We start from the raw sequence: 112,666 nt of genomic DNA, 5'->3' as shown, positions 1-112,666 counted from the left end.
ATGTTAGGTAACATTTTTTTTGGGGGGGGGGGGGGAAATTATATTTATACTTAATCAATAAGAAGTATACATCACAATATGCAGGTGTCTTGCACCACCTTAAAGCTGTATTTTACCTAATAAAATAGTGGAAGGGGTTTTGAAGAATAGGTCATAAAAATACATGCATGATTTAAATAACTGATCTTTGTCTGAAGTTACGTACACAACACAGATCTACAGGTCTCAATAGCGGGTACTAGTTTTACCTAGATCTTCGATTAGATGGGTTTCACGTGGTGTATACATACATGTATGTGTTTTCCATATGCAGAAAAGGATTAGTTAACATGCATAAACATTTCTTTTGTGATGATCAGCTAAAGGGATTCATATTGTGCTCTAATTAGATTATAATTATGATGTTGACCAATATAGGTAAGCATAATAGTAAGCATAATATAAGTATGGTAGCACAATATTATGAGACACCGGTTTGTACATAAGTATCACTTTCACTTTCTAAATAAGTGATGTCCCTTTGCTCGCATACTGTATCATCATCTTTTATTATTTAAATCAGCTTATCGTCATTACATATCCTATTGAATTTGTAAAGTTTCTATCATTTTAATAGCAAAGGTTATTTTTTCATTTGTCAGACATACACTATTAAGTTGACCCCATATTTACCCTGTTACAATGTATAAGTAAGTGTAGAGACTTAACATTTTATATGGGTTATAATAAGAAGGAATGGGTCTTTCTTTCTTAATGTATTATAATGCATCAAATACAATGTACCCCATGAAACATGAAAATACAAAATATATTTTTATGTTACTATGATGCATAAAATGGTGTAAAACACATGACACCCATGTGATGTCTTTAACCCCCCCTTATGAAATAGGAAATGATGATACACTGTATATTTTGATAACTTTTGAGATCCTCATCCCTAAACCGTATAATTTATTCTTGCTCTTTTTGTCATTGCGCATCAAACTTCATAATATAGGTTATGCCCCCCTTGGAGACACCCTGACATTCTAGAACTAGAAATAATAAAGTATTTTATCTTATTCATATGTAGTGTTTGATGCATGTTGGTAATTCCTAGCCTAATCATGACACTGCTTTGTTCAGGAGACTTTGCAATATTGCCCCAAATAGACAAATACACATGCATATAACATTTTGTTTATAAAACTCAAAAATTAAATTAAGCAATTTCCAAAATGTAAATGTGCATTAGGAAAAAGCAATCAAGAAATGATTTAAAATTTGCTACTGTACACATGTAAGAATGTAACACCGAATCTTTAGAACCAGGGTTGTTTTGGGGTTGGGGAGGTGTGGAGTATAAACATTTATAATTTGAATCATTTATTGTTATTAATTTTAACTTGTCGGTGAAAATTTGTAATTGATTCCAAGGAAAAAATATGACTTCTGATCATATCTTGATAGATCATTTGTCAATTATGGAAGATGTAATATGATTTTTTTATGAATAACATTTTTTACGGCAACAGTTTATATTTGAGTTTGTTTGGTGTTGGGGGTTCCAAGTCATATATTTGACAATTTTTTTTATGTAATCTAAAATAAGACTAAGACATACTACAGTCATGAACATGAATAGTATAGAACAAAACACAAACTAACACACACACACACACACACACACACACACACACACACACACACACACACATATATATATATATATATATATATATATATATATATATATATATATATATATATATATATATACATATATATATATATATAAGAAGCACTAGCAAACCAACAACACTCGTTATCTAAAGTGTCGGATCAAAAAAAAATTTGTGAAAACAATGCACTGTTATGCACAATATCATTTCTTACCGTCTTCTGTACCCCGAATCAAACCCGACAACGAACCCGATTGTAATAATAATACAAAAAAATCCTGCCGATTAAATTTACAATGCTTGAAACTATTTTATAGAATTTATTTGTTTGTTAGAAATGATAAATGAAATGGTACAGGAAAAGGAATGGTACAAGTAACGCACGATATTATTACTGACTACATACTGACCTCGTTTATTCAGTTACACACCGAACCCGATAATGAACCCGAACATTAAAAAATTGGAATATAAAAAATTAATTTTCTAGAAAATATGTCAATCAGACGCTACAAAAGTGTAAACTTGATCTGTAGTTTGACATTTTGAAGCTGTTCAGCAAGTTTCATATTATTCCTCAAATGCATAAAGAAAAAAAGTGTGGAAAACTGAAGTGGGACAGACAGACAGACTGACGGACGGACAGACAGACGGACTGACGGACGCAGAGGAAAGCTATAGTCCCCTCCGGTGAAACCGGTAGGGGACTAACAAGCATTCTGAGAGTATTGCATAAGCAATACACGTCCCCTACCGGTTTGTGGAAATTGTGAAACAATGCACTATTATACAGAATATCGAACCCGAACATTAAAAAATTGGAATATAAATTAATTTTCTCGAAATATGTAAACCAGGCGCAACAAAAGTGTAAACTTGATCTGTAGTTTGTCATTTTGAAGCTGTTCAGCAAATTTCATATTATTCCTCAAACGCATAAAGAAAAAAGTGTGGAAAACTGAAGAGGGACAGACAGACGGACAGACAGACAGAAGGACAGACAGACAAACGGACGGACGGACAGATAGACGGACTGACGGACGCAGAGGAAAGCTATAGTCCCCTCCGGTGAAAACCGGTAGGGGACTAATAACCAACGACACGAACATTAAAGTATAATATTGTCAAATTTTCGGGACAACCCGTCCCTTCTTCAGGACAAAGAAATAAAAACTACATAAGAAAGAAGAAAAATATCTACAAAACTAGCACTAAACTACAAACTAAATGATATATAAAAACTAGATAATGTATAAACACCGGATCAAAACGTGGCAGCTACATCTTTGTATTTAAGATTTCGAGCCCGAGAAAGAAAAATCCCGTCCGACGCAGCGGACGGTCTGTGAAGAAGTGCTGAAAGAATTAATTAACTTGCAAACGAATTAACTTGCTAACTGGGGGTTGCTGTTAATTAAGTTTTACTAGTAAGATAATTCGTAGTGAAAGTTTGTAGGGAAGATTGGCCCTGTAAAAGACCACATAAATAATCATGAATGTAAAAACTAATGGAAGTTAAATAAAGAAAAAAAAATGGATAGAGAACAATTAAAAATAACAAAACCGATTAAGGAACGAGCTAATAATTTGAATAATTAACATGATTAAAAGTTTGTACATGGACCCAAAAGGATGAAGATGGTGATATTGCTACGAAAACAAATCAGTACTTAGTTGATGTTCATTTTGGTAAAGTCACTTAATTTGTTGATGCCGTCAGGGCGGAATGACTTCAGTCTATGCATCCAAATTTTTTCTTTAATTTTTCTCTTCGCATCTGTCTAGTTAGGGTTGTGATCAATGACCAAAACCATCATGTCCTCCCATTTGTGACCATCTAAGTTAAAATGTTCCCCGACGGGTTCTTTAATTTTCTTAGTTTTGATGGTGGAACGATGATTATTGATGCGCCTGCGGAGGTCTCCTGTTTCCCCTACGTATTGCTTCTGACAAATTTTACAATTGATGAGATATATACAATTGTCGGTACGACACGAAGTATTTGCGAAAATTTTGTAAGTACGGCCAGTAATGGGGCTAGAGAAGTCGTCTGTATCAGAGCTATGTTTGCACAACAGACATCTGGTGTCAGAATAAGTTTTATAGCCACCATTAGGTAGAGGGTTCTTTAGTTTGGTTCTTACCACCATGTCCTTAAGGTTTCTAGGGCGCTTGATTTCAAGCTGCCATCGGGTTTTTTTTTGAAAACCTCAACCATTTTATCATTGCTGTAAAGGATTGGCAGGTTCTTCTTTAGGACTGCATTTAGGCCCCTAAGGACAGGGTGGTAAGTAGTGACAAATGGGACCTTGTTGTCTTCGTTTTTTGGGTGTATATTTCAAAAGGGATAAACGATCCTCTAAATGCAATTGATGATTTAGCTAAAGAGGATCGTTTATCCCTTTTGAAATATAAACACCGTTGTAGGGTGAATCGTCGCGTTGGGGAGCGTTACCAGGACGCTTGTGTTGTGCAACGTCGACAATTTGGTGGAGGTAGCGTTATGGTGTGGGGTGGAATATCAGCACGTGGAAGGACCCCTCTACAAATTGTCAATGGAAATCTCACCGGCATACGCTATCAAGATGAAATTATTCAGCGTCATGTGATACCCTTCATACAGAGACATTAAAATCACATTCACACCACTCTGCAGCAAGAAAACGCAAGTCGATGTCTTGCCTTGGCCAGATGTTTCCCCCGATTTGTCGCCGATCGAGCACGTCGGGGATGAAATTGAAAGACGTTTACGCCGTTTACCAAATCAGCCAGTGACATTGGCTGATTTAGGCCAGGCTTTAACTAACATCTGGAACAACATCTCTCAAGCATTTCTGAACACTTTAGTGGCATAAATGAGGCGTTGCTGTCAAGCATGCGTGAACGCAAATGGTGGCCACACGCGTTATAAATTTTGTTATTTTATTTCAAATAACAGTAACTTTCTAGTGTGCTGAAATTGACGTTATTCGACGTCGACATTAATGTGTTATGAGATGTTTTTACGAATACATGTGTTAACAGTATTACAAATATTGCTGAGTTTTTGCACTCGACGAGGCGGAGTCTCCGAGTTTGCAAAACGAAGCGATATTTTGTATGCATCATCGAGCTGCCAATCATGTAACTGATTTATCATATGACCTTAAATTGGCCTCTTCCCCATATTTGGTAATTTTTTCTCAGCTACTAATAATGATTCTTAAACAGCAACACGTGACTTTCTGAACTCTAAGGGTTTGTGGTATCCAAGTTACCGAATTCCAAATTAGGTAATTTATCTGGAAGCATACCACGTGATCAATGACCATCGCTGAACATTCATTGGACCGCACGCCGAGACGATGGACGGATTTGACGGGGACGACTTTCAACTCAGCCAGGACGTCGCAGAGTACGAACAGAGCCAGTCTGATTTAATTCAGGACATTGGATTTGGGTATTTCGACCTAAAAGATTGTGTTTGGAAGCTTTTCCCGAGTTAAAGCAAGAAATCGAAACCGCAAAGGGAGGAAACTAGATTTGGAAAACCTGTGTCAAGCATCGACATAAGCGCTTTAAAAAAGTCAGGAGAGTAAAAACGCGCGCCGCAATACGTCATGGGCACTGAAAGAATTCAACGACTGGAGATCTCAGCGAAACCATTTAGATATTTTAGGCAGGCGAATGGATTCTGCGTAAGAGTTATATACTTAACTAATTTTTATCAATTTTTTGTTAATCAATAAAAATGGTAATTTTTTTTATTATGATCATTTATCTAGTAAAGATATATGAAACATAAAAGAAACAAAAATTAAATCATTCATCAGGTAAGCGACAGGCTTGTATTTTCTCGGCGGGCGTATGCATTCTGCGTATATGTTAGAGTTGTCTACTTATCCTATCTTTACTAATTTTGTGTTAATTAATGAATATTAAGTCAACTTCTTATTTTTATTATCATTTATTTAGTTCAGTTTAAAGAAATCAAAGAAAAAATGAAAATAATGAATCAAATCACAATTATCTAGATCTTCTCAGCAGGCGTATGTGAATTCTAAGTCAGAGCTATATGCTAGCCTGATTTTTGGGAGTTGATTTTAATCAACTCTCCTATGCAGTTACTCTGGCAAACCGAAAGTAAAACAGTGTTTGGACCTAAGCACAAATCATCACCGCTGACAAGACTTAGTTCTTGAAATTAATAGATAAATTCGATGTAATGTATGCTGAAACATTGTTTTTCAAGGAAACGTATTTATAGATACCTTGAAAAAAGTAAGATATTAAATGGTACGAAAAATGTAGAGATTTCTTTGTTGTCGTTTGTATTACTACGCCAGAGTTTAATATAGACTCGTTCGCCAGACGCTCGGCTGTCTTCGTAAATCTACGACAAGCAGAGAGTCTCATTTGCTTGTCGGAGATCAACGGAGATAGCCGAGCGTCTGGTTGAACGAGACATTGCTTAAATCAATACTATATTTCGATTACTGATAAGTAATTTGATGAAATTAATTATATCTTTAAATATTACACAACATGGTTCATATGGGGTTTTCTTGAATTTCTTGTCGGAAAAGTCCACAAATTAATTTTATAAAAATGTGGATTTCAAATACATATAAGAAACAACTTGTCGTACAAAATAAGAAATCGTTGATTTTAAAAGGAACAAGCATTCTGAGAGTATTGCATAAGCAATACACGTCCCCTACCGGTTTGTAGAAATTTATTTGATACACACCGAGCCCAATAACGAACCCGAACATTAAAAAATTTGAATATAAAAAAAAATAATTTTCTCGAAAATATGTCAACCAGACGCTACAAAAGTGTAACTTGACCTGTAGTTGGACATTTTGAAGCTGCTCAGCAAGTTTCATGTCATTCGTCAAACCCATAGAGAAAAAAACAGTGGAAAACTGAAGTGGGACAGACAGACGGACGGTCAGGCAGACAGACGGACGGACGGACAGACAGACAGACGGACTGACGGACGCAGAGGAAAGCTATAGTCCCCTCCGGTGAAACCGGTAGGGGACTAATAATAATCGATAAAATCAACTCCCGTCAGTACTTCAGTACTTTGATTTCTAATTTCGTTTTTATTAATGAATATAGAATGAACTTTTTTTTAATTTTAGCATTATTTGTAAGAAAACATTCAAATCATCCATCAATTAAACGGCAGTCCTAAAGAATTGCTCAGCAAGTTTATGAATTCTACATAAGAGTTATCAATTCTTACCAACATTGAACAGAGTTGCTAATTTTGAACTGAATAATTAATATAAAGTCAACTTTTTATTTCTATGATCATTTATTTGGTTAACTAAAAAAATATATAAAAGAAAATAATGAAATTACCCATCAGGTAAACGGTAGGCGTCTAGATCATTTTTTTTCGTCAGGCGTGTTTCCCCGGCAGGCGTGTTTTTGTATGACCCTTGATTTTTCGTCGCTTCCGTAAGAAAAGCTTTAAAAAGTATTTTCGTTTTGGAATTATGACTATTTTATCCTATTTAGTCCTAATCAATTATTAATGTATCGATATGTACATGTAGTAACATTTGCCCTGGGACTTGCTTGGAAGTTTTTTTCTTCATGGGACTTGTTTTAGTATCAGCGGTTTTGCATTGGTGTCTGTTGGTTTTGCAAAAGAGGCTGTTAATTTTGCTTTCAGGTGGTCTGTTTCATATTTTAGCATGTTTATAAAAAATAGTTGTTCAATTTGCATTTACGGCTTTTTCACCCTATCATCCGCCTATAGTACTGACATTAATAAACAGAAGCTCATCGACCTATTTACTGACGTCCGCCACAGTTTCTAAATCTGTTCAACGCATTTTTTTAGCCATAAGTAGCTAATTCAATGACTTACCGTGTTTTGTATATAAAAGGCATACTCATACTAAATTTAATTCTGATAGAAATGTGAAAGGGTGAAATTTATTATCAAAATTATATTTTCATTATCACAAGCTTATTAAATAACAATTTTATATACATGTAATTATAAGTGTTTGATAATTCTAACAAACGCTGTCAATAAACAATTTTATATACAATCTAACAGTATGTAAATAGTTTCATAGTTATTCATAAAGTATGACACCACAATAGTCATAATGATTAGTGTTAAACATGTTTTAGTTAATTTTTTATCACATACTTAAATCTACTTTTGAATTTTTAACTTTAAATGGTTCTTAAAATTCCCTGTCTTTGATTTGTCCTTTTTGATCTGATCTCCCTACTGACCAAATATACACGCAATACATCCAGGAGTATAAATACTTAATAGACTGTAACTAATTGTTTTATATTATATGTTATTTCTTTTATTGTTCATTAAGGAAGCATATAAAATTTGCTAATTAAGTGCAATTTGAATAAACAATTTTAATTGTTCGTGTTAGTCATTTTCAGTGCATTATATGTGTTGTATACTGGCTTAGTATCGACATTTTTAAGATGTCTATTGTTATAGATTTTATTTAGTGCCTTATATATATAGCACAGGGAAATTCACTACATTGGAGCTCCAAATCCGCCCCAGGCGCGACTGAGGCTTGAACTCATGACCTACATGTATGGAACTCACTCTACTCTCTTGAGAAGCCACCGCTCTAAACACTAGACCATCTAGGCAAGACAAAAGTCTTGCTTTTGTTGACGAACAGACCCTAGAGCGTTGGCCGCGCATTTCACGATCGTTTGAGATACATGTGGAATATATTTAAACGACATTTTGAAAGGATCGGAACGATAGGACCAACACATTGCATATATATATATATATATATATATATATATATATATATATATATATATATATATATATATATATATATATATATATAATAAGCACAAAAATTGCAGTCTGTATTATTCTCAAAGTTACATATACCTGCCCATAGTGAAGGATAAAGATATACATACAGCACTGGGAAATTCATTCTATTGGACACACACACACTCACACACACACACACACATACCTGAAATAGACTTTCGTACAAAAGTCCAGAAAATGTTTCGAAATACGAGATTCAAAATTCGAGATTCAATATCTAATTAACAAATCATGTTAATCAGATAGCTGAACATCTTTACATAAACTCGTAATGTAATTACTCACCCCGGAACAAAACCTCCCTTTTCTAACGTGAAAGGATTGATTTTCATTTTAGTGTTCTCAATGCATTTTTGAACGATATCACTCAAATCCTCCACAGCTGGATGATACAAATTATGCCTTATTTCAAAAGTGATTTTCATGACAGAACTGGTGATTTTTATATTCTGATCACTAGTTAAGCAAGTTTTTTGAGTTTTCTTCTCGGCTTCCAACAGGTCGTTCAAACATTTACATAATACTTTTAAACAGGCTCGTTGTTCCTTAGGATTCAAGTTTCTCAGTCTCCAACCTAAAATCAGATTAAAATATTGATTTTAAGCTGGGCTATGCAAAAGTAAGACCTGGCTATAGGTAGGCAAAGTCGCCCCTGTTAGTATGAAACATATGACAGGTTTTTTTTAATAAAAATCCAGCAGCAGCGATTTTAATTGGCATTTTTAAACAATAAAAATAAACAGGATTTTCTATTAATGTTAAAAAAAGAGTATCGGGAACTTTGGTTTCATGCGTTAATTAAATTAACTATTTAAACAATTACCGCAAGACTTTTAAACAATCAACCTATTTACAAACAATATGCTTTACGGTGTGAACCTATTGAGGGCGAAGCCAATTATTGGACTAGATGTCCTTTCATCATCTCTTGCCTGTCATCTCGTCTATTGTTTGTTTTGTTTTGGACTCTCATCTAATTGCTGTCCAAAGATCATCGGACCCTCACACGAAGGACATGATTTGCACCTTATGATGTGAATTTGGCTCTCCCAATACTCGAGTTTTATAGGGAAGTAATGTCTTAAACCCCCCCCCCCCCCCCTCCAACCACTCGGACATTTTTCATTTGTTTACAATAGGAATGTTTGTGATTATATTATTAAGTTGTGCCAAGTCGTAAGAAATGAGTTGGTCTTTGGAATAATGGCGTTAATTTTGTCAAAATGGCAGGTAAAATTGATAAATAGCCAATCATCCCGTAAAAAAGGGTATACAACCTGAGGAGAAATTACAAGCTATCAATGAAACGGTTGAAAGAGTTATCTTCCCTTGTTTGTATTTTATTATCAGTAATTATTGTAACTAGTGTTATTAAAATGTCAAATGATTAAAAGAGTGATTCAAGTATTTTTATTATATAAAAACAAAACAACAAAAACAGTTATTGTAGTTTCTTATTAGTCAGATAGACTTATAAATCGAGGGAATATGTTTGGATGTTCTTAAACACTTGTGTTAGAGATAATGCAATTGGTTTAAGAGCCAGATGGTGTCGCTAGTTTGTTTTGGTTGATGTTGTATAGTCTTTACAGTTGACTTAAACGAGAAGTAATCCCTAGGGCGAATTACTGTGTAGTAGATTTCACAGCCGTGAATTCTGTAAGTAGAAACTTTGGTTCATTAAACTAGATTAAGTTAGGTTCTTAATAGAGTGACAAATTGATAGACCAAGTGGCATAGCCAGATTGATTGAACAACTTGCGTTACCAAGTGGCCGAGCGACAAGTTGCCTTGCCAGGTGGCAAGGGCGGTTGACAAACATAGAAAAGCCACAAGGCAGTGGCTTATATATATCTGTATATATTGCGAATTACCACAAGGCAGTGGTTAACCTATATCTGTATATTTTGAATTAAAGCTTTTCATCATAGAGGCACTTGGCAAGTGTCATTTTACTCTTTGTTTGCATTCCCTATAAAACTCGGGTGAACCGGGTACGGACCGAGACGCCTGGTCGAGGCCGCGACACGTTACAAATTTGGTGGCAGCTGCGGGATTTTGTAGGGAATTATGACGGACAAAGAAAAGGAGTCAGGTGACATTGAGACCAGTTTGCGTGAAACACTTGACAAAATGGAAGAAAAGTTGAAGAGGTACCGTATAGATCAATCTACGCCAATTGGTAACCAATATGACAAAGTGTCATCAAGAGACAGTGGTCTTGCCACTGGTCGGTTAGATGATACATATGACTATGAAAGGGCACCAAGAGACATCACCCTGACAGATAGTAGGAGACATGGGTATTCTGACAGAGGTACAGATCATCTGTATGATCGTATCTACCAAGGCAAAGGAACCAACTCTCCCCACCAATACCAAGGTGCAAGACCGAAAGTTCGCTTTGAAGCAGACCAGTTTGATAAGGAGAGGGACTATTTGCCAAGAGACAATTTGCCTTATAGATCCAATGTACACCAGCCTTCCCTTCAATCTGATGTCAACAGGACATTGAATGAAACATATAGAGACGAAAGGGACAGCAAATTGACAGTTAAGCCAGCTACATATGATGGCTCTAGTTCCTGGCTAGATTACAAGTGTCACTTTGAAGCATGTGCCAGTGTCAATGGTTGGAACGAAGAAAAGAAAGGCTTGTTTTTAGCATTATCCCTACGAGGTCAAGCTCAAGCAGTATTAGGTGACTTGCCAAAGGACAGGGGACAGCACTATGAGACACTTGTCAGGTCTTTACAAGAAAGGTTTTCACCTCCTAACCAAACCGATCTATACAGAGTGCAACTTAAAGAAAGAAGACAAAGGCCATTAGAGACTCTTTCGGAATTAGGCCAGGCCATCAGGCGGTTGACTAACTTGGCATACCCAACTGCACCTGGCGAAGTTCGTGAAACATTGGCTAAGGATCAATTTATTGATGCCTTAATTGATTCAGACATTCGTATTCGAATCAAGCAATCTCGTCCTGCCAATCTGAATGAAGCCATTAGCCTTGCTGTAGAACTGGAGGCATATAACAAAGTTGAAAAACGAGATAGAGAACTCAGAGGACACTTGAGGACAGCTATTGCAGATGAACAACCCCAGCTAAATGGTATCAATGTTGATAACAAGCTGGAAACCTGGATGAAGTCAGTAGAAGAAGGAATGAAGTGCATTACAGAAGAACTGAAAGAATTAAGAAGCTCTAGGCAAAAGAATAATGATGACAGATGGTTTCGAAGTGACCGTGCAAATAACAACAATCAAGAGCGCAGGTGCTATGAATGCAAGCAGACAGGACATTTTAGACGTAATTGCCCTGAGCTACGCAGAAGACGGAAACAACATGACAGTCTTGATAAAGGCCAGAAAGATGACGCACAAGGTGATAAGAATGCAGCGAGAAGACCAAATGTGTCAGTTGGCCTTGGTTCATCAGTTGAGGAATGTGGACTGTATGTAGAAGTTCAGGTACAGGGAGAAAAGGCAAAGTTTCTTGTGGACACTGGTGCTACTGTAACACTGGTATCAGAAACTCTATACAAAAAGTTACCAGTGGCAATAAGACCTAACTTGCGAGAAGTATCTCAAACAATATGGGCAGCTAATAGTACCCCACTTTCCGTGCATGGAAAAGCAGAGTTCAACATTTGTGTTGACCAGGTGACATGCTACAATGATGCTATAATTGCAAATCTCAAGATTGACGGTATTTTAGGCCTTGATTTTATGAAGAAAAACAAGTGTTCAGTTGATGTCAACAATGAGACATTCATCATCAAGGGGCATGAGAAGCAAATGGCGATAGAAGGGTTCCTTGGCTGTTTTAGGATAACAGCTGCCAAAACAGTTAGCATTCCGCCAAGAAGTGAGGTCATAATACCCGGCAAAGTTTGTGTGCCAATAGGTTCACATATTCCATCTTGTGAAAGTATAGTGGAACCAGTTGACCACATTGTTGGAAAGCAAGTTGCTTTGACTGCAAGGTCAGTTGTTTCTCCTGGAGAAACTGTTCCCGTAAGACTCATGAATACGGAACAAGAATCAAAAATCATTTATTCAGGAACCACAGTAGGACAGCTTTCTGAAGTGAATACAGTACAGAATATGTTGTCAGATGAAGATCCCCAGAGTGCAACCATGCTGCGGAAGGATCTGGCAGAAATGTTGCAGAAGACAGTAGACACTCTAACTCCCGAACAACATAAAGAGGCAAAAGCATTTTTATTACAGTACACCTCTTTGTTTGCAGAAAACAATTTTGACTTGGGCAGAACAGGTGTTGTCAAGCATCACATCAATACTGGTGATAGTCGTCCTATCAAACAGCATCCAAGGAGGGTACCGGCTCACTTGACAGAGGAAGCAGATAAAACATTAGATGACATGCTGGAGAGAGACGTCATCAAACCATCCAATAGCCCATGGTCCTCACCTATTGTCATGGTTAAGAAGAAAGATGGCTCATATAGGTTCTGTGTGGACTATAGACGCCTCAACAGCTGCACCGTTCAAGATGCATATCCTCTCCCGAGGATCGATGAATCCTTAGACCAGTTGTCTGGGTCAACTTGGTTTTCTACACTTGACCTTTGTTCGGGCTACTGGCAAGTAGAAATGGAGAGTGCAGACAAACCCAAAACGGCATTTGCAACGAGGCGAGGTCTCTTTGAGTTTAATGTAATGCCTTTTGGCTTGAGTTGTGCTCCAGCTACATTCGAACGCCTCATGGAAAGCGTGTTAGCGGGTTTACAATGGGACATTTGTTTAGTCTACTTAGACGATATAATTGTCACTGGTAAGACTTTCGAAAATATGTTGGAAAACCTGGGTAAAGTTTTTGAAAGGCTAAAGAAAGCCAATTTGAAATTGAAGGCCAAAAAGTGTTGCCTGTTCGCCAAAGAAGTTACTTATCTTGGCCATGTCATTTCTGAAAAAGGTGTCGCCACAGATCCAAGCAAAATAACTGCAGTGAAAGAGTGGCCCGTACCATCAAACGTCACTGAGATAAGGTCATTCTTGGGTTTGTGTGGCTATTATCGCAGGTTTATCAAAAACTTCTCTGCTGTTGCCAAATGTCTTCACTCCCTGACTGAGAAAGGAAAATCATTTGCATGGACAAAGGAATGTCAAGAAGCATTTGAAAAGTTAAAAAGCCACTTGATTAACTCCCCTATATTGGCTCACCCAGATTTCAAAGTCCCATTTATACTTGATACTGATGCAAGTGACCAAGCAATAGGAGCGGTGTTGTCCCAGAACATAGATGGGAAAGAATGTGTCATAGCCTATGCAAGTAGAACGCTGACAAAATGCGAGCGTAGATACTGTGTCACACGAAAGGAACTCTTGGCAGTAGTTCATTTTATAAAACATTACAAGCACTACTTGTATGGAAAAGAGTTTTTGGTTCGTAGTGACCATGGTTCACTAAGATGGTTGTTTAACTTCAAAAACCCCGAAGGTCAGCTTGCCAGATGGCTAGAGACATTAAGTGCCTTTGATTTCAAGATACAACATAGGCCGGGGCTTCAGCACAAAAATGCAGATGCATTAAGTAGGTTACCATGTAGACAGTGTGGATATGATCCATCAAATCAATTGCAAAAGCAAAGTGTTTTAGACAAACCACAAGATAAGTCACTAAAGAGTCATGTCAATGTTGTTAAGTTAGCTTCTGAAAGCAAAGATTTATGTCTCAACATCAGGGAAGTACAAAATAAAGACCATGAATTGAAGCAAGTAAAGAGCTGGTTGGAAAGTACAAGCAAACCTGCATACGAGGATATAAGTGGTCTTGGATATGTTTTAAGATCTCTTTGGTCTCAGTGGGATAGCCTTGTGGTAGAAAATGGTATCTTATACCGGAGGTATGATGCTGGCAATGGAAAAGCGTCTTGTCTACAAGCAATAATACCCCGAAGCGAACGCAGAATTGTTTTGCAATATTGTCATGATATGAAGACTGCTGCACATTTGGGTGTTACCAAGACACTAGCCCGAGTTCGACAGAAATACTATTGGCCAGGTTTACAAGCTGACACTAGAACCTACATAGCTGGCTGTGAAAAGTGCTCTAAGAGAAAGAGTCCACAAATGAGGAAGCGAGCACCAATGAAACTTGTAAAAAGTGGGATTACCATGGACAGAATTGCGACTGACATCTTGGGTGAACTTCCGTTGACGGAAAACGGCAATAAATATATTCTAGTCATTTCCGACTATTTTACTAAATGGACGGAGAGTTTTGCCATGCCAAACATGGAAGCTGCAACCGTTGCTAGAATTATAGTTGAGGAAGTTGTTGTACGATATGGAACACCCTCAATCATCCATTCTGACCAGGGTCGCCAGTACGAGAGCGAACTGTTCTCCGAGATGTGTCATGTCTTACATATAAAGAAGACACGTACCACCCCTTACCACCCACAAAGTGATGGGATGGTGGAACGTTTTAATAAGACACTTGTGACGATGCTTAGTGCCTACGTAAATGATCACCATTCTGACTGGGATAGGTTTTTACCTTATGTCATGATAGCATACAGATCATCAGTACATGAGACCACAGGGTTCACACCAAACCTCATGATGCTTGGTAGAGAGGTGACTACACCGCTGGACATTATGTACGAGATGCCAACGGAAGTTAAATATATTCCAAGCAACAAGTGGGCATGGCAACTCAAAGAGACAATGGAGGAGGCTCACAAGTATGTCAGAGAGAATATAAACACAGCTATGGTGAGACAGAAAAGGTACCACGACCAGAAACTATCATGGCAAAAGTTCAAGCCAGACGATCAAGTTTATGTTTACTTTCCTATCAGAAAGGTCGGAAGATCCCCGAAGTTCACTAGTTACTGGCAAGGTCCATTTAAAGTACTCAGAAAACTGACAGACTTAACCTACAAGGTTGATTGTGGACAACGTGGCAAACCACAGGTCGTGCATGTTGACAGGTTACGACTAAAGCGTGATCAGGTATTAAGAGAAGAGGTTGTTGAAGAGGCTAGTTCTCAGGTAGAAACTAACCAATCTGCTACAAGCAACGTCAAGGCGGATGTTATAAGCGATGAAGGGTCTGAAACAGATGAGGTTGACAATGATGTTAATTTGGGTGCAACGGGTGGTTCTAGAATTAGAAGACAGCCTAAATGGCTGAAAGATTATGTCCAGTGGTAAATTGTCTTTACAACAAGTTTTTTTTCTGTTGTAGAGAAATGGCGAAGACGAAGACTACCAGTGCAGAACAGCTGAAGAAATGTCCATTCTGTTCCTTTAAAAGTAGAAGTCACTCGGAATGGAAAGACCACATGGCCGAGTGCTATGAAACCAGACACTTTTGTAGACGATGTGATTATTCGACAGATAAGAAAGTCAACTACATACGGCATCTTAAGAGAAACCATCCAGACGAAGTTGAGAGAGGTCAAGGCAGCCAACAGTCTGATAATGCAGAGGGTATTAAATCCAGTGAAGATAGTTTATCTAGAGATCTCCACGAGGACGAGTCTTCAGATGAAGAGGAGTGGCTCTCACAGGAACCCGACATTACCATTGACGAAGAACCGGGTACCAGTAACAAAGATTGTATAGCTACCAGTGGACCTTCACCCTGTGAGAAAGCCGTCGACCCTACTGTTAGAAAGAGGACTCAACCCATGCCCGTGTATACACCTGACCGTTGTAAGACACCGAGGCTGGATGACAAGACAAATGACCCCACGTGCAAAGTTGCAGATAAGGCTGTTCAGACAGACCCAGTTGTATATACCAAGTCGATCAAAACAACAACCATTGTCCGGGAGCACGGACGCAAGACAATTACTGTGAAGAGGGAAAAGATGCTGTAGATCATCGGCATGTTGACTTGTTAATTTTTATTTACGTATTGTTTGTTCTGACAGTAGAATCATGCGGGACGCATATTCTTAAGGGGAGGGAAGTGAAACGGTTGAAAGAGTTATCTTCCCTTGTTTGTATTTTATTATCAGTAATTATTGTAACTAGTGTTATTAAAATGTCAAATGATTAAAAGAGTGATTCAAGTATTTTTATTATATAAAAACAAAACAACAAAAACAGTTATTGTAGTTTCTTATTAGTCAGATAGACTTATAAATCGAGGGAATATGTTTGGATGTTCTTAAACACTTGTGTTAGAGATAATGCAATTGGTTTAAGAGCCAGATGGTGTCGCTAGTTTGTTTTGGTTGATGTTGTATAGTCTTTACAGTTGACTTAAACGAGAAGTAATCCCTAGGGCGAATTACTGTGTAGTAGATTTCACAGCCGTGAATTCTGTAAGTAGAAACTTTGGTTCATTAAACTAGATTAAGTTAGGTTCTTAATAGAGTGACAAATTGATAGACCAAGTGGCATAGCCAGATTGATTGAACAACTTGCGTTACCAAGTGGCCGAGCGACAAGTTGCCTTGCCAGGTGGCAAGGGCGGTTGACAAACATAGAAAAGCCACAAGGCAGTGGCTTATATATATCTGTATATATTGCGAATTACCACAAGGCAGTGGTTAACCTATATCTGTATATTTTGAATTAAAGCTTTTCATCATAGAGGCACTTGGCAAGTGTCATTTTACTCTTTGTTTGCATTCCCTATAAAACTCGGGTGAACCGGGTACGGACCGAGACGCCTGGTCGAGGCCGCGACACGTTACATCAAAAACAAAGCTTAAGGTATAAGATCGTAGGTTATTAGTTCCAGCAGCAAACAACCACTGCTTAAATTAATTACCCAATCTTGGATTGGCATGCTTATATATGCCTGTCTCTCCAGCATTACCATGGTGTGTGCTTCATAAGCAACGTAAGGCATGTCCTAAGATGGTGCATATTCTCGGGCTTTTGTGTATTTATGTACATGTATATAAAGGAAGTTATGTAATTTAAATGCTAATAGTTTTATGTATGATATTTTTACTATGATACAATTAATTATTCACAGGTAACCATCGATTAGCATTAAAACTGCATGTTTAAAAATTTACACATTTGGATTTTGCTAATGGTTATTCATAACATATATGCGTGTGTGTTTGAGTTTTTAGGGTGTAAATGTGTGTCAGCTTGTAGTTTTAAACTAATGAATTATAAAAAATACAGACCAAGAAATTCATACGAGCAAAATTTTCATGTTTATCCAATGTTAAAACCCAAAAATTCGTAATGGAATTCGTAATGGAATTTCACTTGAATCTCAACTTTTCCATGCCCGAGAGAACTTAATAATTAAAACATAACAGTTTTGCATTGTCAAATACCAGTCGATTGGCACAGCTTTCGCAATAGATTAAACCTTTGGGAATGTAGTTATAAAGAGGGGGACTATTAGACTAATACAATGAGTTTGTCCTTTTTGCTAAGCATTTAGTAGAAACTTCCAACAAAAATTCAAAATACTAGTATGTGTAAGCAATCAAGAATGGATATAGTATTTACCCCTCTATCTCATTTTCTGGAATTGGCACACACAGTTCAATGTAAATCAGCCATGCATGTTATTGTCTTATATCGGTTATTAAGTTCAGGCAAACACATTTAGGTTTATAAATCTACGTCATGAAAAGTCTTTCAATAAATATGGGCCGCTGAGAAACTTCTTTCAATCTGAATCTGTTTTAGTAATCAATATTATGTTTATTATATTTATCGGTTCTCTTCACTTAGTTATGTACGAAAAAATACCAACCTATTTCTAGTTGTAAATCTTCAACTGTTTGCTCAGGATTGTCCACGTTTGTTCCTGTGTCTTGTGTTCTACACAAGGCAACGTTTCTCATGGATGTTTCGCTACCTGAAGCTTCATTTAATGGTGCAAAAAATGAGGCACATTCTGATATTCCAGCATTTGTATCAGGTCTTGCCTCACTTGATCTAGTTGTGCTAGGAATAATTGGACCAAGTACCATTTCATTTTTAAACGAAATATCTGCTGATGCACTTTTAGGATTTTCAATCCTTGAACACGATCCTGAATTAATCTGCAATTACAAAAAATAAATTGAGTAATTTTTATCTGAAACTTACCACTGCTACTAACACCTGTATTTACCTAATTTTCATATTTTTTCTTTGCTATTTGTTCATATGTATTGGCCATACAATGTATTTAACTGCTTCATCTGTTCTTTACTCTTACTTTCTTCATATCTTGGATTAACATTCAAATATAATAAGATAATATAATAATTTTGTATTCTGGTAGGCATTAAGTTTGAAATGCCTATATGTGGTAAACAGATTTATTTCTATTTATTTTATATGTTATTATTCGTTTTTGGATTTTTTATTTTTGTTTTGTGCAGTATATTCTTAAATATTATTCATCTGAAAATTTATTACGCGTGTATGCCTATTTAATTTCATTGGTTAATATTATTATCCACGCGGTTATATTAAGGCTGTCCGATTGCTTTAACAGCGATGTGTAGAAAGTTACTTGTTGGTACTTCATAAGATGAAAAAATGGCACTAATAAACTGTCAACCATCTCAACAATCAATAAAACGAAATACTAATTCAAAGCAGAGCAACATGGACCTCTAAAAAGATAAGTATAAGATCAGGTGCCATGACCGGTCACACCCGCTGTGTGCTCTTTGTCGTAATAGGGGAAAAAAAGAGGAAAAGTCCGTAGAGAATTAGGTAATTAAGTATGGTCTAACAGTTAGTATGAATAACGTCAGTCAGCATGCGACCAAGTGGAAGATTGTATTTGCTGACAAGGTCATTGTATCGACCATAAAACGTACCAAAAAATGACTTCAGACGAGACTGTTGATAGTCCTGTTTTATCAACTTGTTTGTCAGTAGTTTGCCTTGCTTTAGAAACTGTTCATACGAAGAGCATGCCCGTGTGTATCGAATTAACTGAGAGACAAAAACACCATATTCAGGTAATGAAGTTTTATTGCTACATAAGTAAGGAAAGTTGACTATAGAAAAATTGAAGTCATCGCGTTTATCATAAAGTTTTGTTTTTAGGTTACCATCAATGTCAATTTCCAGTAAAATATCCAAATATGAAACAGATGACACAGACTCAGTGGTATCATTTATTTCAAGTTAACTGGGATATGGAGTCAACGTAAGTATGGAAATAACAATTGTTTATGATAATACGTCGTCAATATACTTGAATGTTTAGTTGAGGACACAGCGATTGATTTGTTTTTTTCACGTACAAGTTTTTGAATAAATTCTGCTTCATGAGAATACAAATAGAGTATGAGGTCATGATAAACTTTGACGTCACGATCTGCATTCCTTTTGATTGTTCTCAGGGAATGTATTGTAACGTTATAAGTGGGTTTTATTGAACATTGTAGTTTAAATGCTTTATATTAGGTAAATAACTATTTATAAACTAAGAGTTTTGAGATTTCTCCTGCTATGTGTAAACTAATGAATGGAAATATTCATATGCATGTAAAATCAGCTTGGCGCAAGTCAAAGATCAATGTAATCTTCGCATATTTTACGTGAAATTGGAAGACAAAATAAGTACCAATGCAATGTAAATTATGCTGGGGGGACTTATTAATTGACTCAAATTTGTCTAAATCGGGCCTGAAAGGTAAAAATGTATCTAATTTCGATGATAGTGCGAAATAATTTGACAATATGTCAAATAAACGAAATTTTCATATCAACCCTCAGCAAAAGCTGCAAAATACATTACTTATTAATTGATTTTTCATAAAAATACTTTTCATTTAATGCCATTAATTTCTTGCGCCGATGCGATTTATAATATTTGTAGTGTTAGGATACACACCAATGTTTCCCAGCTAAGAGTTTTCTTAGGTTTGGTGAATTCTTTTGGTAAATTTTTACCTGACTTGACAACTGTACTTAGACCCTTGAATGAGCTGCTGCACAAGAAAAGTGGACAGAAGCCTGTGAGGAGTCATTCAACAAAGTCAAGGACTTATAAGCCTCAGATTTGTTGTTGAATAATAGACCAGACTTGCCCAACTCTTTAACCTGTGATGCATTACTCTATGGACTTGATGCGTTTTTTTCTAATAAACTGCATGTACTTGATGGTACAGAGTAAGCAATTGCATTAGCCTCATGTACTTTAGTACCGGCGGAGAACAAAATACTTTCAAATTGATAAAAAAAAATCCTTGGGAATCATATGGAGAATTCAAAACTTTCACTCACGATTGTTTAGCCGGAAATTTAAGTTGAGCATAAATCACCAGTTTCTGATATTTTAGCCCTCAGAGTTTAAAAAGTAACTGCTTCATCAAAATTGTTACTATATACACTGTTCTTGCCAGCCTATGATTTCGAGATTGGATTCCGTTAGACAACAAAACATGCTAACGCTGACTCGATCTCTCGACTATACAGAAAAGTACAGAGACAGATATCATCATCAATCTAGTAGATGCCTTTAATTTCATCTTGGAAAGATTGAGTGTTCATTATTTTTCCATTAAGAATGTCCAACAGGAAACTCGCAAAGATGCAGTTTTTAGACACAGGGGCCAAGCCCGTTTTAACATTAATTTCAATATAACCATGAATAAAGAAAGTGGTCGAACTCTGACTACCAGCTCACTTCAAAAGCCTAATAAATCAATTATTTTTTTACAACACTTGCAATATGCATGTTTTTTTCAGACAAGTAATGTCTAAGATACACTCATGCCGTATTTCAAGTTGATGGGTCTTAAAATAGCGGAGATATACGTCATTATTCTCTCGAAGTCGCCAGTTTATTTTTACTCGGACATTTAACGGTCCAGGGCTCACGATTGGATTTTGCCTATGACAATAGCAGTTTTGCAACAACTCGAGAAACATTCGCACTAATCTTTTAAAATCTCACATCAAACGCACGCTACTTACATCCTTAAATTACGATAAAATTCCTTAAATACTCTCTAAACTAAACTTTTATTCTGCAGCCACATTGACATCTGACAGGGCCAGCCATTTTGACGTCTTCGATAAAGACTGATTCTGATTGGACCATCAGGAATATTAACCAATGCAATTGCGTTTAACATTTTCTATCACAATGGCCGGTCTGGTCAGAAGTTGATGTGGCTGCAGAATAAAAGTTCTTACTAAAAAGATTTATTAGGCTTTTGAAGCGAGCTGGTAGTTTTTTTTATCTGGGTCAGAATTCGACCCCTTTCTTTATTTATGGTTACATTGAAATTAATGTTAAAACGGGCTTGGCCCCTGTGTTTTTAGATGTTTAATGTCATGCATTAACAGTGACATGAATTCAATAGACAACTGATTTAATGTCATTATAAAAGCGCCGAAATTAACTGTCAATACATCACGGATGTGTACTGTGGTGAGTTAGAGTGATTATACATGTAACTACCATACTCCAAGACCAAGTATTATCCAGATTCAAGAAGAACATCTTAAAGTCGTCAAAATAAAGATGTTGATTTTCTGTTGGTGGCCAAGAATTGACCAGAATGTTAAAACAGTGACTAAGAAATATCAAAGATGTAAACAGAATCTCCTAAGGGACCACCACTGAATGCTTGGGAATGCCCAACCAAGCAATTGTTAAGAGTCCACATAGATTTCGCCGGACCCTTTCTATGAGCCATGTTCTTGACAATGATTTTGGTAGATTCTCGCTCAAAGTGGGCAGATGTAACGAAGATAAATACCACCACATCGCTGCAAACTGTCGATGTTTTGAGGATCCAATTTTCTAGAAATGGACTCCCAGCTTGAATCATCAGTGATAATGGGCCACGATTTACTTTAGAAAATTTGAAGACTTCATGAGTGCAAATGGAATCCAGCGCGTTAAAACTGCCCCATACCAACCATCTAGCATTGGTTTAGCCAAACGTTTTGTACAGACTTCAAAATTCGAACAGGCTATGAAATGCAGAAAAAATGAAAACATAGGTATTATAAGATTACAAGGCTCAACGAGACGGGGCATCACTTTTATGAGACCACTTTTATCATTTTATATGAAAATCATAGTTAATGATATTGGATATTTATGGATACTGTATTATGGTTTGACACATATCGAATATCATTTGTTAAAATATTGTTTGATAATCAAACGTTGATTTTATACGATACTGTAAGATACAATTTAAATCAATACAGTAATAAAAAAATGATGTTGCATCCTATAATACTATACAATATTTTATCATATGATATATTATACGATACAATATAACATTGTAATATCTAATGAAACAATATTATATTGTATCAATATATATTATTATATCAAAAAATATAATATGGTATTGTACCGTGTAAATTTTTTTTAAGTATTTCATTACATAATACATTGTCATAACATAATATTATATAGTATCATATGATGCAATATCACATTACATAGTACAACACAATATCATGTTATTAATCATATATGATGCATAAAATGATATTTTATCACATGATATAATATGACTAGATCCATGTTCAATATTGTATCTTATCGTGTGATACAATATCATAGGACACAATATCAAGTGACAAAATTATATATTCAGTAATACATTTTATACAATATCAAACCATATGGTACAATATTATATCGTATACTTATAGAAAATATACTCTTTTCCGCCCTGAGCGATATAAACAGAAAATTCTCCAATCCGTGTGATATAAACCCTAAATAATAACCCTATTTATACTAACCCTATATAAACCCTATATCCGTGTGATATTAACCTATTTGATTTATATAACACCCCTCTCCTGCAATCTTCGGATGTTATATCACACCTATTTCGTTAATCATCGGCTATTATGACGTAGAATTCGGTATGCGTCGTTCAATTCCGATCTCCGAGTACGATGTCAAAAAAGTTATGTCGACGTCAGCTTGGTATACAAACAGCTGACGCAAAAAATTCAGGGACGTTTATAAGAAATGGAATATATAGACACGGAGCGAATTCATTCATTAGATGATTTTTTTTTATTTCTTTAGTATTTTCTATAAGTATATAAATAATCAAAGAACTGAAGTACTGACGGGAGGTGATTTTATCGACTATCATTTATTTTTAAATCAACTTATCTTGCCTGGCAATTAGTTTCTAGTCTGTATTTGAATTACGCTTTTTATGATATATAGATTTTAACACTTTTCCGACAAGAACTTCGAAAAACCCCATATAAATCATTTTTGTAATATTCAAAGATAGATTTCAAACTTTGTATCAGTAATCGAAACAATTCTAAGAATTGTATAGATCCAGGCACTATTGATATCGAACTCTAGTCTCGTTCAACCAGACGCTCGGCTGTCTCCGTTAGTCTCCGACAAGCAAGAGAGCCTCTCTGCTTGTCGGAGATTTACGGAGACAGCCGAGCGTCTGGTTGAACGAGACTTTATTGAACTCTGGCGTAGGAAATAATGATACTACAAACATATCTAATTTGTTCGTATTATATAAAATCTGACTATTTTAAAAGTGTTTATAGATAAGTTTCCCTGAAAAACAATGCTTCAGAATACATTACATCGAATTTTTCTATTATTTTCAAGAACTAAGTCTTGTCAGCGGTGATGGTTTGTGCTTAGGTCCAAACACTGTTTCACTTTCGGTTTGCCAGAGTAACTGCATAGGAGAGTGGACTAAAATCAACTCCCCAAAATCATAACATGGCAATTTTCATATCGCATCCTATATTATATTGTACGGCTTAAAATAAATATAAAAACATGTTATATTATTTAACAACAAACACATTACATCTATCAAGCAAGTTTGAGTAAGGTAGCTTGTTTAGCATCCTTGATAATAGAGATCAATCTCTGTATCTGAGATTCATTTATTTTACAGTTACATCAGCCATGCAAGTTTGAACTAGTACTACTATCTATAAAGCATGTGACCTGTTCCAAAACACTAAACCTCCTCCAGCATCTGAAACCTATGGAACTGATTCAGCATTCTTGCTTGTGGAGTGCATCAGAATGATAAGATGCATTATCTATTCAAATTTGAAAATTGAACTAATAACAACTAAGAATTGTCTATCAAAAAGCACCTCCTCCAAAAACTTTTAACAGCTCAATAACCTTACTTCATCCAGCATCCAATACTTATGGCTCAAATTCAGCATTCAATCCTTTTAAGTGCATCAGTATCATAAGACGCGCCATCTATGCAAGTTTGGTGAATTTAGGACCAGTAATAACTAAGATATAATCACCAGAGGACACCTGTACCAAAAATTGCAACCTGTAATAATCAAGAGCGCATGCGCAATATGTAAGACGCTACTCTATTTCTACTGCAAAGTTTTGACCAAAAACTTGGAAATTAATATTTTCTGAGAACTGAAATATGCTGGAAAGTGAATATTATGTGTTATAATTTGTGTTAGCGTTCAGAGAGTTTCATAAAAGACTGCATAAACAAATAGAACAAGGTAAACAAAGTTTTTGTTTTCAAGGAGCGTGAGTTTCGGTTGAATAATAATCACACTAGAGTCTTGTGTAAAGTGTCTTTAACCGTGGTACCGTTAAGTATGTCGAACCCGTCAAACCACTCAAAAAAGCGGGGCATTGGAGAAATAGACTCGGTGGACAGGCAATCCAGTAATGAAGAAAAAACTGGTGAAAATAAAATGGAAAACTTCCAAATGAGATATGTGATGCAGGGGATATCTAACATACAGAATACACTGGCCAATCTATTTTTGCGAATTGAAGGACAGGGACGACAGCTTGACGCACTTACGAATGAGATAAGTGGAAAACATGGAATTGAAGAAAGGCTGGAAAATGTTTAACATCAAGCTAATGATACAGTGTACATCATCAATGAACTGCAGGAAAAACAGGGGGAAAACGGAAAGAAAGCTTAGTAGAATGAAAGATTACGTTGTTCGACTAGAGTACTGTATTAAAACTCAAAATGACTAAATTACCGAACTTGAAGCCAGATCAATGGAAAACAATATTATAATAAGCGGAGTCGAGGAAACGAGAACAGAGATGGGCAAACCAGAAAATCTTGCCAAGATGATAATTCACGTGTTCAGCTCGGAGATGAATATAGATGCAGAAACAGTTGACAACCTTCGGATCTATTAACTGTTCAGAATGGGGGAATATGACAGGCAAAGAAAATTCCCAAGACCCATCTGTGAATAGAGCACATAAAGAAATCGTTATGAGACATATCAAAGTCATCAAGGACAAAAAGTCCCCAATTAGAGTTTTTCAACATCAGCCCGAGGAACTTAGAGAAAGGAGAAAACATTTACATGTATATGAAGTCCAAAAACAATAGGCACAGCGTAATATTGAAACCACGCTAAAAGGTACCAAACTTATCTTTACTAAGAGTAAATCAGTATACAAAGACAAAATTGGATCCCGTCCAACGGCTGAAGAGATCATCAACGGAGAAGAGGTCAAGATTGCGATCACTGCGGGCAAGACAACAGAGGACAATGGGAACCGGTTTGCGGCCCACGCGGTACCAATAGACTTCTATGAACAGGTGAGACGGTCTCTTGTTTAGGTTATGCGTTCAGACAGTATCGCCAGTGCTAGTCATAATATCTTTGCGTTCCGGTTCATGGGTAACGACGGAACAACGCACGACGGATCCGATGATGATGGGGAACACGGGGCCGGGAGGCTGTTGCTGAAAGCGCTCATCGACAATGACGTAAAGAATACATTGGTGGTCGTTTCGCGATGTTACGGCAACAAAATCGGGCCTAGACGCTTCAAACATATTAATGAAGTCGGGTTAAGTGCCGCACGAAACATGTCGGCCCCAGCCAATTGAGACGGACAACATAGTCAAAGTTAAAAACAAATATATGTATTGTTCTTGTTATCCAAACTATCGGGTAACTATGTTTAATTTAATTTTACATACATGTACAGGCCTTAGTCGCTGTAGCATCTAATTACTAATAATTTCACAATATGCGCGATTTCTATTAATATTACTATTTTTACTGAAAAGCTGTACTGTTAGATAGTATAGATAGTACATCTATATTTCACAAGCCTTAACTCACCGATTTATTGTTATTGTTCATATTTTACACGTTTTTCATTTCATTTACACTGAATTAACATTTTACGTAATATCCTGTTACAAACATTTTGTGCCATAATTAATAGTGCTTTGGAAAAGTTTGCTACTAAACGTTTGGGTTTTAGGTATGCGATGTCATTACCAGGTACAGCAAACTAATTTAGTATCATTAATATAGTTTGTTTAACTGTTGCTATATAACTAGCCTAGGACGAGTTTTTCCGGATTTGTCCTGACTGTTCATAATTATTTGGATTTTTGTTTATAGTTATCATTTCCGGTTTGTTTGGTTTTTTTTGTTTACAAACATAACTGTAAGTGTTGTTTATTTTCTTATTCTATAGTTAACGCAACGCAACGGGGAGTGCATATGTATAATTGTATTTCATGAACATTAATATGTCTCACATAAACTTGGTATGATTTTTGTAATGTATATGCTGTCATATTAACAAACTCAAATCATCAGAAAATCAAGGTACTTTTTTTTTAAATACATAGTATGCGCAACATAGGGTTTAGGGTTTTCAAAAACAGACAATAAGTTATACATATATACCTCCGCACGACCGATTCTAATTATTGATATTATTGTACGATTTTTTTTTTACGTTGACAAAAAAGGTTTTGGTCAACTTCAGTCAGTCAACTATTTTTTATTGTTGGTAAAATTAGCAAGCGTGCTTTCGCAATTCCAAACCTTTGCTTTTTTCTTGTTTTTTCTCCCTTTTATTTGCCCTTTTTCTATTCTTTTCGGGAACCGTAAACCTTATAAAGCATTTATATAGACATGGATGATAAAGTGCAGCAAAGTTATCTAAGCATATTGACATTAAATTGCCAAGGCTTAGGTGATATCAATAAAAGGAGGGACATTTTTAAGTCTTAAAATCAAAAAGTTGTAATATATACATTTTTCAAGACACTCACTTTGAAAGCATGATAAAGGGACTATGGGGTTATAAAGCCTACTTTAACTCATACAAATCAAATTCTAGAGGAGTAGCTATACTAATCAATAATAACTGTGATATTACAATACTCAATGAACATAAAGATAGTGATGGTAATTTTCTTCTATTAGATGTTACCATAGAAATTCTTTCGTTTTTATTAATAAATATATATGGACCAAATTTGGACTCACCAACCCTTTACATAAACCTCCCTAATAAGATTCAAGATATTTACTCTAACCAGAAGATAATTATTGGTGGTGATTTTAATTTAGTTTTTGATAAAGACTTAGACTCCATGAACTATAAGAACTTAAATAATCCCAAATCAAGACTCGAAGTCTTAAAAATAATGGATACACTTAGTCTGAAAGATGTATATCGCAAGCATAATCCAACTCTAAAAAAAATTCACTTGGAGGAAAAAACCCCAATTAAACAGGCTAGACTTGATTTATTCCTTATATCAGAATCATTACTTAACTTATCTCTCTATGTAAAATATGAAAACAGTCACCGCTCTGACCATTGCCCACTTGTCTTGTTTGTATGAACAAATGAATTTCTTAAAGGAAAGGGTTTTAGGAAATTTAACAACTCTCTTCTTAAAGACAAAGAATATGTATATCTAATCAAATAAAAAATAAAAATAAAAAAATGTAGAACAGCAGTATGTCTGCCCAGTTTACAATTTAGAAAATATTGAAACAATAGATGATAATAATATGCAATTTACTATAAGTGACCAATCATTCCTAGACACATAACTAATGGAAATTAGAGGAAAATCAATATCCTATTCAACTTATAAGAAAAAGAAAACAGCAGAACTAGAAAAGCAATTAGAGCAAGAGATTTTGCTTCTTGAACAGAATTTTACAGTATAAACTAAAGATGAATTATCAAATAAACAAACAGAATTAGAACTTATTAGAAAAATCAGATTGCAGGGTCAATGAATTAGATCAAAAGTAAAGTGGATAGAGGAATGTTAAAAGCCATCAAAATATTTCATTAGCCTTGAATCAAGAAATTTTTCGAGCAAAATTATACCAAAAGTTAAAAAAGAAGATGGCTCCACTGTTTTTAATCAATTTAAAATACTAAATGAATTAAGAATGTTCTACGATAACCTTTATCAGAAGAGGGAAACTATAGACTCTGAAAACATTTACGAAAAATTAAAGTTGTGTGGCATTCCCAAACTAAATAAACAAGAGTCTGATCTCCTTGAAGGCCCATTAAATAAATTGGAAGTCTATAACTTTTTGAAGAATATAAAAACGATAAAAGCCCAGGGCCTGATGGGTTTACGAGCGAGTTTTTTAAAATTCTTTTGGAACGACTTAGGCAGCTTTATTACAAAAGCCATAAACAATACTTACGAGTTAGGACACTTTGCAGAATCAAATAAACTAGGTACAATAACATGTTTACCAAAGGCAGGAAAACCAAAACAGTTCTTAAAAAACTGGCATTATTAGCCTTCTTAATGTATTATATAAAATTGTCCCAGGTTGCATTGCTAATAGAATAAAAACTGTATTATATAAATTAATTAATGAAGACCAAACTGGGTTTTTAAAAGGTAGATTTATTGGAGAAAATGTTAGAATGATATAATGCAATATACTGAACAAAATCAGATACCTGGCCTTCTAATGTTAATCGATTTTGAAAAAGCTTTGGATACTATCTTTTGGAAATATATATAGTAAACACTGGACTTCTTTAATTTTGGGATTTCAATCAAAAACTGGATCCGAACTTTTTATAGTGATATTAAATCTTGTGTTACACAAAATGGAATTGCCTCTGATTATTTTTTTCCTCAAAGAGGATGTAGACAGGGTGACCCAATTCCCCATATTTTTTCTGCTATGTGCTGAGGTTCTAGGAATTTTGATTCGAAATAATGAAGACATTCGTGGAATTGAAATTGATGGTGTAGAATACAAACTTTCGCAATATGCTGACGACACTTCAATAATATTAGTCCATGGATGGTATTTTAAGAGAACTTGATTATTTTGCATGCATATCTGGTCTAGAATTTAATTTCTCTAAAACTAAAATGGTTTGGATCGGTAGTAAAAAAAAAATTCAAAAGAAGTTTTTCACCACTCGCGATGGAAGCTTGATTGGAACAATCCCACTTTTGATTTACTTGGTATTAAATTTTCTGTTAATTTGAATAAAATAGTAGAACTAAATTATCCATCAAAATTTAAGAAGTTTGATAAAGCAATGGAAATTAAGAATTCTTACAACAGTTGGAAGATTAATTGTGATTAAAATACTGATAATACCAAAATTTAACCACTTAATCCTAACTATACCAAAACCTAGTGTAAAATACCTTCAACAGTTTGAGAAAGAAATTTACATTTTTTTATGGGGAGGCAAGGTTCATAAGGTAAAGAAAAACACTATAATTCAAGATTACAGATATGGGGGATTAAAAATGATAGACTATATGGAATTTGTTTGTGCATTGAAATCTACATGGATAAGAAGACTAATCTACTCTAATACAAAGTGGGTAAAACTTTTTGAATCAGAATTAGGATTAAAAATAGAAACCCTATGGGAAAAAGGTTTAGACTTTATTACCAATATTAGCAATAAGATAAGTAACAAGTTTTGGAAAGAAGTTTTATTAGATTGGGTTAAAATTGTTATATCCTATAGCCAAAATGACATAAAAGTACTTAATGAAAATATATGGTTTAATCCTTATATTGAAATTAATAACTCATCAATTTTTATTAAGAATTATTTCAACTGTGGTTATAAATTTATTAAAGATTTGATGACAGAGGAAGGCAATTTTGTAAGCCTTGAAACTCTTGAAAACTCAAATGTTAAGACAAATTTTCTAGAATATAGGAGTTTGAAAGGAGCAGTTTTTGAAAGATTAAAAGCCGCAAATAATGATAAGGTAGAATATGGACCATTTATTCCGAATTCCCTCAGTATTTTTTTACAAACAAAGCAAAGGATTTAAGGATATGTATTATGTACTCATCGATAACAAAAAAGAATCAATTCGTTCAATCAAGAAGTGGACAGAAAGTGGATTTGCTTATACGGCAATAGAATGGAATAATATTTTTGAACTCCCATTTAAAACCCCGAAAGTATCCAAATTTCAATGGTTGCAATTCCAGATTGTACATAGAATTTTGCCAACAAATGAGTATCTTTTCAAACTCAATATAATTGATTCGGCAGCCTGCTTTTCTGTAATCAAGATATAGAAACTATAGCACATTTATTTGTAGACTGTGTTCATGTCAAAGAAATATGGCTCTACTTTGAAGAATGGTTAAGAAGCAAGTTTAATTTTTTAAAGACATTTGATAAAAAAAAACTATACTTTTTGGTAAATTCAAAAACAGAAATATGTATAGACTTCAAAACATATTGATTCTTACAGTAAAACAATTTATTTTTGCCAGTAAATATAAAAATGTCCCAAACCTCTCGACGTTCATGTTAAAACGAACTGTCACTGATAGATTACATATTGAAAAACCACTGTTGCTGAAGAATTGTAAAAATGAAAAGTATTGGCAAACTATTTGTGATTTGTTATTAAATGTGTTTATAATAGCTGCAAGGAAATTGTTTGCAAATAATGGCAAAAAATACGTATACTTTTATGTATCCTCTTGCATATGTATGACTTTTTGATAGATAGTGTTCCCCTCTCTTTCTCCACCCTCTTTCACTCCCACCTCATAACTAAAAATACTCAAACTTTAATGGTTGATAAAAGAATTATATATATTAAGGTTTTTGAGACTGTTTGTGCATATATATATATATATGTCTGTTTGTGCATTTTTATCTTTGGTATGTGACTGTGTATATATAATACGTATATCTTAAATCTCAAATGAAATGAATATCTGATGTATATGCACTGTAAACTAAATATATAAGAAGATGTGAATAAATTGTACATGAAAGTCTGAATTTAAAAAAAAACAAAAAAAAACTGTAACCTGTTTAAAAACCTTAACCTCCTCCAGCATCTGAAATTCATGGCCAAAATTCAGCATCCAAGTCTTTCAAGTCCATAAGTAGGTCCAGATGCATCATCCATGCAAGTTAGAGGGGGAGATAGGTAAGTATCAACTTAGATACAGGACGTGCAGCAAGTTGACAAAAGCACTCCACATTGTATAACCAATAAAAACGCCAGCAAAACTTAGGATGAGTAGGGAGTTGTAAATAAAAATGGATCTACTTAGACCAAATTTAAAATCTCATGTAAAGCAAAAACAACAACAGATGTTTGCATAGAGAGGAAGTGTACTTGTGAATTCACACTGAGACAATTGGTGATTTAATCGCGATTACAGAGGCAGAAATGATAAATGGATAGCAGGAACTATTGCTAAAATAACTTGACCAGTGTCTTATCGTGTCCAAGTTGACTAGACGACTCATTAGAGGAGACAAGCCGATCAGATTGTGGATTACAAGCTCTAGTGACATCAAAAAATCAGTAAGATTCTAGAGTCAACCACCACAAATTTCACAAATTTCCTCATTATTATGAGGGCAAGAAGATTGCATTTGTATCCAAATTTTCACAACAGGAAGGACCAGAAGTTGCCAATCACCAAAAAAACTGTCCATTTATATCACCAAAACCTACAGCCGTCTTGCCAGAGAAATAATATCCAGTTCGTAACCGCAAACGATTTTAAGTATCATGTGTAGATATTTGTCCATGCTGTACTCTGTCTAGGGGCACAATAATCCTCAGTATAACTTGCTGGAAATTACTAGTTTAGTCAAAATGTATTGTATTCATTCTATACATGAGGTATATGGAGTATTCTTCTTTATTTCCATTTATTTGCTTGCTAGAGATGATCATTTGTGTACTTAAGATGTAAAAATGACTTTATGAACATAAAAAATGTGAATTCTACCTCTGACATTTAAGAACTTGATCAAAACCTGATCAAAAACACACATTTTTATTTTCTTTAACTTAAGCAAAATCATGTATATCAAACTAAGGGAGGAAAATGTGTTGCATCCGGAATTATTGTATGTGAACGTTTTGTTTTTAAGATATATAATTGTAACTGTGCATGATCAGTTTCATTCAATTAATATTATTCATAATAATCTCGTTGTTTCCCATGTGCTTATTCTGCTAAATAGTGCACACAGTAAATAGTAAACACAATACAGTGGTTCTGTAGAAAAAGATAAAATTATGAAAAGTTTACGACGAAGACGACGACAACGCATACAACAGACAGCGGACAAATTCAAATCAGCCTTCGGTTCAAGTGAGCTAAAACATAAGAGCATAGACATTTATATACGTGCATATAAGTTCTTCTTAAAAGAGAACCATTACTTACATTGTTTGTTGCATTTCTGTTTTCATCAACTCTACAATAGAAAAAAATTATGATAATTTACCATCATATTTAGAAAAGCGACGGTTGTTTTACAAAATATATTTTTAATCAAAGTACTGAAGTACTGTCGGGCGTTGATTTTATTGATTATTATCAATTTTAAAATCAACGTTATGTTATTTTGCCTGGCAAGTAGTTTGTAATCTGTATTTGAATTACGCACATTTTTATAATATGAATTCTCGAACTTTTGCGACAAGAATTTCGAGAAAACCCTGTATGAATCATGTTGTGTAATATTTAAAGATAGAATTAATTCCATCAAACTGTGTATCAGTTTTCGAAATGTTTCTAAAAATTGTACACGTCTGGATCCAAGCAATATTGAACTCTAGTCTCGTTTAACCATGCAGACACCCGGCTGTCTCCGTAAGTCTCCGACTACCAAGAGAGACTCTCTGCTTGTCGGAGATTTACGGAGACAGTCGAGCGTCTGGTTGAACGAGACTATATTGAACTCTGGCGTAGGAATACATGCAACTACAAAAAACAATTAAATTGTTCGTATTATATAAAATCTGACTATTTTCAAGGTACTTATCAATACGTTTCTTTTGAAAAACAATGGTACAGCATACAGTACACCGAATTTATCTATTATTTTTAAGATCTACGTCTTGTCAGCGGTGATGGTTTGTGCTAAGGTCCAAACACTGTTTCACTTTCGGTTTGCCAGAGTAACTGCATAGGAGAGTTGATTAAAATCAACTCCCCAAAAAGTGCTATAAATACCAATACGCAAATACTTGTTTAAAGAATGTTAAGAGCATGGGGACAATACGCGAGTGCCGTTAATAAGATAGGATCGTGTCTTTGGGGTTGAACCTGTACGAACTATATGGTCATCATATTTTATCAACCGCTTCAAGTGATTATGGGTCTTAAGGAGATCTTCATGAATTTGAAACGTAGAAAGATTACATATTCCTACATTAAATATGTTCCTTTAAAAAAGAGGCAGAAACGACCAAGCGATGACAAAAAAACCCCGTACTTTTATCATCTCGTGCAACTTGTTGCAAAACGAATATGGCATCGCTGTGTGTGTGTGTGTGTGTGTGTGTGTGTGTGTGTGTGTGTGTGTGTGTGTGTGTGTGTGTGCGTGCGTGCGTGCGTGCGTGCGTGCGTGCGTGCGTGCGTGCGTGCGTGCGTGCGTGCGTACTTCTTTGTTTGACAATTTATTCACCAATGAATATTATGAATATTGCTTATATTAATTACAACAATTATTCTTTCATGATTTTTTATCGTTAAATTTCACATTACATTTTACGTCAGTTTTATGTTCTTCAACGAACATGTACATGTTATATCTAATAAAGATACATCGATATTCTAAACATTTGTTGTAATGTTGAATTTGTGATCTTTAATATACTTTTTTAGAGCAAATGTGTGAAGAGTACCTGACTATAGTAAATCTTAAATAGATAATAACACTGATCTAGTATAATAAGTGATTAGTTCTAAAAGCGTTGATAAGGGTTAAAGGGCTCATTCGAAGGTTCATATCCCCCTTGGTTTTGATCACACGAACAAAAAAACACACGCGTTAGAGGAAGTTTTTTTTAAATATTTTTAACAAAGGTCTGAGGGCTTCTATCCTATCTAAACGTGTCCATTAAGCTCACTAGAAATTTGTCTCTTTTTAACTCTTCTCAACGATATTGAGGTAAATGGTGGACCATTATCCCCTTTTTCCTCATAGTGTACATCAAACAAATTACAGGGCAGTGCAGGAGACCTGTAGAGCTATTTTTTCCTGGTCCCAAATTTGGGCTGTACGGGCACCGCCAGGTAATTCTGAGTGGTCCCTTGATCTTGATCACACGATCTTTACTGTCTCCGAAGTTGTCAATGTTCCCACAAACTATTGATGTATTAATCATCTTGATGTTAATTAAAGTATGCTGATTATAAAGTAAAATATATTTTCTGTTTGAGTACTTTCAGTACTTTGACGATTTTCCTTATTTAATGGCTTCTGTAGGTGGCTGCTAACTTTACCATGGTTATAATGCCTCACAATAGAGTACACTTTTCATTATTTCGGTTTCATAATAAGAATAAAACAGAAAACATCAAAATACATCAATTTAAAGATAAGATCGTTAAACTAAACACAATTAAGGAAACAAATATTCGGTTCTCGGGGACTGAACCCGGGTCGCCTGGGCACAAGTCCAACACTCTAACGACTGAGCAACCCAGACTATCGCTTCAGGACTTTGGAGCCCAAAATCTCAAGAATGCCTGGATCGATTTTAAGACAGATTTGTTATTCTGAAGTTATTTGAGCGTCTCTATCGAATAGTAGCATAAAATATTTATTAAAAAAAATGAAACATTAAGATTTTTCATTTCCTTCTGGTGACAACCGGCAGTGACGGCGGACGTTCTGATATGCAAGAGACACTGCGGCTAAGGACTCTCTACCACCACTGAAAATTTGAAAGTTTTATCTTTTATACTTTTGAGAAAAACCGTGAACAAGCAAAAACATAAAATCAATTTTAGACCGCAGATTATTTCCCAGTTGCTTAATCTAGGTCAGATTAACACAAAATGCCTGTATATTAGGGGGAATGAGATTAAATAAGAAGTTCTATGCCAGCTGGAGAAATTTTTAAGTTATAGGTCAAGGTCAAAGCAAAATTCTTTGAAATTGTTTTTATCCTATTGTCCATAATTTAAGCGGAGCCCTTTAAAATGGTCACTTAATTTTGTCTAGTTTATTTTACATAGAAAATATTCAAAAAGGTATAATAATGTAAACTATACATCGGCAAGTTTCTGATATTTGATGATGCTCAAGCACACAGTACGAAAAGTGGACCCTTTGAAAAGCAGTGTACAGGAAAAGTTGCTCATAATAATGTTTTAAACAAAATGCTACCTAAAAGTTTTTTGTTGGTGACCCCGTTACGCAGTTTAAGGGTTGGTCCCTAAACACAGTTGTTCAGATAAAACTTGAAAGGTCAACAATTCTTGAACACTTGTTGAACAAAAGAAGTTTATATTTACGAGACCTTTTCTTTGATATAAAAAGGGGGCTGTCCTGTCAAATTAGAGGTCAGGAGAATTTTAAAAGCTTTTCATAATTACTATTTCCAGAGCAATAGTTTTTCATTAATCATAAATGCAAAAAGAGCTTATCAAGCTAAATTTAACGAGGCCGAGTACATAACGAGTACGCACGCTTTCGCGCAGCGTTTGTATTGTGACGTTATCTTTTTGCTTTGTTGACGCCATGGCGTGATAGTTTAAACTGCAGATATTCATCGAAATTTGTTGAAAATAGCTCGTTTGATGCGTAAAATTGATATTATATCGTGGAATAAACATAAATGTCTCGAAGTATAAGCTATATTTGGGCTCGGGTCGAAAACGTGAAGAGGGTTTAGAAAGCCTAGCCCTAGGAACAAACCAGGAGGTAGAAAGGTTTTTTTTATTTAACCATTTGATGCCTTTTAGCAATAAATTTTATATGTAGAACAGAAAAAGAAATCCCTAGGGCAGAAGTTTTTAAAAAATGTGCAAAATTGATACATTTTAAGCAAAATCCCATAGGGTCCTACGTTAAAAATTAACTAACTTTGAGATGGCCCCTTAAACAAACGGTGTGGTAAATGTATTATCTTTTTATCTTAAAATAATAATTTCATGTAAAAAATTTCATTAAAAAATCTAGGGCAAAGCAAATTACACCCGGCCTCGTTAAAACTGAAATCCGTTTAAAAATCGGATGATTGATTGCGGGATATAAGCATTAAAAACTTATTTTTACGGAAATTTTGATTCTGCATTCTGGGTTAATAAAAAAGAGGTTACTTAAAGGTTAAGTAAACTTGTATCTAAAATAATTCGAAAATTGTTAAGTCGTACTTTAACACATTCGAAGTTTTGTTGTTAAGTCGTTCTTTAATTTTAAATCATTCGGATTTTGTTAAGTCGTAGCTAGAATCATTCAATTTTTTTTTTATCTTTTTGTACTTAAGATACTTTTGTTACGAGTATAAGAATCTGCTTCTTAGAGGTACTTCTAGCTTTACTTTCGACATTAACGGAAGACCCACTCGTTGCTTTGCAACGAGCACTGCTCTAGTTCATTATTATTAATTCTTCCTCAGACTTTTTTTGGTGGCTTATATATCATAAACTATTCAACCGATTTCCACGTAAATTCCAGAATTTGTTTGGTATTGTAAATACTCGAGGTTATGAAACTTTGAGCTTATGACGTGACTTCTGTTTTCAGATATTGACGATTTTGCAAATTTTTATAAGTCATTTTGTTCTCGCATCTCCGCCTAAACTATTCGAGATAGAAGCTTGAAATTTTTAGGGATTGAAGATAAATGTATGTAAATGTACCCCATGCTTCCAATTATAAAATTTGCGCAAGGCCTGGAAGCTCGCCTGAACCTGAAAATTAGCACCAAATTTTTTCACGAACATTTTCTGTAATATCTTTTGATGTATAAATATTTTGTTAAAATATGTATAGCAAAAGTTGCGCAAGGCCTGGAAGCTCGCCTGAACCTGAAAATTAGCACCAAATTTTTTCATGAACATTTTCTGTAATATCTTTTGATGTATAAATATTTTGTTAAAATATGTATAGCAAAAGTTGTTTTAATTTGAATGGGCTTTCATGTGATATCAAGAAAAAGGGGCTGGCTCCTCAAATTAGGGGCCAAGAGGGCTTTAAAGTCTTTTTTCAATAACGCTTTTCTTAACAATAATTTATCAATTATAGAACCAAAAACGTTCATTGTACAGCTGTTTATCTATATAGTACTCTAACTAAGTCATTTGTTACGTTATTAGGGGTTTCAAGGGGCCTGAAGTTCAAAACTTTGATCTTTTATATCTAGAAAAGGAGAATTATTTTGTTAAGCATTATAGAACAAAAAATGCTTAGAATAATGTTCTTAACAATATACTACTTAAAATATTTTTGTGGGTGGCCCCAGTAAGGATTTAAAGGGTCGACCCTAAAACACATCAATTATAGAACCAAAAATGTTCATTGTACAGTTGTTTATCTATACCGTACTATACCTTAGTCATACATGTATGTTACGTAATTAGGGGTTTCAAGGGGCCAGATGTCCAAAACGCTGATCATTAATATCTAGAAAAAGAGTAATATTTTGAAAAACATTGTAGAAGAAAAGTTACTCAAAATAATGTTTTTAACAATATGGGATCTAAGATAATTTTGTTGATGGCCCCGGTACGGAGTTGAAGGGTCGGCCAATAAATCACAGTTGTTCGGATATCTTTAGAACAGTTAACAATTCGTGAATACTTGTTGAACAAAATATGTTTAAATTATGGAGACTTTTCATTTGATATCAAGAAAAAGGGGCTAACCCCTCAAATTAGGGACCAGAAGGGCTACAAAGTCATTTTAGCGATAATTTGTTATAAATCATAGAAGCAAAAAATAAGAGCTTATTATTCATAATTTAAAACTAAAATCTGTTTTAAAATCGGACGATGCATTACAGAAATATAGGGGTTTAAACATTGATTTTCCCGGAAATTTTGATTCCACATTGCAATAAATCTATTCATGCACATCTAGTCATTGAATCAAACATGTTTTAATTTCAGATCAACGATATCAAATTGTGAATTCCTTATTAAATTTATTTTATATTCGATTAGTACAAGTATAGCAATATTCTTTTGGTAGTTTATTAAAGAATTGATTTTTTTTTATTATTTATAGTGTATTTTCAATTATGCCCTAGCAGAAAAAAATTTAACAACCTACCCGACTTCAAAACTTAGGGTCGGGTTAGGGGAAACGAAGATATTTTTAATGATGGCATTAATTTTTTTCTATTACTGGTGTGTGATGATGGAGAGGGGGTTAAATGAAAAAAAAAGGATAAAAGTTCTCGCCATTCAGTGAATTTAGCACTTTGTGATGATGGAATTCATCCAGGGGATCTGTTGAGTTAAGCTCTTATCGAACAAGTGTTGGAAGATGTGCAAAAAGAATTTTATCTTTGATCTGACTGAATAGATTTTCAAGCGTCCAGTGTAGTTTGTGAATACATGTACTGTGTGTAGGCGTGGTCTAGCGTCTTGCGTTTCTAATCAAAATTCTTTGTGCGCATATACTTCTTACTCAAATGTATACAGTACAACCTTAATTGACTAAGTATTAGTTATGTGTGTCAATCACATCAGTTAAGAAAAGTCAGTTTCCATATGTTGAATGATTTAAGTAATAATAAGGCGAGTACATCTCATCAGTTGTAAAAGGTCAGTAATTCAGCTCATGGTCCCATTTATTTGCTTTGCATGAAATTCTAAAGTATATTGCCTTACAGTACATTAAATACTTGATGTCAAACTACTTAGATAACGCAGCGCACTCCGACTGTAAGTATTGTATACTCCGAACTTGTGACTCGTGTGGTTTATTTGACAGACGATATTGCATGCAGTCGCGTGGCTTTTTATGCCATTATATCATCTAAAGTAGTGTATTCATTGTATATTAAAATTTGAATTGTATTCAGTGCATTTAAAAATGGCTGAAGGGGAGGATGTACTTAATATAAAAAAAAGAAAAAGGTAAGAAAAATGTCAAAGAAGAACTAGTTATGTTTGAAGATGAAATCAGGACAATAGTTATCGATATTCTACACAAAATGCAAAGTACAGAGTTTCGACAGAGGAGGAATACCATGAATTAGCACAGTCTAAAACAAACAAAGATTACAAAGGTATCCCATGCGCCATGATATCCACACCGAAGTCTTTTTTCCCTCTTTTAAATCAATGTTAGATGAAGCAATTCCTTAAATGATAATTGATAAATAGGAAGGTGTTTTTAGTATTATTTATGACAGTGAAGCGCTCATTCAAAAATTTTATATGGAAGAACAAGAAGAAACTTTTTGAGGTCCACCTGCAGCTGAATATGAAATAAAGCTAGGAACAGTATTGCAAACTGTTGTAGAAATATGAAACAACAAAGAGTTTGATTCTTTATGAAAAAAAATCAGAGCCATTGAATTGGTGATTACAAATTCGAAAGCAAGTTCAAGAACCTCTTTTCATCATAATCCAAAAACTGTACATTCCTTTGCAAGCATTTAATCCCGCGATTCAACCGTTTTGCATAAAATTGCAAGAATATGAAATCGCGAAAACCAGATTTTTATCATCGTTTCTGTAGTTTACATCTGTCAGAAAAATAAAAGCGAGATTTTAAAATCCGCGAGATGTACCTCTCGCGATTTTACAAGGATATCAATTCCTCGCGTTTAATTAGGAATTTACATAACATGTATAAGGTAAATTGACACAACCCTAGATAATATATTAAAGAAAATTGAACAAACGGATACAAAGATGACTACTTTTGAGAACACACTATCAGAAATTAAACAAGAAAGAGAAGAACAAGCACTGGATGAAAAATCAAGTTTCAGCAAAACTGAAACTATGTGGAACCTTGCTGAAACTTGAAGTTGAAGTTTCATGTATAGTTTCCGCACTGCGGAAACCATTATATCGATTCAGCAAGTATCCGTTAGGTTTCAGTCAGCAGAAACTTTAGTCTAAGATTCCTGATGGTTTCCGCAATGCGGAAACTAAATTTGAAACGTTTGAAAAGTTGTGTGAATTATTATGGAAATATCAATAGTTTCAGCATATTTCCGCTACGTTTTAGTATGCTGAAACTTTAAGTTAAGATTCCAAATGGTTTACGCATTGCTGAAACTATTACTAAAATTGACTTGAGTTTAATAGTGATAGCATTTATTTTCAACAGGTTTAAGTTTAATTCTAGCCTAATGATAATGAATCCGTACATACTAATATGCACAGTAGGTTTCAGCGTGACTGAAACTATATGTATACATGTTACTATCTTCAAATATGGAAAATAAGGCGATTAACAACCTTGCTAAGTAATTAATTGAATTTGAAAAGAAAATTGATGTCTGATCTTGTTTAATGATGAAATCAATAATCTTAGGTACTCGAGCCGGTGTATACATGTTTATACATTCTTTGTCCAGGTGAACTTCTCTTTGTGATTTTCCTGTATATTCTGTGCGGATTGCAGGGTTTTTTCTGTCAGGAGTGAACAAAAGACTGTTACATAACATATACACAGTACGAAGCATGAGTTTATAACTGTAGCCAGGTGTAACGAAGAATTTTGACCCGGGTTGAAAATTGACCCAGGGGTCATTTTTCCACGTTGAATATTGAGACCAAAGGTGATGAATAAAGACCCTAATCTGTTGAAAATTGACCCGCATCGTGGAATTTTGATCATGAAACCGGTTCAAAATTCAACAGCAAAGAAGCACAAATTAAAGAATTAATATTTTAATATGAGTTTGTTTAATAAAAAATTATCAGTTTTTAAATATTTATTCTTTAGATTTACATGTATACATGTTTCAACGGGAAGGGGGGGGGGGGTTAAAAATGAGACTTAAATGATTATTTTTTGAATTTACATATTATCCCTTTAAATATGTAATAACCAGGCTTGGGGCGAATTACATTGTAAAGTAATGCATTACATTACCATTACTTCATGAATTTAGGCATTAAATTACCATTACTTGATTTTTTTGAAGTAATGCATTACATTACCATTACATGAGTAAAGTAATACATTACCATTACCATTACTTTTTACAAAAAAGTAAAGCTAAGAAAGAGTTTTTGCAAATGTTTCAAATATAAGACACTCTTTAACATATCTACAGGGGCATGCTCAGTATCAGGTTCAAATTCAATGACTACATGTATACAAGAGTCATTCTTTATTTGCTCAATATATAATCATATTGTGGCATTATGAACATTAAATAAATTAAATAAATATAGACATTTATATATTTATAGACATTTGCCATGATACAATGTCAGATACGAAATAGAGACACAGAATTACATGCATAACAAAAAACAATTTATGGAATAATGTTGCGATTATTAAAAGCTGAATAGAGATATTTCCCCATATTACACAAATCTTTATAATTTTGGACATTTAAGTGTATAAATTTATAAACATGATTTTTCCCAGTTATATTTCTTAATATATTGAAATCGTATTTCTTTCTACTGAGGACAACTCAAGACAATAGATTGCTGTTTCACTTTATGATCGAAGTTTCAAAGGGTTCATCTTTTAACTGCATCCTGTTAGTTTGAAAATCTTCCCAGCTATACTAAATAAATGTTTTACAGGAGCAGTCGAAGCTTGGACCGAAAAATACTGTATGACGATCTTTATCTTAGGATATATTAAGTGCAATAATAGAAAAATTTGTATTTTCTATCAGTCCAAACTAATATACAGTGTACTTAATATAAAAGAAAGAAAGAGAGAGAGTAAGTAAATTTTTTTTTCAAGTGAAGGGAAGGGGATTTGGGTGTTTAGCACTTCTTATAACAATAGATTGTTTTGATACTTAGAATCCTGGGGGCAAAGTGTGTTGTTGACACATTTCTTATTGAAGTGCAAACTAATTGGAGTAAATTGTTTAAATGATTAAAAACTCTTAATAACAACACTCTTAAAAATATTATGAAACTGTGCTGTTATATTTAGTTATGTTAACAATTCAAAAATAAATTTTGAAAAATCTTTTTTAATAATACAATTAAAACATTTTTATCTCAAGAATTATTTCTTTCTTCTTTAAAAATAAATCTAATCAAATCCAATTTCAACTAATCATTTATTCATCACATTTTTTAAAGTGAACACTGAACATGCATAAATAAGCATAGTAATGCAAAGTAATCAAAGTAATGCCATGTAATGCTAGCATTACACTAGATTTTGGAAAGTAATGAATTACATTACCATTACTTGTAATGCTAATTTTGTGGCATTACACATTACTAGCATTACTTTGAAAAAATGTAATGCATTGCAATGCATTACCATTACATTTAGCATTACCCCAAGCCTATTAATAACTATTTTATTCATAATAGACTTTCCGCGTATAATTGCTGTTTTGTGTGATATCAATATATTTTTTTTTAAATATGTTTTAAGAATATTTGTATACATGGTTACACGTTAAACTATTCAATTCAATGTATTTTAATTTCATAAGTATTTTTAGCGTACTCTTCCTCGTATGGCCAATCAGTGCACATAAGTAACTGTAAAATAATTGCCATCAATTCATCGTAGTTGTAAATTGACCGTACGGGTGGACACTGTTAACCAGACCACAGTCAAGAATGAACCCCGTTAATTCATCGGCATTTAATTAATATATTTGTGATTTCTGTGTGTTCATGCAGAACCTGCTCTGTGATGAACATAATATTTTCACACCTTTATATTTTTAATAAGAAAATGACGAAGAACTCATGTCTTAATTAACAATATAAATACTCCCAATAACCATGATAACATTTTCAAGGCTCTAATTTATCTCTCATTCGTAAACGAGATCTCGCACCATCAAATCAAGATGGCGTCATTTTTTCAAACTTGGTTCGGGATTTTAATTTTTATTACCGTATCTCTTTAAAATATATACGTTTTGACCAAGTTAGCCATTAACCAAGTTTTTATGCACGATAATCAAGATTATCCAGGTATACACATATATATAAACGTCCCTAATATATGAATGCTTGGTTGGTAAACAAGACGAACAATGAATCTTTTACACAATATACAATTTACAAACTCTAAATGTAACGTAAATATTAAAAAAAAAAATTAATTAAATCCGGAAAATGAAATCTTTCACGTTTTTCTTTTTCAGCATTGACAGCATACAAGATCAATGTTTCCGGTGATTAGTTGCATCCTCTCTTCTACCACTGTCCAGAACTACTAAGTCTGCTGTAACCATGATGTGATCGTATGTGAGTGCTTCACCGGCCTGGACAATGCTCGAAAATCCCCCAAAAAGGCCTATTTCCATAAACTACGACTCAGGTTACATCAACAACAGCCAAGGACACTCCTTATTGATTCAAATGGACACATCTCTACGACCTTACTAAACCTATGCAGAACAAGACTTTGTAGCTGTAAAGTATTCTCTTTTAAACAAGAGGCCCATGGGCCACATCGCTCACCTTAGCAACAATGGCGAACTACATTGACTTAACACACTTTACGGTTAGACGCGACCTATCTTCCATTTTTTCTATTTTTTCCTATCTCCACAATGTGAAAATTTCCACCAAATAATTCCATAATTATATTTTCCTGTTATATGATCCTTTTTTTATTTAGATATAAAGTGTTCAATTGAAAATATATACTATGACTTTATTTATAAGCATTCAAATGCATTTTGCATGCTATTTTAAGGAAAATTCTAAATATTATAGCTCTAAAACTAGCCTGGTAATAAACCCTGAATTTTTGGGAATTAACAGGTTTAAATGTTAATAAATAAGGGATAATTTATCAAGGAAAATTATATAAAATTGAGGAACGTCTCGTGTGTCCTTAAATAATTAAGAACAGTAAAATTTAATATTTAGCAAAGTTAAGTACCATGATAATTTTCTGACCTAAATTTCAATAATTTATAAAGGGGTAGGGGTGAAAATATTTAATTATTGTGATATGTTAATTATATATAACACCGGTATATTATTTCCTACAGTTTTTGCACATAGTGAACAGTATTAGCTCATTTCAGATAAAAAAAATCATACATTTCCTAAGACGTATATCAGTTAAAAAATCAGCACCCATTGTGGGCCTACCTTATTGTGTGTAATCATAATTTGAACATTTTGAATCTACACAATTAAAGGATGCCAACATTTTATTTCATTAATATGTTGTCTAATAGGCCATGCAATGCATATTTATCTTATATGATGAAAATACTGGAAAAGGTAGTTACCATTTACCTGCAATATTTCTTGTTTGGTATATTGGTATTTATGAAAAATAATATCGAACTTAAATTAGTGTAATTTTCATTTTCCACATCTAAGTGAATATTTTTAGTGTGTTTATTTAAGATGCCAAGCTCTATGAATATACCATGCAGATGAGATACATTTCATTTCAACAGCTGATATCTCATATGTGAAAGTTAACAAAGATCGACGGACAGAGAATCGCCAGCTAGTCTGGAAGGTAGTACGCAGTGTTTGAACTATGTGGCAAAAGTTGCTAAGGCTGCAGTAAAAAACTTAATTGGTCTTCCCTTAAATAATTGTTTACCTGATGTAAACTTGTGTACGTTTTATATCCTTACTCACTTGATCGATGAAAACATTTGACCGGAAAATGTTGTCACATGATGTGTTAAAAAGCTATATAATTTAATGTATTGTCAGGCATACAGGTATCAGTTCTGTACTAAGGTCCATTAATTATTTCATATTCCCTCAAAAACAACTAACGGCTACAAACCAAGATGATTTTCTGCTGCAATATTTTCTTTAAAATAATGATAATGCACGGATATCCTCATAATTATAATGTGTCAGAACTGATTAAAAGAAGTTTTTATTAACTCGTTTGAAAAATACCAAAATTGTTGCAGATTTCAAATAATTTATCAAATGAGAAAGGACCCCAGAGGGTCGTTATAGCACATCATCCTTTTGATTTTTCTGTACACAAGTATATAATGTTTAGCAAGACAATTCCAATGATCAACAAACATTTCAGTGTCAGTCGTAGAATGATAGGCAACTTTTAAAAACTTATTCAATTTGTTTAATTTCATTTTTTTAGTGCATTCATACATTATATAGATAACATTTTTTGTAATTGAGTTAGCCAGGTGACACAAAATCAGTTTTTGCACTGTGTATTTTGGAGAAAATAGTCCTACCCTTGATTCCTCTGACTCTAACCCCCGCTTTTATATTGGGACGCACGTCCCAATAGAAAAGCGGGGGTTAGAGTCAGAGGAATCTCGGATTATCCTACCCTATGACCCAATTTCAACAGTTTTTAGTTTTGAAGATAACTGTAAACAAACGGTTTTGCATTAATTTGGCAGAGTTATTAAATAATTACAAGTTACCTATCAACAAGAAATGTAATGATTATCGATTGTAATTTTCAATGCACGGTATATGTGTTTGCATCACCCGTATTTATAACCTCTAAAGATAAGACAGTCGCGGGTGATTAATCACAACATGGTTTAACTGAGGCTGTGAAAACGTCTTTTCAAATTCATAAACATCTTTTTATTGTCTTTGGATTTAATTTACACGATTATGAACTCGGAATACACGGCTACTTTAAATTCTATTTCGGAGGAAATTCCGGCGAAGTTACCGATCAAAAATCGATTATTTCAACCAAAGTTGCTCCCTTGTTTGATCCTTGTTGGCACAATTAGAAATAAATAAACAATAAAAACAGAGGGAAATGCACTTGAGTACGTTGTTAATGCATCAGATTTTATCATTTTCGCAGGTAAACAATCAACTGTTCCAAATACAAGGCGATTGTTTCCCAAGTTAAAAAGCAAAATGAAACGAAAATATCAAAACAAGCTAAAACCACCCTCACAAGTGAAAATGACAACGCGTTGAAATATTTAACCTCAATTTACTTCACAATAATCGGCACCAATGTTATTTCCATGTTTCATAGATTATATTCGCACGTGAACTGTCGAACAACAAACTGTCAGCTTCAAACAAAGAACCTCGTTTCCGAGATGTGATAGACTGGCGATGCCTGTCATAAGACCAGTCTATCGCGATGAATTGCCAGTCTACGATATATGGAATATCGAGCCATTCTTTATTAGTATTTTCGCAATTATCTCAAATTCGGAACAGAAATCGCCTATAATTTTTGCAATTTATATTTTCCTTTCCCTAATGATGATTTATGCTAAATTGCGTTAAGATTAACTCAGTAGTTCTTGAGAAGAAGATTTTTTAAAATGCAGCCCCCTTTTTTACAGTTTCGAGTTTTTCTCCGCTTTGAATACAATCTGGCCTTTTATTTTTGCAATTTATATTCACCTTCTTATAAGGATGATTTGTGCCAAATTTGGTTAAATTTAGCCAAGTGGTTTTAGAGAAGATCAAAATGTAAAAAGTTTACAGACGGACAGACAGACGGACGGACGGACAGACGGACGGACGGACAGACGGACGACGGACAACGGGTGATCAGAAAAGCTCACTTAAGCTTTCAGCTCAGGTGAGTTAAAAAAAACCTATAACCTATAACAGTACTTTTTTATATGATCAAATACCAGTATATTACAATGTCTGTCTGTAAGCTAGAATCTTAGAAAATCACATGGTTTTGACTTATCAAATGATTGATTAGACCTTGCAGATATTAACTTTCATTTTCTTAAATAATTTGTTATATTTGCAAATATTGCATAAAATATTAGACTCCAGGTAACATATATCCTCCCACCTCCAAGTTGATAAGTGTTAACTACTTTTTTTTCCATTTTCTTTGTTTAAACATTTATTGATAACTTAGTTTTTATTTGCAGCAATATATGAAAAATTAAGAAACCAATCTTAAATGTAAAAACACTGCATTAGGAGATGAATGCATGGGTCATAGAAATGATAAAATACACCAAACAATATTCAATAATGTTGTATATGAAAATATATAAAGACAACATATACCCCATGTATTACAATTTTTATGTAACAAAATTACTTGCATGGAAAGTTGTTTCCATGTGGGTTTTATTTTAATCTGTGTTATGTAACTGATATTGGAATTAGCTTTTTACATCATAAGTAAAATGGTGGTACTAATGAGAATTGTAAGGTGAATGATCTGTGTGATAGTTTGTATTTTATACATTCATGCTACAAAAGCAAGTACATGTACATGTAGTAATACTTGACATATATAAACAATGTATTTTTTACTTGGATTTGAAAATATTAGTGTAGGTAAAGTAGTGAAATGTAGGAAGGTAAACTGTGTGTAAAAAAAATATTCATCAGGATTGAAGTGTGTTGCAATCAGCATAATTAATTAAATGTGTACATAATATTTTTGCACATAATTTGACAGACTGCTCTATTGTAAGCTTTTTATCGGCCAACAAGCTTTTCATATCTCCCTCTTGGTCATCTCTTGAATACTGACAGGCTTATGATATTAAAATCTGGTCAGTTGGTACATCATGGGTGGAAATGAGAAGTTCACTTTGGACTTAATGGATTATCAAATAAATGATGTCAAATCCTGTTCTATTGTAAAACATTAGATTATATAACTAACAAAGAAAAGGTTTATCCCAACTCGTAAGTGGGTCACTTTGACCTCATTTTGAAATTTATTGACATACATATTCAAATAAAATTTGGGTCATACCTCTATAGTTAATTACTATCTTGTAGTGTATTTGGGATTTTTTTTTTTTTACTAAAGATGGACACTTTAGACTTTTCAAAAATATTTTTTGGTGTACATATTCATTGTAGTTCAAAACAAATTGAGACAAGTGTATCATGTTCATGTAACTGTGAAGTTTTCTTTGTTTATTCATGTACATGGAGTTATTTTGTAAATTGCATTCATAATTTTAAAAAAGTAAGATCTTTGTTGCATTTTTAAAGGGAGATTTGATATGCATTTAATCGAGAAGAAAACAAATACAAATGTAAAGATTTTTATGGGAGTTTTTTTTTTCTTGTGCAATTTTATAATTTTTAAATAAAAGTGCCAAATAAGGGAATTGCCTATTGATGTTTCACCATTATTGTATCTTGGTTGTATTTTATTTATTTTTGGAAACAATTTCAGTTTTTTGAACAAAATAAATTTGGAACTGTTTGAAATTGTTTTGCTTATACATAAAGTAGAAACCTTGCTCAGCTTTTGTGAAAGCAAAAAATTAAAAAGTTTCAGTAAGTTTCAGTTGCGGAAACCCTTTGTAAACAATTTGTATCCCAAACTTATATGGAGACTAAAACTATGCAGAAACTTCAAGTTTCAGTACGTTTCCGTTGCGGAAACGTATATGGAGACTAAAACTATGCAGAAACTTCAAAGTTTCAGTACGTTTCCGTTGCGGAAACCATTTGGATTCGTGGACAGCCTAAGCTTCAGCACTGCGGAAACTTAATGAAACTTGAAGTTTCCGTGCTTAAATCTGTCGGAAACTTAAGTTTCCAAAGGGTTTCCGCAGCGCTGAAACCAGATATTTCATCCAGTGCAGCCAACAGAGGAGAAAGAGGTCAATGACCATTTTGGAAAAAATGAGGAAACCAAGGTAGGTGCAACAGCCAGAAGCAAGATCAACTTCCTTTTAACCACAACAATATGGTATGCAGTCAAATCCGCATAGACATCAGCAATAGTCAAGTTGTACAGTTTCCATGAATGGTAACAGATCATATAAGACATCACGTCAATACAGCAGAGAATAGGTACCATAGCAGAGAATATTCCAAATGATATTCAAATAGATGATATTCCAACCGGGGAGCATATAGTACAGAAAGAAAAAACTAGATTGTGTCTGCATTGAGGAGCAGATAACAGACACATGTGAAGAACCAAGCTCCATTAAAAATTAAACTCATCTTAACAAGAGGCCCAATGGGCCACATCGCTCACCCAAGCAACACTGGCGTTATATAGGAGTTCAAAAGATATTGTGCCATGTGGCCCCTCGGTAGATTAACCAAAAATAAATAATATCTTAATTTTGATTTATTTTTGTATATACTTAATTTTTGACATATTTACCTTTATGAAATATCATTTTTTTTTTTACCGAAAATAAGATCTAATGCAATATAAATAGCTACATTTTCAGTTGGTGTTCACGGTTAACTTCCAGTTCCCTTTATTTTAGCCCCCCCCCCACCCCATTACTTTATATAACGATTAAAATACATAAGAGCATAAAGGTACATTTTATCCCTCCACTACCTACTAGAAATTGTATTTTAAAAAACCTTATATGTGAAAGAAGAAAAGTGTACCTCAATGCACCAGAATGAATGCGCTCAATTCCTCAAATAAAAAACATTTAAAAATTGTATTGGTCTTCTCCATTATTGACGATTGTCATTTACCAGGCATGAATTCATTTCGTATGACGTTTTATATCCTTACTCACTTGATTGAAAAATAAACTTAACTGAAAAATGTTGTCACAAATGTTAAAGAGCTATAATTCAAATTAATGTATTGGCAGGCATTTCGCTCTATTGTACCAAGGCCCATTATTTTCATCTTTGTTAAAAAACGACAAATGTGTACAGACAAAGACGATTTTCCGTTGCAATATTTTTTTTAGAACACCGATAATGCTTTTATCCTCACTAGACTCTGACCCGTGCGTGCACGGGTTGACATTACATATGATATCGGGCATTTACAAAATAGATACATCAAAACACCGTATATTGTTGACAGTTGCATAACCAAACTTCAAACCTACAATAATGCTATTAATTGCACTACACTCTGCTTAGTTGGAATAATCTGTGTCTCGGGAAAGGCCTTAATGCCTTAAATATACCCGTAATGTAGCAGAAAATTGCAGATCGAATCGCTTCAAGACGATTTTGGAGAAAATTAATAAAGTTACATTGAAAGTAACAGTCAAATTCTTCACAACAAACCATTTTGAAGCTGTAAATACCTTTATTTGAAAAGTTTAATTCGATAATTGCAGAATGCAACATATTTCAACAATGTTTTTGCACACTATGTTGACATTCGAAACTCTTGGGATTTTTTTTAAAGTAAATGCACTGTGTTAGAGTTATCTTCCGTATTTTCCTTGATGAACAGAAAAAAAATTCCAATGAAAAGTAACACGCATTTGTTTTATCGTTTCCAGGTTTATCCATGCAAATGTGATATTGTGGAATCATAAAATAAAGAGCCTCTCGTGATTTAGCGTGAATGTAATGCGCATGCACAAGATTGTAAAATCCAAAAAATTTAGATGATTTCCGGAATTTTTTGAGGAATTTTCGTTGATTATTAATTAACGAAGCTTGATTGAGAAAAAATAAAAACAAATGGGTAATTTCAAGTACCAATGATGTTTAAAATATATAAAACAAAAGACAATACCCTTTCGATTCATCGGTATTAAAGCTAAAAAATTCGAGTCTATAGTTTTAATATAGTAGTATAGATAATAATAATGTGTCAGGACTATGGGAAAGTTAAAAGGTGTTGTTTTCATTTACTTGTGTTCCAAAAACTATAAAAAATCTGTATATTTTATGCAATTCATCGATGAAGAAGGGGCACCAGAAAGCAGTTACAACATATCATCCTTTTAGCAAGACATTTCTATTGATCAACCAAAATTTCAACGTCATTCGTAGAATTATAAGCAAGATACATAGCTTGGTTTGAGTCATGTTTTTGTTCACATGAGTTTATTACACATTGAACTTAAGGTGGAATAACACATCGTCACAAAATGGCTGACCTCTGATCGAAACGACATTTCGTTATATTAAAAGGATTTTATCGACGGCAAAGTGTACATTACTTCATAACAGGGTGGTTAAAGTGTTGGGCTTGTGATCTGCACATCGCGAGTTCGAATCCATCGGGGGCTTTTGCTGTTACTTACAAATTGAATTTTTTAGAAATTCATTTTTTATCTCAAAACTGCAAATTTTTCGCTTATTTGACACAATGTACAGTTTATTTATCATAATATCTTTCATAATCAAATAATTTACTGTTAATTTGAGTTACTTTTTCCAGGTGTATTATTCAACCTTAAGATTTTTAAACTTGGTATTCCCTATTCAGCATAGCTGCATTTAAAATATAAACAAACTAAAGCATGACCTCAGCTTTGTGCACAAACATATACATGTAGTAGCACTGTGCGCAAAGCTCTGTTTTTTGCTTATAACTCGAAGCTTGACTCTCAGGTAAGTAGAATTATAGGAATTTGTAAACAATTAAAACAAGAGAAAACTGCACTAAAACAAAGAAAAAACTCAATTTATTTTCCATCATATATATACTCTAGTTATATATTTCTAGCAGCGAGAATGTTCTCCGTTTAGATTGAAATTGCTGAGCATCTTAATAGAACATGTTGCATTAATCAACTATTACGTAGAGATCGTACCGAATTACACGTACCAGCATAATTTGACCCCCATAGTGGCCCCACCCTACCCCCTGAAATCATGGTTTAAACAAACTGGATGAATCAACACTACCTGAGGATGCTTCCACACAAGTTACAGCTTTTCTGGCCAATTGGTTTTTGAGAATAAAATTTTTAAAAGATTTTTCGATATGTTTTCCTATGTAAAATTCGACCCACCCACTGTGGCCGCAACCTACCCCCGGGATCATGGTTTAAACAAATTGGAATCTACACTACCTGAGGATGCTTTCAAACACAAGTTACAGCTTTTCTGGACAACTGGTGTTTTTTGCGAAAAATTGTCTCTATGTATTCTATGTAAAATTTTCGACCTTCATTGTGGCTTTCTCCACCTTACCCCCGGGGATCATGATTAGAAAAGTTTTGAATCTACCCTACCTGAAGATGCTTCCACACAAGTTACAGCTTTTCTGGCTAACTGGTTTTTGAGAAGATTTTTAATTATTTTGCTCTATACATTTGTATCTAAAAATTTGATCACCCAATGGGGCCCCACCGTATCCCCGGGGATCATGGTTTTGACAAACTTGATTTTACACTACTTGAAGATGCTTCCACACAAGTTACAGCTTTTCTGGCCAATTGATTTTTGAGAAGAATATTTTTAAAATTATTTCTCTGTGTATTTCACCTCAGGTGAGCTAACAATTATTTATGTCTCTGCTACATGTACACACAAACTTAGTATTTTTATCAGCAAAATTAATCTCCGTCTGACTGAATAGACTAGAGAAAACACTGACTTCTAGCCTAAAACACATAGCAATAATTAACTTTTACGCAAAGACTATACCGTATTATTATTAGAATTTGTATTTTAGTTGTTAAGTACCGTACCTGTTAATGAATCTTATTTTCCGCAAGTAACAGTCAGCTGTCTTATTTTCCGATGTCTATATTTGATTGGTACGTAAAAATTACAAAATACAGGCGATAGTTCCCCTAAGTTACAAACCGCAATTCATAAAAACGAAACGAAAATCAAAACAAGCTAAAACCACCGTCAAAGGTGAAAATGTCAACGCATTGGAATATTTAATCTTAATTTACTTCACAAAATCGACATTCATGTATCTTGCATGTTTCGAATATTCCTTTTGCACGCAAACTGTTCCACAACAACCAAATTCATTTTTGTCACATTGACCCATTTCTCATACGTTCAAAATGGCCGCTTCAAAGAGGTTTTTGATATATGGAGTACCGAACCCGAAGTTAAACTGATTGACCTCCATTCTCTCTGTCTTATTATTATTTTCGTAAATTACTCAAATTTGAAACAGAATTAGATCTTAATTTTTGCAATTTAGATTTTCCTTCCCATAATGATAATATATGCTAAAATACGTTGAATTTGACTCAGTAGTTCTTGAGAAGAAGATTTTTAAAAATGCACCCCCTTTTTCTACAGTTTCGAGGTTTTCTCCGCTTTGAATAAAGATCGGTCTTTCATTTCTGCAATTTATATTTGCCTACTATAAGGATGCTTTGTGCCAAATTTGGTTGAAATTGGCCAAGCGGTTTTAGAGAAAAAGTTCAACATGTAAAAAGTTGACAGACGATGGACAAAATGCGATCAGAATAGCTCACTTGAGCTTTCAGCTCAGGTGAGCTAAAAATATACTACGTGATCCAGCAAGAGAAAAATGTGCAAATTGTAGGCAAACAGGACAGTCAGACTTATTCTATAGAGTTAGAACAGATCTTTAAAATAATTTTGCAACCAGGAAAATTCAAAATCTGAAAGTTATCAAGAAAACATCAATAGATATACTTTTTTGTTTTTGCTACTATTAATAATAATAATAAAACATTGATTGTTGAGACTGGATCCTTAATTACTACAATTTGTAGAGCTTTTACAATGAATGAAGAATATCTTTTTAATACACACACTGTAATCTTTGTCAAATATTTTACATGTTGAGTGTGCAGATGATCAAGAATTATCCTGCTTGGGTTATATTCAGTGTTGTCTGAGAGCTGAAGGTATTGACAGTGATCAAGTTTGTGTGGATTATTTATTCTTTCTTGTACCAAACACATCATACAACAGAAGTTTCCCAGTTTTAATTGGTATAGATATTATCTGTGTCAATATGTATTTTCTCAAGTCTATATTCCTGGAAATCAAGAGTAAATATTTACAGTCTTTAATGTCAACAGCAGCATTTTAAAATGTAGATAGTCCAGTCATTCCAGATGCTTTGAAAAACATCATAACAAAGTCTTTTGATTGATTTTTTTATTAATATGTAATATCCATGTTTTCAATGTTATATCCCGTAAATCATTTTTACCATGAATATTGCAATAAATGTATGAGAATTTCACAATATGCTGAATCATAAGTGTTTACTATTATGTCCTAATTCATTGAGTAAGTTTTACTTATTCAACTTACTTAGTGGATTCATATTTTTAACAGTTCATTTTCTCTCCATATATGCCTAGTAAATGACGGGAAGTCTATTACCAACGGGAGAAAGGTGTAGTAGTCGGTATATTTTAAATAATTCAAATATACAATGCATAATTGTACATTTATGAATATGTCACTTTTTAAATTTATTAACAATTAACAAAGCTATGTGTTAAATTATATTGACCAGCAATAATGAATGTTTTGTTTGATCAACATTATGTATGCATTGAATAAAGATAATATTTAATCAAATCATAAAAATAAAATAAATCAATGAAAAATTTAATAATAACGTATTTTAAAACCAAAACTTTTACCTAATACAAACCATTCATTCAGCTTACTACAATTCCAGGCTGATATGAATTTTTTTAATCTATCTTGCATCATGTAAATATTGCTGTTAGACTGAAATGAAAGTACTAACTTCTCTTGTCTAATCAACAAGTTGTAATTTAATAATCATATAATTTATTCTGAGTTAAGAAACTGAATTCAATGTAAAGAGTTTGAAAGATATTAGAATATCTGTATTTTTTATTTCAATCAAAGACTCATTCACTCAAGTCTGTGAGTGATCTTAAACATGCGCTTATTATTTTTCCTAAATGTATGCTTAATCCATTGTATACTTTTTAGAAGAATAGATAATTGAGTAGAGTATTTAGATGATCAATGATGACTTTGTTGGTTCCCTTCTTCAGGACAAAAGAAATAAATTACAAAAAAAAAAACAAGGAAAACAAAATCTAGCACTTTAACAACCACTACTAAAGAAACTATAAAAAGAACAGCTACATTTTAAACAGTTTTGAATCACATTGTTTGAGAAGATGCTTATAAGGAGGCCAATTCCTCTAATGTAAACAATCGTCTGCCAACTTCACATCTGATTGAGTTAATTAGCTAACTATGATTGACGTCCGAGTTAATAAAGGAAACATAAACCCAAAATAATGTTACCTAACAACGTAAAGCAATGGATTAAGCGTTACCGCGTGTCTGTAAGTAGTGAGTTTGAATCCTGCTGGGACTTTCTAATTTTTTATTTAAGTTTTTAAACTTTTTAACTTAATTTTTTGTTCCAGTGTTGTAAAATTTTAACATTCTAAATTGGTGAGAGTCTTTTGACTATAACGCACTTATATCTTCATGAATATCGACATGTGTCCAAAACCACCTTAAATCAGTAATTATTATTTCTTCTTTCTTGCAGTTAAAATCATTGCGCAAATAAATGTGAGGGGGTGGATTGGAGTTTTATTTATAGTAATTTTCTACATAAATGAATTTTTCAAGCAAAGGGGTCTCTGAACCCCTCATCCCCATCCTTTCTCTAAATATGTGCATACAAGGATGATGGCACACACAAAAAATCTAAAGCTGGCAACCACCGAGGAAGACAGAATTTGATTTTGTTTATAAGAATTATAACGACCATACTTTTATGACGTTAAATGTTAAAATTAATGATTAATTTAACATTCACATGTAAACAGTTAAACCCCAAATTGCACGTAAAATATCGCTCATGAGTATTATGGAATGGGATCTCATCCTTTATGAAAGTTTTAAAATTCAAAAAGTACCGAAATTGCATGTGGCCATCTTTAAAAAAAACTGGTACAAAAATGTATGATTAAGTGGGGGTAATACTGTTCAATGACAGAAACTAGTATTTAACAAACAGTTGCCATCATTTCCTTTATTACTTTGCAAAATATATATTTTTGTCTAAAATCAAAATAATTTCCTCGTGAATTGAAAAAAATCGTCAAAATTAATCTCGTCGTTTCCTTAAAAAAAGGAAAAAACATAAATAATTAGCTTGTCATGTTTACAACGGAAATAAACCAAAAACATTCTGTCGATAAGGTACTCATCAATATAATAGGTTTTTATAAGATTCATGTTGATGATATGACCGTGATCTCAGCTCAGACTTTCATGGACATCATTTTGTCTTAAATAAACCTCTTAATTAACGTTAAATATTTAGGTGTTATGGAAAATAACCGTAAACATGAATGTGTAAAAGATAATTGAACAAACTAGCACTGAGACGAGACAACCGGACCACCTTCTCTTATAATCACCCCTGTATCATGAAATTATATAATATTTCAAACATTTTTGCACTAAAAATGAAATCTATTTGGCACTAAAAAAATAAATGCCGTAACTACAAATCCTTAGATTACATTAATTAAAAAATGTTACGCTTTAGTTTATAATATATATTTTACCTAGGAGGTAGTCTTTCAGAAAGATGATCGAAATTGTATCTGGTCGAGAAATTAATTTCCTCCTGATTTGGACTTCCTTCCTTCGACGAAGAGGAATCTCCTGGGTTTTCCATTTAAGATAGCCTATGCTTCAGACTAAAAGCTTTCAAAAAAGATGAAAAAAGGTTAAATTTTAATTTTTCACTGCTTTAGTCAAACTAGTCCTTAGTCAAAATACAGTTTCAGAAAACCGATTACATATGCAGCTTTTGATGAAAACATTTTTTGAAAGCATATAAGGACAGCATAAGAATACAATAATTTAAAAAAAAAGACTCTTTCTTATTTGTTATCAAAAAGTAATTAATAACTAATATTCATGTTCAAATTATATCCCCATTGTCATGATAGGACCATGTGAAGGTTTGAAAAGACTCATACATAGTATTACATCGAAGTTAAACTAATTTCAATAAAACTGATATTGTTTTTACATATAGATTTAATTAAACGTTAATGTTACATATAAGGAGAAATGCAATCGATTTTTAGTTTTGTCTATTCCATATTTGATTGAATTATGACTAATTTTTCCATAATTCATTCTTTGGTTGTCTGAAATATTCATACCCATATCTTGAAAAACACATGAAGTCTACATACAGTATGTTAATATTTAACAACAATTATGTTAATAATTGTATTTATGTGTTGAATGCTATAATTTTATTAGCTGATTAATTGTATTTTTCATGTTTATGTTTGATTAGATAAGTTGCATTTCTTTCCCAGGCCTTGTAGAGGTCGTTGGCCATAATATGTAATTTCCCTGCAGTGGTCACTGTCCATGTTTATTTTTAGCCCAAATTCCTAGTCTAAAAACCTCCCAGTGACCTATTATGTAATTGCTAAAAATTCCATGGTGTAATTCTCCCCAAATTTAATTTAATAGCCAATCAAATTAAGCGATACGGTCACGTGGTTTGAGGCGGTCAGTACCTGACCAGTGAGAGTAGGGTCAATCTGTCTTCATCTATGAGAGTGTTAGCACGAGTTATGTTTTGATACAGTAGGTTTTTGAAACGCAGTTTCTAGTTTTTTGTTGTATGCGATATCGCATGATTATTTCTGCTGGTTCCGGTTGGGGTACAATATGTAAACAATGAGTATTTTAAATGTGTGCGTGATTGGACATTCTTACATCAGAAGATTAAGAGATTATTGTATGCAGACAGAAACAGACAATCTGAATTTGGACCCTAAAGTGTTTAAAGTATCATTTAGAGGAAAAGGCGGTTTGAGATTAAGCAAGCGTGTCTTCAGGGCGGAGATTCTGCATTTTGACTCAATTTCTGATGTGGTGTTTTTTACGGATTGGTGAAAATGATATCTGTGAAAGTACAAACAGTGAGAAAATTAGCTAGGGATATTATATCTGTTGGACAGTATTTAAGAGATGGTGTTGGAGTAAAATTAGGGATAATAGGCCAGTTAATTCGCCGAATGCAGTTTGCATCATGCCAAAATTTTAACGTCTTTGTGGTTCAGACTAATGAACATTTGAAACGTTTTGCTGAGCCCCTTGGTGGAATTTATTTCTGGGGACATCGGGGGTTTTGGAAGAACTTTCATTATTTAGGCCCGGATGGTGTCCATCTGCTGTGTACCCCTGCCAAGGACCAGCCCATGAGGAAGTTTCGCCGCAGCATTAGGAATGCGGTGATCCTGCACTCAAAAGTTTTGAGGCCAGTATGATTTTAGATCTTATGTGCTACCACTCTAGAATAATGATATTCAATGATATGTGAATATATACATCCATATTTATATATATTTACATTTTATTTGTTTTAATTAAGACAGTGTAGGGGCTGTTTATGTCTTAACTCCCTGAAATTTAAATGCGTGATTTTTTTTCATGTTGATGAGTATCAGTTCAAGTTTAACCTTTCATTTTGAACTAAGCGTTTTGGCTGGAACTGATAAATTTTATGTTTGGTGAGTTTGCATACTAAAGAATGATGAAGGAATATTGGGTCTGTGTTACCCATATGGCCAGTGGGACATGTTTCCTTCCAATTATGAATTTAATGTTAACATGTAATTAAAAATCATGTTGAGACTATTTAGTTACATGAATGTTTGGATCTACATGTTGTTTATATTTTTCTTTACTTTCGTCATTTTTAATAAATGACATATTTCATCATGCACAAGTGTTGAGTTCATTTATCAGACAGCAAAAACGGAGCTGCGGTGAGGTTGTGCAGCATGAGAAAACATAAATTCAATTTACAGACACGATATATTAGTATTTTATATGTTAAACCCTATTCCAATTTTGCGATCGATTATTTTGACAACAACATAACAGGACATTATTTGAAGTGCCTCCGGTGACGACCGGAAGTTACGACGAACAAAACAAATAGTTTAGACACATCTACAGCTATAGGTCTATCATCCCACAAAGTTTCGATGTTCAAGTACTTGTCGATTCTGAGATCTCGAGGGAACAAGGTTTTTGACACGGGAGAGAAAACGGACGACCGGTGTAACGAAGAATATTGACCCAGGTTGAAAATTGACCCGGGGTAATTTTTCAACGTTGAATATTGACCCGGGGGGTAATTTTTCAACGTTGAAAATTGAGACCAAAATTGTGAAATTTATACCCGGGGTCATTTTTCAACGGTATGAGAAAAATTTTTCTAAACTCTGCTGACCTCGACACGTTGAAAATTGATCCTGTTGAGAATTGACCCCAACCTCAGAGTTTTGGTCTGAACTGGAACTTACTCTGTACGGTTTAAAGGTACCATCATGCACATATTTGAAAGTTTCAGTTTTAAAATGTTCATACTGTCCGATACATATGCGGACGTGGCTAATTTCTTTCAGGTTGATATGTCCGATTAATCATTTAGTTTTGAGACTGAAAATATGATATCCGGAATGGAACAGGCGAACAGGGCTAGAATACTTTTTGACATATATGACATGGTTTTCATTCCCTCATGTGACAGAATTTAAAGTTTAAACTTGTCATAATCTCTGATAAATATATGTAAAATATTGCCCGTTATCGTCACTTTTAGAGCAATTCAACAGAGCTCTATTAGACAGGCACCTGACGTTGTATATTTTTCTAATAATTGAAAATATATAACCTCTATACTGTTTTATTGGGTAAAAGCTAAATTTATATTTATATCAAGACAAAAGCATATAATGTAAGATACCTATGCTTAATTTGAAGAAGTCAAAATATTTCCCTGACAAAATAATAAATGAATGGTTGTCTTATTTTTCCCTTTTTATATATATACTGTTTTATACGTATACACACAGCATATACATATTCACACATGTTTTGAATTTTTTTACGACTGAACAATAATTTTTCATGAACTTGTCAGATTAACTTTATTGAAGCACCATCCAATTTTTTGCATTTACAGAGCCATGGTTCTTTTTAAAAGATGCAATTTATTTCTATCATATTGAGTTTTCAATTCCATTATTTACCTGTAAATTAGAAACACGGGCAACTGACGTAATATACTTTCTCAAAATTAAAAACATATACCCTCTACAGCAACTAAATATACAGTCGGAGGATAGTTGATCTAATTATTTAATGGTATACATGAAAAGGCATGCAAAAAGTTAAATATATTAAGATTACTCAAGCATACAATTGGTAGATAAACACTTGTTAAAATTTGGGTTTTATCAGATTTAGATTGGAATATGGTGATGTTGGTTGGTGCAGCTGTATCAAGGAAAATCCGAATCTGCTTAAACATGTATAAATTGAAGCAACCAGGACAGTGATAGGGATCAAAGTAAATTCTTCTAAAATCATTTTATATAGTGAGCTTAATTTGGAAACCTTGCAATCTCGAAGGGATAAACATAAACTAATTATATTCTACAAGATTATAAATGATTTAGCACCACAAGATATGTTAGATTAAATTCAAATGTATTTTCTAACTGAACATGCATATAATCTTTTTACTATCTACTACTATATACTTATTACAATAGCTTTGTTCCATCTACATGTAAATTATGGAATATTCTTCGTGCAAAAAAGAAAATTTCATCAACTTTATCTTTCTTTTAAGTCAAAACTTAAAAACAAAATATACCTAGAACATACAAACCTTTCAGTCAAGGCAATAGGAAATATGATTGCGACCATGAGAAAAGGGTCCTTATGACATTTTTTTCACAATTTCAGATTTTCATGGATATATATATATATATATATATATATATATATATATATATATATATATATATATATATATATATATATATATATTTGTCAGAAGATTAAAGTTATGAAGTTTCATGAAGATCCAATAACTATAAATATCTTTATTTGGCTTTTAAAGTTACGGGTTTTTTTTACCTATGACGTTGTTCACCTTGCGACGTTACGTTATGATTTCATTAACGTCATTTTTATGTTAGGTATATAGCTCCATAGTTTTATTTGTTAATCATATATTTGCTTTTCAAGATATCATTGCTAAATTCTTTTTTGATTCCTTATTAATAACTTTAAGTAATAATAATGCATTTATATCAATGCATATTTTTTACACAATTTGTGCACATTGAAAATGTAATTGTCACAAAAACTGTGAAGTTTTTTTAACGCACATTCATGTTTTCTGAATAAATCATATCTTAGTCGGTAACGAACTACTTATATAAACTACATGTACAATTCAATTAATTTTTCTAAAGTTATTCATTATCAATAACTAAATACAATGAAAATGGCATTTTTCATTTGCATGGTGTTAATAGATATGCACATTGGACTCTTAAGCACATGCTATATGAAAAAAAAACTTTGCCAAAAATAGATCTTTCCTTTTTTATTTTGCTCTTTTATTTTTTTTTACATTTACACATGATTGACACTTTAGCGTTTTCTTATCAATGGTTATAATTTTTTTTTACTTTGATTCGTTCGTTTTTATTTCTTCATGGCTTGCTAAATTCTTGTTGCTTTAATATTTTTTTTAATCCGTAATAATTTAAATTGCTTTCTTTTATATTTACTCTTGTTCCTTACTACATTACTTTACCTAAAAGTGTCTCTATTCACGCGTGAATTCGATCAAGTCGTTTAAATTAAAAGTCGCATTTTAAGCAAAGCGGTAGTGTATTTGCTGTAATTGCTTTATGAAAATACGCAGCAAGCTTAGTAAGATTGCGGGACGTTTTGGTCTTAGAGACAATTCGCGCCGGTCATTTTGCTCCTACGTGCATCAATAAAAGCTACAACGAGTTCACCAAATTCTAAATTAGTTTATATCCGTATGGTGATAATAATCATCTTCACAAGCTTGGCATGGATTTCGAGAGTTTGACAATTAGCATAGGCATCTGCAAAACTAAATGGGGACTACATCTTGAAAGTAAGCATGATAATGTGCGATACAGATACATGTACATTTCAATAAATTCGTAAATGTGTTTGAGTTAAAATTAAAATTAAAGTTAAAAAAGAAAATAATATTTATCTAGTCAAAGTATGAAATGAGATATGCTCTTGTTTGAGTTCAATTAAATTTGTCCAGGATCGAACGTATGTTTATTTTATCTGGCTGATTCTCCGAACGCCTACTGCCCAATTATCATTATTCAATGATACTGGGCAATTATGGGGCCTTCTAAAGGGGCACATTCTCTCTTTATTTCCTCCTTAAGGAGATTTTGTAAAGCATAACATATTAACACTGTTATAAATTCAACACATAGTGAAAATAGATATATACAAAATAAGAAAAGAAAAGAAAAGAAAATAAAATAAAGTCAGTGCATAATGGGGCGGATCCTTTTGAAGTAATACGCAGCAGCGTCTCTTACAAACCGAAAATTAAACAAGTGAAAGTCATTGCTGTCATGTGCAGCGGTAATGGCGGAAAACGATCTTGCTCCTAAGAGAAAGAGATAACTGTCACGTTGGTTCAGACCACACAAGTCAGCACTTAACTCAACACTGAATTCGTTGATGATAGTATTCCACCAGGTGTCTCGAAGTAAAAATGTTTCTGCACAAGAAGTGGTAACATGCTCGAAAACATTGGTAAAGGAAGAGTTACACAGGAGACATGTTTCTGGAGGTATGTCTTGAAGCGTCCACAGTTTAACAATGAATTTGCAGAGTTCCACTTCATAGATATTTCTAGGAATTGTCCAGAGAGCAATGGGGGGCTTTCCTGCATTTATGATGTTGAATAGCATAAAGTCGGGATCTGAAATCATCCGTTGACGTCTGGAATGAAGATGATATTCAAGCACAGAGGCTTTCACGATAATTTTCCATTCTGGTTTCGGGGGGAAATATCCTTCGTCTAGGTAGAATAGGAGATGATTCAGGAGACTGTATTTTGAAAGGATAGAGATTATGTCCGGAATGAATCCGTATGGCTTACAAACCGGGGAGTAGAGGTATGAGAAAAGCCTGTGGAAGAATATCCTTTTGGGTAGAGTTTTGGTGTCAAGTTCACAAAGGCGACCAAGGAATTGAAGTTTTCGTATGTCGATTTCAGAGGAAATTGGAAGAAGACCGAGTAAGGACTCGCACATATCAGATCTGGTTTGTTTCGGAAGCGCCATTGCATGTTTACAGATGAAGTGTTGAAATGTGTTGAGAATTTGAGTATCCTTTTGCCTCAAGTCACACCATAACTCGGATCCATAGAGGACGGAGGGGAGGACAACTTTTTTGTAGAGTTTAGAAATAGTTTTTGGATTAAGATGCTCGGATACTTTTAGTGCAAAGTAAGCTGTTTTTCCTTTTCTACACGCGTTTGCTGTTCTCTCGCTAGGGTCTAGTTTTGAATGTAACAGAATTCCTAGGTGGTTGTACGTTTTTGCAAGGTGAACAGAATGAGCACCAAGTTGCCATATAAAGGAAAAGTTTAAATTTTGAATGTCTTTATAATATGATTAAAATTGTTGCATAAATATAAAAATAAAATACTGAATCAATTTTAATATATTTATTTAATTTATTAGCACTTCATATAATTTAAAACAATAAAATAATGTTTTAAAATTGCATAACATTTTATATACAATTTTCTTTTTATTTTGACACATAGCATTGTTTTATAACAAACTCATAAATACATGGTTGTCTCTGATTTTAATTTATACCTTATAATATAATGTTTTATTTTTATTTTGTTAAGATGTAAATGTAAAAATGAAGAAAGATATTTAATTAAGGTCTTCCGTTTCCAACGGAAGACCTTATTGTTTTCGTACTGTTTCTTATTATTATTATTATTATTTTCCACAAATTTTGTGCACGCGATATCTCGAAAACTATTCGGCCGATTTCAACCATTTTTTCACAGATGATTGCCAGTGGTCATAATTCTAGAAGTTTTTTTTAAATTTTGAAATCGGCACTACCGGTTCCGATTTACGGCCGATTTTGTAAATTTTTACGACCCATTTTGTGCAGACATAAACTCAGAGACTATCAGAGATATGAATATGAAATTTTCAGGATAGGTAGACCATAGATTGTAGTTGTGCACAAAGTAGTTTTTTGGCGTCAGTGGTGCCATTCCTTTGAGCTCGCCTAGGCTCGAAAATTAAGTACGAATTTTGCATTTAATTTCTCATACATTTTGATCTGTATCTTTTTATCATTTAATATTTTGATAAGACATATATAACAAAAGTAGTAGATAATTGGAAGTTCTTTCAAACGAAATCATTAAAAAGGGGCTGGCCCCTTTATTTAGGGGCCAAGACACCTGTAAACTCTAATACGAATAACTTAAAAACGATTAAGATTTTGTAATGCTTTAGAGAAGCAAAGTTGTTGATCGTCACAATATCTATCAGGAAAAATTATTGCCACGCCCATTTGTTACGTAATTAGGGATTTTTAGGGGCCAAAGTACTTAAACTTTGACGCAATATATCTAGAGAAGGAAACATATTTTGTTAAGCATTGAAGAAGTGAAAATGCTTGCATTGATGATTCTCATCGATTCCATCAATCAAAATACCAATCCCTGTCCCCATTAGGGATCTAGAGGGCTGGCCCCTTAAATATTCAAACATTTGTATCTCAAAATTGATAAACAATTTTAAATAGATGTAAGAACAAAAAATGTTAGAATTTGTAAGACCTTTCGATTGAATTCAAGAAAAAGGGGCTGGCCCCTTAAATTAGGGGCCAAGACACTCGTAAACTCTATTACAGATAACTTAAAAATGATAAAGATTTCGTAATGCATTATAGAAGCAAAGTTGTTGATCTTTACAATATTTATCAGGAAAAATCATTGCCACGCCCATTCATTACGTAATTAGGGATTTTTAGGGGCCAAAGTACTTAAACTTTGACGCAATATATCTAGAGAAGTAGATATATTTTGTTAAGCTTTGTAGAAGAGAAAATGCTTGCGTTGATGATTCTAAACGATTCCATCAATCAAAACACCAATATTTGTCCCCATTAAGGATTTAGAGGGCTGGCCCCTAAAACATTCAAACATTTGTATTTCAAAAATGATCAACAATTTAAGATAAGTGTAATAACAAAAAATGTTAGAATTTGTGAGACCTTTCGACTGAATTCAAGAAAAAGGGGCTGGACCCTTAAATTAGGGGCCAAGCCACTCGTAAAGTCTTTTTCACATACCTTAAAAATAATCAAGAATTTGTAATGCATTACAGAAACAAAGTTGTTGATCATAACAATATCAGTTTGTAAAACTTATTGCCACACCCATTGATGACGTAATTATTGATTTTAGGGGACTAAACTCTTAAATCTTTAACATGCAAAATGTGAAAAAGCAAAACACTTTATTATGCATTTTAAAGGATATTGACAATCGTATACATTATCTGAAAGGGAGTGTTTGAGGTGGAAATCAGAAATTTCATTGATATTATAATCGTATCGTTTAAAAATTGAACGGAAGACCTACTCGTTACTCGTAACGAGATCTTATCTAGTTTTTATTATTTTTTAATAATATTTAATGATTATTTTATTTCACCGAAACATTAAGGTTATAAAATATGGTATTTTTGATATAATGTCAGGTACATGCAGCCATTAGCACTATTTATTGCATCTTTTTATTTTTTTTAAATTAAGGGTGTTATTTACTCAGGGTTTGAGTTCTCAAATTCCGATTGTTAAAAAGTTCGATGTAATGAGTAAAATTTGTTCTAAACACAAAAAGTATTTATGAAATGAATTATTATTGACAAAACATTCAATAGTTTTACTTTATTATGGAATTATGCTCAAACAAAAATTGACTTTTAGCCAAACAGAGGAAATTTGGACTAAATTTTGCAGATTTTGTTTTCTGCTAAAAGTTTTTTGGCAGTAGTCTAATATTAAAAGTTAAGATTTTATATTTGAGTCTACGTAATTTTGCATATTTTCCGTTGGTTTTACCTCACTTATTCATTAATATAATCTTATGGCACGAATAATAATAATATTGAAAAATGCTTAAAAACGATAAAAGACATCATATCTCAAAATTTTGATCATTGACCTCATATAAATTTCATGCCAACAGAATAAGGTCAATATAAGTAGTTCAATATCAAAAATGTTTTTGTATTATCATCATTCAATTTTTTGTAAAATTGAATCAAAAATGGGTAGGGATTTGAAAACTGATAGAGGAAATTCGGATTGAATTATTTTTAGAAATTGATGCTGAAATCTTAATGTTGTGTACTTATTTAGTGCCACTACCATTCGTAAACTGTATCTTATTTTTTAAAGTGTTTAATTATTTGTAATATTTTTATAATTAAGAAAATCTCAATCGTAGTGTAAAATTTTATGGGATTTTTCTTAAATTTTCAATAAATATTCAATGGCCATTAACTCAAAAAGTAGGTCATTGACCTACTTTTCTGAAAGTGAAAAATAACAATACAAGCAAAGCTCTATAACACACAATAGATGGTTTTTCATTATCATCAGTGGATTTTTTTTTCATTCTGAGTAAACGTCATCCTTAAAAATAAGACAATGTCGTCTACCTGTAACCAAAGTATATACAGGTAAAGTCTACCTGTGTCCCAAAGTATATATAGGTAAAGTCTACCTGTGTCCCAAAGTATATACAGGTAAAGTCTACCTGTGTCCCCTTAGAGGGCCCCATAATTGCCTTGACCAATTACTATTTTTAATTGAGGAGTAGGCGTTCGGAGAACACACCTTTTATCTCACGTTTATTGCCACAATTAAAACTCTTCATCGTAGTTAATTTTGTTTCCTTTTTATGTGTAAATCAATATGTAACGTTGCTGATATTACAGATTTTCATATTTTACGCGAGCACTTATTTTGCATTGTTTCTGTTTTGTGTGAAATTGCAAGAATATAAAATCATGGAAATCGCGAGCACCAATATTTTCATAAAGTGAACTGACAACAGTTTACAGCATGTATGACAAATAAAAGCGTAGTGGAATTGATAAAAAAAAAAGTTGGTTCCATTTTAATGGGAGTGATATGGGAATGATATTGTACAAAGGTATCGAATCGTGAACCTTGATTTATTTACCCTCTCCACTCGACATTTCTTTTACTGAAATCTCAATACGAGCACTAAAGCTTGTGATTTTCTCTCGTAGCATTTTCTTAATGTTTTTGAAGCACGCACTATTTTTGTCAAGACAACATTGTTCATTATTTAGGTTATCAAGTTCCTGAAGCAATAAATTATAATGTGATTTTTTCAAAGAATAAAATCGGGCACAAGTTAAATACTCTTAGGTTTAATGAAAACTATAGTTTACGTCTAAATTTAATTAGAATGTAATGACTCAAAGTGTACACATGTTACTACAATGAGTTGACTCATTTGTTATATGGATTATTTGTCGACATTTGATTAATGTGATTAAACACACGTTAATACAATGAGTTAGCTCATTTGTTAACATGGGGTATTTGTAGACACATGAATAATTTAGCGCTTATATATGTAGCTCAAATGTCCCGTAGTTTTTAAATGAATAGCACACTAACCTTTTTTAATTAAAAACTTCTTTCATGTTTTTAAGCGTCCTCTAAAATTACTAGTATCTTATCTGCCGAAATGCATCTACGTGTATTATAAAACAAACTGAGCGCAGGTTATATTGTATAAGCTATTTACAATAGATCTTGTACGCACAATTTACATGCATATACCGTTTGTCATTTAGGAAATTTTTCAGAAGAAATGGTTCAATACCTCTCCCCCTCCAAAAAATATATATATATATATTGAAAGAAATCAGACTCCCAAAACTTTTGGACAACTAACTTGAATTTGAAAAAAAAACTAATCAATAATTAATTATTGTTTAATTCATTTGCATTGACTTGTCATCAATACAGTAGCTTAAAATAATCTAAACCAGTACATGTACATCGCTAGCCAACATAAGTATTTGAAATATTAGATTACTGAATCGCTGCACAAAAAGGATCTGTAAACGTAACTTCGGAGTATAAATCTATATTCGCAACAAATAAATGACTATTGTAAAGCTCACTTGCGCCTTTGCGCCTTTATAATCTGTATGCAACACATTTTATAGTTACGTGTAAACATTTTTTTTATAACATTCAGTTAAAACAGTTTTCGGAGTGTATATATAATCTATAAAATCTCTAGAAAGTCTGAATAATAGACGGAGTTAAAAAGAAAACCTATTATATTATCTATTTTAAAACATCAACAAAATTGGCTTTCTAAAAAGCTTACAATTTGAAATAACAAGTTATATCAATTGATAAACGACTGGATCTACAAGTAGTATCAACCTATAGACTAAACACATATTTTTGATAATAATTCATTCAATAGTCTATTTAATTCAGATTTTAAGAACACTCATTAATATTGAACGAACATCTTATTTAATATCATGCGGAGCCTCATGGTATTTTCTACAGAAGTGGATTATCTTTCTTGTTTTCCGAAATGCCTTTATAAACAGTGATAAAAATATTTATCTTGTAATGAAAATGCTATGGTTTTCTACTACGGAAGCCCGTTGGTGCCACGTAGGAAAAATATTTTATCTGGCGGCCGCCAGATAATTATTTGGCGGCCGCCACTTATTATCTGGCGGCCGCCACATAATTTTCTGGCGGCCGCCATATAATTTTCTGGCGGCCGCCACATTATTTTCTGGCGGCCGCCACATAATCATTTTGCGGCCGCCAGATAAAACCTGGCTTCCTGATGCGCGCATGTTTTAATGGGAGCTTTTTAGGGAGTTGTGGATACACTCTAATTTATTAGTTTTATTAATTATTTCTGAAACTTGACATTAAATATCAATTGCAGAGCTTAGGATTTTGAAAAACTGGTTGAGTTGAATGTATAGAAGACTTTGTTGTTACAATCTAGAATTGAATTTTATATTACTTTGTGCCTTTTTTATACATGTATGTTGTAAAACATGGTATTTTAGAGTTGATTTTGAACTTTTAAAACTGAACTAAACACCCGTTCAGGAAATCTTAACATTAAAAACCTTAACTTGAGAGGAATTTTATGTAAACATGTATAAGTAAAGGAACGCACTGCCTTCTAAATGTTTTAATTTTGGTATAAGAATTTACCAACGCAGATTAAAGTCAGCTTTATTGACCACGACAGCTAGTACAGGCAATATTATCACGAGAGCAGATCCATCTATGACTTTATAAGGATAAACTAGGATAATTGTGTACTAGCATTCGTGGCCATAAAAATGAAACTATTTAACAGACTGTGTTGTTAAACTCTTATTCTAAATCACATGAAAATCAGGACAATAAAAAGACCGTGATCGGCCACAATCTCTCTGGGTAAAGTACTGAGAGTACTGAAAGGCGGGGTCTTGAAAGTTTGAATTTGTAATTGTTCACGTTTTCCTCCATTATGTTCCAAAAATTATGAGTTTGAATTAGTTGTTTCAATCTACATGTAGTATGCTAAAGTTCGGCTTTTTGCAATTGCCTGATACTTTGTCAAACTCTCAAACTGTTGAATTACCGAAGAAAGTTAACATTTGTATACCGATAACAAACATAGGCATGTAACGTTAGAAATATTTCTTTTTTACAATAAGATTATTCCAAGTACATAACCGAACTTCATGCGCGAGCCGAGGTTAAAATACACAGATGTCCTACATATTAAATAGGTGTTTCATTGGTATCCAGTTAACACGCGTAATGACTGTTGTTCATCTCTAAAAAACAATTTGTACATAGAAAATAAAAACAAATCTGAATTTGCCTTCTCGTTCATTGACTCTTTAGTTAATTAAACTGAATTTAGATTTTGAACAATACATTGTTAGCAAAATCTATATAGATTATACATTTGGGGTGACCAATAGATTAATTTATATATACAATCTTATCGATTGGAGAACCAAGTTTAATGTTAATCTTCATGTTGTCCGGCTTAGTTGGAATATACAATCATGTAATTTGTTTTAATGTTATGAGACATTTTCTATACTTTATAACGGACAAAACCAGTCATATTCATGATTTAAAAGAATTCTTCATCAATATCTGAATGCCTCTCATCAGAAACTCAGCTGATCTTTCTCCCATTGATAAATATCTCGCACCAATATTAGACCTATGAATTCAGAGATAACGCATGGTTGTTATGTTTTAAATTTTTAATTTATTGTGTGGTAGTACATGTAAATGAATAGGATTTATTTCAATTTTAAAAAGATAAAAAGTAAGTTTTTATCATAGTTTTAAAATCTGATTTACAAATCCTTTATTGTAGCTCCTCGAAAAATTTGAAATTAAATCGCTTTCGAAATTAAGTTCATTTTTCCAAGACACGCATTAAATTGTGCGTTAAATAAACGAGGGTGTATTTAAAGAGGGAATGCCACGAACCATCAAGCTTCATCCCTAAAATTAATTGAAACTACATTTTTTGAAAAACCAATTTTTACTCCAGTTGTGGGTCAAGTAAAACAATGCTAATATATCAGACCATTTTTTTTTGCAATATTGCGCTCCATTCCCATGGTAACCAATAGGGAAAAAAGGGGGGTTGAAATTTGGTGAAATGTGAAATTTTCTCAAATTTAAGATGTTGTATAATGAAAAGTATGAAAAAATCAATAGATATACAACTGTTTGCCTCAATTCATTAATTTTCACCATTTTTCCCATATTTTTTTTTATTGACTATCAGTTTCAAATGCTATAATAACGTATTTTTTTATCTCAATTTTCCCCAATTTCAATGCTATTTTTCTTAAATCTGCAACAACATAATTGATCAAACAGAATATATCCAGAAAGTGCCACACCTAAACAATATAAATCAAAAGAAATATTGAGAAGCCTTTGGACAGAGGCCACGGTGACAGTGATTCTCTGCATGAACTTTCTCAATTTTTCTTCAAAATTGTGCCATAGAATTATCTCCCTTGAATGAGCTCTTTAATAGTAAGTGCACAAAAGATAGTACATGTCAACTTCCAGTAGCAGAAGACACTTGTCAACAAATCAATGATATGCAGTATCTTCTTTGATGTTGTTTTAGCGTTTTCATGATGTTATAGATGGAGTGCTCTTTTTCCCAGTATTCAAGGATTACTTGTAAGTTGTCTCATTGGCACTAACACCACATCTTCCTATATCTAATAACCAAATAAACCTGTGACAAGCCTGCATCTGTTGGTAACACATTGCTTGTACATAAGCAAACCACAATTGGTCCAAATGGCCCCAAAATATTTTGTAAAAATGTAGTTTAATTTGTATGAAATATATAGAGAAAATCTCAAGTGACAAATACTTATAATGGCATGACAATATATGTATGTCAGTATGCATCTATAAATGATATGAAAACACTGAAAATACAACACAGTTCAATGAAAGAATAGAAAGTAAACATAGTGGGTTCAACAAGAGGCCCAGGGGCCACATCGCTCACCTGAACAACAATTGCCTTAATTCTGATCAAATTAGCATTACAGTATCAAAATATCCTGACAACTGAGTACAGTAGATCTTGCTAAAAAAATTTGAAAATCTGCCAATTTTATCCACCTCTTATTTTTTGGTAAATACCAAGCCCCTTTTGTTGTTGTAACTGTAAGAATATTTTTCTCTATTCCTATATACCCCCCTCCCATTTCGTGGCCCCACTTTTCTCTAGGGAATCATGGTTTCATCAAACATAAATCTGCATAACCTGTGCTTTCACACTAAGTACTGAGTTTTGGACCGAAAACTTTCCCAGAAGATTTTTAAAGATTTTCTCTATATATTCCTATGTAAAACTTGATCCCCCAATTGTGGCCCAACCCTACCCCCGGGGACCATGATTTGAATAAATTTGAATCTACTCTATCTGAGGATGCTTCCACTCAAATTTGAGCTTTCCTAGTTTTTGAGAAGAAGATTTTTTAAAGATTTTCTCTATATATTCCTATGTACAACTTGATCCCCCAATTGTGGCCCCACCCTACCCCCGGGGACCATGATTTGAACAAACTTGAATCTACACTACCTGATGATGCCTCCACACAAGCTTAAGCTTTTCAGGCCGAATAGTTTTTGAGAAGAAGATTTTTGAAAAATACCAACAAATTTTCAATAATTCTCAATTATCTCCCCTTTAAAGATGGCGTGGCACTTCATTTGTACAAACTTGAATCCCCTTCACCTAGTGATGCTTTGTGCCAAATTTGGTTGAAATCTGCCCAGTGGTTCTTGAGAAGAAGATGAAAATGTGAAAAGTTAACAATGACAACGACAGACAACGGACAAATTGTGATCAGAAAAGCTCACTTGAGCCTTTGGCTCAGGTGAGCTAAAAAGGGGGGCTGGGGTTCTGGGTCCCCCCTTTGAAGGGAAGAAATTTGGTTAATTATATGGGGAATCACTGAAGCATGATTGGAGCAGCCCCCCTTATGAAAAGTTCTGGATCCCCCACTGGTAAAGAACTATTTTCATGGAAACAGTCCCTAATCAGCTCAAGTGGCAGTATATTAGGTTCAAATTTGGAATTTGAAATTTTGCAAGTCTTCGTTTGGAATTGGCCTTTTCAGAATCTAAAGGACTCATTGTTCGTACACCAAAATAAAAATAATGTCATGAATGTTACGTCATTGGTTGCATTTTTATTGTTTATCACGTTTTAAACCAATTACAGCGTTTGGGGTACACTTTTCGAAATATTACCTAGAATGAATTAGATTCTGAAATCATGAAGTAAAAAAAATCAACATGCATGCATGTCAAATTAATATTTGGTCAGTTTGGCGTCCATAGTTAAAGTCAAATCGAAATATACACGTATATATATATATATATCTATGACTATAAATAATGAAATATACATGTACAGTAACAACTCGATTGAAAATATTTAAAAAAAAAAAGGAAACAAACGAAGACCCTTATTGCATTTTTGACTTTCGAAACATAATGATAATTATGGTGCTAAATGACTAATGAGTGCTGTCCCCTGTCTTAATACCCACGCTCTACATGTACATTGACCAGATTTGAGACATATTTATTAGTCTACCAAAATAAGTATCCCTGGGGCGGGCTTTAAACCAGGTCGACCAAGTGCCGAATTGACTATTCCTTTTTCATATAGTTGTTAAGGAACTGATTTGGTTGCTAAGGCATGCAACTGTATGAATGGTTGCTAGGGAGAAATTATTTTTCAATTAAATCATTTATCATGTTTCTTTTTGTTGTAAAAAGTTTGAATGCAACAAAAAACAATTTTTTGCATTTTTATTGAAAAAAGGGGGGGGGTTGCTATGGTGTAAAACTGGTTGCTAAGGACTTTTTCAGCTATATTGTCTTTTTTATGCAAGTTATTTTCTTTTTTTATGACTATTCCTCTAAAAAGATCATTCTGCAAATGAATTTAGCTCTTTCATTCAAAATTTGAAAAATGAAAATTAAGCAAAAATGTGATTTTTTAACACAATTTTCCCGATATTTTAATAAAAAGGCTTCTCTATTTTATTTATGATTTTGATAAAGATGCTCTTGGTCATTTGTATGCAACATACATTTTTTGCCTATTTTGTTGCAGAGTTGAAATATTCAATTTTATGTTAGAGGGCTATTTTAGAATTTGGTTATTTTCAAAAATGTCTCAAATATTGGTTACCATAGCAACCCAATAACCAAAACTATTTTTTCTAAAGTATGTTAGTTTCGAAACTTTGTTTATGTAACATTAATCTACTTATAAATTGAAATGTGTTTAACAGTAGAAAATGCCAATAAAATATACATGAAAATCATACAAAATGAGTTTATTTTGGTATTATAAGCCGTTTCCATGGAAACTTCTGAAATCATTAATAAAGGTGACTTTAAATTATTCATATCCAAAATAAACGATTAGTACAATTAAGATGGTCAATTTAGAATAGAAAAACGGGGGGAAAAATTTTTCAAGTTTCATAGCCAAGCTTGATGATTTGTGACATTCCCTCTTAAAAAGGACAAAGATCCCTGAAATGACAATGTCCTACAACATCTGTTAATTTTACTGTTAAAAGCGTTAACTTTGCATATTTTAAAAATTTTAAAATTAAATAAATCTGAATTAATAGCTAAAATTAACAATCTACAGTTATCATATATACATGTAACAGCCAATCAGGAAAGGTCTACCTCAAAATATGACGTGATTCATTCACTTTTGGTCTCCATTTTCTTGTTTTATCGATTTGAAAAGCAGATGACTGAATTTGAGTATGATTTTTAATGAAATTTCAGAAACGGTTGTATCGTGATTCGTGTAAATGATGCACGAGTTTACATAAAGAGTAGTAAGTGGCCAACGAAATTATTTTTTACCTATTAATTTGATATGAATCGCTGCAAAAAAAATCATGACATGAAAGAAGGTCTAAAAAATCAAAATGGCTACTGCGATAAATTTTTTTATTGTTATAGTACTTGGAATAAATTTATTGTAAAAAAGAAATATTTCTAACGTTAGATGCCTGTGTTTGTTATCGGTATACAAATGTTAACTTTGTTCGGTAATTCAACAGTTTGAGAGTTTTCGGAGTTTCCATAAACCTTGTGTAACAGATACCGTCCGACTTATAGATTTTCCCTTTGATCACAAAATAAATAGATATAACGATTTAAATTATATACCTAAATATAGTTGTTTTGATTTTCCCGGTTAGTTGTAGTTTTTTTTAAAAATTTTCTTGGGGTCTTATTTTACATAATACTATTAATACCGTTGTGTCAATTTTCTACAATTATGAAGAACAGTCCCGGTCGGGATTTAGCAAAATCATTACAAAGTATCAGGCAATTGCAAAAAGCCGAACTTTAGCATACTACATGTAGATTGAAACAACTAATTCAAACTCATAATTTTTGGAACATAATGGAGGAAAACGTGAACAATTACAAATTCAAACTTTCAAGACCCCGCCTTTCAGTACTCTCAGTACTTTGATTTATCCAGAGAGACTGTGGCCGATCACGGTCTTTTTATTGTACTGCCTTTCATGTGATTTGGAATAAGAGTTTAACAACACAGTCTGTTAAATAGTTTCATTTTTATGGCCACGGATGCTAGTACACAATTATCCTAGTTTATCCTTATAAAGTCATAGATGGATCTGCTCTCGTGATAATATTACCTGTACTAGCTGTCGTGGTCAATAAAGCTGACTTTAATCTGCGTTGGTAAATTCTTATACCAAAATTGAAACATATAGAAGGCAGTGCGTTCCTTTACTTATACATGTTTACATAAAATTCCTCTCAAGTTAAGGTTTTTTAATGTTAAGATTTCCTGAACTGGTGTTAAGTTCAGTTTTAAAAGTTCAAAATCAACTCTAAAATACCATGTTTTACAACATACATGTATAATACAAGGCACAAAGTAATATAAAATTCATTCTAGATTGTAACAACAAAGTCTTCTATACATTAAACTCAACCAGTTTTTCAAAATCCTAAGCTCTGCAATTGATATTTAATGTCAAGTTTCAGAAATAATTAATAAAACTAATAAATTAGAGTGTATCCACAACTCCCTAAAAAGCTCCCATTAAAACATGCGCGCATCAGGAAGCCAGGTTTTATCTGGCGGCCGCCAAATAATTATGTGGCGGCCGCCAGAAAATTATGTGGCGGCCGCCAGATAATTATGTGGCGGCCGACAGATAATAAGTGGCGGCCGCCAAATAATTATCTGGCGGCCGCCACATAATTTTCTGGCGGCCGCCAGATAAAATAATTTTCCTACATGGCACCAACGGGCTTCCGTAGTTTTCACCCAGATTCTTAAACTTCTTTGTGGACCCGAATCTTCAGAGATTCAGAGCCTCATACAGGCCTCCCTGTTTCGATGAAAATGGTAGACCTACATGAAGTTAAACAGTAAAGTCGGTCGAGCGAGTAAACAGATGCCGACGGGCGGATCAACAAGTTATAATCGGTAGAAAAAACGAGGTCGTGATTATAATGATTTCTCATTAACCGGTAACTCTAAAATTATATTATATTCAAAACATTCAGAAATCAGATTCAGTACCGCAAGTTAATCTACGGAATGTAAACTTTTTAATCGTGTTATTTTTTCCGATAGGGCAGTTTGCAGTGCAAGTTTTTCTTATGGGGATGATCAAGAGTTTTTTTTTTCCTATTAAACAAGCACGGAATCTACATTCGATCGTGACTTATATAAATGAGTAAAATATTTAAAAAAAAATATCAATATGTTCATTTTATTTATTATAAAAGATATTGCGGTATGGGGCACTGCTACAAGGCCGTAACTAGACCTATATTTTTAGTGAGGCGAGGGGTCTGGGGACCGCCTAGGTCCGGACCCAAGCGGGTCCAGGGCAGCGCCCTGGTTGGGGGACCAAGGGGGCGAAGCCCCCCGGAAGCTCCTGGGTTTTCGAAAAAATAAAGATTATACTTTAATGTTTTTCTGTGTTTATTTTTCAAATTGTATCGTTTTTTATGTGATGTTCGATAACCAGTTATAAAAATTTTGTATAATTTTTAATACTGGTTATCGAACTGTAGCTGACCAATTTTTACATGTCCAGTTTCATCAAACCTCTTGAGAATATAAAAAATACGATCAGTATTTTACACCAGGAGAAAACTAAACCCCTAGGCTAAAGGCCAAGTTTAATTACGCAATATGTTAGACCTAATGGACACAATGACATACAATGTATGTATTAAGTATAATATGTTGATCTATCTACGTTTCCGTTGACTCATTGGTATCATAAATATCAACACCAACCTTTTTCTGGTACAGAATCACTTGACTTTCTACAAGATCCTGTTTTCAACCACAGATCCATATTTTCATTACGTCATTATACACTATGCATAAATGACGAAATGATCAAACACACCTACAGTGGAGTGTTCGATTTCCGGAAATGGGAACTAATGCTTGAAATAATTCATTAATTAACAGTACAAATTTAAAAAAAAAAATGAAACTTCAAAGACCTTTTAACATAATAAAAAGAAATAAATCTCAAAATTTTCAGTGAGGCATTTGCCTCTCTTGCCTCAATGGTAGCTACGGCCTTGTGCTATTAAACACGTTTCAGCATTAAGACACATGTTCATAAACGAAGTAACGAAATTACCGCGCTGCTGTTTCGTACTTTCAGACGAGCTTTTTTTTCTTTTATGTAACGTCATTTCTTTATGACGTTATTTCTCTGTTTTATACAAAACGTCATACGGACCCTTTTCTCATGGGCGCAATCATATATGTTACGTCAATAACGGAATAAAGCTAGTAAAGATTACTTATAGGTATAAATAGACGAATTTGAAGCGCTGTAACTCCGTTAATATCGAACGGATTTCGATGCGGTTTTTTTCTATCATCTTATCTCTTTGAGTGCAACAAAATATAAAAAAACGAGTTTGCATTGCATATACCCTTTAAGGATTTTTTTAACTGATGTGAGTCGATGTTTATACTGTGGGTCTGAATCTGAAGGAAATACGATTTTTTCCCCTCGATTTCTAAGATACACTCAACAAAGAGACGAACTTTTTAAACAACTTATTTACATTAGTGTATCTTTATATATGAACTATATACTCAGGCACGTAGCATCGTTTTTGAAAGTGGGGGGGGCCAGACCCATCCAAAAAATCTTGACAAGCAAAAAAAAAAAAAAAAAAAAAAAAAAGAGGAAAAAAACGGAAATTTAAAGTTTTCCATAAATCTTCAAAATCCTAATCCGGGGGGGGGGGGGGGGGGGGGGGGGGGGAACTCAACTATATTTCCAAAAAAATTCTTCCCTACCAAAAAAATTTTTCCTCCAAATCTTGAAATTCCTAATCCGTAGGGGGGGGGGAGGGGGGGGGGGGGGTAGTACCTTCAATTTGACTACTCATTTCCTTATTTTCATATCAATTTTTTGCTAACTTCCAAAAAAGTGGGGGGGCCAACTCCATTATCATTCATTTTTTTATATGTAAATTTTAAAAAATTGGTTGCTGCGAGAAAAAGTGGGGGGCCAGGCCCCCCTGGCCCCCCCTGATGCTACGTGCCTGATACTTAATGGTAGTTCTGATTTTTCATATAGATAAAATTGTTTCCCATGTTTATACTTATATTAGAGCTCCAAAGCGTTTTTGATTCTCTTAAGGTACACTGTTAAAACCTATTTAAGTATTATACATGTATATTTATTTAGTATACAGTTTCTTTTTATTTACTGTTGTTTTCAAATGGGCTGGATCATGAAAATCTCATTCTTATGTTTGTATCTCTGCAAGTATAAAATGAAGGTTTGTAAATGTAGGTGTGAGTGAACATGTCTACCAACAATATGTCATACAATCATATATGATAAATATTTAGATAATTTTTAATATTCAAGTATCTCCTGTCTTATTTACACATAATATACACATTTAACACGTTTAAATTAAATTATAATGTAGGTGGCTGTGATAGGAAGGTCAACCATCTACTCTAACGCTGCTGTATGATCTACTACTACATATTTTTATTCAAAAAATGCAATTTACCAATTTATTGACGAAAACAATTACTGTTAGTAAATTTATGATAAATTTTTGTGATCAAAGCAATTTAGAAACTATTAAAGCAAAATTATTCTATTGTCATCCTGTACAAAAATTAGGTTGCTAACTTGCTTCAGATTCCATGAAGAAGAATTGTTTATGCCTAGAAAAATTAGCAATTTGATGATATTTAGTTACATTAGAAGTTATCCTAACGTAACAAATAAAACATACAAAAAATCGGCTTTCAACATATAGTTACTACAGCATTGTTCTTGAAAGAGTTAACATATCAACATTTTGTAAACTGTTATTGGCTGGATGGGTGTGAATACACAATTCAGATAGTCACAGTTTTAACAAACTGAGTGGGTGCAAACACAAAAATCTCAATATGACATACTGTAAATTTTGTATTTACCCCCCCCCCCCCCTCCCCCTCCAGAAAATTTACAATGAACACTATCAAAGTTTTAATTTACTGGGTGAACGTACAACAAAAATTAAACAATATGACGTATTGTGACTATTTAAAATTATTTATATTTGTACACTTCTCAAGCAAATTTAAAAAGGAGTTTAACTGAATTGAATATTTTAACGTGTAACCATGTTAAACAGCAATTATACGCGAAAAGTTTATTATGAATAAAATAGTTATTACATTTTTAAAGGGATATGTAAATTAATTAAAAATTAACGAATTAGGGTCTTTATTCAACACATTTGGTCTCAATATTTAACGTGGAAAATGACCTGACCCCCGGTTCAATTTTCAACCCGGGTCAAAATTCTTCGTTACACCGGAAGTGACAAAATGAAAGCAGTTAAACACATCTTCATTTAAATGTATATCATCCATGAAAGTTCCGTGTCTTTCTCACTAATAGTTTGAGATCTCGTGGGAATAAAATTTGTTTTAAAAAAGCTACCTGAAATAATTGAGATATTTCACCGGAAGTAGAATGTTTTTGTTAATTTAACATCGCATAGATGACACATTTAAGAATTTATACTATCATATGCATTCTACGTAAAATAAATAAAAGACGTATATGAAATAATTTTGGAAGAGCTGTTGGTGACGACCGGAAGTTGCGACGAACAAACAAAAAATAGTTTTAACACATCTACGAAAATAGTTTTAAGATTTCTTTTATTTGACAAAGTTATACCAACTTTTAAATTAAAAAAAACTACACTTATAGCCGTGTCCGGTACTTCGATGATTGTAAAGATAACCGTACGTTGGTTTGACACGTAGTCAAAGTCAAGAACTGTCTGCCTCGACTTTATCACAGCACAGAAAACAAAACTGAATTTTATAGATGATCTGAACTACCTACTGCAGGATTGCACATGTGTCAATTTCTGTCTAAGAAAGATGTTTGTGAAGTGTAATGTCAAAGAAAATCTCTATTGTAGTAAGTTTTAAGCACTGCTTCGTTCTACCCACTACGTTTACAAATTAGAGTATAATTTTTTCTTATACTCATACATATACAGGCTTAAACACGTACATCCCAGGCGCGTAGCATCGATTTTTCTCTCAACAAACATTTAACTTGGATTACATATGAATCAACATGCATATGGAGTGAGTCCCCTCCTCTTTTTGGGAACACGTAAGAAATTAAAGTAAAATGAAAGAAATTAACAATGAAAATATGCTAGAAATTGATAGTAGACCCAATACGTCCCCTCCCATATATAGCAATAGATATAATTTTCACGATTTTGACAAGTTGCATTATTCTCCATATTGTCAAGATTTTTTGATAAGGTTGCCCCCCCCCCCTTTCAAAAACGATGCAAGTAGAAATTCAATTTCAAAATGTTGAAATTCAGAATTTAGAAATATTTTCCACCCGATTGAATTTTAATATTTCTTGTTACCGGAAATGTTGTCTATACATGAAAAAAAAAACTCCTTTAATAAAATGTGTGTCATTAAAAAAACCTGAAGTGCAATGATTTTGCTTTTATTTCTCATAGTACCATCAATACAAATAAGTGTCAATAATACAATGTAAGAAAAAAATAGGCACATCGTAAAAAATCTTCATTTTAAGTCAAATTCGGTTCACATCCCCCCCCCCCTTGACCAAATAATTCGCCGCCCCAATACGAAGTACATGTACCTTTTCTCTCTCTCTCTCTCTCTCTCTCTCTCTCTCTCTCTCTCTCTCTCTCTCTCTCTCTCTCCCTCTCTCTCTCATGTACAAATACTTTACATATGTTTAGTACTACTAAATGTAGCATGCGGTAATATTGCCATTGTTTAAAATCGTGTATTTCAATTTTTATTGATCATTGACTGTCTTGTTTCTGATTCGAAGTCCGTGATAAAAAAAAAAGTACTGTGTATGATAGACGATGTACTGTCTCCTTTGTGTATAAATACAGAACACATTCTTTTGTTTGTCTGGGATCAAGAAAAACCTCGGAAATAACAGACAAGGCTTAGACTATACACGCGACAGGGTGACCGCGTCGAGGTGTGAAGATTGGCCACCTGTGTATATGTCTTGTAGTATCAAAGTATCAAAATAAATAGCTGCAAACGGCGGGGAATTACGGTTCACCGGAATTACACCGTAAAAAAAGGAGTTTGAGTTTCTATGTTAATATAAAAAGTGATCTCGCCCGGGTGTACATGGAAATCAAATCATAGTAAAGGATATGAATTTTGAACAAGGACTACATTTATAAAGTGATCACTCAAAATCGGGATTTAGAAAATATGTATTATAATTATAGCGATCTAAATCAGTTTATTCCATTTTTTATTAGGGTTTGATAATGAAGTTCTATTTCGGTTTCCTTACCTAAGAGAGAGAGAGAGAGAGAGAGAGAGAGAGAGAGTACATGGAGGTTTTTTTAACCTCACACCATATCACATTTTACTGTCTAAGCATTAGGTTAGTTTACCGATCTATTTTTTTTCCATACCGTACAAGAATATCCGATATGATATATCAAAATACATCTACCCTGTCTTTTTTTCAAATTAGAAATACCGGTAATTGAATCTATTAATGCTCAACTATGTTCTGTAAGGGCGACTAAAATGATTAATTAAATGAATAAAAATTTACATGATTATTTATTTTAAAAACCACACCTTTTACGACCGACTACTATTTCATTTCGGAAGAATACTTTAGATGGAAGCGGCTTTTTTTAAATTGTTAAATAATAAATTAATTAAGACATGCGGTCCCTCGCTCTCCGCATGTTAAACCAGTATAAAATGTACATACAATAAGTACAGAATACATACTCATCCTTTGTGTTTCTGTATTTTCCCTTTACAATTAATTTAAGATGCTGTTTAAATGAGAAAGTCTGATCATATGCAATTGCATCAGTAAAATAAATTTATACCAAATGAATGCAATGTTACTCATGTTTATATTTATTTTTAAATATGATTACGCCGATTGTTGAATAATGAAGGATTTCTTTAAATTTTCGTATTAAGCGCCGACCGAAGGGTCTCTCAGGGTTTTCTCAGTACCCTCAGTGCCGACCTCAGGGTCTCTCAAGGCTTCCTCAGTACCCTCAGTGCAAACCTCAGGGTCCCTTAGGGTTTCATAAGTACCCTCAGTGCCAACCTCAGGGTCTCTCAGGGTTTCATCAGTATTTTCAGTGCCGACCTCAGGGTCTCTCAGGGTTTTCTCAGTGCCACTAGGGGTTTCCTCCAGTTTTTTTTCGATAGTCTCAGGGTTTTTTCATTACAGTAGTGTATTTTGTAATCATTTAACCATGTTATCACCATTGCAGATTATGTCCTAATGATAAATTCTTCAAATATAGTCCATAAAAATAATAATAAATTTAATTGTATGATGACAATGATTTGTCAAAAAGATTATAATAAAACTTCTATTCAATTCAGCGGTAATTCTATTCATGATTAAAGTGCATATACATTAATGGTTTCCTTACTGATATAATAATAATTCACTTAAACTGATTTAATCAAACAAATCTTTTTCTTGAAATCATGCCTGGATACATCTGAATTTAGTTATCTATCAGAGATCCAGATTTTAAAACTTATTACCATTTTTCGTAACGAATGACCTTTCAACCAATATGACACTTACTTGATTTGTATTTTCATTATCAAAACATCAAATTTATTCTTACTAAATGTATTATTAAACAGAGGAGAAAATTATGCAAGCGCTCGAAGATTTTTTAAGCAAATGATATATAAATTAATGAATGACAAAAATTAAACTTGATGACATTTGTCTAAATATTCTGGTACCATGTTAACTGAACAGTATTTAGCAAACTTTTGTTGACGTTCTGAGGCACTACAGTGTATCGTGAGGAATACATTTTTATCTAACATTTCAAATTTTAATTTAGTAAAACCTGCATCTTCGGGCGAAGCCTTAAACGGTCGTATTATACAGTTATGTCAATGTTGATATGGGTGTAAGCACATGTTTTTCGTGTTTTAAAGTTTGTGTTTGACTGTTCATTAAGACCCTGGGATTCTAGATTTATACATAAATCTACATGATAAACATGTTTGCATAGTATTTTGCCTAAGATGGCTTATTACTGTTGTCATTTGTTTCAGGGGAAAAGACAATGATCCTAAAGTACTAATCTAGATCTGCAATGCTAGTTCAAGTTGACCGAGTACATAAGAGAAGATAAAATCGTGAAAATTTCACGATAATGTCGACACACCTAACGCACGACTATATCTCAAGTAGGACAGACATCAGGAGAAAAGAATACAAATTGCAAAAGTCTGGGGATTTTGAAATACTAGTAGTAAAATCAATATCCGAATGTACCTGACTGTTGCTTGGAGGTTTTGCTATTTTTATATTCAAGGTCATCAATTATGCAATGCTCTACCCAATCAGCTTAAATGCACAAACAACGTATTTGCATAAATGTTCAAATTGAATAACACAGCAGGTTTTTAATGCAAACTGAGACCAAGGAATGCAAGTTTCATATATCTTTAAAATGCACGTATGCATTTTGTGCTAGAACTTGGTCATGAACTTCAATGGATGTGCAATATAAGGAGACTGATAAAAGAGTTTATGAATAACACAGCAAGATCTATGACTTGACAAGTAGACGCTAGAGTTTTCTGTCTGACCCTTAAACCTGGTGCGTTCAGAATTTACGCAGATGGAATTAGTTACATAACAACGTCTGGCAGCCATGGGGATGTAAATTTGATCAATTTCATGTATCTGCTCTGCTAGTATACACGCTATAAATTACAACATGATGTGCAAATTGCTACATTTATATGCATTTATATTTTATTGTATAACATTGGAATAAGGTATAATGAATCTTGCATATAGATTGATTGGTTTTGTTATTCAAAGTATGGAAATGTAAAAAAATTTTAAGTTGTAAAGATTTTAAAATTTAGTAGTTCAATTCGGTGCATCTTTGCAATTCATGGAGTTAGTGAATAGTTATACCTGTACGAGCAAAAGTATTTAACGTTTTCTAACCCTTACTGCTGTCTATATATTCAAACTAAAAATAACATTTTATAAACCTGTTGGTTTTCATTAGTTGAATCATATTTTCTAATTGTTTTAAAAAAGAAATTGGACAATTTTTTCAATCTCATTGAGCCCCCTCAAAATAAATTATTGATAAATTATTCTGAACAATGTTTTATTTCATATAACGTATCCATTATTATATCAATACCACACGGAAAGCAAAATAGGGACTAGAGATTAGAGATATGTACAGCGGTAACACATTTAGAGGTCAGTGTTTGCTCTGCTTCTGTTTTGAACACCGTTGGTTATCACAACCTGTCATTTTGGGCACGTCCTTAACGGACGACATATATATATATATATATATATATATCTATATATATATATATATATATATATATATATATATATATATATATATATATATATATATATATATATAAATTAAATAAGAAAACACGAAAAACGTTCAATATAGCTTAAGCGCTTTCATTTTAAAATCTTCAGAAGCTATATAATATTTATATTATATATTATAGCTTCTGAAGATTTTAAAATGAAAGCGCTTAAGCTATATTGAACGTTTTTCGTGTTTTCTTATTTAATTTTTATCTATAACTCGCCGACCACTGTGGATCTTATTGTGTTTCAATGTATATATATATATATATATATATATATATATATATATATATATATATATATATATATATATATATATATATATATATATATATATATATATATTCATTTTGTTTCATAAGATAAAATTTGATATTGTTTCTAATAGGTAGAACATTGCATCAATTTTAAATATGATCAGTTATTGTATGTTGTGAAGAAATATTTTATCTTATTTGGTCTTTCATCAACCAAATTACTTTTCGATCACAAATTTATAAACAACTGTACTGCTGCAAGTTCTTGACATACCATAAAATGTGTTATTGATATTTGGTGTATGTGATTTACTTTGAATGAATATGTGCGTCGTATTGTTGGGCTATATGTAAGGGAGATTCTTAACATGTGATGTTACATTTTCTTCTTAAAATTTACATGCAAATATATTTTATTTGCCATCGCTGGTGAAAGAAACAGTTTTCTGTGAACATAAAGTCACTGTGTGTCTTTGTGTTTCAAGAACACACAATGTACCAACCAAATGAGAGATACTTCATTATTGAGCATGCGTATCTATTACTCCATTTACTCATTCATATCCATGAGCTCTCTCATATCCAACCAATGAGACTATATAAGTCGTTTTAAAGTGTGTAGTGCCTTTGGTTTCTTAACATGATTTGTTTACAAGTTTCTTAATCGCTTAATTTGTTAAAACTTATTAACCACAGTTGAAATCTAAGACATTTAAAAGATCAATAAAGTATAAACGCAAAGGTATACCCCACCACTCACCGACATGCACAAAAACGACCAAATGAGTGAAATATACGGTACAAGTTAATTAAACTTAATAATACAAATACATATTTTAAACCTAGGTACTTGTTATAACAAATTCTTCAAGTTGAACGCTTAAATTTTTGCTCCATATGTCTTTGTTTCATTTTTCAGGAACGTTTCTGTGTGTCATGATCAACATACCGGGAATCGGTTATATCTTCCATGAATAAGGTAACTATATTTTTCAAAACTATAACATACCAGCATTCCTAAAATGTTGTTAGAAGGCGATTTTTAGTTATTTATAAAGATTTTTTTCTTTCATATTAGAAGAAGGCATATTTTCAAAGATATTTGTGAAAATAATCTTACTTGAAAAACTTGCTTCGCCTGGTATCATGATTCCTTAACAATGCTCTGCCGACTGACTGGTCTCAGTAGGACACGTGACTGTTTCACGTGATATTCACCGTGTTAATTTATTCGTTTCGGTATTCGGTCTATTTTCATTTTATATTCATTGTATCTTAATATTGTCATGAAGTGCCAAAAGTGCAGTAATGATAAACTTTCTAAAGAATTTCCACCAGTTACTGTGAGTGAAAATTGTGAACATCCTAGTCTTATATGTCTTCATGTAAGTTATTTTTTCATATATGAAAAAAAAATATTTTGAATACATTCTTCGTTAGAAATATAATGACTGCAATTGACTTTAAATAGTTTGATTTTTAACGAAATCTTTAATACTTTTTAAAATTTGTTTCAAGTTCATTCAAGCAGTTAATTATGTAATATTCAGTATTATTGATATGTTAGCATTGTTTAGATTCTCACTCCTAAAAGTAATTGAGGTAAATTATGTATAGAACAATAATTGAAAACTGTCTATGTGTTCTACAATGCAAAGTATATTGCCTAATCTATTAATTATTTTCTTTTCTGTGACACTTTAGTGTATTCTGTTTTCATCAGAAGCTCAGTGTCCAGCAGCAGGATGCGAACATTTAATTGAAGAAAAACGGAGGGTTTGGTTCAAGGCAATTTGGGACAAACAGTTTGCCGAATACAAATCAACCGACGTTTTCGTTTTTGAAACAGAAGATTGTAAGAAAAGTGTTTTGAGAATTACTGTCTTGAATGGAGATGCAGCGGAAATCGAATTCAACGACGCATGGACCGTCTTGAAATTAATGACAGAGATAAAGAAAGTGTTAAAGTTTGACATCAATGAGCAAAGACTTTTATATTCTGGAAGGGAATTAGCTGTAAGTTAAATTTGTCTGTGTTAAAAGGCAATATATCTTCCCTTCTCTATTTCTGAAAATGTGTATATTTTGTAAAAAAAAAAATAAATATATATATATATATATATATATATATATATATATATATATATATATATATATATATAAAAATATATATATATATATATATATATATATATATATATATATATATATATATATATATATATATATATATATATATATATATATATATATACTAATACGCGATGTATTAGACTTACACTGTAAAATATATGTAAATAATTCAATTTTTCCAGGTGAAACTCCCAGATTTAAAACCAGCTACTTTGAAAGATTTCTCTGTAAAACCAAACGCTACAGTTCAGCTTGTCAGATTGCTTTATAAAATTCCACAGGACATTAACCAAGTAGTTTTTGATTTGAATTGGCAATACCCTAATGATACTAACCGGGTAGAGGGGACTGAAATAAGAGATTATCTGGATGCTTCGTGCTTGGTGTTTGAAAAAGAAAAATGTGTCCGGACCATAGACTTCGTTCAAAAAAATGATTTGATGTTGGCCATGTTAAAAAAGCATAAAGGAATTAAGCAAAAGGAATGGGGGGTGAAACATTCAGGGGATCGCATGGACGACAGAGAAAGAATTGGACACCACCTTATTAATGTGTCAACCAGAGATATTCCCTCTGAGGTCACCAGTTTATTCTTTGTTCTTAGTGCATGGAATGCCCCAACTATTTCTAAGTATCCCAATCCAAGTTTAAGTTTTTATGAGAAGTCACGCCCAGAGGCCAACTTGTGCAGTACAACGTTCACGCATGCCTCTGACTATTCTGCAGTGGTCATGTGTTCTCTTTCACGTACAGACAATGGATGGGTTGTATATGAAAATGGACAAACGTGTTCTGGAAATGCAAAGGATTACGATCCAATTAAACGTACAATTATATCACTTATTCAAGAAGGATATTAAAATATAAGTTTGTTGTGTTCCCCAAGAATATATATAATTAGTTACTTATCACGTCAACCAAGAGAATTCGAACATTGTGGAACGAAGGTTGTGTTGCAATGAACTGCAAAATAGAAAATTATATGCTAGTATTAGTTAAACTTCAATGTATTAATTAACGACGCTTACTAGGCTTTTTTAACTTATTGCGCAAGACAATTCAAAATGGCTGTGAGTGGTTACCATTTGCATGATCAGGGTGATATGCATGTATCACATACATATGTTCGAATGTTCCACAATAGGCTGAGATTTTATTTCCCTCGTAAACATTTTCGAGAATAATTACTCTTTAACTTCATCTGGATATTAAAACAAAAATCAATATCTCATATTTTCATTATATCATTAGATGATCTATAACAAAGGTTTGTTTGTATATAGCGCTAATTTAAAAAAAATAATAGACATTAATATTATAAAAATAAGTTTTCGATTTTTACCAGTTTCTTAAAACTTATAGATCAATCAACGAATAAGGTTTATAAAACACTTTTAGAAAACGAAACAAAACAAAAACATTGCATGTACATTTTGTCAGCTTACCAATATAAAAAAGCGTTAAACATACACTGTACAAAAAACAAAACAATATAATACATATACTTCTACTTCTTCCAACAACGTTTAAATAAAAAAAGGTTTGCTGTGATAGATAGATAGATAGATAGATAGATAGATAGATAGATAGATACACACACAATCATACAATGGGTCTAAACACAATGTCAAATGCCTAAATAAATATTTGGATCACTACAGCAAAAACAATAATTAAGATTACCAAAGTGACAAATATGATATTGATAACTATCACATGCAAAATACTTCGTTTAGGAATATAAGAACTTTCAAATATGAGGGGAATAAATTCAATTTTTTTTCTCAGAAATTCTTATATCACTTTCTTTCTAATAAAATTTATTTGTCCATACATTTATTGATTTGACAATTCAAAGGTAAAAACGCATTGTGCAAAAGGTTCACGTACAGGAATATTTCAAATCAAATTGACCATTGTGTTTCGTCGTTGGTTGTATTGTTTTCGATATTGTTTTCGTGAAGTTTTATCTACTTTTTTAGGAACCACTTAATCAATTTTAAATATGCCTTTTTATGCAAGTGAGATGTGTTTAAAGCCAAAATGTTGCTACCAGATATCTGAGAAAGGTTGAGTAAATCAACAAAAAAATTTATGTTTTTTTTTTAAATAAAACATTTTTATTTATTATTATTCCATTTATTTAATGTGAACACAAAGCTCTGACTGTGTTTTTTGTTTACACACTTATATAGTACTAAATTAGGTAAAAGATCTAAAACAAATTTGAGTCGTCATGTTCATTTTAAGACTATTTAATCAGAATTACAGCGCCTCCCGAGAAAAGGAAAATATTCTACAATACATTTACTATGTTATACTTTGATATAATCAAATTTTTTTAGCTTAAATCCTGACCACATTTGTTTACAGAAAATCAAAAATGGAGAGAAAATGTAATTGTTTGCTTCCTAAAATGAAAACAGTAAATGATAAATAAAGAAACTTTCATCTTATCTATTAATTTGAAAGGTTTTTAAAATATAGGGGTAACGGGGCGCGTTAAAATTACGTTGCGATATGTTTGCGGTTGCTCCAAGTCACTGAACTTGTACAAGTTTTTCAGCGTACAAGAGATGCTCAAATGGTGTCAAGGACTAGGAAATTCTAACAACCATTGATGTAATCCTGGTTTTTCCTTCTAATGAATTTTCAAGGGTTTAGCTGCAGGTCTGTAGCTACCGGTCTGAAAAAAGTTTTGATAAACTACCTGGGAGCTACAGTGACACCCATTGAAAAAATTGTGTATTTATTGCGCAGAAAAACGTGCACTAGTTTTGGATTGGTTATCCTTATTTATCACATGTTTATCTCAATATGCGGGGGATATCACTCATAGGATAATTTTTTTTATATAACACTGTGTGTTCTTACGCGACGTGACGTCATAATTAAGCATTACGTAGGTCTAAACGGTTGATTGACGTAAAATGAAAAGGTAAATAAATAATTGAGTTGAAAAGTGTTGAGTTGTAAATGTGAAGCATTTGATGTCGTTTCATTTATTATATTTCATGAATACTTGAAAATATTCGAAAAAGAAATGTCTGTTTGTTAAACTTCAAAGAACTTTTTTTCCATGCGTAAAATTGTTCATGTCTTGTAGATAATGCTTTGTGCAGCGCACAATTACAATTTTAACACAAAAAGATAAGACTAACAAAATACTTCGTAAAACATGTGATAAAAGAATCTCTCCTGATTTGCGATGGTATATGATTTTTATCCAACTCGTTGTGTGTTATCTATTCCCTTGCCAAGGCTCGGGAATAGAAATCGCACAACTCGTTGGATAAAAATCATATACCATTGGAAATATTGAGAGATGTTATATTCATACGCAAATTCTGTGGAAACAATTAGTACCATTAAATTTTACATGAAATTTACTACTGATATCGTCTCTTTAGTTGCCTATGATAGTCTTTTAAACACAATCACCCGCCCCGTAAAGTGAAGTGTTGTAGTTTGTTAAATGTGTAAATGGCGGCTCTCGATCTCAATGTAAATTTAGCATACACTATTATCTGAGGTCAGTAGCTTGTTCCGGAGAAGGTCTAAACCAAGTAAAGAGATGATATCAGTGGTAAATTTCATGAGGAATTTAATGTTACTATTTGTTTTCACAGACTTTGCGTATAAATAAGGTTAAGCTATTTTTCTCAAAGGAATAAGAGTAAATGTCTCTATAATTTTCTAACAGCCCTCGTATTGTGTAATCATTTAACCATGTCATCACCATTGCAGATTATGTCCTAATGATAAATTCTTCAAATATAGTCCATAGAAACAACAGTAAATTAAATTGTATGATGACAATGATTTGTCAAAAAGATTTAGTTATAATAAAACAGAACTTCTAATCAATTCAGCGGTAATACTACTCATGATTAAAGTGCATATACATTAATGGTTTCCTTACTGATATAATAAAAATTACTTCAACTGATTTAATCATACAAATCTCTTTCTGGAAATCATGCCTGGATAAATCTGAATTTAGTTATCTATCAGAGATCAGCTATAACTTAATTCTTATTAATTTAATGAGTTCCAGATTTTAAAACTTATTACCATTATTACCATTACAAATGACCTTTCAACCTATTTGACACTTACTTGATTTGTATTTTCATTATCAAAACATCAAATTTATTCTTACTAAATGTATCATTAAACAGAGGAGAAAATTATGCAAGCGCTCGAAGATTTTTTAAGCAAATGATATATAAATTAATGAATGACAAAAATTAAACTTGATGACATCTGTCTAAATATTCTGGTACCATGTTAACTGAACAGTGTTTAGCAAACTTGTGTTGACGTTCTGAGGCCTTACAATGTATCGTGAGGAATACATTTTTATCTAACATTTCAAATTTTAACTTAGTAAAACCTGCATCTTCGGGCGAAGCCTTAAACGGTCGTATTATACAGTTATGTCAATGTTGATATGGGTGTAAGCACATGTTTTTCGTGTTTTAAAGTTTGTGTTTGACTGTTCATTAAGACCCTGGGATTCTAGATTTATACATAAATCTACGTGGTAAACATGTTTGTATAGTATTTTGCCTAAGATGGCTTATTATTATAGTCATTTCTTTCAGGGGAAAAGACAATGATCCTAAAGTACTAATCTAGATCTGCAATGCTAGTTCAAGTTGACCGAGTACATAAGAGAAGATAAAATCGTGAAAATTTCACGATAATGTCGACACATCTAACGCACGACTATATCTCAAGTAGGACAGACTTCAGGAGAAAAGAATACAAATTGCAAAAGTCTGGGGATTTTGAAATACTAGTAGTAAAATCAATATCCGAATGTACCTGACTGTTGCTTGGAGGTTTTGCTATTTTTATATACAAGGTCATCAATTATGCAATGCTCTACCCAATCATCTTAAAAGCACAAACAACATATTTGCATAAATGTTCAAATTGAATAACACAGCAGGTTTCAATGCAAACTGAGACCAAGGAATGCAAGTTTCATATATCTTTAAAATGCACGTATGCAAGAACTTGGTCATGAACTTCAATGGATGTGCAATATAAGGAGACTGATAAAAGAGTTTATGAATAACACAGTAAGGTCTATGACTTGACAAGTAGACGCCAGAGTTTTCTGTCTGACCCTTAAACCTGGTGCGTTCAGAATTTACGCAGAGGGAATTAGTTACATTACAACGTCTAGCAGCCATGGGCGGTGTAAATTTGATCAATTTCATGTATCTGCTCTGCTAGTATACACGCTATAAATTACAACATGATGTGCAAATTGCTACATTTATATGCATTTATATTTTGGTGTATAACATTGAAATAAGGTAAAATGACTCTTGCATATAGATTGATTTGTTATTCAAAGTATGGAAATGTAAACTATTTTTAAGCTGTAAAGATTTTAAAATTTAGTAGTTCAATTCGGTGCATCTTTGCAATTCATGGAGTTAGTGAATAGTTATACCTGTACGAGCAATAGTATTTAATGTTTTCTAACCCTTACCGTTGTATATATATTCAAACTTATAATAACATTTTATAAACCTGATGGTTTTCATTGCTTAAATCTTAATTTCTAATTGTTTTAAAAAAGAAATTGGACAAATTTTTAAAGCTCATTGAGCCCCCTCAAAATACATTAATGATAAATAATTCTCAACAATGTTTCATTCTTTTTATACCGGATCCATTATTATATCAATACCATAAGGAAAGCAAAATAGGGACTAGAGATTAGAGATATGTACAGCGGTAACACATTTAGAGGTCAGTGTTTGCTCTGCTCATGTTTTGAACACCGTTGGTTATCACCACCTGTCATTTTGGGCACGTCCTTAACGGACGATATATATATATATATATATATATATATATATATATATATATATATATATATATATATATATATATATATATAATTTAGCTGAAAAGGGGAACTTATATTGTATTTGGAAACCGTTTTATATTTACATTTATAACAAAGAAACTGTTTTACAATAAGAGTAGATATATTGTTATGAACTCTGTAAACATTATTTTTGTTACATTTATTCAATAATACAATGATTTTATCAAACGCTATATGAAGATTAAATATTTTTCTCCTACATATGGGGCATATTGGAGCTTCACTTTTTCCTTCATAAATTAACATTGTCCTTGTTTATTAATCCATTATTAAATTTCTAAATGCCTTTCTCTTTCATAAAAATTCAAAAGTTTTACAAGGTGATATTTTTTAATTCAAATAATATATGATAGCCAATAGCATGTTTTCATAATCGTACATTTAAGTTTTAATGGAAATTACACAGATATACTAACAAATGAAAGAAAGTTAATGAAATTTCTTAATTCGCAGAACTGTCAAGGTTTACTTTGAGGTCGCGCCGACCAGAAAGTACGGGAAATGTTAACTATGACATCACACAAAACAACATGTCCTCAAAAATGCTAATTAATAAAGTAATTTCCACTTGTTATGGGTACGAAAACATTAAACTACATTACAAATTACCTATTCGTGCAACCTTGTAGTCAAATAAGTCCAACAACGATAAATATAAACAACAGACTGATCGCGGTGCACTTGTCGATGTGACGTCATATTGTAAATTTTGACGCATATTATGTGTAGAGAGAAGCGGATCAATCAATTTTTTTACACGAGAAAATGCATTTTATAAATGAACGGCTCATAATCATAACACAATTTTTATACCATTAAATACTATCTACTATGCTTGTTTTTATTCAACATGTAATTATTATTTATTCTATACAAAGCTGCAGCACTTTTCAGAATTTACAAAAATAGTAGCATTCAATTATCATTTAAGATTTTAATTCAAAAAAGGGTATGCCCTTGCAATATTGAAGTTTTTTTTATTACCTCCAATCGGAACAATTATCAACACATATCACGTGTCCATCAATTCAGGGGACCACACTCAGTGTCATACAAAGTAGCATTCACTGTACTGTTTCATTTAATACCACATTTGTATCATAAAAAATAACTTTACATAAATATTTTGTAATGATAGATGCCTCGTTTAATGAACGTTTAAATCCGCTGATATTTTCATAGCAAGCCTTAACAGTGCTGCGTTATAAGTAAGTTATAATAGCCAGTAGCAAGTTTCCATTAGCGTACATTCATTTTTTTAATATGCTATCAAATGCAAGAAATCTTGAATGAAAAATTCCAACCGATCAGCTTGGCTGACTGTTTTGATGACCGTAATATATAAATAAAATTCATCGGCTTTCCTACAGTGCAAGTCCAACTTCGTTGTTCAAATTTTGTTTTAATTCTATCTTTACTCGTGAAATGTTTTGCAAATACGTTTCTGTCTGGCGTTGACAACATTCAGCAATCTCAGAATATCCTTGATGACTCTCTTATCTTTCTAAGGCAACTAACTAGACACAGTCTTGCTGCGAGCAACGAGTAGGTTTAGGTCTTTTTGTACAACCTGAAACGATGAGGTACAATTCAGATGAGATATTGGCATCCTTTCTAATCAATAATGTCGTATTTGCATATTAAAGTATGAAATACGATAAATGATTGGCTAAAACAAAATGTAACAGAACTGTTATTTTAAAAATATTAAAAGTTTAAGTTTTTTAATTGCAAGCCTAACCTAGATACGGTGATTTGGGTCGATTTATATGGTTGAAAGTAAAATAATTTATGTTTAAAAAACTTATATTTCACCTTTAAACCATTTAATTGTAAAGAATGACCTAGCAAAAAATGCTTTTGAACACTTGACATTAGACGTTAATGAAAACGGTTGTTACGTTGTCAATAGTTTGTCTTCGATATTAAGCAAAAGACAATTCAGACAAATAATATAAAATCTAATAAGATCTAGATAAAAACTTGTTGTAATCAACAATTTTAGTAACTGTTTGATTTTAAACTTTGCACGCAGCATAATCTGGGTGATTTTGATGTAATTTGTTTAACGATGCTACCGTTGTGGCGATCGCAGCAAGAGCTACACATACCTTGCATTATTGTCAACTTAGTGATAATTTACAGGTATCAACTAACATCAAAGAATTGTTGAAAGAGAGAGAGAATGAAAGAGAGAGAATTGTATGATATGATATTTCTAAGTTTAAAAAAATCTCACAAAATACATAGACTTGCTTCCCCCAAAAACCGTTCTTTACTTTTGGAGAAAATTGTTCAGTCTGTAAAATGTAAATGTGTTACGTGTATATACAGTATTATTTTTCTTTTGGTCCTTGTTGTTATCTGACATATTTATTTATTTTCCTGGTTTATATATTTTTTTTAGATTTATTTTTTCATACATTTGTACGTTTTATTCGTGCCACCGGTCTGTTTGTAGGTTTGTAATTTCCCATTTTCCTATTTAATGATTTGACAATATGCAATATCTAGTATATAGATTATACTAATCTTTTAATTGAAAACAACTAATGTTATTACTTACAATTTTGATGTCCGTTATATCGTATACACTGAAAACAAAGCGAGATGTCGTTCTCGCTGTACTACAAAATATGACGTCATATGCTTCAAAATGACGCATTGAGTTAAGTCATTGAAGGCTATCATGCAGTTTTATAGCGAAGAAAAATAAATGTAATTGATTAACGGAAAATTATAAATGGATATTTTGTTTAACATTATTTTTAGTAGAATGCTACCTATATAGTCTTATTTTCGTTTTGTTAAAAGTATGCATCCTATAAAGAAGCAACATCGGTACCGGTTTTGTATAATTTATCGTATATCTGAAAGCTGAGTACCTAAATAAATCACTTAATTGCAAGGCATACACTTACCTGATCCTGACAAACTTTAACATGTGAACACGATCATTGTAAAATCTTACAAATTAATTATTTTTTATTTACATTAACCTTGTGACCTTCAAAATTATTCAACATATGCATTATAAATTACGGTTTCTACTAAGAAATCTTCTTATCTTATAAAATTCGCACCGTGTTTCAAAATCTACGATATAACATCAAGTTATTTTATAATTCGGTTGTGTATTTTAACATTATTGAATTTTTTAAATGACCTCGAAACCACAAATACATCTGCTTGGACCATGCTACTGCCATATCACGTGACCATCATGAACATAAAATATTGTACTGTTATAAATATATTTTAGAAATATATTGCATTTGAGTAGCTGTTAATGATTTTAAAAAGGACATGCCAGTTGACAAAACACAAAACTATTTTCACAGTGCCCGATAATAAATATGAAAAAAGGTATATATATATATAAAAATATATATATATATATATATATATATATATATATATATATATATATATATATATATATATATATATAACCCGTCGGACGGGATTTCTCTTTCTTGGGCTCGAATTCTTAAATATCAAGATGTAGCTGCCACGTTTTGATCCGGTGTTTAAACATTGTATAGTTTTTATATATTATTTAGTCTAGTTTAGTGCTAGTTTTGTAGATGTTTTTCTTCTTTCTTATGTAGTTTTTATTTTGTTGTCCTGAAGAAAGGACGGGTTGTCCCGAATATTTGACAATATATTATTTTATTGTTCGTGTCGTTGGTTATTTTTAGTGCTTTTATATATATATATATATATATATATATATATATATATATATATATATATATATATATATATATATATATATATATATATATATATATATATATATTTATTTATTTATATAAGGCAGGTAGCACAACAGGAAAAAAAACATTCGAGAGCACTATGGGATGTAGACAAAAAATTATCTTGATGAGTCTGTAGGTTAAGCTCGTTTTTTCCCCCGCGCGCACTGGTTCTAAGAGCTCGCTTCGTTTGCTATTACAAATGTAAATTGGTACAATGGATTTACTTTTCAAAATAAAGAAAAAAACCTTACGATAGCTTCTTCTTATAACGTACTCCTAAGATTCGCACGAATGACTTGTATACAAATGTAACATTATGAAAGGTTAATCGAGTTCATACAATGTAAACAAAATCAGCTTAGAATAGGGGTGCGTGCCAAGTGAACTTTTGTATTTAAGAAAATTTTATGAGAGCACATTGAGGTACATTCTTCTCCTTTAACGTATACAGATTGTGCAAAATATACCTAATTGTGCCGATATATTTTAGGGACTCTTAAATGGGGGGGGGGGGGGGTAGAATTCTACGAGGATTGAGTATAAAAAGCTTATCCCTATTGTAAATAATGATGTTTATTTATTTTCCACTTGATTGTTTATTTCAATTATAAAAAAAAAACAATTTTCGAAGGGCACCTATATCAAAGGTGAAGTACATGCAAGATTAAATTAAATTCCGAAATTAATTTTGTTTCAATATACCGGAAGCGTATTTCATATTATTCTTTTAATACGTACACTTATATTAGAAATTAAAAACTGCTTACTTCAGATAACAGCTTTGGGTACAGGGGGAATACTTTTTCTTTTCTTTTGTTTTTAAATTTGGCAAGAAAATCTTAATTAAATGAAAGAAAAATTACATATAGGAATTGTAAATATACAAACATAATCACAAAGAGTTTTATTTCTTATGTGAAAAATGTACTATGTTTATTGTAGTAAATTTCATTCGATTTTGTCCCGCGCTTTACTTTCAAAACATACAAAGGTCCTTAGACAAAAACTTTATCAATATAATAATTCTGTTAATAACTGCTCTAATATGAAGGATGGTCCATTTCAACTCCGGCATTGGTAATTTGAACAAAATTAAATGTAATTATGTTTTCAAGTTACGTTAAAATGCTTACAATTCTGTCCGTTTGGTTTAGAAGAAGAAACATCAATTATATAGTAACACATTACTAATCTTTTTCAAATGTAATCAAGTTGATGGCCTTTTATTGAATGATGCGCTGTGCCAATTGGTTTAAATTGGTCGAATAGATCTAGATGTAAAAAGTTAATAATTTTTTTTAAACTGAAAGACAGAGTTAAGGCAATAAATGCTTGACTTTAGTCCAGGTGGGTTAAAACGAAATATGACTTTTACAAAATAAACGCAATGCTTAAACATTAATAACAAGGTACACAAATGTCTTAACAAATCCTAACTAAATTTCTTCCTTTAAGATAAAATGCAAAGAAACGGCACCGTTAAATATGATAAAATAGCAAAATCACTACATAACCGTACGTCTTTGTTACTTAAAAAATTTGGCAATTTCGTCATAAGTGCCCTCAATTATCTAATGCCAAGTCAATGACCTTGTTTGTTTGAAAAACGTCTTCTCAAAATAGTTTCCAAATCGATATTTGTTTACTTCAAACAGAGTTATGACACAATTGCACAATGGAAGTCGCAACCAAGAAATGTGCTTTGTTTTAAATGCCTTGATGTATTTCTTTTACCAAAACACTTTATAGATTAAAGGCTGTTCAGTAAAACAACAATGACTTGCAGATAAAGAATTTATCAGGCAAAAAATTTATTTCTGTCTCCTGTTTCTGATCAATTGTTTTAATCAAAGCACACTTTAAATTCAATTTTTGACAGTCATGGTCACTGTTTACTTTATAACATATTTTATGAAGTATGATTTCTTATCTATAAAAAAGTTATGTGACAATGTCTTATGTTGGAGCTGCTATGGTTAACCAACATGTTATTTTAACTAAAATCTTTTACTATGTATGAAATGTCATATTATAGTGTTGAAAAATTAATTAAGTTGATTATTGATAAGAGTATGCCAACCTTACACAACACTTCAAACTATGTTTTCACACACCATTTTTATATGTAGTTTTAAAAATCTTTCTTTGAAAAAAAACATTTTAATTCACTTAATGTATAAAATAAAACAATTTAAGATCTTTTTATTTTGTGTTTCAAAAAAAACCATCACTTTATTCAGTATTTACTTCATCATTTGCAAATGGATTCCTTTTTTAAAAATTAAACAAAAAGCAAAAAAACCTCCAAATATTTTGTAATTGAAATCTGAAACGCAGTAGTCTACTTTTATATGATCTTCGTCTAAGAATGATAAGTTGACTGAGCATTTGTACATGTATTATCAATACTAGAGTATTTTTTATATTTATGTTCCATGATAAAAAAAATGATTAAATTCTCCCAAAATTAATTCAATGCAGATAAGCATGACTGCCCAAAGGGTGTATTAAAAATTGAATTGATTTTCCGTTGTTTTAAGGATACGACGAATGCTTTTCATTTCAAGATGCCTACTGATAAAATGGGAACGGATCAACTTAAGCAGACCTACTCTGACACAGTTTTTTGTTACCGGAAGCAGGAGTGTATGCCCTCCAGAATGGCTTGGTCAATACTTCCCCATCACAAAATTCACAAACATTGTCGGATGTAGACGTACATCGCCGGTGAATACAATCCTTTAATAAAAAGATTGTCATGATTTACAAGACACTCCTCAACGTTCAAAAATAGATTTCATTTAAAAGTTTTTCTTTTTCTATTTTTCTTTTTAGAGAAAAAATGAACAACAATAGTATTTTTTCTTCATTTACCATGTTACGATCAAACGTAAAACTTCCACAATATGGCGCTTCTTAAGTGTATGTATATTATAAAGATATTAAGCCAGCAAATTGAGAATAATTATATAATTCCTATTGGACGGACAGTGAGAGGGCAAAAAGCAAAGAAAATGGATGCACATTCTCAAATCAGTCAGACCTTATAGCATGAATTAACACATTGACTTCATTAAAAAAGAACCTTTCGTATCCTTTTCAAGTTCATACATGCCTACGTGGATTAGGGACAGTTGCCATCAAGGAGGGTGCTAACCGAGTGTACATGTAAGTTGAAAGTAAGGAATGCACCTTGTGCAAAATGTGTAGTTTTTTCTCTATTAATTGTAAAACAATATTGAAAAACAAGAAGAAATTCAATGAATAAACTAGCTAGGTTTGGCTATATTGACAGCCACTGTAGATAATCATATCCTATATGAAACATATCAAACAGCAAACAAAAAAAAAGAAATGGCTTCAAAGGAAGCAAGATGTATATGATTTGCATTAAATATTGATTTACAAAAATAAAATAAAAACACTAGAGCAAAGCTCGTTGCAGAACAACGAGTAGGTCCTCCGTTAATGTCAAAAGTAAAGCTAGAAGTTCCTCTAAGAAGCAGAGGTATCAAACCAATAAAAATAAATAAAAAAACAAAAAGGGAAAATCGAATTATTCTTGATACGAGTTAACAAAATCCAAATGATTCTAAGTACAAATTTACAAAAACCTTATCGAATTCAAGAACGACTTAGCAAATACGAATCCGAATGTGTTAACGTATGATTTAACAATTATCAAATTATTTAAGGTACGGGTTTATTTGACTTTGAACATAACACTATTTTCTTAACAAAGAATGCGGAATCAAAATTTCTTGGAAAAATCAATTTTTAAAACCCCAATATCTCAGTAATGCATCGTCGATCTTAAAACGGATTTCAGCTTTAATTTAAGCTTAATACAAGCCCTGTTTTAGTCTCGTGATTAATAACAGATTATCGCTAAAATAATTTATTATAAAAAGACTTTGTAACCCTCCTGGTCCTAATTTGAGAGACAAGCCCATTTTTCTTGATATCAAATAAAAGGTCTTGCAAATATAAACATATTTTGCTCAATATGTGTACACGAACTGTTGACCGTTCTCAATATACCGGTATCTGAACAGCTGTGTTTTAGGGACGGACTCTTTAACTCCCTACCGGGGCCAATAACAAAAATTATTAAGGTATCATATTGTTAAGAACACTATTCTGAGCAACTTTTCTTCTACAATGCTTTTCAAAATACTTATCCTTTTCTATCAGATCAGAGTCTTGCACTTCTTGCTCCTAGAAACCCCCTAATTCGTAATATATGACTTAGGCATGGTATTGTATACCTAAACAGTTAAACAATGAACATTTTTACTTCTTTAATTATTAACAACTTATTTTTCAGTTAAGAGTTATAATAAAAAGACTTAAGAGCCCTCTTGGCCCCTAATTTGAGGGGCAAGCCCTTTTTGAGATATTAACCTTTAAAAAAGTCGGAAAAATAAAGAAAAAGAATAATAACTAGAGCAAAACTCGTTGCAAAGCAACGAGTGGGTCTTCCGTTAATGTCGGATGTAAAGCTGGAAGTTCCTGTAAGAAGCAGAGCTCTTAAACCAATAACAAGAGTAACTAAAAAAAATGAAAAAAATCGAATCATTCCTGGTACGACTTAACAAAATACGAATGATTTAAAGTATGACTTAACAAAATCCTTCCTGATTTCAAGAACGACTTAACAAAAAAATCCGAATGTGTTCAAGTACAACTTAGCAATTACATTTGGTACGAGTTAATTTCACTTTGAACATTACGCTATTTTTTAAACCAAAATGCGGAATCAAACTTTCCAAAAATCAATTTTTAAACCCCGATATCTTTGTAACGCATCGTCCAATTTTAACACGGATTTCAGTTTCGTACTAAGCATGAAAAGTACTGTAAGATACGTACGTTAAATTTTTAAAATCGAAAAACATGAAAATTGAAAACAAATTGATTTTGCTTCCGGTTTCGACCGGAAGTGTCCGAATTGAGTTTCCAGCCTTATGTCATAAGTAAAACGGTTGTTCTACCTTGTAAATCTCATAGCTTTATCTAAAATCAAAAAGGAGAAAAGCTCCGGACAAAATCACTTTTTAAAACGTGAAAAACGTCAATATCTGACGAATTTGATGACGTAATCAAATATTTTCTTCATATCATAGAGATCTTACAAAAACACATAAAACCTGTAAATTTCAAAGCAATCAATGCAAGCGTTTTTGAAATATTTGAGTTGGAAAAAAAATAAAAAGAATGATAACTAGACACGATCTCGTTGCGAGCAACGAGTGGGTCTCCCGTCCGATTTTTGAAAAGAATAGGTTAAACTTATCAATTTAAAGATAAATTCGTAGAACTAAGCAAAAAAAAGTTTAAAAAAAATTTGCGGCACTTGGGGCTTGAACCCGGGTCGCCTGGGCCATGTCCACGACTCTATCGACTGCTACTCGGACTCTCGCTTCAGAACTTTGACGCTTAATTTCTCGAGAATGCCTTGATCGATTTTTAAACAAATTACATATTCTGAATTAATAAGAATATGTTGGATACGTTGGAAACGGAAGACCTTAAAAAGAATAGGGAAAAAGAAACCGAACGAAAACAATAAGGTCTTCCGTTGGTAACGGAAGACCCTAATAATAATAAAAAGAAACCGAAGAATAACAAGAGGGTCCCCAATAATAAAAAGAAACCGAAGAATAACAAGAAGGTCTTCCGTTGGAAACGTAAGACCCTTATAAAAAGAAACAATAGAATAACAAGAGGATCTTTCGTTGGAAACGGAAGACCCTAATAATAATGAAAAAGAAACTGAAGAATAACAAGAGGGTCTTCCGTTGGAAACGGAAGACCCTAACAAGAGAGTCTTCCGTTGGAAACGGAAGACCCTAATAATAAAGAATAACAATAGGGTCTTCAATTGGGAACGGAAGACCCTAAAAAGAAACAATAGAATAACAAGATGGTTTTCGGGCGGAAACGGAAGACCCTAAAAATCCCCCAAAATCTTTATAATTATAATGTGAAGCATGTCCGAGTGCATCGTCGGAACCCACGGGTTTTCTATCCGTTACACTGCTTTCAAAGCAGTGTAACGGATAGAAAACCCGTGGGTTCCGACGATGGTCCGAGTGTAGTAAAATTGTTTATGAGATTAACAGTGGTTTAATATTATTTATTTCTATTATTCATCAACATAAAAGCATATTAGTATTATTTATTTGTTTTTATAAACTTTTTACTTGAAAAAATCAGGAATCATGGTTTTTCTTCCTTCAAGAAAAAGTCTCATATTTGTTGCATTTAAAATTTAATGAATTTATCACACAACTTAACACAAAGAATTAGCGAGTGATAATATCTTTTATATCAAATTTGACCATCGTATATTCCAAACAAGAACAGGTCATTGTCTTTATTTTTTCTATTAACAAATATGAAAAAGGATGCAAAATATAAAAAAAATAATGATCTGCCAGATCACATCATATGTAAATTTATTTCGAAATATTAGGAAGGGGAGGGTTGTTTGGCCATGTGAAGATAAATGTGTAAATCCATAAAGCAGGTGAATACATTTTGGAACAGAGCACTTTCTATATATATATATATATATATATATATATATATATATATATATATATATATATATATATATATATATATATATATATATATATATACACGCCGTATTTTTTTTTACTCTTTCTTAATTTTAAACAAATATTAAATTTGGGTATAGCGGTCATATTCCATCGAATAAAGCACATACGCTTAAATAATCATAATTTATTGATATGATTTAAGCGACATCACCTCAGTATACAAACGAAAAAATGGCTTCATTATCAACCACTGATTGGTCACTAGAATGAGTTAAAATACTGTGGTTTCATTGATATTCAAGGTTATCAATTTTCGTGGATAAAGTGAAAATCACAGTTTCAAGGATATGTAAATTCATGGCCAATAACCATATTAATAAAAAATGTTAATAGAAATTGCACTTCAATCAATATTTAATTTCATGGATCAACTTAACAACTTAATCCACGAAAATTGGTATTCAACGAATATTGATGAACCACAGTAATGAAATATCAATTTATTCTAGCTAAAGATTTTTTAGTCATTCTCTTAGTTTGATCGTCTGTGATTTCTCCTTCATCAATATCAATGTTTTCCGTGTCTGCTTTGAGGAAGTCAATGTCCGGCTCAGACAGATAAGACCCCTCTGCTGGAAAGTCTCTCATTTCATGAAGCGTGCGCAGTTTGGACATCATTTTGGCTCTTCTAGTTATTTCGCCAACCTGCTTGTTTCTCTTTAACTGTTTTGCTCGTGCTCCCTTAAGTTTCATTTTTTCGTGAATTCTTCTAGACAGCTCTTCTTCGTCAATCTCCGTACCTGCTTCTAAATCTCTTTGTACCTCCTCGTCTACTTCCGTCATCCATTTTTCCAGCGAGACCTCTTCCTGGGCTCCTCCAATGATCACCTCTGCCAAATTACTAGCGTTGCTTAGAGGTACATATTGACCACCAGTTTTGAAAGCGATAGCCATGAAAAATTCCATAACATTACCGGACAAGCCACATCCTACTGAGTATAAAACAACCCCCTTTTTAGCCAGTTCAAAAGCGATGCAAACTGGATCATGCCCGGCCGGGCATTGTGGAAAATTATCAGACTGTGTAAGACCGTGCGGTGGGGCATCAGAAATCAGAACACATATTTTTGTAGCATCTGAACGCCACGACAAGTGAAGAACATCGTACAGAGCGTCGGCAACAGCTTCAGGTGTGTCTCCACCTCCATCAGCTAAACAAGCAGTCAACCATGACTTCATTGTAGATAAATCTGGAGTAAAATCATGTTTTCGTGTGATAAAACTTTTGTCCTGCGGTGGATGATCACGATATTCAACAAGTCCAAATTGAATGTTACTAGTTCCCGACGATGAAATCCTTTGCATTATATTCTCTATGTTTTGTTTTGCAGACTCAATTCGACGTCCCATACTTCCCGTACAGTCCATCGCAAACGCTAAATCCAACTTGTCACCCATGTTTCCTATTCTCCACCTACCGAATTTTAATGTACACCTTACAAGGAATATATAACGTCAACGATTTGAACTTTCGATTTGATTAATGCTTGGAAATGCTACGACAGCGTAGAAGCGTCATATCTTTGTACACTCATGGCTCATATTTTCATCTACCAAGTATTTTTCTCCATTTCGTATATAAAGTAGATTGTTATTCATATTTGCATGACAAAACAGAAATCTCTGCAATCCAGTGAAACGGCATACTTTTTTATGATTAAAAGGTTTACTTTAGAATAGCAAATACGTTCATTTGTCTTTTAAGTCAAGAAGTTACATTTTTGAAGCCACAATAATCGAAAAATTAGGGTCTTTATTTTACAAAAATAGTATAGCTAAAGAAATGGCTTACGCTTATTTTATGTTACACTAGATAATATCCCGAGCAAGCGAGGAAATTAATACTTTTCTAATAAATGACACAATGCTTAAATGTTGAACCATATTTTTTTTTTTCATTTTCGTATAAACTGTGTCTGAATTTTTTTCTTAAATACTCTCTTAACCTATTCTTTAAAAAATAAGAAATAAAAATTCGTGGCTGGATATTTAGATAAGCGGCAAGGGATAAAAATATGAACTGATTTAAATGACGTAAACATGTACGTGACCTGAATTCTTCTTAAATCACTGATGGCATGTATAGTTCGTCGTATCACTAATGTCGAATTACACTATAATTAAGGTCTTACGTTTCCAACAGAAGACCTTATATCTTTTTAAGGTCTTCCGTTTCCAAAGGTAGGCCCTATAGTGATTGTAATGTTTCTTTTTATTATCAAGGTCTTCCGTTACCAACGGAAGACCGTATAGTGAGTGTTAGGTTTTTTCCGTTCTTATTAAGGTCTTCCGTTTCCAACGGAAGACCTTATAGTGATTGTAGTGTTTCTTATTAGGGATTTCCGTTTCCAACGGAGAACCCTTCTGTTATTCTACTATTTCTTATTTTTTTTTCCTGCAAATTTTGTGTAGGCCATTTCTCGAAAATGTTTCGTCTGATTGCTGTAAACTTTTCGGATATGTAGATAATATTAAGGTCTAGAAACAGTTTTTTCAAATTTTAAAAACTCACTTCCAGTTATGAATTATTGCCCTTTAATTGATAATTGGGGGGTCTTTTGTCCAGAGTTAATCTCGCGAACTACAGATGATAGGTGCATAAAATTTAGCGAAATTGTAGGTAACATTTTATTGTTTTGCTGGCATGAAAATTTTGGCAAAATGTTTTTTAGTTTGTGAGCTATTTGCCGGTAAAGTTTAAGGTTTTTGGGGGTCTGAAATTTTGTTGCTTTTTGTATAATAACCTTTAAACTAAAAATATTTTGTAAAAACATATAGAACAAAAGTTGTTTAGAATAACGAGAGCATTCATTCAAAATTAAGAAAAGAGGGCTGGTCCCTATAGTTAAGGGTCAGCAGTTCATACACGTTTTTTTCTGATAGCTAAACTCGTTATCATTTTATAAAAAAAATAAATTTATTATTTTTATTATATTAAATATTGTCATTTGGTATCAAACTAAACAAGTTCTGTCCTATATTCTTTTCAAATTTCATAAAACAAATATGTGAGAATCGTACATGAACGAGTTAATATGTCTACATAGACACACATGCGAACAAATGCCGTTTTAAGGCCCATGCATTTACTGCATTACATTGTGTTGCGTCTTAGATAAATTGTAATTGTGATTCAATTTCATTTTTTTTTCCATCTATATCATTTATGAATTCAATGAACACACACAACTACTTATTTTAAACGTTCTATGTGGCCGCACAGAGCAAATGTTTGTCGCCCCCCCCCCCCCCCCCCTGTTTGTAAACCCAGCGCCGAATGTAAACAGTAACGAACGGCATTGTATCAAAGAGAGAGCCGTAATGCAGAAGAGAAGTTGTATATTTTTTCGGTGTACACAGCATTTTCAATTTACTGTGAATCATATGAACATGCACAGGGAACAATACTACATATTTGTTTAAGGAGGATATATTCTCGTGTGAATCGCTTACGAGGAAATTCTGACAGCCACACTTCTGTTGACCATGTCGACAGATGTTTATGTTTCTATTGATCAGCCGTTGATAAGCTACGAGTAATAGAGGAGAAAAGATGGACATTAAAGTGTGTGATTTATGTGCATGTTACTGAAGAAGGTGAGGCTGTTTACTCCTTTTAAAGTTTCTTGTCTTTAGTGGTTAAAATGTCAGCATGTTAATTGGTTAACATTTAGTCTGTAGATGTACATGTAAGTACGTGCACACTGTCACTGATGTATGTTCTTTTGTTTTAGGCTAGGCAATATAAATCCTGTTAACAGAATTAAATCCCAAATGTTTTACCTTTCACTTTTTTTTTCTTTTCTTTTTACCAGAATTTTGTTTGAATTACAATTCAATTTATTGACAAAGTCCACATGTGGCGAAAGTCATACATACAGTATACAAATGTACGTGTAGTTAGTACTGTACATAGATTTTCTTATGTTATGTGCATCACGTATGAAGTTAAAAATATTTCTTGGTGATTTAACATCTGCTGGGTTAAGAATTTTATAAGAATTACAGAGTTAGATGTTTTTGTTATGGTGAGGGTGTTTGTTTACTAACGTGTAATTTATACATTGTTTACTGGATGTATAGACTTGCTCGAGGTTCATGAGGGACTGGAAAGAATGACCGAATTTATCTATTTAAAAAATTTTCAACTCAAAATTCAAAGCAGGGTTTAATTAGAAACATATTGCATCATATTGCATAACATTTTAGAAACATATCTTATTATTGTGCGGAAGACTCCAAATGTAGACATAAATACCCTGTAGACATAACATCAAGTAAATAAAATTGTATACTTCAGACTTCAGAGTTAAAACGTGACTTTCATATTTTTTTGGTGATGATCATTGTAACTTTAGAGAGGTTTAGCAGACCAACGGGTACCCGGTACATGTACTTATACATGTAAGTTACAAGTTAGAACTATGCGTACCACTCTACCAGTTCACATACTATACTCTGTCCTGGGTTTTTGCTTCCACCACTTTTTGCTTGATATTTCAATAATAGTAAATACCTTTGTGCTCAAACTACGTCCATCCACTAATATGAAAAATGTCCAGGTTATCTGTTTTGAAACGCCCCCTCTACCGCTTCAGGTTTCAATACACATCCAAAAATTAAAATTCTACGGAGATTTTGCATTGGATCAGCCATTAAAAAGCCCGGATGATAGTCATCAAAAATTGCGCTATGTATTCCGAGTGTATTCCGAATGGAGAAAAGATGTAAACATTTCCCATTACAAATCTCCGTAAGGAAATTTTTTTCGTTCCTGTGAAATTGTATGAGTGAAAAGGGATAACTGTTCAATAAAGACATCTTGGATATTTTCTAAACCATCGATTTCAATTGTATTTCTTTCACAGGTATGTGTATTTTTATTAAAAATCATCAAAAATTGATGGAAGCAATAACTTGGGACAGACTATAGTATTTTGTCTTGTTTAGCAGTTATGATGTGTACTTAAATTGTCCTTGTTATTGTTTAAAATGTAATTTTTCATTTATATTCTTTTTTTTTAATCTGACTACTGGCAGTACTGGCGTGCGAGCAGTTCTCGCCGAGGACCATTTCTCGCTGGTGCATTGTTACATCATATTTTCGTATATAATTTTATGTGTTGATAAAATGACGTAACAATGCACTGGTGAGAAATGGTTCTCGGCGATCGAGAACTGATCGCACGCCAATATTGATTAATTACAGACAAAAACTGAAGGTTGCAAGTGTTATTTTTTATTGAACACCATTGTTTAAAATAATTCTTTATATATGTGACGGTCAGACCGGTTTGAATACCAGTGCCAGATAGCTCAGTTGGTAGAGTACCTGACTAGAGATTCAGGGGGCCCAGGTTCAATTCCCGGTTTGGTCCTTCATTATTTCTTCTATCCTGTTACAATATTAGGGCTGGGACGATTCTGTATTTAGCCCGTACATATCACGATACATGAGATGCGATACGATACATATCATGATACATTGCAACTAAATGAAAACATGAATAAGGGTTAAAAATTTATTCAATCTGTCGATGCATTACCGCATGTCCAAAGTTATTTTGATATATTTAAAATGAGCGTTGCACAATTTACAAATTACTTTTGTCTCATTTACACTACTTTTTCATAAACAAGTAATCCAAAAGTTGTCCACACTCCAGATTAAGCTTCCTAACAGTTTTGACAACTTTACGAGGTTTTCCGCCATCATTGTACTTTCATATTAGGCGCGCAGACTAAAAATAGCCGATATATGAAGCTCGGATATTTTTGGAAAATAAAAAGAAGTTCGTTTAAGTATCGTTGTATTAATGGTAAATGTATCGATCCAAATATCGTCAAAATAAATACAGTGATGCACCGGTGCATCGGTGGATCGCCTTATCCCTATACAATATTGGTGTTGTGACCAACCTCTAGAACTGACAGGTTACCTTCCGCCAGGGGAAGAGCCAGGGGTTTTAAGGGGGGAGAAATGTGACAGTCAGACTGGTTTGAATACCGGTGCCAGATACATGTAGCTCAGTTGGTAGAGCACTTGACTAGAGATTCAGAGGGCAAGGTTCGAATCCCAGTCTGTTCTGTCATTATTTCTCCCATCTTGTACATATATATGATATATATCAGATATATAACAGATTATTATAAGAGTCATCAAATGTTTTGCAAGATGCAATAATTGTATTAAAACCTTTACTTTACAACACAATACATTTAAGTAAATATTTATGTTTCTTGATATTATTTGGTGTGGTTTTCTTGACAGCGTCGCATTAAAGTCAGTGTCGGCTACATTATGCTTAAACAATTTACCCACTCCTAAACCACAAACTTTCTTATTAGTGGATTCAGCTTACCGCTGATTGGCTGCTGTTGCAGCAGACTAATAATATATGCATGCACAAAATACAATGAATTTATCAGAGAATGAAAAATTTATGGAGTCAAATTCAACTGTTTGAATTTGGGTATTTTTTTTTTAAATGTATACTTGTGACAAAACATATATGTGGTACATACAGCTGTAGCTTTATGAAGAAAATTTGGGTTAGACCTATATGGGTATATCCCTCTATCTATTTTTAGAATCGGTAGGACAACAAAGTAGTGCCTTTAAGCAAAATATTTCCTATACTTGAAGAGTGTATATACATTTATTGGGACATTTTAAATCAGAATGCTTGACACAATGACATGTCAGAAAAGAGGATTTTCAATTTTGAAAACAAGTGTCAAAATTGAATTATCATTTGAAGAAAAGAATTTAAATTGTTTGATGTACACCCTTTTTCAAAACTGAGAAATTCCCTACTTTAACTTTCATTTTCAGAGTTTTTCAATACAGACGCATTTTGCCGGAAAACGAATCTGACTTCAAACCACGAAATTTTAACAGGAAAGAGACAATTTGATGAGCTTTCATTCAAGAGGTCCCTCGTTGCTGAATGTAAATTAGGGCCGGAGCTATGAACCCTAACGTTACACATGTAACATTACCGCCTATGGAAAATGCATTTATTTAGTGGACAATACCCATATTGAGCTCCATGCTCGTAAGGCATATTTCTTGTTTATTTGTAATTATTATGATAAACATGCATGTTTCTTTTGTACATCTTCTCATTTATTTAATAAACTTATTTTTCAAGTTCAACAAGTTTAATCATTTTAATAACACATCTTCTAAGAAAATATCCATCACAACACAACACCCCCCCCCCGGGTTTTAAAAAAAACACCAATTTAAATTAAAGAAATTCTGATTTTAACTTGATTGTAATTTATTTTGAGTTTTTACATGAAAAAAATGAAAATGTTTGTGTGATTCTAATCATATATGAGATAAGAAGACATTTTTATAAATTTTGAGACCAAATATCACTTCGGGTTTTAAGTGCGATCATTTCAAGCGAGCAAAAGTGAAAGTAGAAAAGCAGAAAGTTTCCGGTGAGGAAAAATACTTCATTCTAGCAGTGTCCAGCTATCTAAGATTAGTTTGCATTGTAAGGGAATTGCATTAGTGTCCGGTAGGTTCCAGTTCTATATTTATGATGATAGATTTGCATTAAATTTAAGTAAATTAATTTGTCATGCATGTGACATAACTATGTACCGAAGATGTTGGTATGCACTCTTTAACATGTAGAAGCCTAACATGTTCGTTAGTACTTAATCCTTAAAACCTATCTTTGTTTATCATAATCAAAATTAAATGAAATTATTGTAATGTGGGTTCAATCCACGGATTTAAATTTTTCTCTAAACGTTTCCTACGTTTTTAAATGATTGGAATAAAATCAACTCTTCAACACTGTTCATCAAATTAAATCAAACACAATGATTCTAACTGATTTATAATGTATAATTTTCCTTCAGCTATCCTTGTACAACACTTGGTCTGCAACCACTGTTTCAGACCACCGTTTCAGACCCTGTTCTGAACCTAGTCCGAACTTATTTATTTCTGAGCCTATGCTCCCGGACTATATGATATTCTCTAATGTTTCAAATGGTCCACCCGCAGTATTTTGGGGTCCCGCAAATGAAACATAAACCGTACCTACGATTATCGCTGTATCTCTACTCTCTGAGTGTGGTCTTCTCTCCTTTGCGTCTATCAGCAGACTAACAATTATGCGCAGACGCGCTTCCTATTTATACCCTACGTCAATTCTGCTCACTCATCGCAGGGTCATCAAAACGTTTGAGACAGTTGACCACACCCAAGGAATAACTTATGATTGAATATATTTGATTGACCCTGATTCTCTATTTACATTATCAAAGGAATTTTCATTACATTACCCACGCCCCCGAAATATATGCGACCCCGCAAATGAAGTAAAACAGAATACGGACTTTTTTTTTCATAAAACATTTTTAATAAAGTTATTCAACAAAACAAAATGTTTTTGAAGCATAACAGGTTTTGCCTGTTCACATCAATCAACGTCTTTCATTTCATGTACTCAAATTCTTCCTCTTCCACAATATCTTCAACCTGCTTGTCATCCTTTGTGTAGATTGACACGACTTTGTGCAACTTTTGCTTCTTCAAAACTCTCTTTTGTCCATCACCAGACTGATTCTCCGTCTGTGTGCTCGACGACTTGTACGTCTTTCCAAAACTGAACTTCGGAACGGAAGATGTGCAGACCCCGCTGCTTTGGGTTGTAACCATTAGTGTTGATCTCTTTGGTGCAAACACTGGAGCTGGTTCTGTACGCTTTCGCACAACTCTACCCTTTTCCAAAGGACTACGGCTCTCTGGTTTCGCACTATGCTTCTCTTTTTCACTTTCACCCTTATCTTCATTTGACGCTACTTGAGACTGCTCTTTGATCCCCTCTGATTTTTCTTCACAGGACTCCGCTCCCTCATCACTGGAACTGTCATCCGTACTAGATACCTGTCCAAGCAAATCCCCTGGGTCCTGTGTAAGCCACTCTACATCGCCGCTGTCAACACCATTGTCATTCTGATTGACTGATTCTTTCTCATGGAATTTCTTCTCATGTCTGATCAAATATTCTTTCTTCTTGAATAATTTTCCACACGTTTTGCAAGGAAACTTGCCTCCCGTGCATCTCATCAAATGTTCAGGCCATTGGTTATCAACAACTTCTCCTTCACACAATGGACAATGATTTCTAACTTTCAGGTTCGGCATTTTCTACAAAATATAAAAAAAAAT

The 112,666-nt window shown here is 32.9% G+C and overlaps 2 protein-coding genes and 1 long non-coding RNA gene across 3 annotated transcripts; 1 reads left to right on the top strand and 2 right to left on the bottom strand.

The window, feature by feature from the left end:
• Positions 1-18,219: 18,219 nt before the first annotated feature.
• LOC136275848 (uncharacterized) lies at positions 18,220-56,916 on the bottom strand. The gene is made up of 3 exons (XR_010714345.1): positions 56,781-56,916; positions 32,920-32,950; positions 18,220-18,509 (listed from the first exon to the last, which is right to left on the bottom strand). It is a non-coding gene; the product is annotated as an uncharacterized lncRNA (long non-coding RNA).
• Positions 56,917-86,217: 29,301 nt separating this feature from the next.
• On the top strand, positions 86,218-89,291 carry LOC117683231 (uncharacterized). The gene is made up of 3 exons (XM_066085947.1): positions 86,218-86,415; positions 86,735-87,046; positions 87,346-89,291. The coding sequence occupies exons 1-3, from the start codon at positions 86,317-86,319 to the stop codon at positions 88,021-88,023; spliced, it is 1,089 nt and encodes a 362-aa protein (XP_065942019.1). The 5' UTR covers positions 86,218-86,316; the 3' UTR covers positions 88,024-89,291.
• Positions 89,292-103,548: 14,257 nt separating this feature from the next.
• LOC117683185 (alpha-protein kinase vwkA-like) lies at positions 103,549-104,947 on the bottom strand. The gene has a single exon (XM_034452228.2). It carries the CDS (start codon positions 104,863-104,865, stop codon positions 103,903-103,905), a length of 963 nt encoding a protein of 320 aa, XP_034308119.2. The 5' UTR covers positions 104,866-104,947; the 3' UTR covers positions 103,549-103,902.
• Between the last annotated feature and the right edge of the window lie 7,719 nt (positions 104,948-112,666).

This window comes from Magallana gigas, chromosome 5 (genome assembly GCF_963853765.1).
Source record: "Magallana gigas chromosome 5, xbMagGiga1.1, whole genome shotgun sequence".
NCBI lineage: Eukaryota > Metazoa > Mollusca > Bivalvia > Ostreida > Ostreidae > Magallana > Magallana gigas.
The sequence above is the reverse complement of the archived record's forward strand: the minus strand, read 5'-3'. Positions and strand labels throughout refer to the sequence as shown.

Coding starts and splice junctions, on each gene's coding strand:
- LOC117683231 (XM_066085947.1), top strand. CDS start 86,317: ATGAAGTGCCAAAAGTGCAGTAATGATAAACTTTCTAAAGAATTTCCA. Junction 86,416..86,734: donor CTAGTCTTATATGTCTTCAT/GTAAGTTATTTT, acceptor GTGACACTTTAG/TGTATTCTGTTTTCATCAGA. Junction 87,047..87,345: donor ATTCTGGAAGGGAATTAGCT/GTAAGTTAAATT, acceptor CAATTTTTCCAG/GTGAAACTCCCAGATTTAAA.
- LOC117683185 (XM_034452228.2), bottom strand. CDS start 104,865: ATGGGTGACAAGTTGGATTTAGCGTTTGCGATGGACTGTACGGGAAGT.